The sequence below is a fragment of the Taurulus bubalis genome, assembly GCF_910589615.1.
Source record: "Taurulus bubalis genome assembly, chromosome: 14".
Lineage (NCBI taxonomy): Eukaryota > Metazoa > Chordata > Actinopteri > Perciformes > Cottidae > Taurulus > Taurulus bubalis.
Window position 1 is genome coordinate 4934213 of NC_136602.1, and position 144179 is coordinate 5078391.

At 44.2% G+C, this 144179-nt stretch overlaps 3 protein-coding genes across 3 annotated transcripts in view; 1 reads left to right on the forward strand and 2 right to left on the reverse strand.

Annotated features, from left to right (window-relative positions):
• Window positions 1-22187: 22187 nt before the first annotated feature.
• On the reverse strand, window positions 22188-30542 carry LOC306746518 (coiled-coil domain-containing protein 172-like; the record flags this gene model as incomplete). The annotated part of the gene is made up of 7 exons (XM_079229441.1): window positions 22188-22211; window positions 22293-22380; window positions 25853-25955; window positions 26490-26591; window positions 28010-28175; window positions 28582-28698; window positions 30444-30542. The coding sequence occupies 7 exons, from the start codon at window positions 30540-30542 to the stop codon at window positions 22188-22190; spliced, it is 699 nt and encodes a 232-aa protein (XP_079085567.1).
• A 3094-nt stretch (window positions 30543-33636) lies between these two features.
• On the forward strand, window positions 33637-113227 carry gfra1a (gdnf family receptor alpha 1a; the record flags this gene model as incomplete). The annotated part of the gene is made up of 11 exons (XM_079230124.1): window positions 33637-33686; window positions 34118-34423; window positions 35329-35409; window positions 45889-46044; window positions 94743-94921; window positions 96050-96222; window positions 98192-98301; window positions 99778-99912; window positions 105332-105513; window positions 110840-110887; window positions 113075-113227. The coding sequence occupies exons 1-11, from the start codon at window positions 33647-33649 to the stop codon at window positions 113225-113227; spliced, it is 1563 nt and encodes a 520-aa protein (XP_079086250.1). The 5' UTR covers window positions 33637-33646.
• A 13662-nt stretch (window positions 113228-126889) lies between these two features.
• LOC306746519 (attractin-like protein 1) overlaps window positions 126890-144179 on the reverse strand; it is a gene marked incomplete at both ends in the record, with an annotated part of 209433 nt that continues 192143 nt past the window's right edge. The window contains 2 exons of the mRNA XM_079229442.1: window positions 126890-127011; window positions 138940-139054. Coding sequence (XP_079085568.1) covers window positions 126890-127011; window positions 138940-139054 — 237 coding nt within the window. The remainder of the gene's footprint in view (window positions 127012-138939; window positions 139055-144179) is intronic.

Sequence of the window (144179 nt, forward strand, 5' to 3'; positions counted from 1 at the left end):
ACGATGTGATCATATTGTTGGTTCTCTGATGGATTACTGACCTGACTCGTAGACACACCTGTGCAGACGGCAAGCCGTGATCAGAAAGCCAAATTGTTGAATTGTTTGTACAGACTTTGATTACATTTAACTGATCTGCCCGAGTCAAATTTCTTCACAGTGGCAGTCATTGCAAAATAGGCTTAAGTGCACATTAGATTGGCACTGGTGCAGCTGTGGATTGGCAGTTAAAAATAACAGTTTTAAAGCATGTTGGTTTTTGGAAATAGACGTGTTGCTTCACAAAAGAGCTTCGCAAACAATTGTCTGTCTAAGCAATAATCTTGTTTGACAATGGTACAATTATATTCAAATTGTACCAAATTGTACCAAAAACTACTGACCTGTACTTCTGGAGATTCATACTCTAATGATCGAACAAATCTTTTCTACTAATTCCATTGAGTAATCGCAGCCTTACACTCTGGAATCCTCACAAAAAGGTCTCACCTCGTCCTGTCGACCCGACTTATATACAAACCAAGCTAGTCATCACAACTGAAGCGATACGATTACACAACGATCAGACCCATTTAAAAAAAGATGTCTTCTACACGTACAGACCACATGCTCAGGTGGCGATGGAAGCACAGCGGACTCCCGCTGTCTGAGTCGTGTGAACATTTCCTGATGTTTCTGCTTCAACATAAAAGCTGTGAAATAACAACATTGTGAAGAAATGACAGGAAATGATCAGAGCTTTGTCAACGGCTATTGTCTCAAATAAAACTAATCTACGAATACTAACTCAGGTAGGAAGAATAAACAGCAGAAATAACAGGGGACATGAAAGGTATTAATCCCCAATTTTATATTTTACTGCAGAAACAGCTCAATATGGAAAAGGCAATGGCCACGGCTTTTTATCTTTTCCAATTCAGATTTCCTTATCGCCCATCTTGCCACGCTGCCACGTCAACAACGGAGCAACAGCTGTCAAGATCAACATCTGCAAACCTCTTGCATGTTGTGTTGAGCTGCTGCTATGACCCTACACCTACAGTGTGTACGGGAAAAATAATCCAGGGAAAAATCACAAACACAAAGCAGCAAAACAGCCTTTCAGCATCCGGCTCTGTGTGAGCGTCCGAGGAGCCATAACAGCTAATATCAAATTGAATAAGGATGAGAAGTGACATTTTCCATCACCTTGCCGTTGTGATGTCTAGAGCTTTGGAAGAGCCGAGAGGGAAACGGGGGCCGCAGATAGGGGTCACGCTTTCATTAAAGAGGCTAATGGCGTACAGAGACAAGGAGCTGATATTAGCCACAGGGAAACCTATTAAGAGCGGGCTGGAGACAGTCGTGATGAGGAGCTGATTACAAAATCACTGAAAGGAAAATGACTTGGCAGATAAGTAGAACTGGAGCTCAGAAGCTGTAAAAGACACTGAGGCAGACCGAGCAGAGGCCAGACAACTGAGAGGAGGCCAGTTTCAGCAGAGGGCGGGGGGGCGGGGGGGGTCGGAGACAGAGGCTTCACATCAAAACAAAAAATGAACCAATGTGGCGAATGAAATTGCTCTGTTGTTCTGATTGCTGAAATGTATTTTGCATCACCCCAATTTCCCAAACCAATACCCTCCTGGGGTGTCACTGTTCCAGTGTTGGATGATATTGGAACTCAATTTACTCAAAAGGCTTCAAATCTCGGAATTGCCGTACTTTCCACGCTACTTTCTTTTTGCCCAGCGCCGTTGTCACATCGATGTGGCATCGCACAAACTACACAACTGATATCAGATGAAGGGTATTGATTTCAAAATGGTTGCAGTTGAAGAGATGTGTGACTGGTGTGGCAGTCACACACACACGTGTGTATATAACCCGTATAGCTGATTCTCCCTGCTTCAGATCATATTAATGTCTGTGTGGTCAGAAATACCACATGCCATTCTGTGCATGTGGTTATGTGTGCACATCTGTGACATAGAGAGTCTGTTTGTGTGTTGGTGTTTGTTTTGCAGGAGCCTGATGTGGAGAGCCTCCAGTTTTCCTCTCGGCCTGTCTGTCTGTCTGTGGGGCCCCGGGGCCGGTGACTATGTAGAGGCCATCTGGCCATCTGCCTGTCTGTCTGGACAGATGGTCCACCTGTGGGCCAATCACAGACTATCCACTGGATCTGCAACATGATTCGATGACGGGACTCCATGCTATGTATTCCCAGTTAAATAGAAATTCCTCCATTCTGTTTTTCAGCTAAAAATCTAAGCAACGTTCAAGAGATTACAACGTCGACACTGACATCAAAGTTCCAAGAGAAGTATTTCAAAAAGGAAACTGATTGATTTATTTGTTGTTGTTTTTTATTGTCTAGTTTGAGGTTATGTGTAACTTGTATAAACTTAAAATAAAATGATTGAAAGAAAGAACGTTATATTTAATGTCTGTTTCAAGTAGTTTGATTAAAAAAGGAGGCCCAGGACCAAAAGGTAAACAGGTAAAACTTTATTTGAGGTTTTCAAAATTCCTTCCCCCGCTCCCTGATTGCGCTGTTCTGATTAACCAAAACGTTTTAATGTTTTAAATGACACACATAGCAAACTGAATATTAGCAATCCAAACATGCGACGAAGAATAGGCCTTAGAGTCATGGAGTTCAGCTGCCACACTAAACCGTGCATAAGAACGAGCAGCTCTGAAGTGCAACATACCTTTACAAACTGAAAAGCTAAGTTATTCTCGCTGCATCATTTAACTGCAATAACCTTCAAGCTGTACTTTTAATTGTGGACAATTTAAGCAGACACATTATTAATATCCAGCTATCATTAGCGCTTCATAGCTTCTAGTGAGCTGCTGGCTTGCAGGGGAGACGTTAGAACAAAAAGAGGATGAAAACCTGCTCACTCATAACTATTTTACATTTGGCTCCAAGATCCATATCTTGGCAAACGGCGTTCTTCAGGATCCCCCTTTTGTCAATGTTGAACCTCAGGGTCAAATCACGTCCCTTCTCCAGCCCGTCATGTTCAGTTTAAACACCGTTAAACCAATTTTGTCATTTATTTGGAATGAAACTTACCCAAACCCAAATCTCTGCCCTTCAGCAGTCAAACAAATATATATTTTTTAATTATTGTTAACATGCGGCTTCCTGCTAAATATGTCTCATTCACAAACCTGTCCCGAGGTATTAAAACTGTCCCACCCGGCACAGAGAGCCAAAGAAGCTTCTAGTGCCATAAAGTGGTAAACGACTCTGACACCAGCTCGTGATTTATGTTTCATGTCATCACGCCTCTCATGCTCATCTTAACGTTTCCCTATAAAGTCCAATTAAGTGGCGAAGAAAGCCATAAAAAGTATCCTAAAACCATCCCAGCAACTTCTGTTTTTCCCGAACAATTCCACTTTTTCTCTCCAGTCCATCTTATCTTGACAGGTGCATACAACATAGAAACACAATGTACTTTTAATTCAAATTATTACTTAAAATACTGTATTATTCTCTCAATTAAACCACAATAATGCCCCCTAGCATTAACCAAAAGAAGACCTTTAAAAAAAAAGGTTTATTGCCACTTTATTAAGAATAAGAGAGTTCAAAAGATGTCAAGGAGAAAATGCATGTGTGCAAGCATGTAGCATAGAAGCAAATATCACTAGTTATGCACACATTTTAACCTGATGGTGGCTCTTGCTATAAAAAGTCAACAGATCCAACGTGAGTGCAATTAATCTGCAGAGGTACATGAATGTGTGTACCAAAATAAATGGCAATCAATCAAACAGTTGTCAACCTAAATCAATCCGACACCAAGTGTGTCAACCACCTCGGGGTCAGGGGATCGCCGAGTCCTTACAATGAATCCACTGGAGGGCATCGATGACAAATGTACGACATATTGGGGCGATGCGTCCATCAGTTGTTGAGATTCTTGAAAATACCCTTGTGTGTGTGTGTGTGGAGCATTTTAATGTGAAAAAGGGAGCGCCTCAAGCAAAGTTAGGCCTTTAATCTCTGCGGCTATATCAGTACCTCCTCTGAGGAGCTGATGACATGTTTGATTTCACACTTCTCAGAATATTAAAATCCAGTTTCACCAAAGCATCGCCAGTTTCTAACCAGAGAGAGGGTCAAATTCTTCCATGGACTGTTGTGTGTGTGTGTGTGTGTGTGTGTGTGTGTGCACCTTGAACTCGATACCAGCTGCTCTTGCTTGCAGACAAACAATCAATCAATTACTCACAAAGCTTCAGGTGGTGCAATCATCTGCGCTTGAGCTCGCAAGCGGCTCGTTTGCTCGTTTTGACACATTTACCCTGCAGAGGTTCTAATAACGATGCTAATAGCGACGCGCTCATTAGCATACAAACAGATCGTGGCACATAGCGCACGCACGCACGCCGGTGATTGGCAGGAGAATTGTGGAAACGCACAAAGGGCTGCAGTCTTTCAGTAGTTTAATGAAATAATTTGTCTTCGGTTGTGGTTATGTATATCTGTTATAAGTGTGACTGTGAGGACGGATGCTTGTTTTTAGCGACATCAAATCCACACGGTTAAGTTCTCTGTTAGCTTAGTGGATAAATGAGGGGTTTGAGTTTCACAGCCAAAAAGGCACCTCTATAACACCTGCTCAGGGACTGTGATTTCCTTTCCCCGTCTGAATTTTAGAAGTATTGATCTGTGTGCTGGAATCCTGAATAACAGAAACACACCGGGTGAGACTGTGTGGCATTTGTGGAGAAGAACAGCAACTGCATCTGTGACATTTGTAAATAATGAAGGAAGGAGCACCTTTTTCTCTGATGTGTTTAGTGTTAAAAAAAACACACGTACCTCACCTGACACCGGCATGGCCGCCATGCGCTCCCACTCAGAGCAGGTCTCGAAAAGGCAAATAGCAGCTGACTTTTTCGCTGTTCTGCACATTTAACATGGAGACTAAACGTGTGTGTGTGTGTGTGTGTGTGTGTGTGTGTGTGTCGCCCTTCTGGTGCTCTGACTCATACGCTAATGCTACTGCGCTAATGCTCATAGGCTAATGCTACTGCACTAATGCTCATACGCTGATGTTACTGCGCTAATGCTCATACGCTAATGTTACTGCGCTAATGCTCATACGCTAATGTTACTGCGCTAATGCTCATACGCTAATGCTACTGCACTAATGCTCATACGCTAATGCTACTGCGCTAATGCTCATATGCTAATGTTACTGCGCTAATGCTCATACGCTAATGTTACTGCGCTAATGCTCATACGCTAATGCAACTGCGCTCCGTACAGTGCGTAGAGGGAAGTTAGAGGGCAAGAAAGTAAAAAATAGCTGATGACCTAAGAGACATTTCATGAAATGATTGAGGTTGGGGGGGAAGCAGAGGACCTGTGCTTGTGATCTTATCTTTTTAATCACATTTACGTTACATTTAAAAGTCGGATCTGTCAGTTTAGCTCGGAGGAGTGCAGCGCAGTGCTACATAGCCTCTTGAGGGCTCAACAGGTTTCAACTTTCAGCTGTTGTGACGTTATTCTCTCAAGGTTCTCTATGACTATATATCTATTTGACTAATTACATTTGCAGCAGACACGACGTGGCCGACATTAGCATTCATCTGATGAATCGATGCAATTCCCAACTCGTCAAATAGCGGCGCTCGCTCGGTGGCCCTAAGATTCAAGCTATGACGCTCCTAACGTGCCCCTCTAGAGTCGGTTTTGGACGTCTCTGTACATTCGTAGTGTCTTTTCAAGATGAACCTCCGTCTTCACAGGAAGTCTGGTTTAGGCAACAAAACCACTTGGTTGGGTTTTTGGAAAAGAGTGAGCTTGACTTTGAAGTCACGTGACTAGCGACTCGCATGAGAAAATGGCAATGTTTACTTTTAGCTTCGCACAGGACATGAACAGCGGCCTCCTGGACTAAAGTCCTGTGTTTGTTTGACCCGTCCAGCCTCTGTGGACGATCTCGCTTCAGTTGCTACGACCGTCTAATAACGACGAGGCTGGTTCTACATGCAGCCAGACACTGACCAGGTGACGGGATAGTGGGTTGGATGAACGTAAGCCGATTAATCTTCACTTTTTTTATGGTTTTATACTTTGAGGGAGGAGGTTAATTAAACGTGGAGGGTGACGGCTTCCTCCATTTGTGTAAAATGGCACAAATTAGTTTGTCAAAGTTTAGCAAAGTTTTAACACTGACGATTTGAGTGGATTTCACCCGGGGAGCAAATCCACCGATTGTGATAAAAACATGTTGACATTTTAAACGCTCGTGTGGCTGAGCCTTTAGAGACAGCTTCGGGATCTCAGGGAAACTCGTTTGTCTCTTTCTTTTACCACGTTCACTCTGCATAAACCAACCCAGACTTATCATTCTGATATTTTTGGAGGCACTAAAGAAGTTACTCACACCACATCTGACAATATTCCAACCGACCCCATGGTTGTCCCAAAATTCTCAGCCACTTTATGTTTGGAGATAATCCATTTCATAACTTTCACAAATTGTAGATCAGAACTATGTTTTGAATATTGCGTAATTTCTCGCAATTTAACAATATTATGTAGGGGGGAAAACCAAAATACATTGTGCTCATTTAGCAGTAAAACGTTTACATCTTCACATCTAAACAATGTGCCTGAAACATGATGGCAGTCATATTGCTGCAGTGAAGTGCACAGAAAAAAACACAACCACGTTATTTATTCATGTTCTATGCAAAAATATCCGCATCTTCATGTAAACACTGGTGTCCTCATTTTCATACAGGAAGTCTCCCGGCCTCATGACAATGTTCTCCCGTGGAATTAAAGAGCTATGATTGTTGGAGGCATGCATGCTGCTGCAGAGCATCATACGTGATGGACTGATTTATTCCGTCCATAACAAGACGACAACAACATCGTTTGCAGTAAACCTTTTTTTTTTTGTCCTGCTTGAAAATTAGAACATTAACAATCCAAAATGAGGCTTTATGAATAAATCAACACTTAATGCATTTTTGATAAGCGCTCAGAAGACTTACTGTCTCTTTTTTTTTTATTTCATTGGTTAAATGTCTGGTTTTATCATCACCTGTGTTTGAGAAAAAAAATTGCCTTGTGAATGTCAGCAGCAAAGTCTCTCCAAAACGGCTATATTAGAATTGATATACGGTTTTGGAATAAATCCATTTTTTATATCTTCTTTTTAACTACTATGTGTGTGTGTGTGTGTGTGTGTGTGTGTGTGTGTGTGTGTGTGTGTGTGTGTGTGTGTGTGTGTGTGTGTGTGTGTGTGTTTGAATGGGCGTCCATCCACTTTATGCTTTGCCAAGTGTTCCTGTTTCTGATCTTTCAGGTCAGATTGATGTGATAAAAAAAATAAAAATAAAATAAAAGGCCCAGAGAAGTTGATCGACAGCGTGAATCAGACTTTAAAGACATCACAACTGATGGCGAGGCGTGGGAGCTGCCCATCAGCTCGCCGTGAGACGGAGCCTAACCGGCACCATTTTCTCAAACGCCGGCACTTTTATGAGCCTCGGCAGCTTCCTTCAAATAGCATTCATTTACAGTCGCATAAAGCAGAAAATTAAACCAATAACTCACACGCACACAGACACGCACACTCAGATCTCATATGGAAATCAACACACGCACACACACAAATGCATACAACGCATTTCACATCACAACACATTTTCTTCACGTGGTAAACAGAACGATACAATTCAACTTTCAAAGTTGTCTTTGTACAAACTTTGAGTTTTTCTTCCTGGAATGACATCGTGTTTTGAGGAGCCAAACTCGCCAACGAGGGAGGGGTTCCCAAAAGCCGGGACCAGGAAGAATCCTAAAGCTGCTTCTGGAGCGCTAATCTGAAAAGCCTTTTATCGTCCTCGGGCCCATTAGCAGTATCAGTGTCTCCGAGAAACCGCGAATTACTGAGCGAGAGAGCAGAAACCCGCTTGTCTTTTTGTTAGGCTTCTATTAATGTTTTAACACATTCAGAGACATTCCCTATAATGTGGCATTATATGGCTCTCGCCTGGGGAAAGTCTTATACTTATCCCCCCAAAAAATCAACCTGATCTAATGAAATGGTGTATATAAATAACAGGACTTTTTTAAGGACGTTCCACGTGTAGCGATAACACATTTTAGGCGTTTTGCATGTCATTCTATGGCACAGAATTTCCGTGAAACGGCTGCATTTCAGGGGTTGAGGAGGAGGATGGGACGGGTCCTATAGGCTGAATGCACCAATTTCTTGATGGCCTCACGCTCCAACCAACCAGGAACACTGAAAGACAGCAAGACGGACACACACAAGTCCCGGCAGAGGCCCTGGGGCCGTCACACAGGCGTGTCTGCTGTCAAAATCTGAATGTCGCCTGTTTCCTGCTGCTAAATTCTAATCAAATTGAAATGCTGATCGTTGTACCTGCTCCACATGGACACCAGTTTCAAAGCATCTCTCGACAACGGTGTGATTCCTCAAAGTTTGACAGCTAAAAACCTTTGTGTTACATTAATCCGAACTTTCACCAAGATTACCTTCTTTTTCACCTCTGCACTTGGTTAAAGTCTTGCTTTTCTGTCCTTGGCTGATGCAGAGACCATACTTCGCCTCTTTGTCGCCTCCAGACTTGATTATTGTCTTGTTGTGTTGTCAGCCCTGCTGCCTGCTCTGCACTCTAAGTCCTTAAATGGTTCAGAAAGCTGCAGAAAGAATCTTCACTAAAACTAGAAGATTTGACCACATCACACCAGCTTTTGCTTAAACGTCATTGGCTCCCGACCCACGCCAGATCAGAACTCAAGGCGCTTTCGACTTGTAAAGGGGCACGCCTCCTCACACCTGTCTGATCTCCTTAAAACTTCTATCACATCCCGAGCTCTCAGCTCTTAAGAATCCTGTCTGTCACCAGGAATAAAAAATACATCTACTGGTCTGTTCTGTCTCAAAGAATCTATGAAGTCTCATGCTTACAATCCATGTTCGTCCTGATAATTCCCATAAGCACTAGAGTGTCCAAGCTGTTTCCCCGCCTCTCTCTCTCTGAATGTTTTATTGTTCTCTCTCTTCACCCAGACTTCTCTGTGGTGGACCGCCGGCCGTCCTGGGACCTCTGTTTCTACCCTGGCTGTCGGTGCCTCGTTCCAGATGTCTCCTCCCGGGTCTCTCCCTCTCCCTCCGAGTCTTTGTTGCCTCTCTGTGGATGGCGGGTTTTTCGCTGCTCCGCCTCTGGAGTCTGTGCAGTCTGTTCTCTCTCCAGGTCTCCACGGCGGAGAGGAAGGCATGTGGCTCGAGGCCCAATCTGTTTGGCGACACCTTGAAGGTTGCTCGGGTCATTTCTCCGCTGTTTCGTGTGGAAGAAAGACTTCCAGTTTAGATCCCGCGGACCGCACTGGAAACACTCCAGCAGGCAGTGCCAAACACACCCAGCAGGAGACGCCTTCGTCCACATTTGGCAGCAGCTTCTGCAAGGGCTTGTGGGAAATTCAGTCAACAAAAAGCAAAAAGAAAACAAGTTTCCAAGGACGTGAAAACCCAAAGGTCCTCTCTGTCGGCCAGATTTATATCAAATTGTAACATAGACTCTGTCTCTGTGCTTTTGCTGTGTGTTTTTTACAGCTTATTTCATTTTTGTACAGTATGTATGCATTGTCTTATGCCAAACTTATTATTTATAATAAATTGTTTGCAACCAGCACTGCAAAAAAAAACATCAATAACATACCATGATTGGTTCTTTATAATTGAATGATTGCATGCTTTGGTTTTATTGTATGTTTTATTATTATTCTATCATGGCTGTGGATCCTATATAAATATGTAATTGAACTGATATGAGAATATGAATGTATTAATGCCATCACTCCATCAGAGTTCCTCCATCTTAAAAAGTTAGTCTGTGTATCCAACAAAGAAAATCACCACCATGCACGAGTATAAGTGAAGAACATTTTGATGTTGATTCTTCCTTTGGAAACAAACAAGTCAATAAAATAAAAAAATAAAAAAAAGTTCTGGGATCTTAAGAAAACACCATCGATCTCGAACAAAGCCTCCCAGCATTTAAAAAGCTTTCAAGCAGGTGTTTTTGTTCTTGAAAGAAAATAATCTGGCACCAGGTTATTGGCCTCCTGTCAGCAGTGATCACCCTTTGTTAGGTTAAAGACATGAACAGTGCCCCTCTGTCATGAAGCTACAGAGCGCATCCCCAACACACAGATCCCCTCCGGATGATCGGTGAGGTCAGGAGGCCAAACCGTAAGCACTGACGGAAATGTATAGACAATTATATTGATGTATTGATTCACGTTATAAATCAAAGCTCTCATTATGTTTCTTTTCTTTTTTTCAGTTGTGTATTCCTGCATCATCGCCACATGATGATTACGGTATGATTAAGGTAGTGTATGTCTATGAGGAAGTAGTAGGATTACTTTGTTTTCTTCTGAAAAGAATGAAGTAAGAATTCAACTTCAATCAATTGGGTCGAGATGGGAAAATGTAACGTGATTTTAATATCAACGTCAATGATGAGTCATGTACCATATGGGAAAGAATGTTCGGTTGGTGCCTTCCAACGATGGACGCTTCCAACAACAACTCGTGAGGTGTTGATTTAACCACAAGGTCATTTTGTAGTCTGCAGTTTGTGGTGTTGTTGAACTGAATTAGCCAATACTGAGAGATGGTTCTAATCTTTTTCTGCTTCACTTCATCAAAGTCAACCCTTTGCAGGTTCACCTTTTTTTTTTTAAAGGCGAACCTGAACCTTTTTCATTTTTGCTGTGTGCCATCTTCATCTACTCTCAACCAGTAACATATATACTGATATTTACACATCCATCCAAACAAATCTCACAAGTGTCCCCTTTATTATAACACCAAAAGTATTCAAATAGCGCTAGTGCTTGCAGAGATACACTCTTTTTAGTTTGGGTATGCAATTTTCGAGCGGATGCCTTCAAAAAGGTTAACCTCCTTATTGCAGGGAGGTAAATACAGAAGTACAACAGGTTTACTGGTGTGTGTGTGTGTGTGTGTGTGTGTGTGTGTGTGTGTGTGTGTGTGTGTGTGTGAGCAGTAAGACACAGGACTGCTGGTGTTCAGGAAGGGAGAGACAGGTGGTAAACAAGAGCTCTAAGCCGGCAGAGGAAGCAGGTGTTCAGGGACGGCACTATAATTTTCTTTCTTTTTTAATCCACATTTGCATCTTATAAATATTTGATAAATTAATAGTTTCCTCCATCTGGTGCGTGTTCCGGGAGCCACCGCCTCGCTGTGTGGATGTTCTCTTCGCTCCTGAATAGGTGTTGAGCAATCTGCATGTTCGTTTGACTGACTGGCACGCCGGCTGACTAAGTGGCGGAGAAAGAGAGAAGATGCTCTCTTTTGCGTTTATAGAAGTTTGTATTTTATTTGTGTTGTTTTCCCTTCTGCACTCTGCCTCTATAGTAAGTGGCGTCTTGCTGACACTCCACAATGGAGAGGGATTTCAAACAGTGGGAGATGAAGGATAAGCGGAGCCGTCAGTCACACTTTTCCCTTGAAGGTTCTCATCCTACCAGCAGACATTTCTGTCACTATAGTAGTTTGTAAAGGAGTGCAAGAGACACGGAAGAGAGCGCCTCCTGCTGTGCATTAAATGTTTGATAATCGGGGACCACTCTCAACTGCCCCGCCGCCTGCTCGTCTCTTCCTTCCCTTCTCTTTGATTCCCGTTCAGACAGAAGAGCTCGGCCAGATCACTTTCAGTTGTGTCTTTTTCAACACAATAGAACAGTCCTTAACTTAAATCAATTAGTAAATAATCAAAACAATAATATTAGCATCAATGGTTTTGCTTATAGCGAGTATAAATGGCAACCTTTATATACATGCACATCTACACCGACAGATGCTTATACATATGCATCTACATACACATCCACCTGCTTACTCGCACAGCATACACACATATACCATCCCACATGTACCGTAAAAGTCGGGTTACAAGCCGCTCCTACCTCCGGTGGGTGTCCCCGCTGTAGCAAGCTAGCAGCAGCGCTAGCTAGCTTGCTACAGCTACTGCTGCTAGCTCCCTGCTGTTGCTACTTTGCCCGAGTCGGGTGTCGAGCTGGGGCTTGTCCCGCTACCTTCGGTGGTTGTCGGGGGGCTAGCAGAGCGCTAGCCAGGGCGCTAGCAGGAGCGCTAGCTGGCTACAGCGGGGAGCTAACGGGGACACTGACCGAAGGTAGTAGCGGCTTGTAACCCGACTTTTACGGTATATACTTTTACACATGCACTCCACAAGAAGGAGGACTGAATAGCTAAATTGAGTACAATACAATTATATATGCAGTAAATATATAAAATTAAATAAATAAACTAAAGTAACATAAAAGATGAGGATGAAAGAAACTGATACTAGAAGGTTGACATTCATATCAAAGCAGGATTTACAAGTTGGCTTGAGACAAGCTCGGTTGTGTCTTTTGAGAGCTCGAGGTTGAACACCCGACGCTTCCGGAGGCATTCGCATCCTGAAAAAAATCCATGTGGAAAAATGTCTTCCAGGGCCGTGTTGCCTGCACCTTTTTATGCACAGGGATCCGCAGCCGCTGCTGTTAAGCAAATAAATCAGCTTGGTGATGAAGGCAAAGGGGTAATTAAAATGAGCTAATAGACGCTATTAGCTATTCATCAGCTGCGATTGCGTTCAAACTTCCCCCTGGAGGCTGCGGTGATCCTCCCAAACAGGAAAAGTCTTTGAAACAGGTAGCGCGCCGTCTTACTGAATACCAATTAGCTCAGGGCTCGGCTTTTTCTGAGGCTCATCCATGTGAATCATTTGACAACAGAGTAGCAGTTTTTCACGCCCGGCTAATTCCGCACAATGCTTCTCCGGGAGGTAGACAAGGAGCGCCGTGGGGGAGAATGTCACGAGTATTTGAGAAAGGTTAGACAGAGAGGAGAGCGTGTTGCTATCGTACACGCCATTCATCATCATTTTGATGCCACGGGGTCACAAAGAGCGTCTCTGTGTGTGTGAGTGTGTGTGTGTGTGTGTGAATTCATGTTGGACTTGAGAGTGTGTGCCTGTGTACATAGAGCCCGTCCTCTCCAGAGAACCGTAGCAGTGGTCATACAATTTTAATGATGAGTCTCGAAATGGAATTTAGTAGGGGTTTAAAAAATAGAAAAACACTTGATGGAAATGTAAAGAGAGCTGTTTGGCTGTACTTAGTATTTTAGTGGATGTACTATTTGTATAATGAGATACAGTGAGGGAATTACAGCTTTTTTTATGTATTTAAATCTGTATCATAGTGTGTGTAATGTGGACCTTGTCCCACAGATGGAAGTGCCAAAGCAAAGAAACACTCATATGTTACACCGGCTATCTGCGTGCGCGGACTTGTGTACACACAACATAGCGACGCTGCCAACAGATGAGCACTTGAGGTCGGTTCAGTTCCATCCCAGTGGCCGGTAAACCTGCTGTGCACACTGGGGTGCAGTTGGGAGCAATGTGCATATTTCTGGGGTCCGCAATCCTCAACGAATGCCCGAAAACGACGGCTGAGTTTCAAGCCCTCGAGTGGTTATAGCAATTAAGACTCTTCTCGAGTCGAGGAGGAAGTATTGACTCTGTGACAGAGCCGGCGGAGGGAGGTCAGGACGGTCCGACGGGTCAACAGAACCTTATTAGAGAACTTGTTCACATTTATCAACTGGAAGCTGAATAAAAATAAGGGGGGGGGAGACTTGTGGTGTGGCTGACGATATCAAAGAGGCGTTTGGAGTAATACATACGTGTGTGCAATTTTTACTTCCAAGTTACATTTCTTTCATGAGATGCTTCATCCTTTTCAAGATGAATGCTACGTTTTTCATCCCTCCATTCAGTTGGCCTTTCAGGCTTTTAAAGAGGAGCGGCGTCTAAATATAGACTGATGGTAGTGGAGGTAAAAGACTTTCAAGCAACCGAGGTCAGAAGGGGTCAGGGCCGGGCAAGATTTACCTGCTGAGGGTGTTTACTTGTGCATCACAGCTCACGGCGCTAAGAAAATGAGGTGTGGCGATAAACAAGCTCATGCTGTAAAGCCCCAAATCCTCTGCGTGGCACGCTATTCGGTAAACAACCAGGAGACAAAACCAGGATGTGTCCCTAATTGTGCGCAGCTTCAGTGGGAGCTTGAACATGATTAAAAGAATCTATCATCCGTTAAAACTCTGACGCCAGGGGATTCTCAGGGCCGCGTACGTTTACTTTAATCGCCTCCAATCTGAATATTATCATCTTCAGGAGAATGTTCAGTACATTTTCCTAGAAAATCTACAGCGGATGGAGAAAAAAGCAGCTTTGCTGCCCTTTTGCAAATAAAAGGGCAGCGTTTTTAAAAGAATGGAACAAACCAATGCCGGATTTAGAACACTATTTTTATACAACGTCGCTAAAAACCACGACTATACGTCCCCGGTATCCTGAGCACATTCAGAAAAGTGTAACCTGGAGGGGAGCAGTTCAACTAGAGGAGCATCGTCACCATCAGACAAAAAAAAAAGCACCAATATCGTGAGAAGCAATAACGTCGTTTGGAAAGGTTTGTTAGCTGGTTGACGTGACCCTTTGAGCCCACACCCTAACTCTACCCCTAATAACCCTAACCCTAAACCCTAATCCTATTTATTGTTTGAGTTGTGTTTAGAGGTTGTACATGGGGATGTTATGCTATTGTAGCCCTAATTTTTATGTTTAATTTGATACCTAACATGTTATTTTCTTTTGGGGGGGGATTTATACCATGATTTTTTCTTGATTTTCCTGATATAAAAGGGTCCCCTGATCAGGGGCCGAGCTAATGTGCTTTAGCTGATTATTAGCCGTGACAACAAGGGAGAGGTGACCTCTGTTGACCTTCGGGGGAGATGGAGTACAGGGAGGCCGGGGACAACATTGTAAGTGTTCGATAACACCGTGGACAGTGGGGTGACGGTCTATGATGGTCAGAATGTTTTCAACAATATCCAAAGTTATGGCATCAGGATAACAGAAGAAGAGAATCCCCCCCGATCTCAATCTACACACCAACGTACTCCGTGGAAGTTTTCAGCCTTTTTTATGAACACTTTTCTTTAAAGAAAAAAAGGCTGCATTCATGCAAACTTTGCCTGAGGAAATTACCCACAATTCATAGCAGCGGTACGTTTATGATGGGGTTAACAGCGGGGTAGCCTGGAGGCGTTAAGAAAAAACAGAATGAAAGAAGATAAACAAAAAAAGACGGCACGTGAAAACACATTCAATCAGAGGAATGCGAGCAGAGATTTTATTTTGGGAGGCTGGAATATGTTCAAATCAGTTTGTAAAGTAAAAAACCCACAATTGTACATACCGTCATATATTCAAGGTATCAGTATATGTCTCAGCAAAGTGCTGCACCATTGGTATTTATGCCACTTCAAGAGCTTTCAGCTTCTCACAGCTGACGTCAGTTCAGTCCCGGAGGGTTCAGGGCTTAAGGCTTTGAGGGGGGACATTGGCATTGGGCCTGACCACAGTATCCCAGAAGGGCTTATTCCATTTTTCATCAGCTGACGATGGAAGGAGAGAAAGTCCGAGGGGCATCTGGTGGACGGATGGGAAATGGCAACGGTTTGATTTTGGGAACTGGGCCCCATTGCTACATCAGAGTATCTTGTACTTTGACATTTGAAGTCATGATGTTTTCACGTCACGACTTCATGCATAAAAATGATCGCATGCATAACCTGGCAGTTTCTCCTCAATAGCTTTTCAAAGGCTGACACACACAACCAGCAACAGCAACTCCTCGTCATCTGAACCAATGCAACACGTCAAGTGTTAGGGATTTAAGCTTTAATTCACTTATAATTGTTTAGTTTTTTTAACTCGTCTAATCTATGCTTGCTGCATGTAAATATAATTCTGACAATTCTAGTTCCTCTCATTTCTTTGATCACGAGAAGAGGATTCCGGACAAAAAGAAGCAGAGAATGTAAGCATGTGAGAGGACGTGCTGCTGTGATAATGACGGCTTTCAAGGTCCATTTGGAGCACCAATCTTTGTTCCTCATATCAAACATAAGAAGGCAATTCCCCGCGTTAATGAGCTCAAACACTCGTAACTCCGAAGAGTTTCAATGATTCATTTGCTGCCAGATTGTCCGACATCCATAATGAATAACATCCATCCGGTGAATTATTTACACAGTCATCCTTCGTGGCATAACTTATCCACTGACACCGAGTCACTCAGGGTGTCGGAGCGTCTTTTTGTTATTTGTGGGTGTAGATTTCATTCTGACGTTCGGCTCCACGGTGGTAAGAAGTAGCAGTGGCGTCCCGTGTGCAGAGGAACAGCACAAAGGCTACCTGCTTCGCGTACTGCCAGCTCCCCCATCAGCACCGAGCGGGGACATGCATAGTGGGAAATAAAAGTGCTTATTATTAGAAGGAATGGGAACAGCGACTTGGAATTCAAAATCTGCACAAATAAATGGAAAATGGAAAAGTTTGTTTTCGAAAAGGAGTCAGCTGATGTGGTTGGGGCATCTAATCAGGATGCCTCCTGGACGCCTCCCATTAGAGGTTTTCCTGGCAGGTCCAACAGGTAGAAGACCCCGAGGAAGACCCAGGTCACACTGGGCCTGCTGCCACCGCGAACCGCGGATGAAAAGGGGTGGACGGATGGAAAAGTACACAAAACGTAATAGCATCCACCTCTGCACGTCCAAAGTTCATCTTGCATCAGAGGTCAGAAAAGGCCGTTGTTTTGAAATGTTGGCAATTCACACATGGTGGCACATTTCATGGGTCTCACGCAGACTCAGTGTTTTTCTTCCACTGCACTGTGGTTTGGAGGCGGAACCCTCATTGTGTTATAAGAAGGGTGCTGACTGTTGTTTCATTGAGTCTTTGTGTCACATACTGCTCTGAGTAGCTGCTGCATACTTTTCCTCTTGCAAGAAATAAACGGACGTACGGCAACTTTGATTCAGAGACTTCCTTCCTCCTTAACAGGTCGACAGAGAAAATCTTCCATCGTAGTGGTCATGGCGTTACAGGGAACGTTGGCTCTGCTTTGCTCACTAGCAGGTAATCTCACAGCATCATGCGTTCATCTGAAATGTGTTGATCACGGCATATATTTAGACTAGCTGACTGACTGTGTGTGCATGTGTGTGTGTGTGTGTGTGTGTAGTATTGTCCTTCTCTGCAGCTCAAGTTGAAACTACACTCCAGAACTGCGCCTCGCAAACTGAGCTTTTGCAGCGTCTATCGGCGGATCTCAAGGTAAACCACTAATGTTTGTCCGACCACGAAAGAAAGAAGCTCTAACAGGCACATAAAAGTATAGCTCACATTGTTTTGGTATTTTTGATCCGCTAATTGCTTTCTATATAATGCCACTTTGACGGAAGGAACAACATGAGTGTTCTGTGTGATCCTGACCTGCAGGTGGCGGTAGAGTGTGGTGATAACTTGCCGTCTGCATGGACGACTCAGGAGACGGCTGCTCTACTGCTCTCCATGAGGAATGTGACGGATATCCTGCACACACACCTGCTGCAAGGTAGGAGGACGAGCCGGAGGGATGTGGATGTGTGTGTGTGTGTGTGTGTGTGTGTGTGTGTGTGTGTGTGTGTGTGTGTGTGTGTGTGTGTGTGTGTATGGTCTTATCTAGGTGACCTAGTTTAAAATTAGATTACGGTTAGTTTAATGTCAGATTGAGCTCAGGGAGAGGAAATGCTACATTTGATCCTAAACTATACATTTTTTACTTTAGTATTCTGTATTGTGGTATATGATCGGTTTGAGGTGCGTTCGAGGTCCAGGAAGAAAATGAGGGCATTTCTTGTGGGAGCAGATTTGGATGGCTCTCAGAGGCTCGTACGATTAAAAGGAGCTGCTTTTGACTCAATCCCGACCTTAAATATGATGTATTTTGTGTTAAGTTATGATCCCTAAGGAAAAACTCTATGTAAACAAAATGTGTCAATCATATACACGTAATCTCACACGGGCTAGGTTATATCACTTCAAATGATTAAAATAGCCCTTGTGGCTGAGGAGCTAGACCTGTTTTAGTATGGGTAAGACCACTTTTTCATTTTCGGAAAAAAGGCTTGATTTTTAAAAGCTTAATATCTGCCGTTGGGCCACACTATAAGCTACTCAGTCTCAATAATGTGTTGAGCAAACATTACTAAAGTAAAGTACTAAACTGCAATGACTGCAGCCACACTAAACCAAGTGTATCCCTCTTGAAAAGGCTCTTGAAGTCCAACACTGATTCAGGTGAACTTTGCCTGGCCAATAGCAGGATCACCATCTCCTGAGGAAGCTCTCATTGCGGATTACAGTTAAATGTCGAGGCGTGAACCCCGCCGAAGGATAATAATTGCTGTGGAGTTTGACTGCACCTTGAATAAGGAAGGTAGCGCCGTAGTAGCACTTTAGTATCACTTACTGATAGCACTTTGTAGTTTAACTTTCTTGAAGAAATTGTACTTTCCTGATTCATGTTTGTACTCATGGTTGAATGCACTTATTGTAAGTCGCTTTGGATAAAAGCGTCAGCTAAATGAAATCATCTTTCTAGAATGCCGGGGTGCTGAGCCAAAGAAATGCCCGGAAGCCAAAGTTCCCAACAACGGAGGGTTGGTGTGTGTCACAGTAGCCAACAAGCGCTACTGCAAACCTCTGTGCCACCACGTAAGTACATTAACTTTTACGTATAATACAAATAAATTGTCCAGATAGTTCTGCCCGAACATAAAAAAAAAAGAACGGGTAAAATATAAAGTCTTTTTCCACAGGGATACGATTTTGCTTTTCTCAGGAGGAGTCGCCCGTACGAAGAATGCAGTGAGCAGACCCGGTTTCAGTGGCAGACCCAGTACGTGGGAGGAAACACGTTGGCTGTGTGCCACGGTGAGGCCGCGTGTTGCATCCAGGCATCGTCCAGCCAAAAATATATGCGCCGTAATTGATAGATATTGGTGCGATATCCACGTAACCATAAAAGAGGAAGTATAAAGAGAGCAAAAGCGCAGGAAGGTGTCCAACAGACGCCAATCTTTCAGCCAGGAGATTGCTGTTCGCTCCCCTTGTGTAACGAGGCGTCAACAGTTTTTATTGTTCACGTAATTCATTTTTCACGTAACTTGCAGTAACTACACCGGGGTTATTTTCCTAAACCCTAACCCAGTTGTTTTGCGGCCTAAACCTAACGGAGGTGTTTCCTGTGAAGATGGAAGTTTATTTTGAAAAGCCTCCATGTGTGTGATGCGCGTAAATGGACACGTGGTGCCTGGCTTTTGTGGATGGAACCTTTGAGGATACGTTGGTTTTATTAAAGGGACAGTATGCAGGCTTTGGCGGCATCGAGGCTGCACTCTGCGGCTCATGCTAACGCGGTTTCATAAACAGAACTACGGTGGCCTTCAGGGGACGTAACAACCGAGCTGTAGCGTCAGTGCTCGTTTGGCCGCTCTGGGCCACCGTAGTAAAGAAAATGCCAGTGCAACACGGCAGACTCCGTGAAGAGGACCTGCTATCTCCATGAAGGGCTCATTCTAAGCTAACAAACGCACAACGATTCCTAGTTTCAGAGGACTATCCTCTCATGAAAACATAGTTGTGAATATCTTGTTCCATTTCATACAGGCATTAAATAATATTTTGCTGACTGTTGAGTTCAAAGCAGAAACTAAAGTTACAGAGATCCAGCACTCTTCAAATGTGTTTTTTTTGTCCTAAACTCTCTGTATTCACACACTGAAGTTACCCTTAACTTCCCTCTTGCTCTATTTCTAGAATCACTAATTCAAGTTTCCGGAGCAAAGTCGGCATATTTTCCTGAAAACCAGGACTGCCTCACAACAAAGACCAACGCCCAACTGCAGAGCCGCTTCATCTCAGATCTGACCGCCGATCTGAAGGGTGCAGGCGTAGCGGGGGATGTGCATTCTGCCTGCCTCGTGTGTGGGTGAGCCCCTGGAGGGAGAACGACGCGTTGACAAAGTCTCCACTGTCGAGTGGAAGTTGCACTGAGAAAAATATATATAAAAAAGCTTAAAGTTTGAAGAGTAAAACTGTTCCTGAATGGCTACCTTTGTTGGCATTTGTGCACGCCCTCTTAGGAAGCAGTGCTGTAGCAGCGTCCACCTGTCTGCTGACATACAAAGCATGTAATACACAGCGCTGTGCCATCAGTGTCTAATTCAATATAGAATATATCAAATTAAGTTGATGAATTTACACTTATATTTCATTGAATAATTATAAAAAGAATATTTTCAAAGGATTTTTGAGTGGATGCTAATTTGAAATATGTATATTTTAATCTCACGTACCCCCTAGACTAGAGTGCCTTCACGTACCCCCATTTGAGAACCACTGTTCTAAAGTATATTATACATGTGAGCTCTCAACGCTTTTCCTCTTAACTAACTGTGCCTTAACGCCAGTTTTCTTTTTCATCCAACCGCTTATCAGCCGCAATGCATTTTGGGACGGTTTAGTAAACTCTCGTAGAAATTCTTGCTAATCTGGGAAACATCCGGGCATTTCTCGCCTTCACAAAATCCACAGCACATTGAATATGACCTCATACTTAATATAAATAGTATTTCATTATGACACAGCCTCTGTCCACTCTTTGTCTGTTTGAGGACATTGAACGCAGGAAGTGTGCGATTTAGGAAACAAGACCCACGATTTTGATCTCTCCTGTATCGACTGATTTCACTGGAAAAATACTTTGTTTCATGAATACACTTCAGCTGACAATAAGTACCGTAAAAGTCGGGTTACGAGCCGTTAGCTCCCCGCTGTAGCCTGCTGGGGCTCCTGCTAGCGCTCTGTTACTTCCCCGCTAGCTCTCCGCTAACTTCCGCTAGCTCCCCGAAAACCACCGAAGGTAGCGGGACCAGGCTCGACACCCGACTTGGGCAGAGGGGACGCGGGCAGTAGCAGCAGCAGCGCTAGCTAGCAGCAGCGCTAGCTAGCAGCAGCGTCTGGGGACACTGACCGGAGGTAGGAGCGGCTTGTAACCCGACTTTTACGGTAAATAGATATGGATTTCTGACGGGGGATTAGGAGAATCTACGTCATCCCTTCAGCAGCCACTGGAGTTCAAACGGGTCGTTGTATCCGCCCTGCGTTTTTTTAGCTCACCGAGGTCAAGGTTAAAAAGTCATAATGAGATTGCGGGATCTCATTAGGTGGCCATTGACATTCCACATCATTCTATTAGGACTCATCAGAGAGAAAATGGCCCTCTGGTGTAGGCCGACAGACCGTGTAATCATCAATTACTGAAATAACTGTCTGCGGGTTGAGGGATTAATGGTAAACTGTAATGTCACACATCTCTCATTAGGTGGCAACAGACAAAAACTATTTATTTTCCTCTAATGTTTCTAGCTGGTAGCTGACTCACAGGCTCAGGGTCATGACCGTGTGTATAGTCTCTCACCTTTGCAGGAGATTTTATTACGATCAATCAAGTCAATTTGAATTTCTTAAAATTCTGAGGTCTTTTTTAACATATGACTGCAGTGCACCTTTGAGCCACATGAGGGAGCCTGAAGGTTGATGTTATTATTGTAGCCTTCTTATGACATTGCAGCTCATTATGAAAGGCTTACATGCCTTCTATTTATTTTACTGATGAGAAAAAAAGAAAAAAAAACACCTAAATGCATTAATTTGGTCTCATTTATAAAGTATTTTACAGCATGTACATGAAACGGTTTGACAGATATGTACCAACTACCGTGCTCTATTGGAACAAATTCCTCTTACATCTATGTTCAAATTCGGTGTGTAAGATTCTCAGTCTTGACTCAACGATCCCTAAAACGGCAATGTGGCTCTTTGCACACTAGAGGGCGAGATACAACCATGTTTTGCGTTCCTCCTTTGTTTGCCAGCCTGTTATTCTGTTCACAGTGCAGCTCGTGTTGTTTGTCTTGTGCACATAAATCAAAAGGTAACAAGAAAAAAAGTTCACAGACTGGAATGTGCTCCATTCATGTAACTTTTATTAAAGTAAATATCAAACAAACACACTCTCTGTTTGTTCCTTCCTTCATATTCATGTTTTCTAAGAGAGGAGACAATCAGTGAACCATTATAACCCGAGTTCCTGTGTCGTCTTTGAGCCAGGTCTAATGCTGCTCACTTCACTGGCTGCCGTCCATCTTTTGCTGAAAGAGAGAGAAAAAGATGACATGAAAACCTACAAAGAACCCCCTAAAGAATGAGGATGAATATGAATAACAACTTACCAACTTCAGGAAGTCTATCTCTGAGCTGAGCGCCTCTCGCAGCAGCTCAAGCTCTCCTTCTTTATGCATCTCCAGCTCCTTCCTGAGCCTGGGGTGAATACAATAAATAATAATGAATTGAAACCCAACTGCAACTGAAAGAAAGGACAAATAAACTACATGGAACTGTAGTCATGCTTATTGCGACACAGAATGCTCACGGGTAATAAATCCCCACTTGTAGAAATAATAAACCAACTCAAGATAATAGTTTGTTTTCTAAACATCGTTTTCCATGACTGGTTTGATGTGTTCGGATGTACAGTTTCAGTCTGTTTACATACACGGAAAACAACTTCAGCACTGGAAATACTCTCGCCGGGGAAAAGTACAAGTTGTTTGACAAGTTGAGTTAATCGTCTCCTCGACTGGAACACCTGGAGATCGGGGCTGCGAGCGCTGCCTCGTCGCATGAATCATTTTATTTGTGTTTTTTTTAACGACATTTTGTTCGTTTTTCCTCTCAGTTTTCTCTTGGCTTTTAGTGCATTTTGATAATCTTTGTGTTTTAAATGTGTTTTCTTGTAAAGCACTGTGTAAACGGGGGTTTTGAACATCCAGAACGATGTGTGGTTAGCTACAAGCTACCGCAAGCTAACAGGAAGTAGGAACTTCATGATCTTACCTCCAACGGGAGCAGATATACAAACTTCTTTCAAACCGAAGTTCTTAAAGTTAACATTAATATTTCACGCTCTAACTTCATAAACACAAATTTAATTGTATTACTCAGTTGAGTTTGCTTCAGCATTGGACTTGGGGTCCGTGGAACCCGACGCCTTGGCTGTGATTTAAAAGCGTCGGCAGGTGTTTTGAAGGATCTATCCGGAGCTGCACGCGCTACCTCCAACGTCCTTTTATTGGAAGTTAATGAAACAATAAAACAGCTGAGCTCAAATTGGAAAACCAACAGCAGTGTTTCAAACTTTTCTTCTGCGTGGCACTTACAAATCAGCACACAGTTTCTCCCTCAGACGGTATAATGCTGTTTCTTTTTGGGGGGATATCGAGGGTTCTGCAGTTTAATACGAGACTTCATATCACGGCATCTTTCAATGAGCCTTCATGTAATATAGCAGTAATATATATCACACATCAAGAAATACACACAACTCCTAAATACTCCAGGTACTTTTGTATTATTTTTTTTTCCAGTCTAGGACGATCTACAACGGGAGCCTCCCTGTTTTGCACACTGAACACTTTTTAAATGACTGTAGCACTCATTCAAATTGACACGCATTCAATTTCCAACAATCAATAAGCGGGAGAGTTAAATAAGAGACGCTGCGGTGGCTGAAGACGGGATTGATGGTCCGGGCTCAGGATGGATGATCATAGGAATGAGTGAGAGGAGGCCTCCTTCCCCCCGAAGACACATCCTCAGCACTTCCTGCGGCTAATAAGCCCGGAGGGGTAATGAAGGGCCGAGTACATTTAATGAGGCTGATGGATGATGGAGCAGGACATGCTACCCACATGCGTGAGTTAAGGCAACGCTGGGAGAAAGAGGGGGGAAAGTAAAGAGGCGTGAAGGCCGATAAACAAGGATAAAATTTTTAAAAAAAAGACAAAAACGTAGCCACGGATTATGAAAAGTGCCTCGTCAGGAATGGTGAGGATGTCTGCAAATAAATACTGAGGTGCGACAATAAATGTATGAATATTCAAATAAGAAACGAAAGTGTAAACCTCATCATCTTGATAGGTTTGGGGATTAGTTAACGACTCCACATCCATACTATCGCAGAGGAGACATTATCCAAAGTATCGGCATCAGCACGAGCGATGACCCCCTTCCTTCCTGGAACGCTATTGATCTCCAGTCTTTAATTAAATAAAGGAAGACTCTTTGTGGAGGAACACGCTGGTTAGCGAGGAGGGTCCTCAACTCTTATCGTTCTAGCGTTGTTCCAGCTCGCTGCTGTCGCCCGCTTGTTTCCATTCTGATTGTTTCATTCCCGATTGCGTAACTTTTTTCGGCCCACACAGGTTTTTAGTGGTTTCGGGTCATTTGATCAAGCTTCATTTCTGCATTTCTTCTTCTTTTTTTTCACCTATTCTCCCACTCATTGTCAAAAAAAGGTACAGCTTCATAATATGTAGCTTGACTGCTATATAATTAACTAGTTTTAAAGCTTCGTGTCAGACTTGACTTGTGACCAAAAGCTCATTTCTGTTTGAAGAGAACAAGAGTTGCTGCGAGCGGCTCCTTTTACACAGTTATCCATGGGTGACAATTAAGGGAAATCTGAATACATTAGTCCATGCAGGAGGGAGAGGGGTCATAGAGTGGCTCGGTGAGTATGACAATGAAGTCAGCCATGCTAGGCTAAAGCTAATTAAACCACCTACTGGAGGTTTCGGAGCTCCACCGCCATGTTTCAAGCCCCAAAAGAGGGCAGATCTCTAATCGTCTATACGTCAAGACATCTTACGAAGATACTTCATTTCAAACACGCACACACACGCACACACACACCCACAGCTTTCTCTTGCCAAATATCTATTATAATGATGGACATTCCACATGCTGTGTATTTAATTCGGTACACATGCAGTTCTACTGTACTGTATGCATGTATTCTATTAAATATTGTACATTTCTCAGCTCAAAGTCTGGATGTTTGTGTTGCTCCATATGCTTCCTCTACACCTATACAAGTTTGTTTGGTGAAATCATACATCACGTTTTAAATAGAAAAACTATCTTTGTTGGTTTTTCGCTGCATAAGCATTCAGAGTAAATACTTAACTCTCCGCCCCTCATCATTTCCTCCCTGCATCAATCACATTAGCCTCAGTTTCCTCTCTTTTTTTTGTCTCCACTTGTTGACTGAATGAAATACACTACGGATCAAAGCCTTAATTAAGCCAAATGCTCCTAATGCTCTGTTATTTACACTTCTAGACTTGGACTCCCGCCAGCAGGATACAGAGAGAGAGAGAAACACCGACGGGTGGTGGGCTCACTGGTCCACTCAGCACTTCTCCCAAGTGTGACTCAGTTCTGCTCTCCGTGAATAAACACCTTCTATCTAATGAGCCGGCGGGACGACGCACCCCGCTGTCGACGCCTGTGATTCCCTCCTTGTCGCCCTATGAGTGCGTTTAGCGCCGACGAGGGTTAACCGAGGCCACTGGTGCGACGCCCGAGATGAATTTCCACCAGTTTTATGAAGAAAACAACGGAGCGCTGGCGGGGAGAGGACCGCCATTGCACCTTTTGTGCACCAAGCCTGCGAAGACGGGAGAGCGCACAACTAATTAAACATCACTGCTGCTCAGCCAGGACTATTTCAAATAGCAGGAAGCTCTGAGGAAGCCTCTCTGAATTCACATTACTTTTTTTATGAGCCGCTAAATAGCTTACCGCCGTGTTTCCATTTGTTTTTTTGTTCTGTTTTGGATGCAGCGTTTACCGTTTACTCTTTTTTTTGTGTCTCGTGAGAAGTATTTTTCCTGCTACAGTGATTGCAGGTGCGGTACACACTGCTGTCCAGACAGCTGATGACACTCACCTCAGACAGGTGGCGTCGGTGAGAGGCCTCCGGCTGACACACAGGCTCTCCGCTCGCAGAGACTCCGTCGTCGCTTCGGCTTCAGCCAGCTGCCGATCCAGGTCTGCAGTCAAGACGCGGGTGCATTGTTCAAACATTTGTTAAGACAATGGGACCAAGTTTGCATTGTACAGTAATAACCCCCCCCCTCCACCCTTTACTCAAACTGGACTTACTTCCTGGTAACCACTGCGTCGTCAAAAACCTGTTGCAACGCGTCCACAGCACCGCGGCTTTTATTTTGTTTAATGAAATGCTATTTTCATTCCAAACACGCTTAAACCTGTATTTGTGCTGGATAGCTTCCAGCTGAGAATGCAGTGGGAGTAGGCATGAGTGAGCAAAGACCCTTTGACCTGCCTTCACACCTGGTTATGAAACACACTTTATGTTCAACATCTGGGCTCAAGATATACTGTACAACTACCTCATGGTTGTATTTTTGCTTTTTCTCTCGATTTTGGTTTCTGTCAAGCCAAAGAAAACATATACATGTAATTTGGGCTGTCAGCAGTCAGCTGGTGGTGGTGTGAAATACATTAAAAATGCTTTCTCAAAACCACATTATTGACAGGAAATGAGCGTTTGGTATGTTCACCTTTCTGGGTGTAGTCCAGGCCCTGCAGCGTGAGCCGGAGCGCTCGCTTCTCCTCCTGCATGGAGCTCACGCGATCGTTCCTGCGGCTCATCAGATCCATCTCTGATTGTGGGAGGAGGAGGGGGAGAAAAAGGTGAAAAAGGTGAATCCTATTTAGGCCTCCTGGATGATTGAGAAGATACAAGAATCACCAGGAGGGCTGAAGTTTAGAGAGAATTCTTGCGGCTCAATGAGAGAAAACTTCTCCCTTCCCAGGGAATGAATGCTATGTGGGCATTTATTTTCTTAAAATTGACTTTAACGCTACAAACAATAAGAAAACTCTGCTCCCTTGAGCCCAGATGAAATACACATTATGAAGACACTGGTCCTCATTTGTGAAGGGAGCTATACCCTCAATCCAACTAATGAAAACGCTTCACACCATATCAGAGTATAATTTGTCATTTGAGAAATATAATATAATGTATAAACCAATGGGAGTGCAGCTTCTGTACAAACAATTACAACACAATATTTGCTGGTTGAACATAGTGATCAAATTAAATAAACACTATGCAAAGCTTTCCTTTCCTCGTCTTAATATAAATATTAACTTTGCATCAGTGAGACGCGTTTTCAAAACACTCACTTTCATACCAGACTCTATCTATAAAAATGAGTCATCTAAGTTTAATTGAGGACTACTGTAGCTTCTAGTTATTTCTCTTTGTTTGTCGGTTCACATGATGATCATCTGGATACACTGATCAGACACCTGGTAGAAACATCTGAGCACATACGCCTTCACACCTTCATGTTTACCTCGGTATTAACTCGCCGTCATGCGAGGCTCAAGTGTATTTTCATGATTTATATTGAGTCTACTGAAGAGTCCCGATTTCTTTTCTCCATTACTTTAAATTGTTCTTTGATGAACTTGTGATCCATATGACAGCTTGGCATTAAAGCTGCAGTTGGTAACCTTTATCAAAAAATATTTAAAAAAACGTGTATCACCTGGTCAAACTATCACTTTATTCTGGTGCATTGTTTGGGCTTCACTGTTTCCAACATTGCCGCCGAGTCACAAGCGTTCTCATTTTACAACTAAACGCTACACTGACATGCGTTTCTGAAGAAAAAGACTTGAGGCGAGAAAAAGACAAAGCAACAACAAAATATGCCTAGCTTGACCAGAGTTCAGTGATTGACGCTGCGCCGATATCGTGCAAATAATAAATCGTGAGCTCTAGAGGGACCAGATTATTTAAAAAATGTTTTTAACTTAATTCATTAAAGTTGTCAACTGCAGCTTTAGTCCTCAACACAGCTACCATATTTCCAGTCCTTTCAGTAATGACTCTAATGACTGATTTCTTTCTCCGACCACCACCTACACATTTTAAACCTCTCTCCTCCTGAACTCAAACAGACTCCCGTCTTCCCTGCAGCGGTGATGTCAGCACGACCCTCATTCTAACTGCAGTACACAACATCTGTCTACTGTGACAACAGCACAACTGACAGTCTGTTGTGACCTTTGTGTGACGATTCCACCTCCCTCTCCAGGTCCAGGATCTCCGTGCGCGTTTGGCTCTGGAACACTACGCCTCTGTTCGCGCAGAGACTGAAGTCACTGTTGAACCTCGAGATCTCTTGAAGGAAGTTCTCCTCTTCTTCTTTCGACTCCCACTTTCTCTTGGCCTGGTATGAAAAGACAGATCATGGGAAATGCTGTCCAACGATAATAAGAGTGCAGCTGCTTGTGACGCTACTGGCAGCATTGTTAGTGACACAAGTTTGATGACATCTTTGGGACAAAGTCAAGAGCAATGTTTTACACTTTTACTATTTCATACTCACTATATTGACATTTTAGAGAATAAATTATTACATTATTCAAAAACACTTAAAATATGTGTTAGCTGCAGCCTTTCTGGACGTTGCTCTGACACAAAATGGTTAACTTATCAGAGAGCTTATTGTCTAACGAAAGGAGAGAGACGATTTATCTTCATAGTTCACAGTGTGAAAGCTGACCGGGTTTTCATATTACACATAACCAACGTGATATAAAATGTAAATATTGATTCAGGCGGCTTCAACCCACTAGACGGTCCCTTCGTTGGTTTCCCTGGCAGAGCAGCTCTTCACTTTGCCTCAACATCTGGTCTTCACATTTCTTCGCCAGGTCACGATGCAGCCCCATCGCAGACAACCGCTGATTCTGGAGCACAAGGAGGTGAGTGGGCAGTTAAGAAACGCGATCTGACAAGACAGATGCACGAGTTAGTGATCCCACAGAAGGAGAAATTAGGTGAAATGAAGGACGGACAGCTGGAAAAATCACGTTTACGGTGACATGTTATAGTGAGCCTTAAGTGTCTTCTTCAACATCTCTCTCTGTATACACAGACACATACATACTTTTCAACTTTTCTTGTTTACTTCCCTTTACCTCTCATCATCCAGAGTGATTACATGGCACAGCCCAAGGGATAGAAAATTGCCAAATTACATGGGAGGGTAAATTCACGGAGGACGCCTTCTTAAAAAGATGCCTCAGGCACGACTTTCCGTACAGTTTTTTCAGTCTGTTGCTCGACCTGTCGAGGAGGCGAGTTTATTGTTTCTTGTGTGGCGGCGTACATTTTCAGCGAGCACAATCGTCTCCCAAGTTTTCTAAACAGTGTAATTATCTTAAGACAGCTCTCATAAACTGGAAGACGTTACGTCACGAGAGCTGTAAACACACACCGTGCTGTAAACACTCCCTGCATATCTGATGTGAACCGCTTCAATATTCCACTGCAAAGGGGTCAGGATAAAAAAAAAACGGTATCAGTGTCCTGTGTTCTCAGACAGACACGGCCTTGCGTTCAGCAAGCTTTACTAATAAGAGAGTAATCTGCTCTTTTAAACGGATGTCCACTTATACGAGTGCAGGAAGAAGTTAGCAATATTTCTGAGGGGTCAACGAGCCTTTGACATCATATCTCACACATGCTGAAAGGTTCCACTAATGTTATCCGGTGGAAATTAGCCATTGATTTTGCTGCGGCACTTGCAGTTTGCACCGTTGATGAAAACAAATGGGGGAGATTAAGTGTTTTAAATCATAAAGCAGATCAGCTCATCAATATGCCAATATGCACTTCTTCTCCTCATATGTCAATGCCATCAATACTGTATGCAGCCCCAAGGTACGGCGATTATTGCGGTTCCCGATTTTATTTTTGTATCTTTGTCTTTACATTTGATCGCAAATCAAACTTGATACATTCAAACTTTATATATATATATAAATCTATAACAAACAAGCCCTGTTTTATAAATGCATCCTGGAAGAAAAGTACAATTATGTTTTCTTCCTGACGCTTTGGTAAAATATTAACCAATCCTTCATGATGTGACCGCTCCTTACGCAATAACCCAGACCAACATTTATTGTATCTAGAGGCAGAGTTCAAGGTCAAACACAATGATATGCCACGATGCTAAAGAGTGCACAAGAAACCCCCAGGACTATTTTTGCTGTCGTTGACTGTTGATTGTTGTTTGTCTCGTCTAATGTATGCACCTTCCACCTAAAATTTCTCGTTTGTGTAAACATTCCTGGCAATAAACGGTTTCTGATTCTTATGCAAATATCAGGCTGTGCTGTCACAACTCACCAGAAAGCTCCCATGAAACAGGCAATAGTCATATTCACCTCCTATGAATGATTATTAATAATCATTGGTAAAAAAAAAAAACTGTTAAAACTGATTATGAAATCCATTAAAAGTATATTGGCGGCCGCCATTTTGTGTCAGACGCCCAATACCTTTTGGTAATAAGTTCAAACACAGCCTGCAAAAATCATCAATATACCAAAAGACAAGGCAGATATTGAACAGGGCTGCTCCTACAAGAAAAAGGTATTCATAATTCACACATTAGCAACATAGAAAAGAGATGTCATAGAATCACCGTTGTATTGAGCTTCTCGTAGGTCTTTTCCTTCTTCTCCGTGACGCGCTTGATGTTCTCATTGCATTCGATGATGGCTACTGTGACTGAAATAGACATGTGGAGAAAGTCAGAAGGGTTATAAACTGAAATGTGGGTTAGCTAAATAAAGAGGGAGGTCAGACTAATAATTCACATTCTAGCTTGTTTTGCTAGCTCGAATGTAAGCTAGCTAAGTTATCACGCAGGCATACCTTTTTTGATTTCTTGTTTCTGTTTAGTTTGCTGTTGTTCAGATAGAAGGATTTGTTCGAAGAGTGTGTCTAAACTCATTGTTTTAGTCAATAAGTGGCTTCACAAGTCACCTAGAATAAAAGAAATACACTCTGCGGTATAGCTAGTGGCTAACTAGCTCACGCTTCGTAGTTAGCGCCCTCTGACGTCACGCAGCTGTCAGGAAACAATAGCCCCGCCCCCCAGCGGCTGTGACGCACACCGGTTGGTTTCTTCTACGCACGTGTTACAAATATGACTAACTTTGCTAATAAAGGGCAAGTAATAATACATAAACCTACCAGTGAGCAGGTGTTACCGTTAGCTAACTACACAGGGTCACGTCATTGTGCACATCTTTGTGTTTTAAAGTCACACTTTCATTGACCATGGTCTCACTCGTGGGACTGTTTGCACGTAATGAAGTGCTGTATCAGCACAGTCAGCAGCTTCCTCGACATTAATCCATTGAGACTCGCTGCCTACATTTGTCACACACAGGAAGAAAAAAAAAATCCTGACTTTGACCAATTTTCTCGTTTCCCCACTTGCACAGAAAGAAATAAAAGAAAGAAAAGCAGCTTCTGATCCGCTGCCATGAGCCACATTACCTCGTGAAATGCCAAAATGACCCGAGGACTACATCATTGTGACACGCATTTGCAAAATTAATATCGCATATTGATTGAGGCTTTTCATAAATCACCAGGCTGACTGGCGAGGCTCCCACTGGAGACTGGAGAACAAGCAAAGTCATCAAAATGTACGCAGACAATTTGCCAGAGCCTGTCGTTCACATACCCACTGTCTGCCTCTTGCGCCTGTCATGTTCCCTGTGAGGGTAAAAAAAAAGAGAGAACGAAAAGCTGCGGACATTGGCCCGTGGTGAATCCATTCAGCTCAATTGAAAAGACATTTTTGAAGAAAAAAAGAGTGACTGTACCTTTGCAGAATTGATTCATCGCACCTACCTAATCACAGCTTCCCCTTTCAATAAGGGGGTATTCACTGACGTTTACATAAGCTATTTCATCCCATCTCTGAATGAACCTGCTTTCTCTCGGGCCCTCTCTCTCTCTCTCCCTGTGTGTGTGTGTGTGTGTGTGTGCGCGTGTGAGGGTTGATTTACTGTGGTGGACGCCAGCATCCTTGATTGATTCAGCCCAGTCTTTAATGCAGAGAGGGGCTCATTGACATATAGTCTGGTCATTTAGCCAAGTGGATTAGCCTCTGAATATATATATATATATATATATATATATATATATATATATATATATATATATATATATATATATATATATATATGTATACACACACCATGTAGGCAATCAATGCGCTGCAAGGGAGGGTTACACACTGCATGGTGCATCATCCCTGCATGTTATTATACCAAGGTCTGTTTGGTCGAATCCCTGTCTTGATCAAACAAGAGGTGGGTTAAAAATGAGATGCTCTTTATTTCTCCTCACATGAGGAGATATCGAAAGAACAACGCACGGTTTCATATCTTTTTTTTCTTTTAAATTAAGGCCCCTCTTTTTGCTCCAACACCACCGACAGATGGCGACAGCCTCCCGGTGTCCGCTCCCTCTCTGTGCGGACAGGCAGCCGCGGTCAGGGCGCTTTGACTGACAGGTACAGGCCCACATGTTGAGAGGATCAATGTTTTATATATATAAAAAAACAAACAAACATCAGCTTTAACTCTCAGCCATGCTCTCGTCACAGGTGGCGGATGATGTTGCATAAAAATATATGTTTGTCATTTTGCGAATGGGATTGACGTTATACTGGGAGGAGCCATGCACGCGCATGAACCGGCTATAGGAGCAGCGGAAATATGTCCATTCATGTTTTGTTTTTTTTTTTCAAATAAACATAGACTTGCACGTGCACAGTTCTACTGAAAAACATAACCACACACATCAAGAGTTGATCATCTCAAACGCCACCCGCGTGCCCTCTGTGGTTATTTGTGGGGTTTTTTGTGTGAACATTAAAACAAAATTAACATTTTATTCTGTGAGTATGTGAGCTGGGACTATTTAAAAAAATAAATAAAAGGAAACATCATTAAACCACTATAATAACCCCAAAGAGAGTTGTAGTTGAGCGTGCAACTCAGCAGTGATGCTATTATAACCTTTGAAAAATGACCATCACCGTTTGGCACGCGCCCAATTTAGGACCTTACGATGCATCCGGTTGCTCATTAGTGAGCTAAATGAGCTTACAGCTAATTATTTATTTTTTCTGTGCATGCCACTGTGATAATACCGTAATAAGCGGGGCGCGAACTCCCGGATAGGAAGGTTTGTCTTTGTACATTTATTATAAGACAACAGTATAGTGCGAGGAGAGAGAGATAGAGAGAGATAGAGAGAGAGAGATAGAGAGAGAGGGGGGTTGTCTCTCTCCCCGCTGAACGCGCTGCAGACCGCCAACACGTTGGGCTCCAGTTGGCTGTGTGCGCTCTCACGCACAGACGCAGTAAGCATCCCCGCTGGCTGGAGTTGGAGGACACTCGCCCCGCTTCGCCTCCATCCACCGACCGGCCGCTCTGCTTTGTCTCCCGGCGGCGAGAAGACCACCCGCACGGGAGGAGAAGAACGAAAGAAGACAGAAAACAACATTTTGTGCACTTTATTTTGACTGAGAGTCCGATACACTGAGCAGAATCGGGACTGGACACTTTTCTTTCTTTCTTTTTTTTTTTTTTTTGGAGTGTGTGTGTGTGGTGTTTGGGAGAGCTTTATTTCTCACATGAGGCGAGTCGGACCCGTTTCGTACAGCGGAGCGCGCGCGCACTGCTGCGTCTTTCCAATGGATTTCAGTGCACGCACAGTGGAAGTACCCTGGGAATCAAACTACTGTTAAGTCGCTTTCGGCTCGCGAATTTCCTTCCTCCCAAGAGGGTTTTTTTTACGTCTCACAAGAAGAGGAAGACGATGATCCTCCAAGTGCTGTACGTCCTCCTGCCTCTTTTGGGTGAGTTTCACTTGATTAATTCACCAGCAGCAGCTGGTCCGTTTCCCACGAGTGTGACATCCCAGTGGCGCGTGCGGGTTTTAGTGGCTAAATTGTGAGCGTTGTCGGTGAGAGCGGAGAGTCCGGGTAACGTGTGCATGCTACCGTGGTCCAAAGTGCTCTAAAATAGTAAAGTCAATCAGGAGCGAGAGCAAATCTTCACTCTTATCAGATTAAAAGTCTGTAAACTGCGTCACGAAGTTATGAAGTAGCGAGAAACTGCTCTCAATCATATTTACGCGCGATGCCTTGTGGGTTATTTCGTGGCGAACGTACAGTATATGTGTGTTGACAGCCCAGCCGAGTCATTGTTACGCTTCACTTTTATCGCTCTTATTATTATTATTATTATTATTATTCACTTGAGAAGTGTCTCTTTTCGCCTCCCCCAGATGTGTTGTCGTACGCGGAGGAGACCGTGCGCGCGGGGGCCACGCGGCTGGACTGCGTGAGGGCCAGCGAGCAGTGCCTGAAGGAGCAGCTGTGCAGCTCCAAGTACCGCACGATGAGGCAGTGCGTGGCCGGCGGCAAGGAGAGCAATTTCAGCCTGGTGGCCGGCCAGGAGGCCAAGGACGAGTGCCGGAGCGCCATGGACGCGCTGAAGCAGAGCCCGCTGTACAACTGCCGCTGCAAACGGGGCATGAGGAAGGAGAAGAACTGCCTGCGCATCTACTGGGGGATCTATCAGACGTTACAAGGTCGGTTTGGGGGAACTTTTTTATTCTACAACAAAAAAAAGAACACACTTTATACAGCATTGTGTGGGGTTATTAATCAGAGTAGGGTTTGATGCATTGCCTGTGTATAAAGGTCTAGAATACACAATTGCACAATATGAATGATTCATCTTTTTGAAAGGGGGGAGGTTGCTTTAAAGCCTCTTAAGTCCCTCAGGGGTCTTTGTTTGGGTGGACTTCTACATTTAGAGTATGCCCCGCAGCTATTAATGTACAAAAAAAAATATGGGCCTTCCCCATATAGGTTTTCTAATCTGCTCAGTAAAGGGGTGAGGGGATCAGTCGCCCGGCTCCTCCCACTGCTGTATGGAGTGGGCACCATCAGTCCTCACTCTCCCCTCCCCCTCCAACTGTACCACAAACACAACAACTCAAAAAGTAGCACACGGCTTTTTTTTTTTTATCTATTAGCGTTCACGGACAATCGCTCAGCTTTCATTCAAGTGTTGCTGCTCCCCTTGACTCGGTTCACCGCCCTGAGATACTTTTTGACCTCCCAAATCACTTTCCTTGAAGGCAATGGAGCGCGAAGCCCCTCAGCGCTGCTGGCAGTGCCATCTTTAAGTGTTGATCATAGCAGGGAGGTGGGAGGGGGGGTGGGTGGGGGGGTTCAGTCCTTAAACTGCATCCAGTGGGTCGGCCTCCAGTTGCGCAACACAGCTGACCAACCTGCCTAATCAAGCGTGAGGCTGTGGGCCAGCGTGGCTATCGACTGACCCAAATACCCCCCCATGTCACTTACAGGCCAATGTGAGGGGTGAAAGATGAACAACACACAACAAGAGAGTGCTGAAAACACATCTATCTATATCTATATACCTGTATGTCTATAAATACATCTCAACATCTGCTTGTCTCCATCACAGGAAATGACTTCTTGGAGGATTCTCCGTACGAACCCGTGAACAGCCGTCTCTCTGACATTTTCCGCCTGGCTCCCATCATAGGTAAGAACAAAAAACAACAACAACAATCTGTTCCCGTGGAGACTTTTCACTCCGCCACCCCATCGGATTTTAATTCCCCTCACTGTTTACATTGGTCACCCGTCTCAGTCGAGATGCGGTTAAGCTCCCAAGCTCTGCATGCATGCTCTCACCGAAGGTTATCTGTGTGTCAAGTGTGTATCCTCCCTCATCCTCTCCGCTATCTGTCTTTCTCTCCGCTTGTCCTCGCCCCAGCGTCATCGCATGCTGGCTGGAAGTGACCTTGCACGGGGAGCTATAGTTCTGAGTCTCATCGAGCAGTGGTTAAATGCTTTAGATGGAGAGGGGAAGGCTGTGTGTGTGTGTGTGTGTGTGTGTGTGTGTGGAGTCCTTTGCTGTGATTGTGGCGAGCTTCCTCTTGTGGCTGTCTGAATCCACTTGTTGAAAGGAGCCGCTCTGTGAGTAAGTAAGGAGAGCGTGACGAGCATTTTCCTGTTTCCCACCCGTGTGTATGTGCCTGTGTGTGTGTGTGTGTGTTTGTGGGCGCGATGCCGACAGGAGCCTCTAGATGGCGATGCTATTCCCTGCTTCGCAGCCAGGCAGGTACTCTGTGGCACCCACAGACGAGGCCGTCATGGGCATTCCAGAGCCTGATCTATGAATGTGGCGCAATCGCGTGGCGGCTCACATCCCCGTTATCGCGCTGCAGGTGACGCGCGGCGTGTCCAATCAAGCAGACAAGCTCCGCCTCCACATCCTCCGAGAACAAGGCCGGCATTTTGACCCCTTTTGATGAAGAGGAGCCTTTTTTTTTTCTTCTCTCCCTGTATTCTCCGTCATCTTTATCTCACAATAGGCCGATTTGCCCTAAGCCAATGTTTCTCCTATGAGATCACGGTGTGGGTGGTGAGATGGAGATGAACAAAATCTTGGCCGGGGTGCCGACTTTCACGACGAATTTGCTGTTTCTAAAGAGACGACGTCTGCTCGTCGTGTAAAGCTTATTCTCTTCCTCCTGCGGCTGTGAGGAAAAACAGAGGACCACCTCACACTTCCTACGCTTCTGACCCTTTAATACGCTTAATACGGGAGGACGAGACGCCCGCAGGCCTTCCGTGCAGGAAACCGGATCATAGTTCACATCTCAGGCAGGTGACATCTATCGCCCGGTCTGAGCTGTACGTTCCAGAAGTGGGAACAGACAGATTTATGGTGTCATTCTCATCGTGAAGGCAGGCAACTCCTTTATTTAATGTCCAAATGCCACTTGATGTTGATCGATGGCAGAGCTCAGACGTCATGGATGGACACTTATGCAGAGTGAGGTTGCACCCAGTCATTATTTTCCTTCATGATTCATTCCTTGGTGATTCTTTTTTGTCTTTCTATTACTTTATTGTAGTTGTTTAGCGCATTAAATGTACAAAATCAGTGCAGCTCACAATTGGTGAAGCTCGTTTGGTCAGAACTCCAAAGGTACTCAATGTACGATGATATATACCTGGAAGTTGAGAGATATTTTGCATGTTTTGTTTCATTTCCTGTTAACTTTAGTGCTTCGTGCCCTTCAGTTTCCAACCTTTTTGGCCGGTGACCACTTAGAATAGAGACATATCTACGCGTGACCCCTCATCAAAGAGTTTTGATGGTAGTTATAGCTCCTCCTCAGGCTGTTTAATTTTCTTTTTCAGTTTTTTTTATGGGTGGAATAGTGAAACCTATAAAAAAAAGTGTAAAAAAAAGAGAAAAATGTAACATTTGAGAAAAGTAAAAAAAAAAAAACTACCTTATATTCTGGAACAACAATCTATATTGGTTTTGATGATCTTGTAACCCCTCATATACACAGCTAGTTTTTCAGTGCAAGTCCAAATACCTTTTTGTGGTAATTGACACCTTTTGCATTTCTCTCTCTTTTGACATAACATCAGATCATTAGCCCAGATCAGCCGGGGTCATTAAAGTGCAGCTTTAATGGAGAGCACGTCTTTGTCTACAGCATAGCTATAGGTGGATGAGTAGCTGGTGAAATGGCGATAAGCATAATAAGACAAAGCAGAAACGGGACACCGATCGCATGAGAATAGCATCTGATCATTAGAGCCGGGGACGGAGGGGTGAGGGAGGGTTAATCAGCGAATAGCAGGGTAAGGAAACCGAGAGCAAGGGATCACTCTGCCTCCTCTGCTCTTTCTGTGGGACTGAAAGGGCAAGGTGACAGGAGGAGGACCGCGAGGCAGAAATAATGAGAGCTTAGAGCTCGTTGTTGAGCACTCAGACACCGGTTGAGCGGAGAGCTCAGAAATGCACTCCTGAAAAAAGTTGCAACAAGAAAAACACACACATGGTTTTAAAACGGGGGGAACGGATATATAAAAAGTGCTCTCTCGGGGGGATTCTCGTGTTTTTATATTATGCAAATGCATAGATATCACCTCCGCGCCTATTTAATTTCCCTAATGACTCCGACGTTACATGCACAATTGTAAGAACAATGCAAACGGGTCTTGAATGTGAAGTATACGTGAAGTGTAACCGCTCTATAAAAAACATATTGGAGAAACAAATTATGCAAACGTGGGTATTGTTTCTCACAGGACTTTATGTTGGAGGAGTGATATCACAGTACAGCTTTTTTCACCGTATTTCTAGAGCAGGTCTCTGTACATTTTCATCTCATCTGACCGTGTGTTTTGGTCTTTTTACATATGCTTAATTAACGATGAAATATTAATGACAATTTTTGTTTTCTCAACTTATTATTATAATGCTCTCATGTCCTCAGCAATTTGTGGCCCCCTATTTCAAGAGGCCCTCAGTAGACTCTGTGATCCCGGGCCATAGGAACAATAGGCAGCCGCCATGATCCTGTAATTCCATAATCGGCCCCATTTCTCTTGACTGAAGTGACTAATCCCTAGTGACACCCATACATACAGCGCACAGATGCACACACACACACACACACACACACACACACACACACACACACCTGTTCCCCTTCGAAATGCCCATAGGCGTCCGTCTCATTTCATTAGAGAGACACGCCATCTTGGCCACAAGTAGACTGACTGTGTGCGCAACTGACGTGAATATAGGCATTTTATTGCTGATTTAGAAAAATCATGAAAGGAAACTTAGAGATTTAAACAAAGCGCCATTTCATGACGGTAAACGCGGTTCTCAGAGCTCATGTGTGGAAGAGAAAACACATCATTGAGAGTATAATCCAGAAAGTTTATCACTAATAATTAGTCACAGTAAATCTCTAGGAGTGGCTTTAAACATGTTTTAATATTGTGAAGTGAAGTTTTACATTGTGTATACAAGGTATTTAAAACAGAAATCTTGAGTGATCAGCTGGAACAATTTTTTGATTGAAATGTTAATAGATATATACACACAAATGACCAAATGATCAGCTCTAAATAAGGAGTATAGAACCACGCATGTGCACTGCTTCTTTTTTTTTTTCCGGCGGCAACCTCTGGTAAAGTGAAGCCATTGCTGAAGTTCCTTAAACTTGCATTCTTTCTAATAACCACCACAGTTGCAAAAAAAGAAGTCTGATTATATAGATATAGATATATTATATGAGCCAATGGGAAAGTCACCCTACTTCTCACTTTATTACTTCAGTAAACATTGTAAAAAATCAGTTCATGGTCTAAATTGCTGGTTTCAATACAGCAAAGACAATAAAGCAGGGTCGCTAACTCGACATCGTCCGGTCTGGGAGTCGTCTGTGTTTTCCTTTTGGAACCTAAACTTCTGTTCTCAGTTCATGAAAGTCACTTGTAGCACTTTGGTCACCTACAAATGTCGTCTTCTGGGTTCCGTTGTACTTAGTCTTGTTGCTTTTGGTTGCAAAAAAAAGATGGCGACGACCAAAATGCCAAACTAAAGGCTTCAAAACCCGGTCCACAAACCAATGGGTGACGTCACGGCGAATACGTCCACTTCTTGGATACAGCCCAAGTTTGTTCTTGCTTTTCCATCCCAGTTTTAATAGTAATTTGTAGTACCTGTGGTGATGTTTCCGTGTGCTGGTTTCACTGGTTTCACGTTGCACTGAGCATCAACACATACTGAGTACACTTGTGGAAACGTGCTCCTCTAGAGCTGAGTGGATATTCCCCGTTTTCATTATTCTTTGTCCTTGAACTTAGCGAGGTGCTAGCTTTGTAAGGTGCTAGCTTTAAAAAAAACACGTTTTAAATGGGTAAACAGGAAGGTAAACGTCACGCTGAGCAGAAAAACAATCATTTTCCATCCCACCGCATGAGTTCATTTGAGCTTAGAGGAAGCAGAGAGATGAAATGGCTGCTTTGCTCTTTGCCAGTTGCCCATGTTTATGAATCACTGATCCATGCAGGAGGGAGAAGCACAGAAACAGAGAGCATTATTCTGAGATTCAAGTGGACTGAGAATTACTGCCACACCGTTTGGCCCAGGCTACTGGAAAATCAAAGTGGTGGAGGAAATTGGATGAAAACACACAGCCTGGGTTTCATATTACTGTGTTCATAAACACTGGCTGTTCCATTTCATGTCCCTTTTCAAAAACATGCCGTCTCTTGATCTGCTGCTTCTCGTCCGTCTGCATCCTCTTGTTTTTTCGACACTTTGAATATTTAAAAAGAAGAAGAAGAAGAAGAAGAAGAAGAAAAAAAAAGCCCTCCCCATTTTCAGGAGCGCTCATTTTAAGAGCCGATGGACAACTGAGGTGGTGCTCGAGTTAAAGAAAATAAAAGAACATTTCTACATCTGGGAAAAGAGGGATTTGAACCTCGTGGCATATTGGCAAAAAGATTATTTGACATGATTGCACTTTATTTATACGAACAAAAAAGACTTAGCAGTTTTATTGGGTGAGCAAACTGTCATTTAGGGTGAGAGAAACTTACCTTAAAACCGCCGTTTGTACTTCAAGAACTTCCCAGTAAACACGGCAGTGCGACAGCAAAGACAGAACTTTCTAACTCTCTCCCCTCCGCGTCTCTCTCCCTCGTCCTTACATGTGAAGGGTGTCAAAAAAATGCAACTAATTCTGGACACATTTTGGAGCGTCGGAGCCATTTATCTCCAACTTGTGCATGTTTTAAATTTTCTACAGGCGGCTGTGCGATAATCAGAAACTGTGTTCTCTGGCTTATAACCACTCCCCCTCCATTCCCCTTCCTCTTCCTCGTCGGTGTGTGTCGATGTCTGTTTGACTTAAAATCTCTCCTTAAGCTCTGTCCTCCTCCCAGTTGGCTGGTGCAGCGGCGCTCTGTGCATCACCCACTCACCACTCATAAGCCCCGGTACACCAAAGCTCAATATTGTGTCAAGACTTCAAACACGTCCTCCTCCCCTCCTACAGCTGAAGTCAACCTCCAAGCCGTGGTCGCACACACACACACACGTGTGGCTGTTGCGAGTGTGTGAAACATCTGTAAGTGCGTGGCCCGGCAGCGCTTCAAATCCCCCCCCCACCCCCCCACCTCGGTGCCGACACGCAGGGCTGGGAGGCTGTCAGCACCACTCAGCCCACCACTGGCTGCAGAGGAAGTCACTCTCATTATGAGCTGCCAATGTTCGGAGATAAGAGTGTCTTCCGCTATCGCTTTGTGTGTGTGTGTGTGTGTGTGTGTGTTTATGCGAGAGCGAGATATCGAGAGTCAAGGGAGGGAATGCAGAGGAGTCGCAGAAGTATAGACGGATAATTTATCGTGCTGTATCAGAGAGAGAGAGAGAGAGAGAGATGGAGAGAGAGAGAGACTTAACTTTATTTTTCTTTCCTTTTTTTATCTGGAGTTGGTTGACTGAGCACACTTGCTCTTTTTTTTTTTTTGTGCCAATGCCCGCTTCACGCTTATTCAGTCAAGATGCATTTACAGCTGGGAGTCGCTCTGGATATAAACTACATGCTTTGCCACCAAACAGATTTTGTGTTTTACTCCACAGAAGTTTTGGAAGGAGTGGGCGTTTACCCGCTTTTTCTTCTTCTGTTTTTTTTTCAATCTTTAGCCTCGTGGTGCAGCAACGGGATGGACTGGATCGGGATCGGTCTCTGATCCTGATCCTTAATAAAGGGATCAAGCATTTGACCCGACATGATCAGTCTTTCAATACCTTAAGGTTGTTAAAAAAAATTCCAAAGACACACACACGATGATGATGTTTTACCTTACCGCAAAATTTCAAGAACAGAAAAGTCTCCGTCAGACCAATTTAGTTCCAATTCGCTCACCATTTCTGCCCAGTTGTATCCACTATTATTGTATATTTCTTCACACTGAATGTTGACAACGACATTCATGAATATGCGGCATGCTGATCATAAAAACATCAAGAAAATGAACCCATAAATGACCGTCTCATGCCAGCTCAGTTCCAGGAACAAGCAGAGCAGCCGATGACATCATCAGTTTTCCTGGTCATGCACTTGTGACCTCACCAGCACACCAATAAACCCCTTTTTTGCTTAATTTTTTCCAGGAAGTTGCTCCCTCACCTTTTGTAATCTAAATGACTCAAATCTCTGAAGAAAGCTGCGTCATTAAAATACTTTTTTTTCTTCCTTTTTCCTTTCTCTGCAAGTGGAGTCTGACTCACAGCAGCTTTACCTGACGTTGGATGTTCCCCCACAATGCTTTTCTCTTCCAGCGTCTGAGCCGGTGGACAGTCGAACCGGCTCAGACGCAGCTTCTGTCTTTCGGCTGCTTCTCTTCTCTTCTCTGTTTTATTCCCACGTGCAGTTTTGCAGCAAAAATAGACGGTGAAAATAGTCTTTTGACAGTATGTTGACATCATGGCGACAACGTTACAAGTTTCGATGTCGAACGTGTCACAGGCTTGAAAAATGTTCATATTTTGGTTGCACTCAACGCTACTCGTTTCTGTTTTAAAAGCTACTTTCTGTGTGGGGGAAAAAAAAAACTCTTCATATGTACAACAACTTTTTGTGGAAAAATGCAGTGGCATCTCCCACCTTTCTAAAATAGAAATCGATGACATTCATACTGATGTGAAATGGAACATTCTGGCCATTCGAGAGGAAGCTGAGGCCGATGGAAGTTGTGTTTTACTCTCTCGGCAGTTCGCTGACTCGGCGTGTTTCCCGGCATCCGTCCGTCACGCATCCGGCCCTCGTCCTCCAGAACGTCGTCTGTTTGCGACCGCATTAGATGCAATCTGTCCCACCAGGTCTCACCGTCCTGTCCGGAGTTAGTTCTGTTAAAGACTCCCAAATCCACTGCCGACATCACTGTCCCCGCGCCTCGTCTCCTATGAAGCCTAATCAATACGGCGCCGTGTTAGATTGGAAACTCGAGGCTGCGTCTACAAGAATCTATCGATTTCTCCCCCTCTTTCTCTTTCTCTCTCTCCCTCGCTGTTCCTTCTTTCTTTTCCGCCCCAGTTCTTCCGCTCAGGTCGGGATCAAAGGCTTTATCCTTCAGCAAGGTTTAAGGTGTACAGTTCCAGACCGAGCTTTGTTTTTCTGCTCTGGGAGAAAGAAAGCGTCCTGTTTGTGTTTTTGCTGACCTTGTCTGTGCAGCAAAGTGGACTAATCACGGCTTTCCAAGATAGGTGTGAGTGTATTTTAGTTAAATATCAAGTTTTTTTGTGTGTTTTTTTTTTTTGGGAGGAAAGGCGAGGCTTCGGGGAAACATCTCTCCACGTTGCGGAAGAAAGATTATTCAGATTCAGTCGTATGGCTGTCAGCTTGCATTGTAAACGCACGGTATTATGCAGCAAGGACTAAACCCAGCACCGATTTAATCCAAAAAACCCTCAAGGCAAGGTCAAGAGAAACACCTTCACGTTCCACTTCCTCGTTCCCACCGTGCCTTTTGATGTCCTCCTCATCCAGGCAGCTGCTCGTCGGCCGGCCGCTTAATTTCGCCGCAACCGTTTTGAAACGGGAGCGGTCCAGCTGCGGGCCTTTTTTTTTTTTTTGGCAGAACGATTCCAACAGCGGCCACATCATCAGGTTGCCAGTCCAATCACTTGGCCCTCTGGCGCGCCATGGGCCAAGAAAATCATTTAGTTAAAAGGTGACCACATATGAGTCCCTCTGAGAGGCCTTTGATTGGATGTGAAGTGGAGGGGTGATTCATCATACTTAATAAATGCGGTTGACAGCTCAAATCAGCGGGAGGGGAAGCGCGTGCCAGGTCCGCCTCCACCGCCTGCCGCTTTATGCCGCATGCAAATATGGACAATTAACTCTCTCCGCATACAGACGCCTACGCAGACAAAGTTCTATGCGGAGAGGGACGCACGTGCAGCCAGGTGGGATGAGGAGGATGGACCGGCACAAATACAGACGCTTATACCTCTGGGTTTAAGAGTGAAAACCTTGTTCCTGGTGTGATGGAAACAGTTCTTTTTTACGCAGTGTGATATGCAGAAACCTGGGCAGATGGTGCATAATGGAAGTGGAGCTGTTAATTACCTGTTTTATCAGTGAAACTGAGGAATCTAGACATCGAAAAACAACTTTTCAACCTAGTCTGTTTGCACATTCACACAGTTCTCTCTCTCTCTCCATTGAGTTTAAATGTGACAAATAACTGCGTTTGAGTCAACAGTGACGGAAACATTGTTCCAGTTCATCGCGACGTGTTATAATCACGGCCGGCGGGTCGCGACCGGCCACCGGCAGGTGCGCCAAAGCCTGGGCCCTCGCCTTAAGCCCCTCAAGCCCCCCGCGTCTTAACAGAATTTCACACTCCACCAAAGTAAACCGAGAGCTGGACTGAGCTCTCCTGTTTCCCTCTCTCACCGCTCTGAGTTGTTGAGATGTCTCAGTCCCGTGCCGTAGGTTTGAATCCACCAGAGACGGCGAAATAAGCTCGTAGTAGTGCCGCAATAATTAAGACTTCTTTATCCTTCTTTTTTAAACATTTTTTATGAAGGTAGGTTTGAGTTCATGCCCTCGGTTAAAAGCGAGCGCCATGTTGCGTGTCGTCTTCGTCGCCCCATCTGGTCGTTTTTTTTCCCCCGTCGTTCCTCAAAAGCACTTCATAAAACTTCGGGCCTGGTTTTTACGACCAGACGAAATAAATAAATGCAAATAAATATGTTCGGGCGTTATCTTTTTATACACCGCTCCAGCGGGTTTGGGGTTTAGTCTTTTTTCCGCGAGTGCAACTAGCCTCCAACTATATTTGTGGCCTGCGTAGTGATGTGGTAGTTGCGTGTGTCGTTAATTAATACGCCTCAGCTTTCATTGGAGATGAAAAGCTGTTCCGTGGTCCGGATAGAATCCTTCTTCCTGTTCGTCCTGATTTTGCAATTCCTGCAGAACCTTTTCTTGCTTCCTTGTAGCGCACTCTGGAGGTTCCTCCTGGTCGACCACATCCCCTGTGTTCATGATTGTCAACAGCCACAGTGCATCTGATTAAATCCATTCTCTAACTAACACACACACTCTCTCTTTGGGGAATAATGGCTTCACCCTTCTTCCCCCACTCTCCCCCTTTCTCCCTCTGTGCCTCCTTTTTGGATCGCGGAACAGCAGCATCCCTGAAAAGCCAACACGGCCTTAAACAGTACACACACACACACACACACACACACACACAAACAGCCCCCCTACCCCCCGCTGAGCTCTTGTTCTGTGCCAGTCTCTGTTTGCAGAGATGTTAAATGAGGGCATTGATACATAAATTTGCATTTGTTTCATCCAGAGCCGTCCTCCTAACTAAAAATCTATAACTGCATGCCCCCAATTTGCCAGCCAGCGTTTCGGATGCTTCTATTCTGGGCTCGTTTGTTTTTTTTCTTCCTCGCGTCGGTTCTCGCGTGACGCCAACGTTCAATCGATTCCTGGTCTGTTTGCTCGCTCTCTTCGCATGCCGCTGCGATTTGTGTGCGCTTTGTCGATGTGTAATCTGGCTAAACGCCACCCGAACTCCTCCACCAAGCACACATGCAGCCTTTTTGATTTGAGCGTTCGCGGCGTTCACTGATGTGAAAAGCAGTCGGCTGTCGCGCCGCTCGATGCCGAGCGTGATCTCGGACCGGCTGCGATCGACGCCGACGATCTCCGAGCTTCCTCTTGCTCCGTCTGCTGCAGATGAGAACTATACTCCCTCAGCGGTGTCACAGGCAACAACTCCTCTTTCCTTGTTCTCTTCCTTCCTCAGCGCTCCAAGCTGCTCTTCCAATTCTCTTCCTTTCATGAAACCTTCAGGAAAACCTTGCAAACCTTCCTTCTCCTGTGTGCCCCCCCCCTACCCCCCCACCCCCTTTGTGCTTTTCCCTTTTGCCCACCTGGAAAACACCCCAGAATGCGACTTCTGCCCGTCAGCTGAATGATCTGAATGCTCTCTTTCCGGTTCTTCTTTGACCACCTCCCTCCCCTTTTTTCTGACCTTTGCGTATCCCCTTCTATCCTTTGGAGTCTTGACCTCCCTGTGACCTTTGTGAACCCCGCTGACCTCCCACCTCCCTCCCCTCCCTGATGGCTGTTGGTTGGTGGTCCTGAATGAAGCGCATCTCTTGCAGAGGGTGGGGAACCTTGGAGCGTCTCGGCCTCTTCGGCTCCAGGCAGGGGCCCCGCCCAGGGCAGGCAGCTCGCTCTGGGCCGAGGGAGCCCCTCCTCCACGGACCTTCAGGATCCCAGTAGAAACAGGAGAGCTCATCCCAATTGGGCCATACTGGGTAACGAAATAGAGCTGTGTTTGTGTGTGTGTGTGTGTGTGTGTGTTTGATCGTGCATGATCGTTTTCTTGAGATAAGGTCCTCAGAGTACAGATGTCAGATTGTATCTGCAGCTGAATTTGTACTTTGCCAGTCACCTGCAGTTGGTTTCCTCTGCTATGAACAGGGATAGAAAGAAAGGAAGTAATGATTTCGTACAATTACTGCACAATTAGCTTGTTGGCGATTCATTCTCCAGCTCAAAAGTGGACAAATGTTTAAAACAAAACATGGATTATAGTCCACGGTGCTTCAGAGAGCCACCGCAATAGTAATAATTAACATAATGTATGTTTTTTTGGGGCGTTCTGACTTTTGCTCTCGGCTCATTTCGTTCAGGACTTTCCAAGCGGCGGTTTTACAAACATCATCTGCCTGTTCAGACCCAGAAAACCACCTTTTCTTAGGGTTGTGTCTGGATGAAGCAGACCTACACCGACGTCTTCGGGTGGTCTTGTAATGAAGGTGCCCACCTGCTCCGCGTGAGACGCATAATGTCAGCTTTCCTCTTGATCTGTTGAACTGCTCACGCTGGTTTTAACCTCCTCGGTATCAGATTTAGCCCGTTATAGATTCCGGCTCCCTTGGGGACCGTCTGAGGGGGGTTCTCGGACCGCTGGCCCGTCTGCCTGCCGAGTCGGCTGTGTCAGGGAGGGTTTGACATGTCCTTCAGAAGAGCTTCTACAGCAGATGTGCTTTCTGTTGAAAAACCCTGGAGAAGAGCGGGAGATAGCTGGAATTGGGAGGTTCAGGGGGGGGGGGGGGGAGTAGAAGAAGCAGAGGATGTGTCATATTTTGATATTCCCACTGTGCCATTTTGGCTTATGAATTTCCATTTTAGAGGGCAGTCAGTGTCTGTGACTGCTACATTAGTTTTATGGCCAAAAACAGCTTATTGCAGGGCTGTGGTGGTGCAGAGGAAATATTTCATTTTGCATCACGGCCCGCTGAAAATTTTGCTTTGTGAATGAACTCGGTCATCACTTTGCAATTCACTGGGTTCGTTCAATCCTCGGTGTACATGCGGGTCTAGAAAGTGTGTGTGTGTGTGTGTGTGTGTGTGTGTGTGTGTGTGTGTGTGTGTGTGTGTGTGTGTGCGGACACAGGGATGTGGCACCGTAATAGATTATTTTGTGCAAAGACGTTTTTCACTGTCAAATGCATGTAGAGACAGACACACACAGGCACAAACACACACACACATACCTCTGGCACACACACACACACACAGCACATTTCTGCATGCACAACAGACCAAAGGAGCAAACACAGAAATGCACACTCACTCGGTAACGCACACATTTCCTGCTGGGAGTCTGGCTGTAGGAGGGATTACATCAATGGGGTTGTGAGGGTGAATCATGCTGATCTGTGTGTTCTGACTAACAGCTGAGGGGCAACACACACACCGGCTCCCTGCCTCTTTCCCCTCTGCATTCCAGATTTTCAATTTGCGCATTCAACACTCGACTATGGAAAAAAAAAGAGCGAGACGCACAGACGTGGTGATGGAGTGAGGGGGGGAATATATGGTAAAGGCTTGTGCAATATTTAAATACACAGTGATGTGGTACCTGATTCACCTACTGCCGGCAAAGCAGCTCACGTCTAGCTGGGATTCACTGTAACGTGCTCCCACTGTGCAGAAAGACCAAAGTAAATACGGGAATAAAAAGAGCAGCAGCTTCAGGACGCCGTCACAAAACTGCAACATGGAGTCTGGCAGGTAACCCTGGTTAGATGGACCAGAGAGTAATGATAAGAAATATCAAGTAAATTCATATTGATGGAAACAAACAGATTCACATTTTGACATTTTCTCAAAAAATATTTGAGCTGTTAAACATCCTCTTTACAGGCCGAGCATGGCCGACACGCCTTTTTCCATCAAGTCGACCGGGCGCCGGAGTAGAGCTGCTGGCGTTTTTCGGGTAACGTTAATGCGCGGTCCTCTCGCTGTGCAGGAGGAGTGCTTTGCGACGGGCGACGAAGCTCCATCCTCCTCTTCAGACACCTTTAGTTCGACAAAGTGTTGATGCGTCGCCCTGCCACTCCTCTCCGCCTGTCGCGCCTAGATGTGTGTGTGTGTGTGTGTGTGTGTGTCCTCAGGGATGCTGGCATTCAGATTAATTAAAAACTTCAATCCCTCTGTTCTCAGACAGGAATATGGATTCCACCGAGGGCTTAACTATAAATACTGTTTCCCTCAAAAATTGTCGTTTAATAAGATCCATGGTCCCAGGTAATAATTGTTTGGTACAAAGTCCCACCGAGGATTCGAAGAAGAGTAAACGCACAGACTTCACGCATTGCATTTTAAACACTTTCATGAGCGGCGCTAGTTTCCAGTTGACGGTGAAGCCGAAAACTAAATGGGCCTCTTGTCTCCGATCAGATTTCTCCTCTTTGTTTTTATTGCAAGTATGGTTTTCTGACCTTCTCCATTTACCCAAACGGAGAAAACAGAACCTGCCGAACTGTAAACTCATCCCCTACCAAGAAACGTCCCATTATTCAAGTCTAAACTTTGAGGTGGAGGCCTAATGGGTAAAAAGCTCCTCCTTAAGAAGACAAATGAAGCGTCCGAGGAGCTCATTTTTCCAGGAGGAAAACCAGCTGTTGAACAAAGGGAGAGCAACAGCTCCTCCTTTAAACACAACTGAGTTCAATGTCACAGTGAAACCCATGTCAGTGGAGATCCTCCGACAAAACAATATAGATGGCCTTTTTTTTATGAAATGCACCCTTAGAATGAACATTAAGCATGTTTTACTGGATGAGAAAATCATTTTTATTTCTTGTGAAAGACTCTTGTGAGTCTTGTCAAAACAGACCTATTGGAGAGCATCCTCACCCGGGGCTTTTTTGATTTCCATTTTTTTTCATTTCCATTTTCATTTTCAAGTCGAAAAGCTTCCCTGAAGCCAATAAGTTCAACTTCTCAAGTGAAAGGATGTTTATTTTGTGAGAAAACGCATCGCAGGAAGAGTTTTTCAGTGATCGTGATATGTGAATATTTTTTTAGTGCAATCACCTGTTGCGCTGCGATCGCCGTGACTCCACTACCACCCGGGAACGCGCTTGTCATCGTCTCGCCAGCTCAGGGGATCGGGCCACCGGTCCCGCTGTCTTTTTGGACGAGGCGCCTGAAAGAGAGAGCTTATTTTAAATCTGCATTCTTAGTTGCCCCGAGCGTTCATCCCCTCGTCCCGTTTCTTATGGAACCTTTGCACAATTCTCCCGGCCTTAATACCAAATACCGATGATTAATTAGGAACGTGGGCCTCGAGGTACATGTATTATTCAGCTCTGTAACAGTGTTAAATGTTTTTAAATTTGCATTCTCAAGAAGAAACCTTTTCGCACCTCGCAGGGCAAATATAGAAATAAGATGGAAGTACGTGCAGGCGGAGCGGAGACGTCTGGGTTTGCTGAAACGCAAAAGGTCATTGAGCATCATTGCAACGGTGGCTGTGAGGTATTCCATCTTCCTGCTGTGAAGCATCCAGCGCCGGTCACCAGTCGCGGGTCATAAAGCACACAAAATAAACCATTTGGCTCGTATTGATATGGTTCGTGCATAATTCATGAGACCGAAACGTGTTTCCGCTGAGGAGGCTCTTGGAGCGGGCTGACTGCCTGTTGAAGTCCATGTAATGTATTTTCCCCATCATGTCACGGCGCTATTAAACATATAGCATTATCATCATCACTATCACCATTTTTTTTCTCTTCACTGCAATATATCTACCTTCCATATGTGACACGCTGTCACGAGCCAATTTATCTGCTTCACATGTGCAAAACTGAAACATGAATAGGTGTCGAATTAAACTCGAATTAACTGAAATTATAATGCATCGGCAGCGGACCGAGCTACTTATGTCTCATGTTTACTCACTTGACTCATGGTGTGCAAGAAATGACATCGCCAAAATGCATGCTGGGTAAATGACACCCACACAGGAAGACTTTTCTTGTGCAGGAAGAAGTCTTTTCCTGTGCAGCTAAGTGGGCGGGCTTTACCCATCATGCATTTTGGCGATGTAATTCTTTTCAAACCATGAGTCAACTTCTATCCGTAAGTAGCTCAGACCGCTGTACACATATCTGTGACTGTAAACATTAAATGTTGCTGCCGGCCGAAGAATGACAATAGTCGTTACGGCCGCGCATGTGCCACTAGTATCAAGGGATTCCCCTGGGTCCTAAATCCTGGCATGTTTGGCTCCCTATGTACCAATCAAAACAGCTGCTGGCCAGTTGCGAGCGAGTGGTGAATAACGATGGCGGTCGCGGTCCTTTTCGGCGTCAATAAATGAATGTGTTTATTTGGGAAAAAAATACCGTGATATACCGTGAAACCGCCAGAATCTTACAAAATACCGTGATATTAATTTTTGGCCATACCGCCCAGCCCTACATGAAATCACGGTATAGGGTTCTACCGAAAGCCATGAAAAAAAGACACATTGATTTTATTTAGGGCTTTAAAATCTGCGCAACCAATCGTTCTTCTTGTCCTGTTGGAAGAATGCATATTTAAAGAGGTGCAGAGAAAACCAGAAACAACCCCCGGGCAAAATGTACAAAACAGGGCATGGCCAGTATCGTGACATTCTAATTTATATTTACTCAAGACGCTCCCTACTTTACTCGTCCAAGCAGAGCGGCACATTTTTTGCTGAGGTACCCGTGTACTCGCCACCCCTTCGGGTTTCTGGTGCCGAGCCACAAAATCTTTGCGAAAAATATCGTGCGGGACGTTCGCCCGCCTGCTGGACGCACGCTCGTAAAGAAAGGATAATGACCGAGGGAGCGTTTCAGGAGAGCTGGACATAACACACGGAAAGAGCATTGTGATGATTGGAGCTGGCATGACGATGCCACCTGAAGGGGATGGAGAGCTGTGTGTGTGTGTGTGTTTGTGTGTGTGTGTGCTGCTATTATTCATAGACTGAGACGGACGTGGTGTGAGTGGTTTTAAGGTCAGAGGAGACGGTAAACAGTGAGGCCGGCTGACCCCTGGGGGGTCGACTCACTCTGGGCCTGTCGGACCGGAATGTTGTGTATTTTTTCAGAAAGTCAGAATCGTGTTATGTTGAAACAAAAAAGACGCTGTGACAGAGATGGCGATTAAAGGAAAAGAGACACGGAGATGAGAGAGAGAGAGAGAGAGGGACAGGTGAAAGGGACGTAATGTGCAATAGGAGCTAGCGAGGGGGGGCTGCATAGCCCAAAAGAGCCTGTGTGTGTGTGTGTGTGTGTGTGTGTGTGTGTAGGTGTTTACAGGCGTGAGCGTGAAGTCGGCCGTGTGGCGTGTGCTGCAGAGAGCCAGGCGTCCTGGTGTGAGACTCACAACACTCGGCTGCCGTGCCAGCGGAGCATATCTTTTTAAATCACCGATGTCAACACACACACACACACACACACACACACACACACACACACAGGAGGAACCATAGAGAACGCGACTTAATGCTTTCAACGCTGCTTTCACACAAACATCAGCAGAGATGAAAGTCATTTCACTTTTAATGATCATATCGTGTCTTCAGTGTCAAACTAAATCCCATCAGGGAGAGCATTAAATCAACCCATTGCTAATGGAAGTGCTCCCCTCACATAAACGGTGCACATCAGAGGTCTGTGTCTTGTTGAATTCTGCTTCACAGAGGGTTCGACACTCTAATTGGTTTAAATGAGACAACATGTTCCTAATTCTAAGACTCGGACCGTACATCAGGAGGCATTCCTCCTTCTGAGTGTTTTTAATATACCGTAGCCTGTTTTGAAAAGTCAAATTAGTTTCATCTCGAATGACCCAATCATGGAAGGCCTAGTGCAGTTCTAGTTGTCATACACCAAACTATTGCATGTACTTTATACTCAATTATGTCACTTTTCCAGCTCACAAGGTACTCAAACCTGTTTTTAATTTGCCTTCCTATGTAATCTAAAGTCAAGTTCGAGGTAATGTGAGATGTGTTCGTGTCATGTCAAAAGGCAAAGGTAATCGTAGGGAAATTGTCTTCCAAAATCTGAAGTAGTTCAGATTTCTCAACTCCCTGCATTATTTTTTTCTCTCAAACTCTGTTACGTCCTTGGGTTCGTCCAGTAGCGACGAATGCCAACAACAAACACAGCGAGTTTCTTCTTTTTTTTTTTAGGGTGGACATTTTGCGTCAGCGGTTTCCGAAAAACAACAGAAGGTCCGAGGACTTAAAGAGCTGTTACGCGCGCTGCCAGATTGCTGAAGGGCAGCCTGAGCTGCGTGAGCGAGGAGATAACGATGCAGATATTGGACATTTGGTCCCGCAGTGTGGTCGTTTCGGCTGCGGGACTCTCGACGGCGCTCCTGCAGGATGGTGTTCGCAGTGATATTATTGGATTGGGTTCAGAACCCCTCGAGACCCGGCTGAATATCGGGCCGCGAACGTGTTTTCATTTGGCCGTACGCGGGACTGTGTGGTCCTGGAACGCCAATCAAGTCCATGTTTTTTATGTTTTCAGCTCCCGAGCCGGTTGAGACCAGTTTGAAACCAGCCGTCGATTGTGTCACGGGCCCGGTTTGTAATGTGTGTCAACATCCGCAGACATTCCCTTCATTGGTCAGGGTTAAGTGTGCGAGAGGACTTCACTTTCTTTCTTTGTTTTAGCCGTCAATTATAAATCTGTCCCCATATTTTTAATGAGGTTTTGAGTCAAATATTACGTTTTCCTTTTAACGTGTCAGTTTTGGGGAACTCTGCTGACACTCGGCAAGCCAAACAACAATCTTGAATTATTACTTTAAGTATATATTAATAGTGTGCACTACCTAAAAAAAGTCATTTAGCGCTCTTCTGTTTCCACCTGCTTTAGTTCGACAAAACAGGCTGTTTAGTCGGATTAGAAAAAAAGAAGATATTGGCACGTTTACTTGACGGAAGAATGCTGATGTGTGTGTGTGTGTGTGTACATGCCAGAGACTTAGGCTTGTGTGTGTGTGTGTGTGTGTGTGTGCACTTGACTTTGCGTCTCTGCCAGTGACTCGTCTTGGAATTGCCCTGCAGTGTGTTCCACGAGAAATACAAGTTATGGGTTTTTTTAGAGAGTTAAAGCCAGAGTTGGATTTGCTGCTGTGCAGCTTTGTGTGTGGGGGTGTGAGCGAGCGAGCGAGAGAGAGAGAGAGAGTGTGTGTGTGCGTTACAGCAGGGAAGAGACAGACAGACGGAGAGCGAGCCAGCGAGCGTAGGCTGTGTGCTTAAACTTGGGAGATTTACATGCAAAGCGCTGGTGCTCCTGCATCTTAACTTGGGGAAGTGAAGGTTGAAATGTACTCAGTGCAAATGCGCTTACGACCGGCGAGGAAACCAATTTCGTTTACAAGTGGGAACTCAAAGTAATGTATTCCTACACTCAACCACCCTCCATGTTAAGATGTTTGACTTGTTTTCCCGACTAGAGATTTGCACCCCGGAATAACCAGGACCGCGATATGATAAGTAATATGTTAATTCACCCACAGCTGGTTCGGCTGGTGCACTTTACCAACGGATTTAACATTGAAGTTAAACAGTGACGGCTCTTCAAGTAAAACTGTGTTTTTGTTTTTTTCTACTTCTAAAATGTCCATTGAGTTAAACCGCTCTAGTTTGAAACATATCAGTGTTCTTCAGCACGCAAAGTGCACTTGTCCTCAGGGTTGTAGTGCAGTGATGGAGATAAGAGGAGCGGGACGTGCTCCCGCAGAGAGTAAATGCATTTGGACATATATATATATATATATATATATGGCAACAGTCCATTTGTTGGACACGAGCGGATTCGATCCCGACGGAGTCCGGGGTCGCTTTTGCAATTTGGCTTCACTCTCACGCGGGAACAGAAGCTTCTATAATATTGTAATTTCCAGGCCCCTTAAATGTTTCAGATTAAGGTGAAATGTGCACGGAAGCAGTCGCTTTACGGGCGAGAACAAATGGATTTGAAAGTTAAAAGAGCGAAGTGAGGCATATGTATATATATATATATATATATATATATATATATATATATATATATATATATGTATATGTGTATATGTGTTAATGTTAATGTATTAAGTGGTTTAATAACTACATTTTAGACCAATTGAAGCGGCCTGCTTTAAACTCACACGTTTCAGGGAGTCTGAGTTGATATTAAAGACTGCGTGTGTGTGTGTGTGTGTGTGTGTGTGTGTGTGTGTGTGTGTGTGTGTATTGAATTGGAGTAGCAGCAATTAAATATAAAAACAACAGGGATGAAAGATATATACAATACTACGAATAATAAAGATGTATGCAGTAAAGATTGTATGGGAAAGAGATCTTTAAATTCATCTCTTTTCATTCTGTAAATACATTGAAAGTCTGCTCCTTTTGGAAGTCGTGTATATCTGCACATGAAGGACCCTCGCTGTGTGTATCGACGGCTCCAGCCTCCTTTTCTCACCGTCACCTCTGCTGTCTGCCTCCTTTTCATCCCCTCCTTTTTCACTCTTCCTCCCTCCCTCCCTCCTTCCCCGTGTTGTAGTTGGGATTATGTGCTCAGGCTGCCAGTTACGCCGGGCTCGCCTCGCGCCGCGCTCCCCGGCCTACGGCGTATTTACACGAAGAATTGAATAAGTTGGAGGCAGGTCTGAAACTATTTCTCATTACCATTAGGCTCCGGGAGGGTAATGAATGTGGGGATTGGGTTGTCAAATAGGTGTTAGCAGGGGCCTCTGTGCAAACTGGGTTAAAAAGGAAATGTACCTTCTTATGCATCACATACGTGAAGCGCCGTGCCGTGCATGTTGAAATGCCAGCCAAGGTAAATGTATGTATGTGTATATATAAATATATACTGCATGTATTCATTTTGTTATCCAATTGACTTTGCAGGGATTCATTCAATTAAGTCCAGTTCAGACCAGGGTTAGTTTTTCATTTATTCCAGATTATTAAATGTTGTGTTTTATGCAAGCGTGTATCTAAAGAGTCAACTGATAAGAAACCAGTTGATGAAGCTAAAGCTGGGGCTTGACATTATTCTACTGAGGGAAATAGACCCTGAAACTCTCTCCCCATTCTCACCATATGAAAGCCTAGATCTTCTAAATCTGAACCCTAAATCCGGACGTGGAGAGAGCAGATGCTACCCGGCTCGGCCCGGCTCGGCCCGGCTCGGCCCGGCTGTGACTGCAGCTAATCGTATTGTCTACACAGCAGATCGTAGAGCGGCTCAAGTAGCACCCAGACACGGGTGAAGGTAATTACAGCAAAGCCGGCGTGAAGTCTCACAAGAGCAATTAGTTTGTGTGCCCACGGCTCCGTCTGAAGCCGAGCATCATGGGACTTTAGCCCTTCTCCTCCTCCCGTAGTTTGGTGAAGGCATGTATTGTCCCTCCATCAGCCAGCTGCCGCTTGCGACAGCTGTGAGAGATGTCACCGGCGGCTTCAACGATCATAATTTAACTGGTCGCTGGGAAGAAGAAGAAGAAAAAAGAGCCAGTACATTCACCGCAGACATGTGACACCTTTTATGACGGATGGGAAAGTGATACCCACAAAAAGTAAGAAACAGGTGCAAGTTATAGGGATTGAATTCAACGTTGCCCAAGGTGTCAAGATGGATCGCGGCTGTAAATGTGTATTGTTGTAGAGAGAGAGAGAGAGAGAGAGAGAGAGAGAGAGAGAGAGAGAGAGAGAGCAACGCAATGTCCGCTGTGGCCTCCCGTCCGCGTCCCGCTGCTCCCGTTATTGGCCGTTTTGATTAGTCTTGGAGAGAGGGAAGCCATTAAGAGAGGCTCTCTGTGGGGAGGCCTGGACACCGTGAGCGTGTCTTCTTCATGCATCTGTTCCATGCAGTTTTATAAAAGGCAAGGAAAACACAAATGTCGACACATTTTGGCAATAATGTTTTTAATGCAGCAGAGATGCAAAGATGGCGTTTTCAAGAGAAAATACAAACGGGAGAGTCGATAATGACTTAATGAGAAATTGTCTTGGATTGCAGATCACAAAGCAAGTAAACTAGCTTCTCCTCCTCCGTCTTCTCCTTTTTGTTCTTGTTCTCCTTCACCTCCTTCACCTTCTTCTCCTTCACCTTCTTCTCCGTCACCTTCTTCACCTTCACCTTCTTCTCCTTCACCTTCTTCTTCACCTTCTCCATCTCCTTCTCCTTCACCTTATTATCCTTCTCCTTCACCTTTACCTCCTTCTCCTTCACCTTCTTCTTTACTTCCTTCACTTCCTTCTCCTTCACCTCCTTCTCCTTCTCTGTCGCCTTCTTCTCCTTCACCTTCTTCTCCTCCACCTTCCTCTCCTTCACATCTCCGTCACCTTCTTCTCCTTCACCTTCTAAGTCACCTTCTTCACCTCCTTCTCCTTCACCTTCTTCTCCTTCACATCTCCGTCACCTTCTTCTCCCTCACCTTCTTCACCTCCTTCTCCTTCACCTTCTCCATCTCCTTCTCCTTCACCTTATTATCCTTCTCCTTCACCTCCTTCTCCTTCACCTTCACTTCCTTCTCCTTCACCTCCTTCACCTTCTTCTCCTTCTCCTTCACTTCCTTCTCCTCCACCTCCTTCTTCTCCTTCTCCTTCACCTCCACCTCCTTCACCTCCACCTCCTTCACCTTCTTCTTCTTCTTCTTTACCTTCTTCTCCTTCTCCATCTTTTTATTCTCCTTCTCCTTCACCTCCTTCTCCTTCACCTTCTCCGTCACCTTCTTCTCCTTCACCTTCTTCTCCTTCACCTTCTTCTCCTTCACCTTCACCTTCTCCTTCTCCGTCACCTTCTCCTTCACCTTCTTCTCCTTCACCTTCTCCTTCACCTTCTCCGTCACCTTCTTCTCCTTCTCCTTCATCTTCTCCGTCACCTTATTCTCCTTCACCTTCTTCTCCTTCACCTTCTCCGTCACCTTCTTCTCCTTCTCCTTCATCTTCTCCGTCACCTTATTCTCCTTCACCTTCTTCTCCTTCACCTTCTCCTTCACCTTCACCTTCTCCGTCACCTTCTTCTCCTTCTCCTTCATCTTCTCCGTCACCTTATTCTCCTTCACCTTCTTCTCCTTCACCTTCTCCTTCACCTCCTCCGTCACCTTCTTCTCCTTCTCCTTCTTCTCCTTCACCTTCTCCTTCACCTTCTTCTCCTTCACCTTCTCCGTCACCTTCTTCTCCTTCACCTTCTCCTTCACCTCCTTCTTCACCTTCTCCATCACCTTATTATCCTTCTCCTTCACCCCCTTCACCTTCTCCTTCACCTTCTTCTTCTTCTTCTCCTTCTCCTTCTCCTTCCCCTTATCCTCCATGTCTTAGTTCTCCTTCTGAGTTTTTACAGTTGATTTATACACATATAGGTAGAAGAACAAACTGCCCGTGGTCACAGAGCTCCATATGAAGATCTATACGAGGGAAACAAACGCATTAAGGAAACTAACTCGCCATATTGCACCGGAAAGGGCAACGCAATGCTGCGTCCTTCTGCATATTGTTTTGTCCTCTTAAACATAGAACTTAATGCTGATGGAAAGGAACGTTGATTTCCAGTTTCATTTTGACGACTTATTTAAAAATATGAACATTTGGATCAAAGATTATCTTATTTAGGTCACACTTGCTTTTGGGATATTTATAACAAATCTCTCTATGGATGGATAGCATTTGTACATACAGGTTACGCAATATAATATAAAGACAATGCACAAAAAATACAGTATACAACAAATAGAATAGAATTTTAACATTACATTTAATTAACTAACCAAATGAAACGGTAGACAAAAGATGCATCCAACAAACAAACAGCGGTGTTCCAGTTTATAGTGATTGATTTGGCCAGAGCTCACATTGATAACATAGTGTACATGTTACCCAGATTCATATTGATTAGTAGACTCACTGCTTCCTTGATTGATGTTAAGGGCCTTTCATGACCTTTCATGACCTCTCCATTGACTCGTTTGTCTGCTGATTGCCAGCCGATCTCTTCTCTACGCTCTCATGTCAGCCAGATGATTGCTGGCTCTCCTTCCACACAAGACGAGATGTTCCTACGAGGACCGACCCGTGGCCACGAGTCTGCTTTTCCTCTTTGTTTCCGTCGGGGGGAAGATTCGCCTCTCTGAGAAACCGTGAAAGCTCCTGTTGCTTTTTTCTGGCTTGGAATTGCGATGCGGCTCCAGATATTGAAAGTGAGTGGAGTCTGTCTTCGGGAACGAAGTTAAGAGCATGCGGAGTGAGGCCGGGAGTGTGTTATTGCTTTGTTGCCTGCCTCCTGCCAGAGTAATCAGTTCAGGCGCCGACAGTTGATGTAATCAGCCGGCTGATAGATGGACGGGGGAGGAGCGCGCTTACGTCCGCGTTGGGAAAAGAGCTGTGAATCAGGGAAACGGGTGCAATCTAAAAGGTAGATTCAAACACATAAAACAAACAAACGTGGATTCGCAGACAGTTTAAATGTGCGCACACGCACACGCACGTGCACGTGCACGTGCACATGCACACGCACACGCACGCCGAACCCAACCACCACTCACAATGTCAGTTTTCAGCCACGGACGCGTGGCAGGAATCATGTGTGTGTTGCATCTGCTGCTGGAGACGCTCTGTGTTGGTTTCACACTATTTGTCCTCCTGTCAGGAGCAAACACTTCACTCATCTCTGTGGGGGAGACTCTCCCTCTCTTTCTCTCTCTTTCTCTCTTTCTCTCTCTTTCTCCATCCCTCTCTCTTTCTCCCTCTATCTCTCTTTCTCTATATCTCGCCCCTTTCTCTCTTTCTCTCCCTCTCTATATTTCTCTCTCCCTCTTTCTCTCACCTTCTCTCTCTCTTTCTCCCTCTTTCTCTCTCCCTCTGCCTCTCTTTTTCCTTCTTTCTCTCCCTCTAGCTCTCCCTCTTTCTCCCTCTCCCCTTCTCCCTCTTTCTCTCTCTCCCTCTCTCTCTTTCTCTATATCTCGTCCCTCTCACTCTGCCTCTGCCTCTCTCTCTCTCCTTCTTTCTCTCCCTCTAGCTCCCCCTCTCCCCTTCTCACTCTTTCTCGCTCTCCCTTTCTCTCTCCCTCTATCTCCCCCCCTCTCTCTCTCTCCTTCACTCTCTCCCTCTCTCTCTCCCTCCCTCTCTCACTCCCTCTATCTCCCCCTCTCTCTCTCCCTCCCTCTCTCCCCCTACTCTCTCCCTCCCTATCTCCCTTTCTCTCTCCCTCTATCTCCCTCTCTATTTCTCTCCCTCTTTCTCGCCATCTCACTCTGCCTCTCTCTCTCTCCTTCTTTCTCTCCCTCTTTCTCCATCTCCCCTTCTCACTCTTTCTCTCTCTCCCTTCCTATCTCCCTTTCTCCTTCTTTCTCTCCTCTCTCTCGCTCCCTCTCTCCCTCTCTCTCTTTCCCTCCCTCTCCCTCCCTGTCTCTTTACCTTCCTATCTCTCTCTCCTTCTTTCTCTCCCTCCCTCCCTCTCTCTCTCCCTCCCTCCCTCTCTCTCTCCCCCTCAGGGATGCGGTTGCTGCGGCGACGCCGCTGAGCTCCAGCTCCCATTAGCGTAGCGAGTGATGTGTCACTCTGAAACAAGTAGACGCAAAAGGGTCCCGCGCAGCGGGGGGAAGGATTTAACTGGGACGCAGGAAGTTGGCTCACAGATCTGCTGGGGCCCCTCGGTTAATAACCGTGGCGATGCGTAAAGGTTACATCATTTTATCTGCTGCAATTATGTGTTTGAGTAACTGTGACTCAGAGGGAATTACAGGATAATGGCTTCTCTAACATCCCACGATCATTTTTTGAAGATAAGAGCCGCGTCATCTCCAGAAACCGGGAGGCCCACGCCGTGCGCTGCGTATCCACCGGCCTCAGCAGCTTAGCGGTTCCAGGCCCACTGTGTTCCTTCCACCGGGTCCCAGTTCAGTTCTTTAGATACTGTATAAATACGCTGTTATGTAATCTAGATAGATATTGCAAAGTTTTTATTGGAAAGCCACGTTATTGCCCTCTCGTTGGACTTCTGGTTGAAATTTCCAGAATCGCCGCGTCAGCACTTCTGGTTGTTGCCTTGATGGGAAAAATTAACTGCAGCAGTGTATAGTTGATATTCTGTCCACTGCCTTTTGTATTGTCACGCTTCTTCAGGTGGATTTTTCGTTGAGATGATGTCACGCACAGATTTAGTTAGTTTAGGACGACAGCTTTTTTCTTTAATCGCGGAAGAGTTTAAACTCTAAAGGCCTTTACACACCAGGCCCGTGACGAATAAACGACACAGAAATGCTAAAAACGCCCCGACTATTACGGATACGACTTTTATTGTGAAAGGTCGCACCGTACAGAGTGAAAACGTTCGCCGTCTTGGTTTCGGACTACCGAGCCACTGTGTGGTGGTTTCACGAATGTACCGTTAAAAAAATATCTTTAATATTCAGGTTCTGTGTGAAAGTAGTCATGACACAAACAAATTAACTGCACAACAACAACAAAAAAGAAGAAGACAGCCTCTGGTGTGTGAAAGCCTGAAGCTTTATCTTATCTATTTAGCTGACTCACATAGACAACACACATTATGGTCTCTTTAAAAATGGAATTACAGTGCAGCTCCCTATGGGCACAAAAGCCGTCACTTTAAATGCATCGTACTTTTCATTTGTAATTTGGATGCGTTTGAAATTCATTTCCACCTTAATCCGTCTGTTTATCCCTAAAAAAACAAACTCTTTTCACTTGGTTGGGACCATGAATGAACACTTGAACTGTGAAACAAAGTGATTGGGTTTCTGCTGCCGTCCTCCGGATCGCCTCCAGCACGACGCCCAAAACAGCTGACTCCCCATCTCCTGTTCTTTATCTCAGCTGTCATCTCTTCAAGAAATACTTGTGGCCCCGCAATATTAGCATAAGCCTATTAAAATGGGAAGTATTGGAGGAAAACCATCTCAGGTCTTATAATTACTGTGCCGTCCCAAAAAAAAGCCAGGTGGTTTATTTCACGTAGAAGTGCATATTATTCGCTCGCCTGCTGTGAGGTCAGTGACATTGTGTGACTCCCATCATGCATTGCATTCGGTGCAGCGGCCCTGGCCTTACACGAGCACAGTTGAATATTCATTTTCATATTCAAATGCCTCTTTTTTTTGTGTACTCTCCAGTCGAGGTGTCTGCATCCTTTTAAGCCCCAAGGCATTTTTTAAGATTTAGCTCGAAATAGCATACCCAAACTAAAAAGGGTGTATCTCTGCAACCACGAGGGATATTTGAATAATTTTGGTGTTATAATAAAGGCAACCCTTGTGAGCTTTTGGTCAGATGTGTAAATATTAGTATATATGTTGCTGGCTAAGAGTAAATAAAGATTGAAACACAGAACAAATAGAAGTTCCAGGTCCGCCTATAGAAAAAAGCACTTTCAGGATGATTATCTCCTTGAAATGATGCTTCACTAAGTCCTGAGGCTCTCACACATCATAGCACAATATGTGAACAGTCTCTCTGCACTGTTTTCACTTAAAAAGTGAAGTAGAACAAAGTCAGATTGGGTAAAGTACAGAGAGAATTCAGGCGAGGTTTCCAAAATTTGCATTTCGGCACATTTGCGCAAATTTTCGCGCATCTGTGACATTTGAATTTCTTCATGTAGCAAACCTTATATTTCACTTTCATATGACTTATGGTGTTAAATAAACTTGTATCAGTGTGGATTTACTGGGGGAAATGCATTCTTTCAACAAAAAAAAAAATAAAATTTCAAAATGTGCTGACTCAGCGATTTATGTTGCTGTGTTCTTTGGTTCGTATCTCGGTGACGCTTTGCAGCAGAGGGATTTGGTGAGTAGATTTGGAATCTGTGTGGAATTGTCTTGCTTTTTGCTATTTGTCTTTTTCTGATAGCACCAAGCTACGGGCTGCTAGTTCCGGAAACATGCAGAGTGGGCTGACTCGTGACAAAATTATAACTATTTTATTTTAATAATTATTTTAGTTGGTGTTTGAGTTGTGTTGAAATGGCTGACTAATTATTGTAGCCCAGGTTCTCTTGTTTAATTTGATGTGTAGCATCAATATATTTGTTCATGATTATTGTAATGTTTTACACAGTTTAATTAACATTTTAAAAAAGGACCTATATAGGTCCCGCGGGGCTCTGCGGGGCTTAAAAGGTTAAAGTTCATACTTCTAGACGCAATATGTCGTATAACCCGAGAGAAGCAGCGCGATCAACCTGAAGCGGACCACGGGAAAAGTCACTGGTGGTGACTCCAGATTAGTTTTTTTGACTCAACATGTCGATTCGAAGCGCCCCGCTTATACATACATCAGTATTCTTGGTCCCAGTTTGAGGCTTATGGGCTTTGAGAGTCAGCCTGCGACGCCTTCAGGTGCTACTAAAGTCTGTCTTCTAGTCGCCTGTACATTTCTGACCCGACAGTTGATATCAAACATGAAAAACCCCGGCAGGGCTGTTAAATCAGAAAGTCTGGGTTGCAGACTGACTCGCTTCCAGGGATTAGACTGGTGCCTTCTAAAAAAGTGATATCGGTTCAGATGCTGTAGTCTGGCTCTCATCCTGATGTGGTATGACACAGACAGCTGAAAAGCACAATGCAGCCTGTCTTGTATTTACTTCTCTTCTCTCCCGTGTGTTTCTCTCGCCTCCTCTAACATCTTCATCCATCTCCTCTCCCTCCTCCCCACCTTTTCCCTCCAACCCTCAGGCTCCCCCCGGTGCAGTCCTCTCAGATCATTGATTTTCCCAAAGAGCTATCAAAAGTTGCCGAGGCCAGAAGGCAGGAGTGCTCTTGCCGGGTACAAAGTTATGAACGTGAATGAAGAATCGGTTTTCATAGCTGCAGCATCGTTGTCATTATCAGGTTATTTGTTTGTAAAATGTGGGATGAGGGTCAGAGTTGTGGACTCATCCATTGACTAATCGTTTCAGGACTAATGTGGGCGCTCGCGCAAGGTCGGGGACGTCTCTCAGAAGTGTGTGTGTGTGTGTGTGTGTGTGAGCAGAAAACGTGTTTTCCTCGAGAGGCGGAGTCAGGTGGATTCAACATCATGGCTGCAGCTGACGTCTGTATGACTTCTTTGAGAGCACGGCTGAGCAGAATTGAGGGAGAGCTCCAGTCCCGGGAATGGTGGCAGTTATTTGGGATGTGTGTGTGTGTGTGTGTGTGTGTGTGTGTGTGATGGTTTGCTGATGGAGGCCCGTGGCTAAGCTGTGCAGTACTTCATCCTTCCAGCCAGACTGCCTGCTAAGCTCCCCCGTAGTCATCTGAAGCTGTTTTCATCCAGCTAGGTCAGGCCTTCCTGCTCAGCACCACCAGAGACTATCTCCCTCAACAACAGGCCAGACTGAGTGCTGCACACACACACACACACACACACACACACACACACACACACACACACACGAGACACACTCGCACACGGGGAGGAGCAGTATCCGTCTTTTAAAAAGAGATGAAAACTGTTTTTGTTTTACTGATTTCAGCTGTAAATCTGAATGTTTGCTGGTTCTTTTCAATTCGATGATGTCACGGTGGACTGAAATTGTGATTTTTTTTTTTTTGACGGACTTCCCACTCCATTGATAGCAGGTCGTATATACTTGGTAAATTGCAGCCATATGACTGTGGACCATGCACACATATTGCCAACTCATTGGTATTTCATTTGTAAAACAGAAATAAACACATTCTCATTGAAATAGCTGGAACGAGCAAGTGTTTGGCATTTTATTATTTATATTAATTAAGTGACTTTGATGAATTAATACTCGTTGAATAGATTTTCTTAAACATGTCGTACATTAACGGCACCTGCTGCGACTCGTTCTCACGCAGTTTTGATTCGAACGCACGAAGAGTAGCGCTTTAAAGAAGAAGAGCTGAAATTATGGATTTAGTTTATTAGATCAACAGTCAGCAGCCTCTCCTTGTTCCTCACAGGAAACAGACGACATTTCTTCTTTTTCTTTTTTTTAATCGCACCACTGGGAAATGTACGAGGCGACGTTCAAAAGACAAATCTTCATGAAAAGTTCCATTTTCCGAACACCAGTCACCGTTAACTCTTGTTTAGGACAAGCAGGTGGAGCCGTGGCCAGGGGGAAAGACTCTATGGTCTCCTTTCCTTGAAGACGAGGCGTCGTTCATTGGGTTGTACGATCACAAAGTCTGCAGCAAGAGCTCAGTCGGGGGTGTTTTTTGGAGAGTAGACGAGATGAGAGGAGACGAGAGGAGAGGAGACGAGAGGAGACGAGAGGAGAGGAGACGAGAGGAGAGGAGACGAGAGGAGAGGAGACGAGAGGAGACGAGAGGAGAGACGACGAAAGGAGGCGAGAGGAGGCGAGAGGAGACGAAAGGAGGCGAGAGGAGGCGAGAGGAGACGAGAGGAGAAGAGAGGAGACGAGACGAGAGGAGACGAGAGGAGAGGCGACGAGAAGAGGAAAGAGGAGACGAGAGGAGACGAGAGGAGACGAGACGAGAGGAGACGAGAGGAGACGAGAGGAGAGGAGACGAGAGGAGAGGCGACGAGAGGAGAGGAGACGACAGGAGAGAAGAGGCGACGAGAGGAGAGGAGACGAGAGGAGAGGCGACGAGAGGAGAGGAAACGAGAGGAGAGGAGACGAGAGGAGAGGAGAGAAGACGAGAGGAGAGAAGACGAGAGAAGAGGAGACGAGAGAAGAGGAGACGAGAGGAGAGGAGACGAGAGGAGAGGAGACGAGACGAGAGGAGACGAGACGAGAGGAGACGAGACGAGAGGAGACGAGAGGAGACGAGACGAGAGGAGACGAGACGAGAGGAGACGAGACGAGAGGAGACGAGAGAAGGCGAGAGGAGAGGAGAGGAGAGGAGACTAGAGGAGACGAGAGGAGAGGCGACGAGAGGAGGCAAGAGGAGACGAGAGGAGACGAGAGGAGAGGAGACGAGAGGAGAGGAGGCGAGAGGAGACGAGAGGAGGCGAGAGGAGAGGAGACGACAGGAGAGAAGAGGCGACGAGAGGAGAGGCGACGAGAGGAGATGCGACGAGAGGAGAGGAGACGACAGGAGAGGAGACGACAGGAGAGAAGAGGAGAGGAGAGGAGACGAGAGGAGAGGAAACGAGAGGAGAGGAAACGAGAGGAGAGGAGACGAGAGGAGAGGAAACGAGAGGAGAGAAGACGAGAGGAGAGGAGACGAGAGGAGAGGAGACGAAAGGAGAGGAGACAAGAGGAGAGGCGACGAGAGGAGAGGAGAGGAGAGGAGAGGAGGCGAGAGGAGACGAGAGGAGGCGAGAGGAGAGGCGACGAGAGGAGAGGCGACGAGAGGAGAGGCGACGAGAGGAGAGGAGACGACAGGAGAGAAGAGGCGACAGGAGAGAAGAGGTGAGGAGACGAGAGGAGAGGCGACGAGAGGAGAGGAAACGAGAGGAGAGGAAACGAGAGGAGAGGAGACGAGAGGAGAGGAGGCGAGAGGAGACGAGAGGAGAGGAGACGAGAGGAGAGGCGACGAGAGGAGAGGAAACGAGAGGAGAGGAAACGAGAGGAGAGGAGACGAGAGGAGAGAAGACGAGAGGCGAGAAGACGAGAGGCGAGAGGAGACGAGAGGAGGCGAGAGGAGACGAGAGGAGAGGAGACGAGAGAAGAGGAGGCGAGAGGAGACGAGAGGAGACGAGAGGAGACGAGAGGAGACGAGAGGAGAGGAGAGGAGAGGAGAGGAGAGGAGAGGCCTTTTGAAGCAGCTGTGTGCTCTTTGTTCCGGCTCCAATGAAGACCGCTGGTGTGAAAACGCTAAATAGTGGAGGAGAATAGTTTGTTAATTGCCGTGAGTCTCGAGTGTTGGGATTTCATTCAAAGTGGCATTCAGGCCCCGCGTTTACAGGGCGCCGGTACTTGAAGCTCGAATCCCCCCCACCCCCAAAGAAAGAAGGTCTCACACACCTTTAGTGTTCGCTTCCCCTCTCTACTACCTTTGAGTATTCAGTATCAGCTGACACTTGAGCCTGCTCTCTCCGAGTGCTAATGCAGCAGAATGTAGAGCCCCAAATGCCCAAGGGAAGCAGACAAGGCCCCCGGCAATGGTACAACAGCACATGTACATTTCCATACGTTGTTAGGCATCGATTCTGCCCCGGATTAAGAAGCGTTGCAATGCTAAGCAGGAGAACATTGGAAATGTGTCCCGGTACGCTGTCCTGGGAGAGCCATGGCCGGGACGTATATATATATATATATATATATATATATATATATATATATATATATATAAGGACACACACACACACATACACACACAGTGGCACACATTCCCAGAAACTCAGTAACCGGCATGTGTGAAATCAGAAAGGAGATGGAAAGGGAAAATATATGTGTATATTTATATATATATATTTATATATGGTGATAGAAAGAAAGAGACAGATGCTTCTTACAAAAAATATAAAATAAACACACACACACACACATCTAATCAGCATACGAGCAGCCTCTCCAATTAGCTCTCCTTATTATTCCAATCTGTCAGATGGAAGGGAGCACAGCAGAGAGAAATCAAACATCCCCAGGCCAAGCACATTTAACATATCCTCTCAGGATGGCGGGCGGGCGAGCGGGGCGGACTGGGAAATTAAACAGGAGCATTTCCAGAGAGGAACACACACACTGGCTGCGCTGCACACCTGCAGCTATCACGCAGCGTGATGGAGGTTCTGACGGGGGAACAGTTCTGGTGCGTGCTTGTTTTTATCTGCCCTCGCTAAAAATGCTGCAAAATATCCACGCGCTGGAGAACGGCCAAGAACATAATGGAGTCTGAGCATCGGTCCACTTGGAGTGCACTTGGGTGGGATGACTTGCATCGGTCTGCAGGAAACTACCTAAAATGATAAGGATTGCACTTTGCTTATAGCCGGTGCTGAGGTCCACTTTTTTTACGCCCCGCTTGGAGTGTTCTTCACAGAAACACTTTGATTTAAGCCCTTTCAGCCATTATCCGGCACAATGAATGCTCTGTCAAGGTCCTGCTGGAGCTCGTGCGTGGAGATTACCATTTTTTTTGCTACAAAATTCATCTCTCTCTCGTTTTCTCGGTAAAAATGAAAAATGGGCTCGCATGAGGCGGGTTTCAGCACTATGGAGGATAATTGTAGCTCGACTGCCGGATAAGGAAATTGTATTCGATGGCCGCCGCTGTAATTATACAGCTCCCGCAAGATCTGAGGATTTTGTGCTTTTGAAAGCCCTCAAAACATTTTATGTAAATTAAAAGGTAATGTTTGGGGATAAAATAATTTATGACTTTCAGAATTTTCTGAATTTTGTATTGTATCATTAGGGCCGAAAAGTAGTGTTCGCAGTACTTTGAACGTGTTCATGCTCTGACAGTATGAATAAGGTGAATAAGTTTTCTGAAGCGTGCCCCTCTTCCTCTTTTGCCTGAACAACCTACAGGACCAGAGCTCTTACTGGGATTAAATGGTTACCTGGCTGAGCCACCATTGAATTGAGTGTGTCGTTGATTGTCCCGGGACTAGTGGCTATTTCACAAGAGGTTTGTACTTATAAGTGGGACTATTCCTCTGTAGTAACGGTGTATTTAAAGGGTTTTCTAACAACACAATCGTACACTGTGAGAAAAAAAAAGAAAGTCTCCGTACTGACAGATGGATTTCGGGTACAGGGTGTTGTCATGCTGTTCATTAGCTCAAGGTTACAGCGACTTATCTAAATTACGTGTAATCTCCTGCCCCAGTCACCCCCTACATAATGACGTATTTCACTGAGGCGGCAACACATGAGCTGCCTTCAAGAGATGTTAGCGTGTACTCACTAAATAATACTACTAAACAACACATGTTCAGTTCCCTACGTATGTTTAGAAAGTGGTGACAATATTAAATAAAAAAGACATATTTGCTCACAGAACCAGAAGTTCACATTTGGACGGGGAGGGGGATGGGTGTGTTTTCTACTACTACTGTGTGTGTGTGTGTGTGTGTGTTTCTACTACTACTGTGTGTGTGTGTGCATAGCGCGACTGTTTGCAGGTTTGTGAGCGTGTGCAGCTGTTTGACCCAGATCTCTGTGTGTGTCTTTCAAGGTCAAACCGTGTCCCACCAAAGTAGACGGTCAATAGCTTTTTTATTTATTTTATTTGGGGCCTGGAGGCTGAAAACCACATCATGGTTCAAATGTTTGCCGGCGTGCAGAACAAAGACAGATTGTCGCTTTAAGACGCTATAAATCAGTAAATACGACAACTTCTCCAGTTTTAACTTTTCATGATCGCAGAGCTCTCTCTCTCTCTCTCTCTCTCTCTCTCTCTCTCTCTCTCTCTCTCTCCGGTCCTCTCACCAGAGATGTATTTCACATTTGTCTCAAACAAATATTGTTTCCAAGTGTCGGCGCTGCAATATCAACCTTATTGCATAATAAATTACCCTCTCTGTGAAATGCCTCCAGGTTAATACATTCAATGAATAAATAACTGGGAAACTCAACACTGAGTTTGGAAACAGGATATGCAGCTTTCTAATGATTATTTTAGTCCAATTGAATGAATTCTTTTGTGCGCTCAAATTGCAGTTGAGTGCACTGGTTGCTTCAGATTTTTAATTAATGCACTAGGGGTGCATTAATATGGATGTCGGTTGAGTCATATTGTGCTGGCAGCAGTTAAAAGAGAATTAGTTCTCCGCTCCGACATTGTCTCCTTTAATTGAATAAATAAAGTTGTTTCTCGCTCAAATAGATTTTTTTCTTTTTTCCCCCGAAGAGCGTTTATTTAAGCCAAAGCTTAATAATTAAAGGTATGTTTGATGGTTATGATAGAGCCGAGTCTCCCGCTTCGTCACATTGGATCTGCTTCATCCTTTAATGCCTGCATAAGGAAACTAAACAGATTCTTATTCCTGTCCATTTATTTGTCTGCATTGTAATGCTTGGCTTAACACGTCTACTCCACATGGCCTTTTCTTCGGGTGTTCTGCGTCCCTGGTCCGTAATCGCCCGCCCAAATCAGCCTCGTCCTGCATCAAAGTCCACCGGAGAACACCTCCGGATTGATCCACTCAGCCGGGACGTACAAACGCATCAAAAAATCCCGGCAGGTGATCGGGAAAACTGTCGATTTCCACCGCCTCCATCGCCATCTGTCTCTGAGGCACGGTACTGTGTAGAGAGAGAGAGTTGCTTAGGTTAGAAATCATATTTCATAGTTCGAAAAGCCTGCCAGGAAATGTGGAATTTGAGAAACACGAGCAGCCCTCAGTTGACAAATGGCCAGAAGGAAGCATTGTTTAAGTGCTGCAGAAGTGCAGCGATAAGTCGGCCGCTTTAGCAAACGATCGGGAGCGGCACAGCTCGCCACTCGCTCTCTCTCACACATCATCGGGCGAGGACAGAGTCGTGTGTGTGTGTGTGTGTGTGGCTGATTTTAAAGTTCAGAACATGAACCTGCATGTATGTGTAAAACATGTTTTTGCAAAAGCTTTGTGATTTCATCTTCATTCTGAAAGGATTAATTCCTGTTTGAAAAGCCGGTCCATCTCGTTTTAATTGATGCTCATGCAAGCAGTCCTCCGTCCATTCCCTACCCGTTTGGCCTCTTTGCAAAAAAAAAAAAGACTTTGCTGCACTCCAAAAATGACTCGTATGAAGGTTTTCTTTCATCCGCCGTATCGACGGTCAAGATCTGGTTGAGTTTGGGCAACAAAGAGCGATGTTGATCGCCTTCTTGGTTAAAAGAAACTAGGGTTGACTGTAATTAGAAGGTGGAACAGATGCCCAACGTCTTACCCAAGAGCTGTTACTGCTGGCCAACATGTGATACTTTTAGAGGGCAGTCATCAGTACATGCATGAGTGCAAAAGGCCATTATTCAGGAATGCATTGGCCATGCATAGGTAGTTTTGAGGTAGTTTAATGTAGTTCTAAGGTCGTTTTTAAGGCCTCATTGCACGCACATGCTGCCGCATGCTTAGCAGGAACAGAACGCCGAGCTGAATCGAGGATTGCTCGGCTCACCCCGTCCTGCTCGAGCAGAGGCCTCGTGTTTCGGCGGGATCCTTTCTGAGCCCTCCACGAGACGACATAAATCCAGCTCCCCCGAGGAAGCCAGCCCACATAGCTCAACCACACGGCTTAAAAGGATCACGGAATAGATTGCACCAACAACTGGAACACCTGATGAATGGCCGCTCAAGCAAAACAACAAGGGGACCCCACTCTCTCCTGCTGGCTCTCAGCGCCCCCCCCCCCCCCCCCCCCCCCCCTCCCTCCATGTTGTTTATCTTCTCCATCATCTTTACAACCTGGGAACATCCACACTCTTTCACTGCGGTGGAAACTGACATCTGGACTGTGTCCGGAAGATGGAGGGGGGACGGGTGTGAGCGTTCCACGGGTAATTCGGATTACAAGTTAAAGTCAACATCTCGTGGGGGCAGAAGCGTAGAGGTGGAATCCTACAGTTTAGAATTCGGAGGATGTAGTTGAAAATTGGGAGCGTAATTTTGTTCACTTGGATTTGAACATTGCTCTTTATTCTTGATCTAGTTCAGCAGCAGCAGCTTCCTCACCACAAATAAGACATACAAATGATACACTGTCTTTGTGTCTTTTTTTCTGAAGACACTCCTTTTTCTACCGGCCCTTTTTTCTATTGCTACTGGAAACAATAAAAAGGTACGAGTGCACACATATGCATGGATCTATTTTGCTGCAGGTGCACGGAGGCGGTCGCCGTCATCTGGGGCGTTTTTGTCCCCCCCCCCCCCCCCCCCGACCCGAGGTCAAAGGTCGCAGGAGGGTTCGCGGTGCGGTCGCTCCTCCATCGTCGCAGATCTCTTCAGACAATGTTATTTAAACACTGTCTGAGCGGGACGCTGCGTTGATGGATGAGACGGCGCTCGCTCCCCCCTTCGTTTGTGCGCGTCGCGGCGTCTTCCGTATGAACGGATAAGGATCTATAGCGCGACGGCGTGTGTAGACACTCAGATCTGTGGAGCGTCTCTCGCTTCTCCGACATCATAACAGAAGTCCACCTAATGGACGCGAGGCATTTGTCACTCGTGGGACGAGGGACCGGTGAGATGGGTTCACAGTTAATACAGGTGACTGTGTTTACTTGTTCAAGATAAGTAAAGCGCAGAGGGAACCGTGACCCTCATCCCTCATCTTCTTCCACTATGAAGCAACACAAGCTTTATTTACACAGTTTGAAACCAACACTTCGATCTTATGCATCACTGAAAAGTGAGGACGGAAAAAGTGATCCTGGTGTAATCTTTCAGGGATAATATTCGGATGTTTTTCTCCTCCGGAATAAAGTGGTTTAGTTAATTTGACTAAAGTGCAATCAAAATTGATATAAATTAAAGCGAGGGAAATAAGCCCCAAGTTGTAATAAACACGAATTAAGATTTCATTTAAAAAAAACAGACAGAGAAATCAACCAAATCATGTATTTGTATTGATATATCTTTTGTAATTACGGATCATAATCGGCTGTGAAAGGTGCGTTCTGTCTGGTCTCCCGGAGAAAATAACAAACCTTAAATCAGCTCCGCTGTCGTCTCTCGTAACAGACACCCGGCCCCGGTGGCCCCGTCATGTGACCTCCTCTGTGGCCCCGTCATGTGACCTCCTCTGTGGCCCCGTCATGTGACCTCCTCTGTGGCCCCGTCATGTGACCTCCTCTGTGGCCCCGTCATGTGACCTCTTCTGTGGCCCCGTCATGTGACCTCCTCTGTGGCCCCGTCATGTGACCTCCTCTGTGGCCCCGTCATGTGACCTCCTCTGTGGCCCCGTCATGTGACCTCCTCTGTGGCCCCGTCATGTGACCTCCTCTGTGGCCCCGTTATGTGACCTCTTCTGTGGCCCCGTCATGTGACCTCCTCTGTGGCCCCGTCATGTGACCTCCTCTGTGGCCCCGTCATGTGACCTCCTCTGTGTCCCCGTCATGTGACCTCTTCTGTGGCCCCGTCATGTGACCTCCTCTGTGGCCCCGTCATGTGACCTCCTCTGTGGCCCCGTTATGTGACCTCTTCTGTGTCCCCGTCATGTGACCTCCTCTGTGTCCCCGTCATGTGACCTCCTCTGTGGCCCCGTCATGTGACCTCTTCTGTGGCCCCGTCATGTGACCTCCTCTGTGTCCCCGTCATGTGACCTCCTCTGTGGCCCCGTCATGTGACCTCTTCTGTGTCCCCGTCATGTGACCTCCTCTGTGTCCCCGTCATGTGACCTCCTCTGTGGCCCCGTCATGTGACCTCCTCTGTGGCCCCGTCATGTGACCTCCTCTGTGTCCCCGTCATGTGACCTCTTCTGTGGCCCCTTCATGTGACCTCCTCTGTGGCCCCGTCATGTGACCTCCTCTGTGGCCCCGTCATGTGACCTCCTCTGTGGCCCCGTCATGTGACCTTCTCTGTGTCCCCGTCATGTGACCTCTTCTGTGGCCCCGTCATGTGACCTCCTCTGTGTCCCCGTCATGTGACCTCCTCTGTGTCCCCGTCATGTGACCTCTTCTGTGGCCCCGTCATGTGACCTCCTCTGTGGCCCCGTCATGTGACCTCCTCTGTGGCCCCGTCATGTGACCTCCTCTGTGTCCCCGTCATGTGACCTCCTCTGTGGCCCCGTCATGTGACCTCCTCTGTGGCCCCGTCATGTGACCTCCTCTGTGGCCCCGTCATGTGACCTCCTCTGTGGTCCCGTCATGTGACCTCCTCTGTGGCCCCGTCATGTGACCTCCTCTGTGTCCCCGTCATGTGACCTCCTCTGTGGCCCCGTCATGTGACCTCCTCTGTGGCCCCGTCATGTGACCTCCTCTGTGGCCCCGTCATGTGACCTCCTCTGTGTCCCCGTCATGTGACCTCCTCTGTGTCCCCGTCATGTGACCTCCTCTGTGGCCCCGTCATGTGACCTCCTCTGTGGTCACGTGGAGCGGAGGAAGCGTTGGGAGAAATAAGCGCAGAGACTAAATCAGCGCGGAATTTCTTTGTCATCTTCGTTAAGAATCTATACTTTTTACTCTACACAAATTATCTTTTACTTCCTTTGTATGAAATTGTTCTACGTGCCTTTATGTATCTTAAAATCTTAAAAGCCGTGAGTGTAAAACTAAGCTCTACAGATGTAGCCTGAGGGGAAGTCTGCATCTGATGGTGTTAACACACAAAATAAAAAGTGTCATGATGAAGATTAGAATCTGCTATCTTCCACAGTGTGGATGGCTTTTGTTATATATTTAAATCCAGAAGCAGAAGTTATTTTACTGGAGAAAAAAAAATAAAGAACCATCATTACACTTTTCTACTTTTAACTGCAGTTAAACAGTTCGAGTTTTGATTGTATCCGAGAACCAAAAAAGCTTGACGGACTCCTCCTTCAGGTCCTGGTTCGTTTGCTTGTAGCGAGTGAACACTCCAAGGATGTGTAGAGACAGTGGAGTCAATTAAAAAGCATGTGGTTGCACACGTAACACACACACACACACACACACACACACACACACACACACACGTATAAATATATATATTTCCAGATCCGTCGCTCTGAAGACGTTCAGCTGGAGTCCGGTATGAACACACCGATGATTTGTGAAGCTCTCGCCATCTGGAGCGCTCTGTCTCTCCTGGAGATTTGTTTTTTTCTTTGTTTTTAAAGCAGCACAACATTTTAAAATGCAAACAACTGTTCAGTCAGGAAATACCGCTGTAGAAAGTGAATGTGTGGCGGGTGGGTTTTCTGCTGCGAGTTGTTTCAGGTCCTTCCTCATTTACTTCTCATGTATTCATGGCCGACAGCAGTATTTAAATAGTTTTTTTTTTTTACTTACCCTGCTCCGACCAAAAAGTTTGAGTTACATAAACCTCCAACTTTCTTACCAGCTAGCTTGAAGCTCTTTGGGATGACATTTTGCGACCAATAAAAGGCCAAGCTAGAGTCTCACCGTTCAGCCTGCCTTTTTAAAAAGCAACTCGTATAATGTTGTTCTGTGGCTCTGGAGGAAATAACCGTAATGGCGTTGTTGTGATGCTGTCAGGGTATGGAGACTCAACATATATTTGAATGGAAGGTCTTTACATTACGATCACTGTTGGGATTTGCTTTTCGACCCCTGGGAACTAAAAGCCACTGAAGAATTATTCCGTCAAGTTTGTTTTAAAGGGTCGCATTGTGTCGCATTGTGTGAGCACAAAATGACATTTTCACAAGTGTATGTAATCATTGTGTTTTGGTTGGCTTTGAATGAGCCCTTCATACCCACTATAGGCAGTGAGTCCTCTTCAGGGAGTCCATGCGACGGCCAAGAGTCCCCACAGTGCCGACAGAGTCAGTTTGTGTGTGTGTGTGTGAGCCGATGTCTTTCCGAGTAACTCGATTAATTATTAATTGTTTCAGTAATGGGCCCACAGCCTCTGGAATGGCTCCATGTGTCCCTGATTAATACAGCCACAGCACTCGATGCAGTTTCTCTCATCAACATGCGGCTCCAGAGAGGGACGGGCCGGGGGGGAAGTGGAGGGAATCGGCCCCGCGGATCCAGAGAGAGACGGGTGAGCCAAACGGACAAAGGGATTTAGGTTGACGAAAGGCTGGATTAGCACCCTCACTGAAGCCCAGAGCACCCTCCCCGTCTCTCCGCTATCGATTTGTTGTGCAGCGACAATCTTTCTTGCTCTATGTAACCAGAGAGGCGCTGTGGTTGTCATGGAGACGAGCCATGGAGTCCCTGCCGCCGTGGTGCGTTCACTGACGCCACACCCCGTGGGTCGCTTGGGCCCCGAAAGAGCTTAGCGAAAGCCTCCGGAGGCTGCAAGTAGAGGCCTAAAATGTTCATTATTTTATTATTGGCTCATTACCAAGATCAAGAGATTGGGTCAAGTTTGGTCATATGTCTTTGGGTGCCAAACATGCCCCGCCCCGCTCCGCCCCCTTGAGCCCAGACTTGCCCAGATTGCCCATCGTAGATCCGGGTATACGTCAGCGATGCTGGGAGTGAATTAACCACCAGCAGAGGCGGCGGCTCCATCGGTGCCTCGACAGGAAATGGAGCGGGCGAGACCGTGTCGAGTCCTGCTTAATAGTCTCCGGTGCTCTGCCGAAGGTCCTGATTAGCACGCGCCGCGGAGATTGACTCCGGGTAACGTGTCCGTTGGTGAATACAAATCTGCGACGGTGGCCTTGGCCTCGCCGGGATTTGTCGAGCGAGTGATTCTCGCGGGCAGGTAATCGGGCCGCTGCGGGTTTATCAGCAGGCCGCCGCATGCAGAGATCACTGCAGACCACGCTTCTTTACTGCAGTGGAAGAGGCTGCACACAAACACACGTGACCAACAAAATGAGGCTGGATGGGTTTGTTAACCACCTCGGACAGAGTTGTTGGAAAGACTTAAAATCAGTGGCAGCCACTTTGTTCTAAGTGCGAATCGAAGATGTCTTTGTCTCTTTGTCCCGCATGGAAAAACCCCAATGGAGGGGCCTCTCTTGTGCACACCATTTTCTCCGAATAGGCCGAGGCCAATTTCCTGTTGAAGCGGATGCCCTTTCACAATAAAACGCAGACGAGGATAAGGAAACCGTTTCCATCCGTTTAGCCCCCTTAAAAGGAACCTCTACGCTCCATCAAACACAGATTTTTCCTTCCAGTCTTCAAGAAATGAATTATATAGTTTATGGTGATTTTCTGAGCTCAGATTCATTTTTCTTTTTATACCAAGTGAAGTCAAAAAGGTGGCGAAAAGGCAAACGACCAAAATTTTCGCGCTCCAGCTTTTGGTGCAGTTTTTCAAACTTTGCATTGACAGGTTTCTGTCGCTGTGAACTAAATTGTTCTTTCAATAACTGAGCCACAGGGTTCATAAGTATTGTATGAGTATTAAGCTGCTGTCAAGGAAAAAAATTAATCTTTTAGCCTTTCTGTTTTTTCCTTTCCCTTTTTTCCTTTGCTCCTTCGTAATAATAACAGTAATATAACCGAAGCGCAGTGTCTTGAACAATGATGGAGTGACCAGCATGCAGCGCTGCAGGTGTAATGAGTGAGTGTGTGCTGTCTATTAGAGCAGATCAGTTCACGTCGCCCCTGAGGCTCATCCAGCCTGCAGCTAATGTCCTGTGTTTATCTCCTGAACATGACCGCTCGCTCCCTAACATCCTCCGTATACTCTCAACAAGCCTCAGCCTCATTTGTACGTTTCTCCAAACGAGCAAAAGGAAAAAAAGAAAAAGAACTCGAAGCTCAGCAAGAATGCTGAACCTCAAATTATTTTTTTCTATTTGAAGGACCTACTTTTCAAGAAACTGTGTCTCTGTACCCATAATTAATGTGCTCTGCTTGTTTGGGCTTTCACTCACATCCATGTTGTTTTATTAGTTTTTTGGGGGGTTACTTAATGCCATCTGTGGCAGGGTTTGACACTTAGGACTTCTGGAAGAGCATTTAAGACACAAACTCGTACATTATTCATCTCCTGGCACAATTTGAACTGTGCTACAAACTGTTCCTGCTCTCCGAGGAGCGTCATCTTGAAATAATAATGCCAATTTCCACTTATTTCCCGAGTTCAAGGCGCGGTATCTCGTCATATTGACTTCCCAGGTTTCCAATGATCGCCATCAAAGCTGGAGGTACGAAGCGGACCTTTTGTTCTCCCGCGTTAGAACGGAGTCCGTGATAATTAAAAACACCCAACTGCCGGATCAATCCCCATATTCCTCGCCTGATCGATAGCATTGATCCGGCGTCTGGTGGAAAACCAAGCAAAATGGCCTCGCGTAAACTCCACGACAACGACGGCGATCTATCCGCCGCCGCCGACACAGTCCCTTTTTAATAAAGCTCAATTACAGGAGAGCCTTCTTTACTAATGGCTCGCCTCGGAGGCCGCGACGTGTCGCAGCGGCTTCCAGTGATTCAATTGTCCGGGAAGTGGCGGATAGGAATGTGTCGGGGTGATTTGTTTCTCATCATCTCACGCCGCCGCCGCCGCCGCTATACGTTCGATCTGCCACGCAGGATGATAGATGCTTTCATTCCTGAGATGTCAAGAGATATGGACGTGTGTGCGTGTGCGTGTGTGTGTGTGTGTGTGTGTGTGTGTGTTTGTGTGTGAAATTGTGTTTTATGCATTTGCAGATAAAACCTCTTTGCCGTCCTGTGTAACCTCTGCTGTAATGGTTCTGTAATGAATATCCATAAACCACAGGCATCTGGACAACACACACACACACACACACATATCAGGTACACCTGCACATTTATGTGACTGCACTCGCATACAAGTGGGCAAACATGCGCAGTCATCAACACACACACACACACCTCTGTATCACATTTCAAACACAAAGAAAACATGGATTTAGGTAACAAACACTGGGTTTAGCAGAGGATGAACCACTCCTTGCAGCTAAAGCTAGCCGTCACTCAAAACAGAGACGGAGTCGCGACCAAGCCAACCCACCCAAAGGCATCCCACGATGTTGAAAAGATATGAGAAATAATTTCTTTACAGGCAACTATTTAAACAACCATTCAGGAGGCTAAAGCCAAAGTTGAAGTAGAAAGGTGATCTGCTCCTGTTTTACCTCAGGAGCCGTGTGGCTGACGATGGCTGACTTTAGCTAGAAATTGCTGCGTAAGCAGAGATAATTCAAATTGCTTCATCGCGATGGTAAAACAATAAGTTAACATACACCGTGCCCCACTAGAAGACATGTTTGTTGTTCCCTGCTTTTCAATGTATTTCTTTCTGCCCAATTGGATTTTTAGGTGTCCGGTTTTCATACTGCAGTTTATGGGGAACCCTGTTAGGCCACTGAGACAAATCAGCTGTGGTTACTTGTCTTTTCAATGTGACCTTTATCATGCGGTCATACCTTTTAACCGTCTTAATTTGCCGCTAATTAAAACCTAACATTTCCAATTTCTTCAAAACAAAAGCTTTTATTTTGAAGAATGTATAGGATCACCGAATTAGCGGAGCTTTGTAGCAGCTGTTCGTCAATAACAACAAGTACAGCTAATACTTTAGGCAGGAAAAGTGATGAGCAAAAAGAACTAACTGTGGACAATGAGGCTGGATCTCCTGCGCCTTAATGCAGCCATCATTTTACAGGAGGTGAAGCGAGTCATCGGGGGTCGGTGGCTCGATCCCCATGTCTATGGAGCAAAACCCCAAATGTTTCCCCGATGGTCAGGCCAGCCCCCTTGCACGGCAAATGGTAATGCACTCTGCACATAGTGTTTTCTAAATGCATCCAGTTGCTAAAATAAAACAGTCCAAAAAGTTTACTTTTGGAAGTCAGGGTGGAAAAGAAACCAACTTGGAACTTTAACATAGAAGATACCAAAATGGGTTTAATGGTAAAGTAAGAATAACATCTCCAGACGTCTAGACGTCCTGCAGCAATTTAGAAAAGGCCAAATAACTGTATCACAGCGGCCGAGTAAAGAGCAATGCACATTCCACGCATCTTTGAGGAGCCTCTCTCCATCACTGTCTGTCAATTTCACTCTCACTCATCTTGTTGCGATGGATAGAAGAAGAAAAAAGCTCAGGGATCCTGATTCACTCAGCATGTTGCCTTATAAAATACCTGGAGGCTCAGTATTTCAGCTGCTGCAGTGAGGCCAAATGGATGGCCAAGGCACTGTTTATTTCCTTTGAGTGCTTTCTCTGTTTTATAATATTGCGAGGTTCAGCAGGATGGAGTTATTGAAACATGGTCAGTAGGAGAAACCCGGAGAGCTGTGGCGAGACTTAAAGTAGAACTTGAAAATGGGAAAAGTGGTTTCAAACACTGGCTGTGTGGAGGAAAACATACTTATTTTTTGGTCTCTCTTTTGGGAGACAGCTTCCACAGACGATGTAATTAGACCATATCTGAGCACACTGACCCGTTGTTCTCATGTTGCCAAATAATGAGCATGAAGGGGAAGTCATTGGTCAGTAAATGAGCCTGGGGTGCCTGTCAAGTCATTAACTAATCATTAACTAATCTCATTTAATCATGACCTCATCACCCAACCCATTCCACCCACAACCCCCATTTCCCAACCACTAGAACCAGCGTCGCGGAGAAGAGATTGTTTTACTGACATCACTGGCGCAGATAATCTCTGCCCGTGCGGTGGAGGCTGGCGGTCATTAGGCCTCTGTCTGCTGTTGGTGCTATGATTCCTTTATTGAGTTTGACAGAAGAAGAAAAAAGTTGTCACATAGATGACGTGCAGCGGATGATGTCATGTGATTCATATTTTCCTTTTTTTTTTGCATGAAGAGAAGGAGCCACACGTGAGGAGACGAGGCGGAATCAGTCGGTATCAAAGGAAGTCATTGATAACCAAAAATGCGACATAAAAGTATGACATTTGTCCGAGCCTGGGGGGCTTTTTCTGTGTGACCACCTGTCCAAAACAACCAAAAGGGGTATTCAATTTCCATCAATCATTTATCAAAACAGTCATGGGTTGATTCTCTGTACGAATCAATAAGTTGAGCAATAAATTCAAGCTCAAATCTCAATCACAGCCATTTTGCAGGTCCTGCACTTTCAGTGCATTCAGTATATTCGTGATGGTTGTTGAGCCCCTCCACCACGCCTTGTATCTACCCGAATCATGGACTGAAAAGCTACAGAGTTGATCAGCTAGAGGAATTCATAAAGCACGCCAATGTGTCGTAAGCTTGGTGTCTGAAAGTTTGGCTGTGGACTGAAACGGTAATGCATCACCTGCTCACTATTCCTTTCCCCTCAACTAAGAAGAAAACTTCTTCCACTCGTTTAAAACAATGCATTTGACGGGAACTTTGCCACCGGTTTAAAAGGCCTCAGATCAACTGTGAGAGACAGATAGTGGCTCTCCCTCTCTCTGTCTCTCTCTCTCTCTCTCTCTCTCTCTCTTTTTGTTTCCACTGATACGCTCACATTGTTCTGCCGTCTCCCACGTCGCCTTTTTTCCCCCCGGTACGCTCTACTTTTGCCTTTGTCTCTCCGTTTCAATTCTTCCCCGCTCTCCCTCGTGCGCTTGGCCTTTTTCTTTCTCTTTCTTTCTTTGTCCCTCCTTTCCTCTCATCTCAAGCCGCCTTTGTCAGCGGTCTGGACGGCGCGCACTTCACTTCCCCTCTTCTTCCATATAAGGCATCTTTCATACACTCTCTGTCCTCCCCTCCCCTCCCCTGCCTCTCCTCCTTCCCCTGACCCCTCCCACCGTGTTTCCCGTCTCCCAACCTGCCCAGCAGAGGTAGAGGAGTTCTCATCCATCTTCCAGCCAAACTTTGACACGCCTGGATGTTAAATTAAAAACATGTAGCCCAAAAGAAGTGGCTCGTATGCAGCTAAAGTGTCCGAGACACAGCTTAGAAAATGAACATCATCCATCAAAAGCTTCCTGCATCTCCGCCAAAGAACGTAGCAGAGGAGAGAGAGCGGAGTCTGACATCAGCCAATTATAGGGGATTGGCTAGAGGGGGGTCGACTAGGGAGGGTGGGAGAGTTGTTTTCTTGCAAGAGTACACTAATGCAAGAGTAGAAGAAGAGAGACTGAAAAAAAACAAAACACTCCGTCAAACGGGGCGAGACGTATCGGGGGTTTGATGTGCGGGATTCAGATCGACTCGGTGACGGGCCACGTCTCCGTCTCTGTCTCTCTGGAGATGATGAACCATCTACGAAGTGATGACACTCCCGGACTCGTAGAGCAACGCTGGGCTACAGCGTGAGACCGCAATTAGCATTTTGCCCATTTATTGGCTCCATACATCACGGCGGGATGTGATAGATGCCCTCTGCGTCTGTGTCGACGCCGCGTCCCGGGAGCGGCGCTTGTACAAGCGTGCAGCTCGGAGCCACTTCATCGCCGGCTCATTCATCTAATGAGACTGAATCTGGAATTTTTTTTTATTTTTTGGGGGGTGTGAGGGGGATTATTGTGGTGCTCAAGATTCTGCAGCGCCTCATGCCTAGTCTTGATTTAAGTAGGAATCCTCTTTGCAGGGTTCATTGCTGGGCAGAGTTCCAAATCAATGAGCAATGGCTGCGTTATGAGAATATTGGATTTTTTTTCCATCCCATTCCCCATTTATGTGAGGAAGTACCTTGATGTGTCAGGTATTGTAGCACGGTTGTCAAAAAGCAGACATCCCCGGCCCGAGCGGATATATCCATAACCAGTGAATTCATAAAATCCATGTACGGCATGTATTATGATATACTGTACATTTATATCATGATATATAATATACGATCAAGGATTTATTCTGTCGCTTGATCGTTTATCCATCAGCTTTAAAGGAAAACTGGATCCAAAGCCGCCGTCAATCGTCAGACATTCTTGGGCTGCTTTTTAGAAAACGATCCAGTTTGCTAGCCGTATATATATATATATATATATATCTTGTATTCTTCCACACGTCATTAATAAAATGCTATCTCAAATAGCTCATTGGCAAGTGGTTCCATCAGTAGATTGGTTTGACGATGAATGAGGGAACATGCTGATGTCTTTGGCTGCGAAGTCCTTGCAAAGGTAGGAGATGGTGGGGTGCATGAGAAAGCAAAAAAAAAAGCAAAGCGTGGTTCAGAGTATCAATTGTTGTCTTTTTGTCCTAACTTACCACCACGTCTCTATTACCAGACGGCAGATCTTCTTCGTAAGTTCGGCTGATTTGTGCCGATTCGGGGTCACGTCTGTCTGGCCGTCGTGTCGAATGACTTAAAATGACTCGCTAGTAAAATAGCGATGCGTCCCCTTTGACCCGGACAGTCGCGCTCTAAATCCTGTCCGCTTACGGAGAGTGACAGAAGCCAAGGGGTGGAGATGATTGACAGCTAGCAGGTGGAAACAAAAAACAATATCCACATGCAACTTGTCAAACTGCTCTGGACAATCGATAAGGCTCCTGAGGGCGCCCCTGCTTTTATTAAAAAAAGAATGTATACTTTTGTGGTTGTTTTTAAAGAAAGCTCAGCACACTAGACTTTGCTATATATATATATATATAAAAAAAATCTTTGATACTGCATTTTCTTCATCAGTAATTAAAACGTAGGTTACCTTTGTGCCTGTGAAGCTCTGGGCGCCGAATTATTAAAGAACTAGACCCAAAGTCCTCTGGTTTGCTCGATAATCGTTCAGCTGTCCTGTCACTCAAGTAACTTTTATCTTTGAGTGTGTTATCCGCGTCGGAGTCAAATATTTGTTTCGGATCCTCGGAGGCGGATCCATAAATTATGACCTATTTCTCATGCAGGTTAAGAAGGTTCTGTCGGGCCGGGAGAATAAAAATAGTGCGCTGTTGTCAGAACTGACCGCTAATCTATTTATTAAGACTCGACAGTGACAGTGTCTCTCTCTCTCTCTTTCACTCTCTCACGCTGGAGTTGGACGCTGGCTGACTGCGTCTGTCGTCCCTCGATATCGATCAGAAAGTCCTGGGCTGCCAGATTGCTTTCAGCAGCCATCGCCTCCTCCTGTCATAATGGAAAAGCTCCACAGATTCCACTCTGTTTTTAGTGGTCAGAAAAGAAGAAAGATGGCTGATGGAAAGCGAGGCTGTGGCGCTCTCAAACTGAGAGGGCATGATCTGGATTGATGGGCAATGTGCTGATGTTTTTATTGATGAGCTTTTCAGACGGAATGAAAAAGAAATCGGCCTCTCTTCCTCTTTTTTTCTTGTTTTAATTCTTCTCTATTGCTGTGGTCAGCTAAAGTGCTGACGGTGTCAACGGTTAACTGTTTATTGGGAACAATGTCCCCTTTTCTGTCTCCACTCTGGGCTCTTTATTGGGAACTACGTCCTCTTTCTGTCTCTCCTATTGGTTGTTTCTTCCTGCAGCTGTCTCTCTGTCTTCACCACTCTCTCACACACATACACCTGAAAGGGCACCAGTAGGACTAATTATGGACCAGCAATAACTCCCCCCCCCAGATCCACTCTGCTCCCGGCTGCGTTACAAATTCATTGGCACATGGCTGCCAGCGTTGTAAATCAATCTGACAGACTCGGAGGTGAGCTGCTGAATACAATTATGCGCCATGTGCTTGTGCCGCGACTTGTACTCGCACAGGAGTAAACAGGCCATCCGGTTGTTAGATGTCCACATCCATCTCCACAGCGGACTGTTTGATGTTCACAGAGGGACCACAGGTGGGGGACGGAGAAGGCAGAAGAGGCTGGGAAGGTATCGGAGGCTGGAGAGCCGGGGCAGGCGATTAGAGCTGGGGGGGGGAAGGGGGGGGGATGTATAGAATGGCTGGGTATATTAAACTGAACAAAATGGGTGCCAAGGGGATTGGGCCAGATATGATGGTGGCAGCTCTCATGAGATGATGCAGTGGCTTTAAAGGAACTGGGAGCCTGGCATCAAGACAGTGGTTTGTATCTGGTGCATTGAGAAAGGGAATATCTAAGTTGTGGTGATTGCAGTCTCACAACCGCCACTTCAGTGAGAATCAGTACGGTGTAATTCAACCGTACTTATTTTTATTATAACCATGCATTTACTTATCTTTACTGAGTGGTTTTTGTTGCCTATACCTGCGTTACATGACCGTTTCACGCCGTTGGTCTATCTATTAACTGGTGTTCTCGGTGTAAAACATATTATCTGTTTGCTTCGGATGATCCAGAGAGCTCACCATGAACTGTAAACACATTTTAGTTTAACCATCAGTGTAAATAAATCAGTGGGATCTGGTAATATCCAAAATAACCAGCACAGTATTTCTGGAACGAGACATCGGCTGTTCAAGCCATCAAATTATTGCAGTATGAATTATTATTCCTACATATTATGTCGTTCATTGTACTCCCTGTGACTGAAGCAGCACCAATGATATCGCTTCAAGAGCTATTGGGATACAATTCAGATGTACAGAGGAGAAAAAAAAAATATTCGCTACAAATAGAAAGATATCCCAGAGATGATTTCAGTCTGATGCGTCTCCGCTCTGATGCTGCCAGCCATAATCAAATCCTGTCCGCATATGAAGAGTGACACGAGCTTGGCGAGATGATTGACAGCTGTCAAGTGAATAAAAGAAAACACATGCGACTTGTCAAAGTACTCTGGACAACAGATCCGGTTCCTGAGGGTGGCATGCTTATATTACAAAGTCCGGTTTGTGGTTTAGACACTGCATTGTGTTATTATATATAACATCATTGAGACTGCTTTATTCTTGACTAATCAAATCATAGAGCACAGGTTTAACTACATGCCTACAGAGCAGGGCTGGCTATCTCTATAACTACTCAGCCGCTCTGTATTTCAATATATTTATTTATCTCCTTTGAATTTATCATCCGTTCTGGACTCGTGTATCCGTCTGGATCTTCTGCGACGGACCCATAAATTATTGTCCATTTCTCATTCGGGTTAAGAAAGTTCTGTCAGGCCGTGAGATTAAAAGGAGTGTGCTGTTTGTTTTGTTTGTCACAACTGACTGCCGGTAATCCCCCTGATCTATTTACTCAGACACACCAGTAACGGTCTCTCTTTTCTCTCCATCGGCGGCACAAGTGACACTCTCGTCCTTCAGTATCGACCCGAATTGTATTCATTGTGCTCCTTGTGACTGAACTGAAGTGGCACTGATGATAGGATATAGGCTAAAGAGCTAGCGGGTTACAATTCCAATATATAGAGATTTTCTACATAGAGCATAACACCATTTACTCATTGGTGAACCTATTGATGATCAATACAAATATTATTTTGTGATAACGGTGCTTAATAACAGGTGGATCTTACAGCAGGTACAAAGCTATAAAGCTACAGGTTTTGCCTTCTTTTTTTCCTTTGCGATGGTTTTGAGCGTGATAAACCTACAAGTGACAGCAGGCTCACAAACAAAAGAAGTAAAAGAAGCACTTTGCGCATCAATTACCTACTGAAAAACATTATTTTTGTGGTGTATACTACTTGGGCTGCCTTTCCCCATTCGGTATACACTAATAGTTCTATACGTGAAAAAGGAAACCATGCGTTTGCTGCAGTCTTGCAGTCAGATGCCCTGATTTAGGAGTGTAGACGCAGTGTGCAGGGACCAGGCTCCGGACAGCCGGGGAGAGCAGTGTGCTGGCGGTGCACTGTACAACACTGCACTGGAATGTGTTTGTGGAGATTATTAAAGAGCCATATATTTCTGCTGCAGCCCCACAGGGCCTGCTCTTACCGGCTGATCTCCACACTGGCAGACGGGTAATGAAACAGGCCTCACTGGAGATTCATAACTGTGGAGAGCCAAAGCGATTCCCCTACCCTCCCTTTTTTTTCTTCCTCTCTGTCTTGGCTTTGGTCTGATGAATGTGCTACAGCAGGCTACTTCTGGTTCAAACACAAGTTTACTTTTCCTCTTCTGAGTTCGCTCCTGAGTATATTAGCATAGCATCTAATATCAAAAAGTACAAGTCAAAGTGCTCGCCAGTTAGCCTGCTAGCTAGCTAGCTCGCTCTCTGGCCTGTTAGGGCGCCTGTTAGCGACCAGCTAGCGCGCACGTTCACGTGTTCACTGTTATCTCTGAGGGGCGGCTGTGGGGAGAGTGGCTGTCCTGCGACCGCAAGGTTTACGGCTCAATCCTTGGTCTCCCTATAGTTAGCATGCCGAAGTGTCCTTGAGCAAGACACTTAACCCCCAGTTGCTCCCCGGGTGCTTCTCAGCAGCCCACTGCTCTTTAATTGCTATGGATGGGTTAAATGCAGACACCAAATTTCATGTATGTATGAAAACACATGTAATAAGTTAAGTTTATCTCGCTGGATGGGCTAGCTTACTAGTGGCTAGCTTACTAGTAGTTAGCTTGCTAACGGGAGAGTTCACTCACAGTTTAGTGCGTTAGCGATTGCTACGTCTGTAGCTGCCTTTCTGAATCGTGTGGAAGAAGAAAAAACGATGAGGTGTGGAATTTAGCGAAACAATCATTACAGTTGTTTTTTTGAGTAACAGCATTGTAGTATTAACTTTTAGCTGGGACAGATTCTGAGTTGTGCAATCGGCAGGAGAGAAACTCAGCTGGGATTCCAGCAAGCGGGGCGGTACATGCCGCTGCAGAGGTGTTCGAAGGTAACCACTCACAGAGCTGCCAACTTTTCAAAAAACCTTGGAGTGAGATTTTGTCGGGGGTGACCAACATTTTGCTGCGCACGCAGCCACACACGTTGGTGGCTCAAATATCAGGAAATTTGAATTAATTTGGCGTTGTACCCATGTTGTACCCTGCATCCTGGTGGTTTGTGGGGCCTAAAGTCGTAGATAGGGGCGGCCTACTGGAGATGGACAACATTGGTTACATTTTGTGAAGCAAAGACATAGCTGATGGTCCACCCCCAGGACATTTTGGTTGAAGTAGATGTTATTTCATGCATTCTAGTGGATTTTTGGGTGGTATGCTAAAGATGTAGCCTGGTACCAGCCGAACTTAGCCCCGCCCACAACATTGAGGTCTGGAAGTTCGGTCTGGCATGCTCCGTTGGGGAGAAATGATCCACAATCAAAAATTGTTCGGACCAATCAAATTGTCAGGGCGGGCTTTATACGATGATGGACAGATGACAGTAACGTAATCAACCACGTCACCAAAGAGCGCTTGGGAACCACATGTCATTAACATACCTTAGTCCAGGGGTGGGCAATTCATTTTCCCAAGGGACCACATGAGAAATTTGGACCGTTGTGGAGGGCCGAACCAATAGTCTGAACTTAATTCAATGAACTCAATATGAATGTTATTACTTTATTAAAAAACTGTAAATTATATTATTTTGAGCTGCTACTGGTAAGAATACATGTTACAATACGGCTATGAAAATAAGTTAACAAAAATGTAAACCGTACCTTAAATATGTATGTTAAAGACCAGCAATGTATTAACTTTAAACAAAAGCAATAAGTGCTTTTGATGTTTTCCAGTTCAGTTGTTCTTACTTAGTCCAGTCTGTGTTGCTTGAACAAGAGCATGAAGTCTGGTTGAATGAGGTGGAGATGAAGGACAGCTGACAGGTGTCATTTAGAGAGGATCTGATCTGTTGAACTTCATCACTGGAATGTTTGTTCTCATGTAGGTAGATCCAAAGAGAACCAACATCTTCTGAGCACCTTTCCTCATGTGAGGAACGTTCTCCTCTTTGAGAGAAGAGTGAAGATCCTGACTTAAAGTGCTCTGCCATAGTGTATCAGACCGCAGGTCAGATCCGCGGCGGCTTTGCGCGATTAATTTTCAATCTGGAGGCGGAGACTGCAGCGCGAGGCTCCTTGGGAGGCGGGGGTCTCACGGCAGAAACTGCAGAACAATACGCTTTCACTTCAGTCTCCAAGTCGGCAATACTGCCCGTAGTGAGGCTGCGTAAGCGCGCGCACACATAAATAAATCGCCTTCAAAGTAAAAGCAGTGCCGTTTGTATTGCATTCATGGCGTGCACCTTATTTATTTATTTTTCATTTTTGATTGACCTCACGCGGGCCAGACTGGGAGAGCCGCGGGCCGTAAGATGCCCAGGTCTGCCTTAGTCTCTGCTCCTCCTGAGTTTCTCCCGCGGTTGTGTCCGTTTGAAAATCTTCTTCTGTTGCTAACCTCGGGACTCTTTGGGGTAAATAGGATGTCTATGCAGCGAATAGGTTTACAGATGCGCTCCTTAGCGCCATCTATCGTCGGGGAGTTTGAAAAGGAACGAACGCGCCTCAGCCCAAAATCAGAATTTTTTTTTTGCCGTGAGAAATTGGTTGTGTGGCTTGAGTGCGTGTGAAAACATGCAAAAGCGTGTGTCACACGGCGAAACCGTGAGAGTTGGTAGCTCTGCACTCATCTATGAGCGACACGCAGCTAATAGCTTGTTGATATTACAAGCTAGACCGGAGGGGATCAAAAAGGGGAAGACGTTAGGGGTGGGATAGTCGGGCAACATAAAGATGAGGGAAGGGAAACTTTTTGCCAACACACAGGAATTGCCGACAGGGTTTTATTCCAAACTCCTCCATCAGTTCCAGCACTCATAATCACAGGTTTGAGGAAGAGCAATTTGGACCAAAAATGAAATTTCAGCTGTGAAATTGGACGAGCTGATGAGGCACCGAAAGCGAGGGATGTATTCAGGTAAGCTCCTCTGTCGAGACCTGGCTCGAAATGTTAGCGAAACAGGATGGATGGAGTGAGGTGCAGGGATGTTCTTTTGGCGGAGAGAGAAGTATAGCGCTGCTATGGGATGTGATGTCAAGAGAGAGAAAATTGAAGGCGCCTAATGGGAGACAGAGAAATAATTGTCTTTGGCGGATTCTTTTATTGGGCTGTGTGCCAATAAAAATATATGAATCCAATGCAGGGAAATTGTTGGTGGAGACGTCGTGGAAAGGGGGAGGCGGGAAGAGATATGGACGAGTGGAACGGGAAAGAGAACGAGAAAAGAGACTCTTGCACTACAGGGATCAATTACTAGGAACTGTAAGTTACGGTGTTTTGCCGCGCCAAGTGCCATGTGGCTTTATTGCACTGGAGGAAGAAGGGAGGGTATTAACCAACACAGAAAGCCAGACAAAGTGAGGGAAGGAAAGCCGACGGAGAATCAGAGGAGGGGCGGAGAGTTCGGAGACGAGCAGCCCCGAAACCTCGAGGCTCCCTCTTCACTTCTCCTCCTCGCATGCTCTCCCGTTCTCTCTATTTCTTGCTGGTCTTGCACTTTCGGGCGTGCAGCCCATTAAAGCGGATGACAGTGTAACTTACCACTGATAATCAACAGGGAGAGCAGATTCACAGGGAGGAGAGACCCCAGGCCTCGTTTATTATGTGAGATTTTTCTATTGAATCTGACCGCGCTGTAATTCTTTTTCAAAGTGGGAAGGAGGTGCAAGGAAAGTAATTTACACAATGAATAATCAAGATGTTTAGTTTACAATTTATACACGTTCTAAGGGGAAATAAAAAGGGAAGGCCACGTTTGCGAATCAACACCAACTGGATGACAAATAGCATATTCAGTCAATATTGCTGATACTGAGACAATACACTACTTATATTATGGATTTAAACACAGATATGAGTGAAGTGAACTAATGGTAAGCGCTTTGATTTCTAAATGTAATCAAGTTATACAATGACAATGTACTGTATTGCTATATTGACGAAAATGTAAACATTTAATTCCAAAATGAGATAATCTCTTTAGGAAAAAAAGGGGCCCAAATATTGCATACATACTGCAGCTGTGAGTACTTTTGTGGGGGGGGGGGAAGCCATTTTACATCTTATATTTTCATATTTATAAAGGATTTAGCATACGTCAATAACATATACAGCATGTCGTCTTTGTAGATTTCCGGTTCCCAGAATTCAAGTGGGTCTTTGAACTGCCCCAAAACCCCCAAATATTCAGTCCACAATAATAAGCTGCTAATTCTTAGATTTGAGAAGCTATGCATCTGCATGGTTTGGCTTGATGACATATTTTGAATGATTACCTCAATAGATAAAATGGCCAAATCATTTCCTATTGATGGACCGAGAGATGGATTCACTAATTGTTTTGGCACCACGAACAATATCTCCTCTCTGTCGCTGCAGTTTGGGAGCAAAGCCCGGTAGCGTACAACGCGAGCGGATGCTAAACGTAATCCCCTGCAGCCGCACCACCGGGACAAATCCCTCCACATTTATTGTACTTAGCAAACAAAGAGGCTGTGAATTATAGTCAGTGGCACAGCATGCTGCCACTACTGTTTCCACTGCTGCATAGCTATGAGTAGTGGAAACAAACACACCTGTCAAGTGCTCCCAGTCCCCCACACCCCCTCCACCGCATGTATTTAAAATAGCTAAACTAAGGACAGTTGGAACAATAGCAAGGCGACTGCGGAAACACATCCAGTTTTAAAGGGACCGCCGTGTACATGTTGACGTTTTTGGACATCCGTGGGTTCCCAGGGGATGATCCCCGACTTTATCCGCAGTGCATCCATCAGTTCGTGACTTTGGTGCTCCCCAAAATCCAGATATCGATGACCTCCCATCATCATCTTGACCCAAATCTGAATAGAAGGTGATCAGCAGGCCGGCTGGTGAAATGCACACAAAAAAGCAGATAAACCGAAGCAAAGGTGCACTTGAAAAGTTTATTCTAAGACCCACGTGGGTGGGAGTCGATGGGAGTTATGAACCGGCGGAAGGTCCATTAAATGTCTCCACTTTGCTTCAGAGAAAAAAGAAAAGGACAGATGGCAGAGGGGAGGAGAGACACTGGAAGAAACATGAGAGATGGGAGCCACAAGAGAGAAGTTTAGAGATGGATAATGATGATGGCGACAGAGGAAGAGCGGTAATGACTAGAAAACACCCAGAACAGCGTGAATAAAGACATGAAAGAGGAGCGGGGAGACCAAACAGGAAAGGGGGGGGGGACCTCGTAAGAGGGAGAAAGGACGAGCGAAGACGAGGAGAGGAACTCGAGGAGCGGCATAGGGGGGGTTACGGAGGCGGGTGAGGTCAGGATTCGACCCCGTGGCATCCCGCAGTAATTGAAATTAGGTTGGGGTGGTCGGGCGGGAGGGCAGCGGGACCGGAGGAAGCAGGCGACATGATAATCAATTTGAGACTGAATCGGAAACATGAGCCACTGGGGGGGGGCCTCGTTCCCCCTGCCAGGCCTCCAGATGGCCCCGGCCCCAGCCCTGTGTGGGCCCTGTCAGAGCATGCAGTGTGTGAGTCGTATGTACGTGTGTGTGTGTGTGTGTCTGAGAGACAATACCATCTGCCAGGAGTGCAAGGGGAGTTCAGCAGATGTATTTGCTGACACTAGGGGCGCAGGAAGATATAGACAATATACTGTAGGCATGTGTGTGTGTGTGTGTCTTGGGACTACCATGCACATAACGTTGTGGTGCTCTGGTTGGCAACCCAGGGAGTTTGCTCATATACAATCCTTCTGAGCGGTGATACGGCTGTGGTTTGTCAGACACAAAGTAGTTCCTACGTAGGAGGTCCGGATTATCTGGAGAAACCTGGCCATGATTTGTGGAACGAGACATTGCTGGAGAGTTTTTTTCAAATGTGTATTTTTTGGGTGGCCTCGAGCATTACAAGCCGAGTGTGGTCTAGTTCCATTACATTTGAGAGAAGGCAGACATCTCTACGGTAGATATTCCCAGCAACTCACAAAACAGTCTAGGTTTGGCAAACAGGTAAAAAGATTTTTGGGTGAACTGTCTCTTTGAAGATCAAAAAACTGCTACGTTAAAAGCCTTTTTTTTAAGTCACGCATGACAGTTTATAATGCAGGCACGGGTACCTCAAAAGGTTCTTCAAAACCCCTGACATGTATTAATCCGACAATACAAGCTCAAGCTGTGCTTTTTGAGTTTTCCTCTTTTTTTTCTTGTCTTTCCTCTTCTCCTCTCAAAGAATGATGGCTCCTTAATGAAGTTGCTCATTCAGTCATCTTTGACAGTGAACTGCTCTCAAAAGAGAGACAACAATCTGTGATAGTTGAAGGAAAAGAAGCAACCTGTCTTTTTAAAAATGTAATTTGGCACACGTTTTAGGAATCAACCCCCAGTAAAAGGAGATAAAGTGCGCCCCAGTTTCTGGATTTCTCTCTCTAGGATAACGGTTTCATAACACCGAGGGTTCTTAACATGGATGCTCTATTGATCAAGTCCTCTCCAATGAGGTAAATTATGAGTCAAAACATAAACACGCGAAAACACAAGCCTCGCCCAGCTGCCCAGGGGACAACCAGGGTAAACAGATGAGAGTCAGTAAGTCGATCTGAGGCAGCTGAAAGCAAAAATAAAAAAAATATGTATGAAGTTGATGTGTCTGATCCCCAGGCAGACAGACAGACGGAGGGAAAAGAAGAAGGAGGAAATTGAGGGCGGACGTGAGGGCTGGAAAGCGGGAGCGCTGCAGCGGGAGTGGAGGTGTTTTGAGAGGATTTTCAAGTGATGGAGGAACGAGAAAAGTGTGTGTGTGATGCAGAAGAAAACAAAAACACGCCCCGAACCTCGGCAACACCGACACGATTAACCGTCGTTAAAAAAAATATATTTTCACGGTTTGCTTTCGCTCTTGGGCTGCAGCAGTGTCTCCCACATGTTTATTGCTAAAATGGCAGATAACGGCGCTGTTTGTGCGACGAATTATATTTTGTTTGAGGGAAGCGGAGTGCAAAATCTGTGAATGAATATCCAGGCTGTTCAACAAGTGGCTTAATTAGACACGCAGGCTTCCGACCCCCGGGTTCCCAGTGCGGAGCGGCAGGCAACAGGTTGTGCAGAACGACTAAACGTTAAAGAACAATGGCCGCCGCACACCTGGAAGGCCCCACGGGACAGGGTCTCCTTTCCTGCCAGTGCACGCAGTTTATACCCATACTAGTCCGATATAATGTCAAAATAGGAGGATCAAATCGTTCAGTTTGGCCGAGTTAAAAGAAAACCGCCCGTATGTGTTTCACTTTTCACCGCTTCCACCGTGATTGAAAATCTACCTTAATTCATAAGAAACCCTGGTTAATCATGAGAAAAATATTCCTACTTTGATTTAAATGCTAGCCTTTAAAAAAAATGTGACACCAAAAAAAAAATGTGAATGATGTGTTAATAACTAGAATCGTCAAGTAAAAGCTGGTACTAATATATGCAGCTGTAAAATTCACTGCTTTTATTCCAAAACACTGTCCCGGAAATATTTCAGAATAAAAGCCTTGCCTTAACTAGTGAACAGATTCTGTCCAGAGAAAGATTTATTTTGAAACATACGCAGGAAAGTTTGAGTTCAAGATAAATATGAACTTCATTTTTTTTCTCTGACATGTTCTACAGATATAGACATCAAAATGCTGGTATTGCAGCTGTTTTAATCTCAATATATATAAAATCAAAAGATCATTTTTTTTTCAAAATAGACAGTGTGGCTGCTCTAGCCTGTTGACATAAAAAGCAGGCGGCGTGGCCCGGGCGCCGGGGACTGTTTGCTCAGGAGGTATAGTGCGAAATAAACCCGTGAACTGGTCAAAAGGCAGGACAAAGGGAGAGGAGAGAGGGAAAGGTGAACGTGAGGTGGAACCGATTGAGGACAACAGAGCAGATAATTGAGTGAGCCGGCTTTCCTCTGAGGCGGCTGCAGGTGTTTGGAAAAGCATTCATCTTGAGGATCAGTTGTCCAATTAAAACATCACCGGACCGTAAACTCATATCCTCTACTGTCTCCCTTTTAACCTCCTCCCCCCTTCTTCTCTCCTCCCATCCCTTGATGTGTTGAATCTTATTAGAACCATTTGCCGTCATAGCACAACACACACACACACATTGCTTCTGTGTGTTTTGTCACGCAGGCCTTCCCCTGTTTTAATTGGTGCTCGTTAGAGAGAGGGAGAAGAAGAAAAAAAAGCTGTTTTTGCTACATTTTCACCAAAATATGCAGGAGGGGAATAAGGCTATGAGCATGTTAATTGATTGCAGATCAAGGAAAACACTGGCAATTAGTGCAGGCTGACGGATGAGCAAGGCACTGCACCGGAGACTTTGATGACTACAAGAACTCTACACACACACTCACGCACACACACACATATTACACACACACATACACACACACACACACACCTGGTTAGCAAGCAGGAGAACCACTGTTTGATTCAGACCAAGCAGGAAGCGAGACTGCAAACGGGGTGTCGTGTTTTTGTTTTTGCACTCACTCACACACACACACACACACACACACGAACGCACGCACGCACACACACACACTTGAATACAGATGTAGAATAGACATACAAAAACAAACATTCATATCAGCCGACACACAGTTCCAGACAGAGAAATGTGTTGCCGTGGTTATCTGCTGGTTTTGAGAAAAACATGATTGTGCCGCCAGCCGTTGTCGCTTTATTTCATTTTTTTTCTACGCTGTCGTGGAAACGTCGCGGTCCAGAGAGTTGAATTGCTTTTGTTTTCGTGACGATTTGATCTGGAGATGTATTCTACTTGTGCTGTGTAGAATTTCACTTTTTTTTTTAAGGAAGTTAAAGATAGATATTTAAGAGTGAATCTGATCTGATGATATCCCTTGTTTTTTTTACATAAATGCATAAAATGAACAAGTATCTTCAGCAGGCTTTGGCCTCGAGGCTGGATTATAAACTACGCAAAGCAGCCAACTGTCCCTAACGCTGAACCACAGGTCCGTTTTTCTCAATTGACTTCAAGTAATTGGACTAATTGCAGATTTGGCAAAGCAATTTCGTCCCACTAAAGTACAACATCGACAGTCTTATTGGCTAATCTTGGGCTTTTATAAAAGACATTCCTTAATGGATGGATTTTGCTCAGTTGCCATGGTGATGGTTCAGTTATCTCATCACCCAAATTGGGACCCTAATACGTGATAAAAATGTCATGAAATAAACCAACTCCATGAAAACGGAGCAAATTATATCTTCCAAGAGATGTGGATGAAATGTAGAGGGGGGGGGGGGGGTGACATATTTTTTGTCAAACCTCTGTTTCCATTGGTCGAAAATTCACTTTCAAGCTTTAAAGTGTTTAGATTTTGCGTTACAAATGAATAAGTCTTTATCATTTGTATTAATTGGTGTTTGTTTGGACGAACCACTGAATAAGCAGCCACATTTGGATGTCAAATTTCAGTACATTTTCACCATTCGTTCTAATTCTTCTTCTTCTTCTCCTTCCCTGTGGCTCCTCCCCCTCCTCCTCTTCCTCGTCTCTAGGTGAGCCTGCAGTGGCCAGAGAGAATAACTGCCTGAATGCCGCCAAGGCCTGCAACCTGAATGACACCTGTAAGAAGTACCGCTCGGCCTACATCAGCCCCTGCACCAGCCGCGTCTCCAGCGCTGAAGTCTGCAACAAGAGGAAGTGCCACAAGGCCCTGCGGCAGTTCTTTGACAAGGCGAGGCATCTCTGACACAAGCTCATGAAAAAGGAGAAAAAACACACTAAAGAGCACACACACTGTGAGGGGAGAGGGGGGGGATCCAAACCACCGCTATCTGATAAAAGCTGACTGTCTTTCACGAAGGACCTGCTTCAAAAGGAAGACTGATTTTTTTTGTATGTATATAAGTGAGACAGGGTTTAAAAAATCCCAATAAATAATCAATGTTGTGCAGGGTTTGCTTTTCCAGCGCCAAGCTTCGACACTGATTCAGTCATCAAAAGTTGTTTTTGCTGTCCGTCCCGTATTATAAAAAATGATGCGAGACTTTGTAATTACAACCCAGCTCCCATCATGTCCGTTTGCAATAACTTAACTGGGATCTCGTCCAGTAAGCAACGACATGAATCAATAGAAAACTACAAAGAATGCATGACATTGATAATCTTGTGGTGATCGTGTTTCATTTTGTTTTCTTTCTTCATAGCAGAGAACTTTGTGTGATCAGCCTAAAGCTTCAAGTTGTCTTTGTGTTGGAGATAAAACGAGGACGACATTCTTCTATTGAAGCCAAACTGCTTTGTTACCATCGAGAATGTGTCATTCGACTCTAATATCCGAACGCATTGATGTTGTTATTCTACTGAAGCAATGTTAAATATGCATGAGAGACACTTTTTTTGCATTTTGGCATAATAATTCATAACGATTCTCCCTATTGTTTTAAAGAAATGCTTAAATTTGCAGTAACCACCTAACCATCGTCAATTGTCAACTAGAATGTATAATGCATGCTTCAAACTCAACATTTGGTGGTTTGGTTTGCTCGATTATTAATATTAAACTAAGAGGCTGACAGGACTTTGAACCTGAAAAACCCTCCAGCCAATGTAAAGTGATGAGCTTCCAATTTCCCACAGTGTCAGGATCAGTTTGTTTGGAATAAACAGGAAATACTGAGTTAGCATGAGTAGCAATAGCCTCTGTGGGTGAGGAAACAAGGAAAAAAAGATCAACAGAAATTCAGGTTTCATCAGGAAAGGTATCTAAGGGAAAGAAGAGTTTCTGATTGGCAGGGGAAATGATCTTGCATTGGGCTCCACCCATACGACTAACAGTTTGGTTGATTCTCGTGCCCCACAGGTTCCTCCCAAGCACAGCTATGGCATGCTGTACTGCTCGTGCCCGCTTAGCGACCAGACGGCATGTTCTGAACGCAGGCGTCAGACCATCGTCCCCGTCTGCTCGTACGAAGAAAAGCAGAAACCCAACTGCCTCGAGCTGCAGGCCTCTTGCAAGACCAACTACATCTGCAGGTACAGGAAACAGTATTTTCTGTCTGGTATCTTCTTGTTTTCCAGCATTTACTGGACGATAAAAAAAAAGGATATAACTGGAAATTAGGGGACAGACGCACAACAAAGGTACAAACTATGGACAACATGGTTTAACTCAACTGCCAGATCTATCAGGAACCAGCACTATACTGAAAAGGAAAAGGAAAACAGACTTTGAAACCAAGCGGCAACCTCGGGTCCTGGAAAAAATGATGCCAACACGGAAGTTCCCTAAACTGCAGTTCCTTAAATGACCGCTTGAGGCTAGCTCCAAATGTGAGTCTCAGGATTGGTACATCCTGGCCACTGTAAAGTCCTGCGTTTGTTCTTGGTGACGTACCTTACTTACATTAATTCCCTGGAGACTTACTCAAACCTTAAACTAGCACGAACACTAATCTCAACATTGAAGTCCCCCTAAAACCCAAATGTGAGGCGAGTCCCCACAACGAGACCATGTCCCCACATTGTACACAAAGTACACAAGTACACACAGGCACAAACATTCCCCTTTGGACACCTCTTTGCATTGTATTGTCACTGTAGTCACCATCACCAGCAGAAATACATGGCCTCAAGGCTCAGATTCACACAAGGAAAAGAGCAATTCTGTGATTGGCATCTGACATCCCCTTCATTGAAGTGTAAGTGTGTGTGTGTGTGTGTGTGTGTGTGTGTGTGTGTGTGTGTGTGTGTGTGGGTGCGCTCATGCGGTCTCAAGAGCCGACAGCCAGCGGTCTTGTGGCTTTATGGGATTAAATGGAAGCATTAGACATCATAAGTGAGCTCCATTTGGACCGTGGCCTCAGGTCTGCCTCCCTCTCTCCTCTACTTAACAGCAAGCGGCATGACAGCAGTTAATTCGTACTGCAAGTTGCTCTCCGTCAGTCCACCGCCGTCTTTTTTCTTCTTCTTTCCCTGCCGCTGTCTATCCGTCAGACATGCGCTCGGGGCTGAACAACAGGTCCCGCTGCAGCGCCGCTTCCTCCCAGTCTATTTGTCAGTTAGCACAGATAGATTAAAGCCATGCATTTGCACAAAGCTCCCTCGCCATATGTCAGGTGTGGCGTGCTGACAGCTCTGACAACTCTCACCGCGCGCCGCTCTGCTCGGCACCGGATTGGTGGGAATGGACGGATCCCACCGTGAGTGCGTGTTTCACACTATTCTGAAAGGCTTTATAATGTGAATATTTATATAGACAGAACCATTTATATCAAGAACAAATTCAATTATTTTTAAAAATAATGATGTATTATTAGTTTTATGATTTAATGTTAATCATTTTATATTTATTATATAATTTATATTTAATTAAATTTTTTCATTGTACTACATTGGCCTTATTTTACTAGTTTAAGCCTCCCTATTAGTCCTGATAACATTTTTCTCATCAACTTCGGGCCCTGTGATCTTACTTTTGTTGTTTTTAATTTCCCTATTATTCTGAGTTATGATGTTAATATTGCTTCAGAAGCAACATGTGACTTTTCCATGAAGATGTTCCATTCGAAAAGGGACACTAGAAGGTGTTGCCTTGTGCCACACACAACACACTCAATCTCACCCCAAATGGTGAACTCCTCAGGAATCCAAACTCCATTCCAATTTCACGTGCCGCTGCACCTGTGGCAAAAAGTGTAAACAAACATTTGTGAAGGCGGTAAATGAAACGGAACAGACCTGGTGGGGAATTTGCCACTTAGCCTCATTCATTGCAGGATATTAGAGCAGCAGCCGCGGCGCCGTACGTAAGAGGGCCATCTTACTCCGCTGGAGGCGGACATTAAGAAGGCTAATTGCATCGGGAGAAATTACTTTGGACCCCGCCAATTTTTGCTGCACATTCCAATCACATCGGCCATCTGAAAATGTCTTGGTATGAAATCTGTTGGAGCTGCAATCACGTCTGGCGCTGAAATACGTTTGGATCTGTTTGTGTTTGCAGGTCACGACTGGCCGACTTCTTCGTCAACTGCCAGCCGGAGCCTCGCTCGCTGTCGGGCTGTTTGAAGGAGAACTACGCGGACTGCCTGCTCTCGTACTCGGGTCTGATTGGTGAGCACACTCCATTGTTATTGGTGGATTGTTCACTTTCTTTAATGATGTCTTTCAAGGATATTTTTAAGTTGGATCTAGGTCTTTTTTGCTTACGATAATGATAATGCTGAAATCTGTGTAAGTAAACAAATGAAAAAGTGGTGGAAATGTGGCAAAAACACCACAGATGATCGCAATGTTTCGAGTGCAGATCAGAGATCAGATCACACCAAGCTAACGCTAAAGTCGTACGGAGAAAAGTAATTGCTGCTGATTTTGGAAACGCCGCAACATCACTTCCGAGTCTGACAAGAGCAAGAGCGGTCCGATGATCAGACAAGTTGCAAACTATTTATTTGACTACTTTATTTGGGGTCCACAACGTATAGTAGGTCAAAAAGTGACGCAGGAAGTGGGTCCGTACCGGTGATGACTGTTTGCACTGAATACTTTAGAGCAGTGGTTCTCAAACTTATTCTGTCACGCCCCACTTTGGAGGAAAAAAACAAAATTGTAGCAAAATAGTCCAATTTTTTGTGACTCCTCCAGCCGTGCTTTTTCAAATAATAGAATAAAGAAAATTGAAATCCCTTTAAAGTAAACCAGATTGCTCCATCAGATATAAACTAATAAAATGTGCAATCACTTTGTTATAACAATGCAAATAAAGTTCTATCAGTGCAAAAAATAACTAATATTTAGCAAAAAAAGTACCTATTGTGGCTGCACCTGTTTTGAATTACTAAAGGATTATTACAAAGTAATATACAAAAATAAAATTAAAAGAAAAGAAAAACAGATTTTTTATTTATTTTGTAAGAATCCCCACCTGTAATACCTCTGCGCCCCACTACAGGGTCGCGCCCCACAGTTTGAGAACCACTGCTTTAGTCATAATCCTTTGCCTCCATTGAAATGTGTCTAATCCGGAGGTTTTGCATCCAAAGACGTCACAAAGACTCAGCAATAAACTCGATGATAACCAACAGAAATAAAGGACAAAAACTCTAAATTCCTTTAATCTAACTCGATCAATATTTGGACCCTCGCAGCCCACTGTGTCCTCGCCGCAACAGTGACCTGTCGAGAATCGGTCCACAAACACACTGTCCGCACAGCGCCGGTGAAACCAAGAGGGCCTGTCCTGGAGCGCGGCCGGCACCAGAGAACAATGCATTGGCGGAGTGAGAAATCACTGACTGAGGCTATTTCACTCTCCCTCGCATGGAGAAAGCATTTTCCTCACTCCGGCTTCTCTGCAGAAACTCCACCACACTGCATGACTCGTGTTCATGTAGCGGCGGTTTAACTCTGTTAGACCGGCGTTCATCTTTTAACACAGAAGGCGGATGATGACTTGCGTCTTAAAAGGCTTTTAATATTCTTTCTTCTTCTTCGGCGGCGTATTGCGATTCTCCCTCGACTATAATTCAGAGGGGAATCCCGGTCTGTAGGGATCACGTCTCTAACCCGATGACTGAATTGTTCCATCAGGTACCGTGATGACTCCCAACTACCTGCGCTTGGCCAAAATCAGCGTCTCGCCCTACTGCGACTGCAGCAACAGCGGCAACAACAAGGACGAGTGTGACAAGTTCACCGAGTTTTTCACCGAGAACACCTGCCTCCGTGAGTTCACCCTTCCTCCTCCTCGTCCTCCTCCCTGTCTGACCAGCTGCTGGCCGTTCTATTCTCTTCTACTCTTCTATTCTGCTCGAGTCTTTTTCTGTTTCGGTTCCCTCTCCGCTTCCATCCATCCGACTTTGCTCTGCTCGTCTTTTTATCCTCTCTCTCCTCTTATTGTCTCTCCTTCTCTCGCTCTCTCTCTCCTTCCAACCAAATATATCCCTTTGCAGCGCTTGCATTGTTATCCCTCGGCATTATAGAGGAACCAGTCACATTGCACCACGCTGTGTGTGTGTGTGTGTGTGTGTGTGTGTGTGTGTGTGTGTGTGTCCAAAAGCTGTAGCAGGGCTCCAGATCTTTGACAGAAAGCGGCTTTTTCATCCAGCCCTCTTACACAACCACTTTAATTAACAACCCCCCTTTAAACACACACAAACACTCACACACATAGACACACACTCACACACACACATTGCCAGCCAAGATGCATAACATCCAGGACGTTTTTTTCTCCCGTGCTGTGGAGATAAGAGCCAGATTCATTGTGTGTGTTTCTCTGTGATCGCAGCCCATTCGGCACTCTTTGCTCCGGTAGTACCCTCAGTGTCAGTCCGCCTGCTGCTCAGTTTTTAAGTGTAATGTGATCCCTCATTGGTTCCTGTACGGAGGTCAGAACTCATGTGTATCTCGCTCAATGACACGCGACCCGGATGAATGTTTGCGATCACGTGCGCTTGGTTTAAGGGCGCTGGAATCTAGTCGACTACTTGATTGGACGGGAACAGCTTGAGTATGAAATCTTTGGACTTTGTCACAACGATGAGATCTGTGTCCATCCCACAGGGTTACGAAACGTTATCCTAACATGGGTTGTCATATTAATAATAGGGAGAGAAAGGTATGGATGCATTGTAAATAAATAGATTGTTGGTTATGATTGTACTCGGCCATTATTATTATTATGAAGAGTGGTAGTTGGGGTTTGGTTTTAAGTGTCGATGGAGCAGCTGGATTTGGAGTCTTGATATCTACTTCTTTTTATTTGCCAAAACAAATGTATGCAAGTGGAAGACTTTTTATTTGTAGCCGGCGACTTCATCAACCCGACCTCTTCCTCTGGGCTTCAGCTGACTGTTTCCTGATGTTTCTTTTTCGCCAGTTTCCTGTCCTCAACTTGAAGTTCACGTGTGAGAAAAAACGAAAAGTTCCTCTGCAGCAGCGAGCAGAACTTGTCGAAAGCTCAACCCAAATAGATTCAATAAGGGATTTGAAGGGATTTCGTAGAATGATGGAACCCCAATCCCCGTGGAAGTATAACAGAATCTTAGATTATCTGTATCCTAAAGGGGAGGAAATACAAAACCACGCCAGGTGATGCTTTTTGCTGCTTTGACATCTCATCCAGTTGTAATGGTGTCTTGGGGCGAAAGCGTCGATATCCCATCTCCACGTGGAGCAGCACACGTTCGCCTTAATGCGAGCAAAGTGCACGGCCGCCTTGCTAACGAACCAATTAGGCGTTCGATTGACGAAGCAATCGGCACCAATCAGTCAATGCGGTGGAAAGCTTCCCAAGTAGGTGTGCGTTCCAGATAACGAGCCGCCGTCTCAGTGAGGCGGGCGAGCGGTTTTTGATTCTCCTCGGTCAGAACGACAGTTACCGGATCAGAAAACACCAACGAGATGCACCGACTCTTCGTGTGTCCTCTCCTCCTCTATTATCGTTTTTTTTCCCCTCTCTCTATGAATCTTTGTACCAGTCAGGGTTAACGAGGTCGGTCTGCAGCAGATAATAAGGGCCGCTACAGTCGGTGTGTATTCGGTGTGTGTGTGTGTGTGTCCATCTTTGAGTGTCGGCGTGAGATTTGCAATACCACCGCGTGTTAATGTGGGTTAAAACAAGCGCTCTCTATGTCTATTATTTGATGTTATTCACTGCAGGGAGCCACGCGAAGGGCAAAGTGGAGGAATGCACTTATTCTCAGTTCCCTCCCTCCCTCTCCCTCTCTCTCTCTCTCACTTCCTTTACTGCCTACTCATTACCGCCCCTTCCTTCCCCCTGTACTGGTTCGCATCGCTCCTCTTCGGCTCGGCCCATCTCTCTCGGTCTCCGTGTCCTCCTTTTCATGCCGTCCCTCGTCGCGCTCTCATTAAGCTTGCTCAGCAGTAACTGGAACTGACAACTCTGAAGATCCTGACACACGGCGGTTACAGGGTCACGCCTAGAGAGGGAGCGAAGGAGAAGAGACGGAGAGAGAGAGAGAATATGGAAAGAGAGAGGGAGGCGGCTTTCTGTTATACTTACCCTGCACTTTACATGTTGTGTTGTTTAGAGGCGGGAGCTGATCGCTCTGCTCTTTCATATTTACATGCCGTACTGTGACAGACATATCCGACTATATAAGCATCCTCTAACCAGCCTTTTTCATTCGCAAAGTTTATTTAAACACTTTTAATTTAGAGGTACACGTATCCAGTAGTTTAAAAGCAATACCGAGAAGAAATTCTGTCTTCCTATCTTCGTAGTTCGCCATTATATTCGCCACCATATAATATATAATAGTATTCTCAAGAAAAACACCGGAGCTGTAATGTATTCAAAGCCTTTTTCCCCAATCTGATGCCTCCCCATTTCCGGAATACTCGCGGAATACGCAAAGGTCACACCATCCCGCGCGCGCGAGCGTAATTCTAGTAATACGGCGAACCCGGCACATGTAAAGTGAGATAAAGTGGTAATGTAGACGTCTGTGAGGGGCCAAACCCAGACTTCCCACACGGATATCAGCGGCGGCGGGAAGATGATATCGTGCTCGTTCCAATGCGCTGTTTGCTTTCCTGAAGGTTAAATGAATTTGGTTTAATGCTTTAAAAAAAAAGAAGGAAAAACGTGTCCGTGTGTGTGTGTGTGAGTGTGTGAGTGTGTGTGCTTTTATCCAGTTTTTAGACCTTGAAAGTGAGAGAGATGTATAAGGGACATTTGTTCTGGTCATCCCTTGTTTGATGGTCGAGACTTTTTATTTTTTAGAATAATGACAATAACAGGGCAGTGCATTGTTTTTACAAGGTGATACGTGGTTTCAGATCCATCTCCCAGGACAGATTTCACTTAAAATAATGAGACTGAGGGCCCTGTCCCTATTTCACAGTGTGTGCACCCTTAACTCCTTTCCTCGGCCTCCTCTCCTCATGCCTTAGTCCCGCCCACGGATAGATACGAGCGGAGGAGGGAGGGCAGCACGCATTTAACAAAATGCGACGTGCCTCGGAGGCGACATTTAAGAGCGACGTGAATTGAATGTGACATATAGGGTCAGAACAATTTGGAGAGGACAATGAATCTATGACTACAGAGGTATCGAGACAGTGCCTTGGCTTTAATTGGTATTTACAAAACAAAAAGGGACACGTCTGACGCCCTCACACTTCATTTGAGATGCTCACAGTTTTTCCCACACAGTGAGCTGTGAGTATATTTGAGCCTTTAGGTGAGGAGCCAGGAGAGAGCCCATCAACACTTACAATATGCTCATCAGCCTTCTGCTGCCTCGGCACAAAAGCATCCACACAATCACACACACTCCCACGCATAAGCAAAAAAGAATGAACTACGCACACGCACACTCGTGAGCCAAGTGGCACGTATCAGGGGCCGAAGGATATTGGCGGAAAAAGTGACTTATTTTGTGCTGATTATTGCATCTCAGATACGAATGACGGCGGCTTCTCACACAATTTATTTTACTGGGAAATAAAAGGGACTTTGTCAGTTTTTAAGAAACAAAATTGTTCCGATTGCTAGTTTATTCCTGAGCCAGGGACGTACTGCTCTAATCCCTTCCCCCCAAAACAGTATATGCTCGTGTTTGCTTACATACGGACACAAATATATGAATTGAACTAATAACCGATAAAATGTAATTTAGTTATTTCTCGGTCAGTGTTATTCAGAGAGGAAGCTGTTCCATCTTTCGGGATGTCTGGTCTCACCCGAGGTAAATCCAGCACAGCAGATGAAGTAAGGGAGTGTCCGGATCTCCTTAGTTCAAGATTAATATTCACGTTTATTAAATGTGCAGAGTGGAACTAACTCAAAGGCTCTTTTGAGGGCAGGCTGAGTTTTAGCAGAAGCCATTTCCACAAGGGTGGAGGGTGGGAAAGACAGAAAGAGGAGAAAGCATCGGGCCCACAGTAACGCTGCCTGTCAGTCCAGTCCAACCATTATGATAACATGCACACTATTCCTCAGATGTCTCGTCCCAGCAGCTACTTTTAAACTGTTTTCTGATTCTTATTATTTACCACTGTCCATTTATTTACCATTATTTATCACTGTCTTCATGTCTTCATCCATTTTTTTATGGAACGTTTACGGTACGTTATGGTAATATATATATATATATATATATATATATATATATACTACACCTATATAACAATGAATTACTAAAAAGAAATAAGAATAAAATTGAATATGATTGTCTGATTTATGTTTTATGTTTGTTCTTTTGTTCAAGAAAATCTAATCAAAACACTTTCAATCTGTAGACTACTGCCTAACAGTCGTATTGTTGCCATTTGATGACAATTGCTCATGTACTGTAATCCTAAAAAAGTATGTTTATTATTTTGAACAAAGGTTAAATGTTATTTCACAAGTTTCAAAAAGTGCCCCCAATTTTGTATTGAAATACCCCTGGATTTCAGTCAGTGGGGGCAAAAATTGCCCCCTAAAAAATATGTAAATTTCCTACGCTGCACCTGATCCACTGTCTAATGTGAATATATGCTGAACGCCATGTGGACTTACCCGCGTGTCGGCCGGTATGCCGATCAGCTCTTCTTTCCTTTACATCAGTATCAGGGTCATAACTCGCCGTCGGAGGGAAGAATATAATTACGTTCAAACAGCAGCTCAGCTTTCCTCTGATGTGTGTGTCTTTTACATCAAAGCCATAGAACACTATTAATAGGGCCACTAATGGACTCTAATGGTAAATAGCCACCTCAGCACTCAGGTTTTTGACTGTGTGGTGAATTTATAATGTGGGGGAAGTGATAACAAAACTTAAGTACCTTCTAACTCGCCTTTAATTGTGGTTTAGGCCGGTGCAGTATAAAGCTTTATTCTAACATGGGGACCAACAAGCGCCTGATTCATGATGAGATTCAGCTTTTCACGAAAGTGACTTGCTTGCAATTACAAAGCAGTCGTTCTGTTGCGGCTTAGAAACTAAGTTATTTACCAGCTCGGCGTATCTCAAAGTCGAGACTCATCTGGAGATGTGTTTGGAGCGTTTCCTCCCAGTAAAACGTTACGTTAGCATCTCAGTCGGGATGAAGTCGTCGGTTTGAATCATGGCGGGTGGCTCGGATTTGTCGTTCACGGCTCTAAAGTCTGCCTCTTGCTTCCCGTCTGCAGGGAATGCCATCCAGGCCTTTGGGAATGGGACGGATGTGGGAGTGTGGCAGCCGATGTCCCCTGTCCAGACCACCACCTCCACCACCACCCCCTACCAGAGGAACCGCGAACGCAACCCCAACACCATCGACAACAGCATCAACACAGACCCGGGCATCTACCACTTCTGTGGCAGCCTACAGGTTAGACACACACACAGACACACACACACACACAAGCTGGCTTGGGATTCAGATGCTGACAGTCGACAGTTCGGAGGCTCAAGGGTTCCAGTCGGGTCTGAGGCAAATCTGATCCCGTAACATGAAAACATTTCCGTGATCTTACAGCCTCTTTCTCTCTTTTTACTTTTGGATTGGCTCCATTATTGTCATATTACCAAATATGGCAGGTTAAAACAGTGAATCAAATACTGCAAATAATCTTTTTTTCATACAGCAAACTTAAGTAAGTCTCAAAAGCATAGACATCAGTTTACAGCGGCTTTTGGAGGAAGTGAAACATTTAGCAGCTAAAGAGCCAGACACGTTGCTTCGGTGCTGCAGGAGACCAAAACAGAGCTAAAAGGAGAACAATGGACTTGAGACAATGAGATGATGATGTTAGCTCAGTGTGCAAGTAGGTCTCTGTTTGCTACGTTAGCCACAACAAGGAGCCACAACAGTTTAATGGGGTAGAGCTGGGATGCATGACTCTACTGTCTCTACTTGACATGCAACATCTTTAACTGAAATAATAAGGAAAACAACAATTGTACATTGAACAACAGCAGCCACGAGGAAGGTGTTGTAACTTTTCCAAAATAGTTTGTTTTGATCATTATAGTGTAAGCTCTCCTGCAGGTTCAGCAGTATTGGTACATAAAATACGACTTGGTGTCGTAGCATCAACATGTTCGTTACCGTGACTCCTTCGCCGTCGTGTGTATCGATCCATCTGTGGAAGACTGAAAGCTGGAGCAGCCACTCCAACAGTTCATCCGGCTGATGAAACCGGGGGATCACAAGCAGCAATCCTGAGCACCGCTGATGGGCTCCCCCTGGGTCAGGGAGGAAGACGGGATGATGCTAGTGAGAGCTATTTCCCGTATAATAATAATAATAATAATAATAATAATAATACTGCAACCCGATTAAGCAAGCATCGTGAAATCGCACAAAAGTTATTGTTTACCCGCGTTAACAGAACATCCTCCAGCAATTTCTAACTGAAATCCACATTAATCAATAACTACAATCTTCTCTATAAACACCACTTTTTTTTATCTTTCTGTTGTTGTAGTTTGTGTGTTTCTTAACTGAGCAAACTCAGAAATACAAATATCTTTATTCACTTTTCAACACACTGAGGTCAACTTGGGCAGTAGGGGGCAGTAGAACAAGATGTAAACACTTACTAACATTGTTATGGCAGTAACTGCCAGCTTATTTACATATCGGGAAAACATTAGCATTTACAAATCTTAATTTAAATACACAATACTTTTACCTCTGTTTTGGTCCCCACCATCTCTGAATGGTAGCACCTGGCTCTTTAGCACCGCGATGTTCACAAGCTAGTTGCTAGCGTCTGTCTAGCTGCAGTTTAGTGTAGTAGTTTAGTTTATCACAGCTTTTACACTGAAAGCAGCGCCATGATATGGCTAGAAATGGGTGAAAATGGGCTAAATAGTACAAGTCACAAATTGCTATTGTCAAAAGCAAATTATTATTTCTGTCTAGTAAAGAAAAAACTAAATTCTTTTCATCTACCAGCCGTCAGACCCTGCTCCACACACACACACACTGATTTGCAGGCATCTATACTGTCCTGCAAGTTTAGTTCACACAGATACTGATGCTGCAGACAGATGCAATTACACACAAACACACACACACACACACACACACATAAATGCCAGTGCATTGACTCGCTGGCCCGCATGCACAGTCTGCACCGGTAATGAGCTCTGCTGGTGTACTGGTGCGTGCGCGCTGTCGGCGCTGCTCCGATAGCACGTCAAGTACGAGTTAACGAGAGAGTTGTGTGAAAGCGCTTTTTCGAGTGTATTTGTGTGCGTGTGCAGAGAGCGGCGGCACGCGTGGATGTTTGATTTCGTGAGCGCGTACGCCGGCATCAAGGCCGACGTACCGACGCACTCGAGGGACGGGCCTGTGCGCAGAGGCCCTCTGCTCTTCTCATTGATCTCTCTCTCTTTCTTTCACACACACACACATGCATTCATGCATGCAGAATAGTGACCATTAACCAGTGACCCACAGCCAATGGCAGCCCAGCAGCAGTGACGCCGCTGCGTTTTTAATCGCTTGAAAGAGAAGAATCGAAGATTGGAACCAGATAAAAAGCTCCTCAGCTCCAAGTTGCGGCTTTCTGTTCGACTCATGTGTGACAACGCACGGAAAAAAGACTAAAACTGAAGTAGAGGAGATCCAGTTTGCTATTCTGTCTTCCATGCATCTACAAAAAGAGTGTAGTTCTTTGTATTTTTAGCCAACTCTGCAAATAATGGGTGGCTTGTCATTGGTTAGCAAATGTTAGCATGCTAACATGCTAAACTAAGATGATGAACATGATAAACCTTAAATCTGCTTATCAACAGCATTTTTTAATCGTCATTGCTAGCATCTTAGCATGTTGACGCTAGCATTTAGGTTAAAGCACCGCATCACAGAGACTTTAGAATATCTTTTTCTTCTTCTTCTTCTTTTTCTTTTTCTTCTTCTTCTTGAGTTTTTAGAGGAAATGAAACAACCTACAGGCCTGCTTCTACTTTTCATCACACAACAGAGTTGAGCCCCACAGCGAAACCCACCAGGAATGAAACAGCTTGCACACACAAGACTGGAGAGGCAAACACACACACACACACACACACACACACACACACACGCACACACACACACAAGCCCCAGGGCTAACATGGGCCCGTTCTTATGAATAAAGTTGTCTCCCGAGCAGGCAGGAAGTGCCCTGGACAAATATGGAAAACTAGCTCATGCTAATGTGACTTTTCCGAGCGGGCAGATATTAGGCAAATCAAAAACACGTGGACACAAGGCAAGAATATATATTTTCATTTTGTTGACGTACAAATCGTCGTGAGTTGTAAGTATGCATTGCGGTTGGTAAATAGTAAAGGACACATACAGATTATATGGTTTTCATATGCTGGCATGATTTACAAATACAAAAATAAACATTTGGCTTAATCTTAAGATACTGTATCCATCCATCTCAGAAATCACAAAGATGGATATTAAAATGGAAATGATATGTACTAAGTGGGAAAGCATAGTTAAAATGCAGCGTTTGTTAGATATGAATCAACATTGATAAACATTTCCCAGCTTGTCGTTGTTTACTTTTAGGAGTGGAAGAGCGGTCCGATCGTGTGTTTGGAGCGATGGTTATTTTGGGAGCGGCTTGACCCTTTTGTTTACACTGGGATCACAGATCCATTACTGCTGTCCGTACGGCAAGACGAGCCGCGGAAAGAGTCCGCCTCTAAATTGCTGAATCTGTTGGTTTTGAATCATGGTGGAGAGATTACAGCAGTAAAAACATTAGCAGCGGCAGATGGAGCCCGACTTCTAAATGGAGCCTACGTTCTGAGATCCTCTCGCGTATCATTTAAATATCCAAATGTGTTGATGTAAAACTCCCAGAGTGCCCTCAGGATATCAGACTTTAGCAACGAGCCGTAAAAGTGTAATATCATTATGATCTCTCTGTGTTTTTATCTGAGATGTGAAAACTAATGCATCTTAACCGTGACTCCGAACACAGATGGGTACTCATCACGAAACACTAACTGTTGTGTTTAATCATCGAGCTCCTCAGATCCCTTTTATTATTTTATTTATTTCATTTTTGCTCCCACACTTTAAATTCCTGGCTCGTTCTATTGTTTTGGTCTTTACACGGAGGCCTCCAAATACCCCATGATTTATGAACATCATTCCACCTGAGCTTTTTTTTTATTTTTTATTATTTATTATTTAGTGTTGAAGCAAAGGCGTAATAACAGAATACAGTGACTCGCTATCTGTATCACAATGCCTGCAACATCCTGAACATCCCTATTTTTGGTCTGAAATCACGATACTGTGAATACTGGAGCCATTTATTATTCTGTCACACCTACAGCCCGAACACACACACACACACACACACACACACACACACACACACACACACACATGCATAAATACCCAGAAGCCAAAGCTGGAGTTACATTCACTTGCAGCATCTGCCCTGAATGCAGAGATTCAGTTTGCAGGCCATCAGAAACAACGGAGAAAGTCTTCTCTCTTTCACAAACTATTAAACTCCTAATCAGACGCCTTATTTACCAAATACAGAACCCCAAAATCAAAAAAAAAAGAGATGTTCAGATACTGATTACAGGGGGCCTGCGCTGAAAACTAAATCTTGCAATCAACAAAAGTGGTAATCACTTTTACCTTTTACCAAATGTACCTGAAGAGTAGAAGCGGATGAGAATCACTGATGTGATGCGTCATCACTGAACAAATGTCATGTTTATTTTTTTATTTCGGTTTCATGACTTGATTGCGCAGGTTTTTCCCTTCTCCGTTCATTTTAAACTGGAGTCGTGAGGCCCTCAGATACACAATTACAGTTGGTGCTCTCTATTTAAGGTGCTTGATATGACCTGTAAGAGTGAACTACGGTATATACGATTCCATTTAAAGACACAGTGAATACTTCAGTTCCAGCTCGGCATTAATACGCAGTAAGTTACACGAAAAACACAGCAGCCTCCGACCGTCATTTACACACGTGGGAAATATATGTGTGTGTGTGTGTGTGTGTGTGTGTGAGAGAGAATCAAAGACGGTGTGTGTGTGTTTGAGCGAGCGACAGCCATTGAATGATGAATCTGAGATGAAATCAAAGTCTGGGTTTGACTGTCCCTCTGTGCTGCGGCTCACTCTTCGTCTGCTCCGACTGAGGATATCAGAGGCTGTAAAAGTTCACCAGGCTCTCGGGGTAAAACCATCCAAGGTTGTAGTGTTTTTTTTATTTTTGTAATCTTTTTTTCCAATTTAGCGTTAGCCTGCAATCTGTTGTTGTGATCAGATCAGAGCTTTCATAAACGTTCAGATTGAATGTGATGCTTATTTGAAGTTCAGTCACAGTGTTTGAACACTGGTGTGTGTGTGTGTGTGTGTGTGTGTGTGTGTGTGTGTGTGTTGTCGGTACCTGTTGTGTCAGTGTATTGGCAGAATATGCTCACTTTGATTAGGTCGCAGATTGTTCCATCGATTGTCAAATCAAAGCAGATGAATCACTGCAGCTCCTCCGTGTCAGTCGTCAAAGTGCTGAAATGCATATTTGTGCTTATGTAACGTGCACACTTTAAGAACCAGGGTTCACCTTGAAACTTTGTTATTGCGTAACCTGTTTTATCTTCTTGTTTTGTGTGGATTTCTTTGGATGTCGTCGGGTGGTTTGAGATTCTTTGTTTCTTTGTGTTTGTTGCAGGCTCAGAAGCTGAAGTCAAACTCGACCGTTGATGGCGTCTTATGTGTGGTGAGTTTCAATTATGGAATGAAATTCATTTTACAGGATTCAAACTTAAATTACGAGACAATGAATAGCAGTTCTAGTCCAACAAAGAGCTTTCAACTTCCGACTAAACAGCTGGCCTATTAAAAGCAACGACATAACTTTGAGCGGGGGCGGAATATAATACATGAAGATATTCATTTAGGACTGTACCTCACCATTGTACCATCTGATGGTAGCCATCGTCCCCTCCAAACTTCCTGGAAAGACAAACACTTTCCTCACCGTTTTACTTCTTTGCTTCAGGAATTTTGCAATCAAAAGATGTTGCAATTCACTCTCCTATTGTTTGTTGTTGTTATTTTTATTTTATTTACACCTCACACACTTAATATGCACATACATACTTGCACTCTTGCACTTCTACTGTTTAAGTTTAAGTTAATTTAATTTAATTCCTAAATGAATACTCTGTTATTCTTTCCTTCATCCAGCTATTGTATTGTTGTTGTTATTTTTTATCTTTATTCTATTAGTATTATTATTGCATATATCTTTCATCCCTGTTGTTTTTATATCTTATCTTATTTTCTGTGTAAATGGCGTCTACGCGACACGAAATTTCCCCGGGATTAATAAAGTATATATTCATTCATTCAATCAAAAGGCAGCTGAATCTTAATATTCAGATGTATGGAGCTATAACAAAACTTTGTCAGAAAACAAAGATAAAGCCACTGACAACCAGCCTGCCTTGAGCATGTTTCAACTTTAATTATTGATTATTACAGTGCATGTGTGTGTTATGTATTGGTGGCGTCCCTATCAAAGCATTTTGGGAAATCACAGCCTGTCAAAACCTGGACACAGCTTGTGTTGGGAGATGAACTCTAAAACAATTCACCTTTACACCGACAATTATTAAAGACCGCTGGGCAATTGCTCGAGCTATCAAATAATTACAAACTGTAACCCGAGCTCGACGTTGGAAGTCTCTGACCTCCCCACCGACGTGTGATTGCCACGGCAAATCCTTCCCGCCTCCTTTGTAAACTCCCGGTCTTTGTAGTTCCTTTGAGGCTTAAATGGAATTGTTGCTTATCTGGTGGCTTTTAAAGTTCACTGTAAATGTCATTGTACAAATAATAAGGCACTGTTATGCACTGGACTGACATTTAGTGGAGGCAGGAACAGGTCTGGAGGAGATGACCCAGCCGTTAGCTCGCAGCTTTATTAGCAGGCGGAAGACCGCTGGTGAAGCTCTACACACACACACACACACACACACATAGATTTTTTGCTTCCCACTCTGGCATTTTAAATATAAACACAACCTTTCTTTTTTGTACTTAGTCATACAATTGTTAGAGGTAATATTATTGAATTAAACAGTTGTGAAGTATGCCACATCTTGTTGCATGAATTAAACTGCAACCTAAAGTCCACTTTCTTTTTTTCCGGTGAGTATATAAAAGAAAAATCCCAATGTTGCATTAAAAGAAAAAAGACCTAAACACCTAAAACGTGACAATGGCACCTGATGCTTGAAAAGGCTTGGCAGCCTTTCATGCCATTGTAGTTGTTTGTTGGTGGTCATTCATCAAGCTGTCCTAAAAGAGATCCCAGAGTCTGCTGTGGATACGATCCAGAGGCACCTGCCACAGCTGATTCATGGAACTTTCTCATGCCACCATCTGGACATTCGGACCGCCGACAATTGTGTGGAAACCAGTAATCTCTGAATATACACATTTTCCGAGACTACGTGAAGTTAATCTTACAGAGAGAGAGGAAATTGATGTATTCTAACTTTTATATATTAGCCAGAGGCTCACTGTTTTCTCCACACAAACTACACAAATCAAAATATATTTGTGTGTGTGTTTGCAGTGCAAAGGGGAGATAGCTTCAAGCTGATTTTTCGCTAATCCTTTTAGCTTACAAGGTTTAGAATTGAATTGTATTTGCCCTCCAACGTCCGTCGTCATTTTTGGAATAATGGGTTCCTGATTGAACAGATGGCAACTGTTACATGCTGCTGGTTGAAATGACTCTCGCTGCTAGCTAGACACCTAGCATCGCATTCGCACATGCTAACTCTTTGCTGTGACGGTGCAAAAAGACGTCGTACAGGAGAAAATGTACAGCAAATGTATTTTGTTCCGTGGTCGACTTTAATTTGAGCTCTGTGATTCTCTGTCTCTCCCCCAGGACCCTCAGAGCGACGGCCAAAGTACGTCCAACGCTATCGCGAGAAACTCCGCCGTCTCCAGGCGGCCCGCGGGTCTGGCCTCTCTGCTGCCCCCGCTGCTCTGGCTGTGGTACTGCAGCCCGCTGGCGCTCTCCTCGCCCGGCTTCTTGTAGCCTCGCAGCAAGCCAACTACAACGGACTGACAAACACACATTTGTATAAAGAAAAAGCAAAACAAGAAATGATTTCCTTTCTTCTCAGTAATACCAGTTTTACGTTTATTTCCCTCTGGATTCTCTCTCTCTTTTTTTAATTCCTGCTGTTTTTGTTTTTTATGAATTTTGTCGTTTTTATTGTTTTTTTGCATTGCAGCTGTGAGCTAAAATGGTGGTCTACATGTGTTAACTCAGTTTGGCTGTGTGTTTCCTTTGGGGTAGTTGAAAAAAAAGGGATTTAAAGCTTCTGTGTTGCTCTCTTGGGCAGAAATGAGAAAATACTCGAGGACTACATTCCAATAAACCACAGCTGGCGGCTCCTGCAAAAGGTGAACGCTACGTAAATCAGCCGTCCCCCACGTCTGTTTGTGTGTTGAGGCTATCGGTGGGATCTTTTGCTCAAAAGTCACAGTCGGTTCAGTAATGGCTACATGTTATCACTCGGGCAGCCTTTTAGGTGTTATTCAGTCTCCTCTGTGGTTTGTGTATGTTTTGATAATGACGTGATCTGGTATTTTACATTTTTATGAAAGGTCCACGTGAATATTTGCCTGACGACAAAAAAAAAGAAGAAAAAGCAGTTGGAACATCTGCGCCCAAAACCGTCTTTACTGAACACACATCGCCGCTGGCAAAAGCACACAGGCAAAGACCCACAAACACACACTGCACATTTTCACACACTCAGACAAACACACTGAAACAGAGACAGACACTGCACTGCTTTCTACTCCCTATTCTTTCGGTTTTTTTAACATGACACTCCGAGATCACAGGACAGTAGGTCACACGCTGCTGTGGATGGCTGAATCCACTCCACTCATTAGTGATTGTACATACTTGTAATTGTTTCCAAGTCCGAGCCATGTTCAGTGTTTCTCTGCGGAAGGTGCCGGAGAAGCTGCTGCACTTTCACCTGAATTATTATATATATATTTTTTTCTTCCTTTTATTTTTGATGTACTGCATCCACACACAAAAAACGCGCCGAGGATAAAATATTGTAGTAGAGTATATATTCAATGGTAACTCACAGCTCAATGCATCCTTTGTTCTGTCACTTCAGTGTTACGACTTATTTGCCTCAATCGTGACGCTGTCCACATCGTGTTCTGGGAGAGGGATCTCTTGATGTTGACCTTCTTTGACCCTCACTCGTCTTACCTGCTCTTATTACGACTGTGGGTGTTCCAGGCTCGTAACCTGTAACCCCATAACACCATGTACTTAGCTCTGATATGCTCGAGGGGCGGACAGGCACCTCGGAAAGTTTGGGATGGCCAATCCATTCCAGGCCGAACCGGCCGGTGTTCGTAACATTGTGTTTTTCAGTTTGATGCCGGTTGCTGTACGGCCCTCATCCCTGGCGTGGGCCGGCCTGGCCCCGCCCAGCTGCATAGACGCTGTCAGTTTAGGCCAATCTAATACTTTCAGTATTGCGGCGGGAATTCAAGCTCAGCTGGGCTCGTCTGGAGGTCCTCACATATGTTGAAGGTCTTCATTAGCATGAGATGCTGCTTTTATACCACATAGAAATTGTGTTAGTGTTCAAATCACTGCAGAAAAACAGTGGGTACAGACCATGTTGGGTACAGACTATGTTAGGTACAGACTATGTTGTGTACAGACTGTTAGGTATAGACTATGTTTGGTACTGACTATGTTGGGTACAGACCATATTAGGTACAGACTATGTTGGGAACAGACTATGTTGGGTACAGACTGTTAGGTACAGACCATGTTGGGTACAGACTATGTTGTGTACAGACTGTTAGGTATAGACTATGTTTGGTACTGACTATGTTGGGTACAGACCATGTTGGGTACAGACTATGTTGTTGGGTACAGACCATATTAGGTACAGACTATGTTGGGAACAGACTATGTTGGGTACAGACTAAATTGGGTACAGACTACGTTGGGTACAGACTGTTAGGAACAGACCATGTTGGGTACAGACTACGTTGGGTACAGACTACGTTGGGTACAGACTATGTTGGGTACAAATTATGGTAGGTACAGACTAGGTTTGATACTGACTTTGTTGGGTACAGACTAAATTGGGTACAGACCAAGTTGGGTACAGACCATGTTTGGTAAAGACTATGTTTGGTAAAGACTATATTGGATACTGACTATGTTGGGTACATACCATGTTATTTACAGACTATGTTGGGTACAGACCATGTTGGGTACAGACTATGTTGGGTACAGTCCATGTTGGGTACAGTCCATGTTGGGTACAGACTATGTTGGGTACAGTCCATGTTGGGTACAGACCATGTTGGGTACAGACTATGTTGGGTACAGTCCATGTTGGGTACAGTCCATGTTGGGTACAGACTATGTTGGGTACAGACTATGTTGGGTACAGTCCATGTTGGGTACAGACCATGTTGGGTACAGACTATGTTGGATACAGTCCATGTTGGGTACAGACCATGTTGGGTACAGACTATGTCGGGTACATACCATGTTGGGTACAGACCATGTTGGGTACAGACCATGTTGGGTACAGACCATGTTGGGTACAGTCCATGTTGGGTACAGACCATGTTGGGTACAGTCCATGTTGGGTACAGTCCATGTTGGGTACAGACTATGTTGGGTACAGACCGTGTTTGTTACAGTTTGACTGAGGGGTTCATCAAAAGGTCAATTCTGTCGTGTTACGTGAGAAAATTATACTTTGAAAAAAACACACAAAAAACCACACAGCATAGCAATCGCGTTAATTTCTCAGATGCAGACGTGATGTCAACACATGACCGAGACGTTTACACACTTCCCTGTGGCATGTTCAGCAAGTTGCGTTGGCCATTTGGACGCCGGCGGGAGCATTCGTGACACGCTGCTTGGGTTTATGTGGCTTCTCAACAACATGATTAATGCATAGTAGAACTGAAATGTTATTTACCGAGCAAAAACATGGTATATGCACTGTATGTACTTGGCTGAAAAACTATAAATTGGACAAATACATGTCTGATTATATTCTATTCCAGAGCATTGTGAGCTATTTTGACATTCAGATACGACATAGAGTACATTAAATTAACTTGTTTTTGTTTTTTTATATAACAACTTCTGTGTATATTTCTTCCAGTATGTACATGATTATGGAATATTATTGCATCTGAGAAAGAGGATATCAATGTAACTCTCCTGCTGTAGTTATATACGACTGTATTTCCCAAGCATATTGTTTTGTACCATAGATCCATTTATGATGTTGCTTAAATATAGTACCGAGTTTTTTGGCTAAGATTTGAACTTATTTTTCTATCTTTTACTAATTTTTGCCGTTTTGAAAAGTCGAAGCTATAACAAGCTCACACTTAAATCGTTCAACTTCTTCAGACTTTTTTTCAGTGCTGTTACCGCGATTACGGTTAAATAATTGCGGTGGCAATAACTACAGGTTGAGCGAGAAAGAAGATTGTCAATGCATGATGATTGAGAAAGGAAATAAGTCAATGTTAAAGACAACTATATTCTATACCATACCAGTGAAGGCTTTTTTTAATGCTGTATTTTGACCAGAGGTGGCCAAACGGGCCAAAATGCCCACAAATTGAATGTGTGAAGTTTTGAGGGAAAGTTTAAGCGAAATGTTATGAGTTGCTTCAAGACAATAACTGGGACTGGTTACATTTCTCAGAATTGTGTCTTTGTCCATTCACTTTTTTTTTTTTTATTTGAATCCCAGTGTCATATTTCCATTGGTCCGGGAGGACGAGATAAAGTGAGTTCCTCTGAGCTCAGAAGGCCTCACAACTCGGGTCCCGTCGACCACGAAGTCAGGGTCCCAGGTTTAAGAAGAAAAAAGTGAAAAGATGTTGAATATGTTTGCTGTTCATCTCCATCCCATCTGTTGTTACAAAATACCAAAAATGGCTTTTTTGGGGAGAATGCAGACTCCCTCAGCCATCCGGCATCATTAACTTCTTAGCTTGTGAAAATGTAAAATCTATTGTACAAAAAGTTATGATTAAAAAACTGTTCAATCACCCAGACCGGTTGTACGTTGGTGTTATTCCACAGAGGAACGCTGGGAAAGAAACCATCAGACGGGTGACATCATCCATTTTAAAGGATGTTTGAAGGAGAGCCTGATAAAAACCTCCGGAGTTGATGTTGACCTCGGGTCACCGAGCCAAAAGGAACGCCGAGGAGCAAAGAGATGAAACCAGATAGAGAACGAGTCGGAGGAGGTTTCGGACATTTTATTTTCTTTACTTTTGCCAAACTGGCATGGGAGGAAAGGGGTAGCGTCAAGCTAGCTGAGCTTTATCATCCAGTGCTGCTGAACCTAGACCATAACCCCTGAATCTGGGAGGATGTGATCACATGCAAACAACATGGCCGATGAGTCACGTCTGTCCATAAAACCATCTGCAACTTCTCCAGCTACATATCTGATACATGACATGTCAGGCTTGTAAACCGTTGCATTACTTTAAAGAGACATTGCAGCTAAAAAGCCAACTTGATCAGATTAATTGAAAACTTGTTTACTTCAAAAGTGTAGAGCCGTTCCTTCATTTAGTATTTTAAGTGACAGCTGGAATCGATCCTCATCCAATTTGCACTTTTAGAACAAACACTGGTCGTGAAAACGCGGCCAATTTTGCAATTATACTCAAAGCTCTAAAGAATGGGCCGACAACGTGTCAGTGAAAACACGAGTGCACAGTAATGCGCCGGGTATTCATCAGAGCAGCTGGGCATGTGAGGGGCGGAGCCACACCGGGGCCAGAGTCTCAGGGGCCCCATCGTGAGCAGTGTGTGAGCACTAATCTTATTACAGTAATATTGACCCACATTCATATTTTGAGAGGGGGGAAATGATACAAGCCTTACGTTAAAGTAAACAGTTTTGGGAGGAATCACTTTAAACTATACTTAAAAGTTTTAAAAGATGCTGAATCGTCGTATTTCTGCTCTACTGTGTGTATTAGTGGCGTGATGCTGTTTATATTGCTAACAGGTGTTGCATTCTGCTGTTGCTCGTATTCGAGGTTTGGGGCTGTTTGATTTATGGACCTTAATAATGCAGCGTGGTTGTTGTTTTGTTTAAATCTATTGTAGATATTTATAGTTTAATTGCAGAAGTCCTGACCTGCTGCTGTGGTTAATTTTAGGAAAGGCTTTATGAAGGACGGCCTTTGAATATTTTAAGTCTGTTGTAATCATAGCATGCAAAGCTTCTCGCTATAGGAACTAATGCATCGCTGAATTATGGACCAATGGGGCCAAAGGGGCCCATCTTAAGCTCCCCAGTATCAGAGCCCCAGACCCCTGCAGCGCTTACAATGGGACCCTTTTTTAAATGTTTTATGTGAGCTAAAAAACAAGTCCACTCCATGCAGACATCCAGCTTAACTTCAACTTTATTACGTTCGCCATATTACATATTTTTACATACATACATGACATTGGGTCTCTGCATTTAACCCACCCTTAGTAATTCAGGAGCAGCTGCTGTGAAGCCTGGGGCCAGGCGCATTTCCATATGCGGAAGTTGAATTTAAATGAATGCATGATGTTTCCAAAGTCAATGATTAAATGCGATAAATAAATGCGATATAAATATGGACATATTGGTGCAGAAAAACCACAGTGAAGAAATCGCACCACTCTGCGTGGCTGAGACCTCAAACCTCAAACTACTTCTTTCTGCCCTCTTGTTTCTGCTCTAATGAGAAGAGATTTCTCAACACCTCGAGCATAACCACCAAAGCACAATGCTCTTCTCAGTGCGTATACAGAATAGTCACAAAGCAACAAAGTTATTAATTAAAACCACTTTTCTATATAATTTCATAGAAAATGAGTCGAAGGGAAGACTGACGGGTAAACGGTCCGACGCCTGCACAACATCGCCGTTAAATGGCAGGAAATTAGTCTGACATTTGAATGTGGTTTCTTGTTGGCATTTTTCATTACCTTTCAGAGGAGCCATTAGCTCCACGTCCTCGAGCCCGTATGCGACGCTCTATAAGAAGAGGCACCGCAGTGTTCACGCATTAGCCGAGAATCTATTTAGTTAGGGAAGCGGCCGTGAACGCCACTTGATCCCTTGTCGTAAGAGGCTGCACGGAAAAAGATCTGCAGTCACTCTAAGTGTTCATTATAAGTCCATGCAGGTTTTTTATTTTACTCTTAGCTGACACTGTGTGTGACACAATTCATTTTATTTAGCTGAGGTGTGAGATGAGCTTGGAGAAATAAAAGGTTAGTTATATATCTATCATATGGCTTGAAGGGAGGTTAGATTTAAGGTTTTGAGATGTGTTCAAGGTCCAGGAAGAAAATACGGGCATTTCTTGTGGGGGCAGATTTTTTATTTTGTTTGCAAAATGTGTTACTTTACTCATTTTGAGTGCTATAAGGGCTGTCAGTCTCATTTGGACGGCTCCCATAGGCTGGTACGATTAAAATGACGTGTTTTTGACTCAATTCCGACCTTGTATGGGGGAGATATGACACATTTTGTGTTACATTATTATCCCTTTAAGCAATATACATATAATATCACAAAGGTTACTGTACTAGACCAGTTTTTGTTTGGATATGACCACCTTTTCATTTTCGGAACAAAGGGCTTGAACTGTTTCTTTTTTTCTCCAGATAAAATGTCCACAAATGTACATTTCCCCCTTTTTCCTTCATGTTTTGTTCCACCGTGCAGCAGCAGAGTCAAACAGCGGCGGCTCTGAGGGCCCCTCCTTCACCCCGGTGCAACATGAAGCTAATAGTGTCACACAAATATATCACACAACACTGAAATCAAACCGCCCTCCACGGCTCCGAAAGCAGAAACTGTAAAGACAGCTATTAATATTAAATCCGGTGAATCTGGGGAATTCGATTTTTGACATTAGGCAGCATTTCACATGCACAGATGGAGTTTATTAGGAGCCATTAAAAGCCCTATTTGCTCCCGACGGAATGGAGTCGGTGGCTATGAGCTGCAGGGGCAGGTGCTGCAAGTGATGGAGTGACTGGAGGAGGAGGAGGAGGAGGAAGAGGAGGAAGAGGAGCGGCAGACGGTCACACCTCCAATTAACGTCGTTCCTGAAGCCGCAGGAATCTCCGTTTAGTCGGTGATCGACTCCTCGAGGACGATTTGATCGTCTTTCCGATGCAAAATCAATTTTTTTCAGCTCTCCCAAATCATTGATGTTGTTATTGTGCTGTTATTCTACCGAAGCCGAGATTTTGCTTCATTCTTCCTCGTTGCCAGGTACAGACAAAAAGGGCACAATTTCCATCGGGGATTTTGAAAACTTTAAAGAATGAACACCCTATTTTTACCACATTCAGGGAATTAAGTTAAATTCTACTAAAGGAAGACCGTCTTTAAGCATCACTTGACATGAACTGATTTGTGGATAGATAACTTGAGATATTTAATGAAAAGAAGCTGATTTCCTGCTCAGGTGAGATTTTTCTTTGTATTCTTTTTATACGGAGGCCACATAGTGATGGGAGTTTGTAGTTTGTAATCTAATAAGCACCTTGACAGGTGATACATTTGAATAATAACCAGAATAAAATATAAATGCTGCAGTCTCATGTGCTCACGCTCATAACAAGCCTCCTGATATTATATGTATACAGTTTATCAATAGCTCTATTCATTTAAAAGACACTTCACATAAACATGTTGGGTCTCTCGACACCGGCATGAATTAGCATCACCTCTGTGCCACGTGGTGAAGTCCTGCGTGGCCGATTCACGTCACCATGACGAATAGTTTATGAATACTAATCCATGGGTTTTGTCGTAATCATCTTCGCCTGTCATAGTTTAATTATGCCGGTTGTTTACGACTCTAATGACCCAACTTCATCAGACAATAATGGTATTAGTTATATAGTTAGTTATATATATTAGTTATAATTTTCTAAAGATTACATAAAATATAATGGAGTAACATGTATAGCAGATGTACTAATCTAAGACTAAGACTGGTGGACCCTTTGGAAAATGTATTATAATGTATTTTATATATATATATATATATATATATATATATATATATATATATATATATATATATATAGTCAGTGCCTGTCCTGGTTGAAGCATTAGTTTAAGACGTCAATGAAATGTTTGAACAGTGAAGATATTTATTTAATTTTGTTCTCCCCCCAGAACTGGCAAACAAGGTTTTTTGATAAATTAATCCTCATATTAAAAGTTTCTTAAAACCTTGGATGCATCAATCACGCAGCTACAATGACGCATGCATAGACACAATAGGACAGAGCCCAGCTTGCAGTGTCACACAAAGTGCTTCCTCGTGATTGTAAACGTTCCTCTGTGACAGGAAGCGGGTCACCTCGACCCGTCAGCTGACCCCGCCTGCACGAGTCCTCGATGCCGCCGCGGTCACTGCTCACGCAATCAAGCCGCATCCTTGACATCTTTGCACTTTGGGTGCTGTGTGAAAAATAAAAAATGAAAAGGGCCCTCTTTGTTAGGCCAGAAGGCCATTCATGACCGAGCAATGCTGGGGCTGAATGGAGGACGGAGCTGACAGCATCATTGAGGCTGGATGACTGGTTGGTGGTTTGGTTGTGTGTGTGTGTGTGTGTGTGTGTGTGTGTGTGTGTGTGTGTGTGTGTGTGTGTGTGTGTGTGTGTGTGTGTGTGTGTGTGTGTGTAAGGAGGTGGAGGACAGCAGTGTGCTTTGTAATCCTGTACTAGCTGCCCCGCTGACTCGGCCACTCAAACTGGAGCCCAAAATAGTATTGTGAAAAAGAAAAGTCATTGTATAGCAAAATAATTAAAATGTAATTGTATAGTATGTCAAAAAAGTACAAAATCATAAAAGCTTATTATTATAGTATGTCAAAGAAATCATGAAAAATGTCATTAAAGATTTCAAAAAAAGTCATACTATAGTATTTTGAAAAAAGGAATTATATACTGTCGTATGTCAAAAAGAATGTATGTCGGAAAAAGTCATGAAAAGTGTAAATGGCGGAAAAAGTCACAATATAGTATGTCCAAAAAAATCAGTAATAATATAGCAGGTTGAAATAAATCATACAAAAGTAATTGTATAGTATGTCAAAAGGTAATAAAATGGATTTCATGCATTTTTTACAAAGATGACAAAGTCAACACGCCATGCTTGGTCTCCAAAAGTCATTGTATAGTTTGATGTTAAAATGAGAACATAGTTGGTCTGAAAAAGTCGAAGAAAAACCCAATTAAAAGTCTTGTATTTAGAAAAATAAATCATATAACAAGTCAAAGTATAGTATGTCGAAAAAAAGTAACCGAAAGAAGTCATGAAAATGAGCTTCACAACATTTCTTGATATAGAAACAGAATGTTCACAGATCGTTATCTTTGCATATGAAATGTGTGTTTTGCACATACAGGAACATGTGTCTGTCTCCATTTCTACTAGTTTAATGTCAAACATATTCCATAATAAAACAGATGATTTACAATGCAACCTCAACTCAGGCCCCCTTTCCTCTGCTCTCCCTCTTTGCGATTGTTTTGTGCGTTCAGGTATTGAGCTTCTTAGATTGACTTTACTCTAAAAACATAACCGCCCCTTTCATCCTCAGAACTGGTTTAAAAACATCTTGGATCAGGATAAAAGGGAAAGTGCACCACTTCCTGCTGCCTCTGATGTGCAGGTATTGAGCTGAGCGAAGATGCCAGCAGCCCACTTAATGCTAAATACTGCAGTCTTTTATCTTCAGAAAAAAAAAATACGGTGAGCTCAGAGTGTAAAAGGGCGCACTTGTCTCCTCCTGGTCGCTAATGGTGGCGACTGCAGCAGCATCGGCATCCCTTAATGGTCTGTAGGCCTTTCCAGCTCCAAATGAGGCTTCAAAGAACGGAGTGAGAGGCAAAAGTCAGATAAACAGTGAAGAAACAGCCTTTAATTGATACATGTTTAGAAAATGAAAGTTAATTAGGGACACGGTGAATGGTAAACACAGCTAAATTAAAGCTACTAGATTGCATTTTAACAAATGTTCGCTTTATTTTATCTAATTTTCTAATATGAAAAATAAAAGCATCCTAGCTGAGTGAGCAGTGTGATACTAACCTGCTATAGTACTCTAAAGTGTGCAAATCTGTGTTTAATAAAAGCATTAAACACAGCTTTTATTTACCACTACATCACTACTCCCTGGAAACAATGTGTGTTGCTGTTTCCTTTTATGATTGTCCTGCTTTTACATGAAATGGTTTTAATTCTTGGAGATGTTCAGATCCCCTCTGGAATACACCCTCCACTGCTTCGTGACTACGGTTCGAGCCGCTTCGTGCTTTTAAAGCGGACCAAAGATTCTTAATAAAGCAGACATATTCATTTTATATGTGTGTCTATGAACGGTGTCCTTATGCGGCAACACACTGCATAGCTCATACACATACAAGTCTAAATACACGTACGCTCATGTCAGCCTTGGGAGGAAATTATTAATATTAGGCACAGTACACCTGTGTTTGACAGGACCAAAATAACAAATTCATAAATACAAGTCATCTGCACTGGGATTGAGTTTTTCTTTGGTCATTCAAATTAAATGTTTCCCTAGAATGTATCTACTGCTCACTCCCCTGCACATCCCTTCATACCCTATATTTAAATATATTTAAATACACTTGCAACTTTCACATTACACTTGTCTAAAGTACTGTCATGTGTTTTTCTGTGCGCTTTATTTAATGTTATACTATATTGTGAATTTAAATTCTAAAATATCATGCTCTTATTTCTTTTTGCACTGTGCACATTGTTTATTGTTTAATGTTATGCACAACCTGCCAAGACCTTGTACGTGAAAACATCAGTGGCGGGCCGTGCATTTCCTACCTAGGCCTGCTGTCTGGTATCGTATTTAAGCAATAAGGTACAAGAGGCAGTACTGTATCGTCAATAATGTACTGTTCAAGGGTGTTGTTCAAACTCTTGAGCAGTACATTATTGTAGATACAGTACTGCTATAAAGTATTGCTTTTATAATACGGTTACCTGCGACTTTATAAATAGTAATAGTAAGCTCCCTTTCAGCACAAAATAGTTGTAGCCACCAAACGTTGTGTATCGCATTTCAGCGACAGAGAAAATAGTCCCGTATGTGTATGTGCTCTTGAATGTCTGTTTTGTTCCAGTAGCTGTCGAAGACATTTACGTTTTGGTCCAAACACTTAGGTTCAGTAAGACATTGCGCAAGAAAAAGCAAGGCGCGTATAAGTTAACATGTAAGTCAATATCATGCATCAAATGTTGACAGTCATATTTAGTCCAAGACCATTGAGATGGTGTCTGATTATGATGTAGAATGTACATGAAGTCATCCTGCTGAGCCAGGATCTGTGTAACTCCATCAGCAGCGCTCGATGGCAGAGTCTATAGTGTTGGCTGAGCGTGTTATTTGACCCCATTGACATCCTGAGAACACGGATCAATACAACACCAGAGGTAGGAACACACAGAGTACATCGGATCCAATTACCATACAAAAAGGCATCAAAATGTTTTATTTGTAAATGTACAGATTTTATGCTCACGTGGACAAAAACAGTGTGGTGAGCTGCCCTTTGTTAACAGAAGTCTCGACAACAAACTGGTGCAAAATTACACAAAGACAAAGAAATGGCAGAATGAAAACAATCGGGCTTAATATAGAAACAGGACATGAAGACATACGATGCGGCTCAAACGTTTGGAATCAGCCGTCGTATTGACGTTCTTTTAATTCAATGATGGCTGTTTCATCAGAGGCAAAACAGTCAAATTCAGGCATAACATTTGAAAGGAAAATGTAATGATTCAATCTTCCATTTTTTCCCAAGTGTTTTCACTCCAAAAAAGCAACAACGGTGCAATTGGCCTCTATATAATTAGGAAGGCTGTTTTTCTTTTGGCCCACTGCGGTGAATAGGTTTTAATTATGATTAGTATGTTCAGTCCATATCCTCTCATCCAGTTAAAAAATTGCCAAGCCGAGACTAAAGATTGCAAGTTTGAGTTTAAAGAACAGTTTTTCCCCCAATCACACTTTTGTGGCAGGCGATTCCAAACTTTTGAATATGTGTGTGTGTGTGTGTGTGTGTGTGTGTGTGTGTGTGTGTGTGTGTGTGTGTGTGTGTGTGTGTGTGTGTATTTGCAGCTAAAGAAAAGTGACTTTAAAATATTTGATGAAGGTTTTAACACAATTGGTGAACGGAAAGAATAAACATTTGACATCAAACTAAATTGCTATGATATGCATAATATATATATATATATATATATATATATATATATATATATATATATATATATATATATATATATATATATATATATTTATAATATTTGGAAATGAAAAGACACTGAGGGTAAAAGTCCAAAAAAAGTAAATACTGCACAGACTTGCGTTGTAATATCTATTGTTTAATCTTGTTAAAAAAAAAACACAACAAAACCTTAGTGCATTTGTAAAATTATTGTAATAATGAACTGTAATTTGCATAATTTATAAATATTACATAAAGCGATATGTTACATAAAAGTTTGTATCACAAGTCAAAACAGGCATGACATTTACTGGAGGCCATGAGAAAAAGATGTAGAGCGTATCTTCACAGTAATAACTGAATTGATAGGCATATGAATACCATCAGTAGTATGTGTTTGACGATACCGACCTTGAGGTTACATTGCAGCTCAGAATAAACATTTGGATGATTAGTTGCATAATATTATCCCACAGAGGTTCCTAATGTACTGGTAAAGCATTTCACTAATAGTGCATATACAGACACGTGTAAGGCCCAAAGCTACAGATAATGGACCCTTTTCCATTCCAGAGGACCTGAGCAGATATCAAAACTTCAAATGGTGGTGCAGGGAAAAAAACAAAATCGACATATATTTCATAAAAGGACAAATCTCAATAGTTTACATCCAATGATCTTCGTTCTTTAACATCTTAAACAGCAGTAGTCTTTAAAATTCCCAGAGGATACTTCCTCCTCAAGCAGATCCTGGTCGCAGAGCTCCACCCACTACGGTGTCCTGCATCGATCAAGTTAGGTCCGTGTTGTTCTTTCCAGCGGCGCTCGTGAGTCTGAGTGGGTTTGTCTTCATTTCAGCTCAGGTAATTTCAGCTCAATATCTTTCACGAGGAGCTCGAAGCCATTTTAGTTTGGTTTAACGGTGTAAAACAAGTGTTTTCCTCTGTCAATATGGCTTTGATTGCTTGACAGACAAGTAGAGCCCAGGAGATAAAGAGCCACATATGGCATGGAACTGGAAAAGCCCGCCAGCACTCAGAGTGAACATCCGACCAAAGCCGTGGGGTTTCCATGTTTCCAGTTGTTGCTTTCCTGTCTCATCATTACCAACGTATACACACAGGAGACAAGAATGTTGCATGTTGACAAAGAAATGGTCCATTTAAACCAGGGAAGAAAGGGCCGAGTGCCGCTTTTCCCAGTTTGGATGCCTCTTGATGAGACCGTTGCTATGTTTACTCTTCTTCACAGCCACTTTTTGCCATCTTTGCCTTTTGTTTACAATGCGCCCCTTTAGTCTAAAGTCCATGAGAATATCCCCTGGGGTCACGATGGGACCTAGTTGATGGTTCATACACAGGTTCCTTGGTGGTGCACAGTGTGTTTGCGGTGCTTTAGACCCAGGCCTCGTTCTTTGAAGTCCATTACTCGCTGTTGTGATGTGTCTACCAGAGCACTGGCTATAGCGATACCTAGAAGCCCAATGAGAAAAGAAGGTTAATAAAGAATGATATAACATGCTGCTTTAATTTATTGTATCACATATATGGCTTGACAGTGGCCGTTCATCTACGTTATCTGCAGTGAAGTTCCACTCTCCACTGGAGAGGTAAATGTGGCGTTCCACAAGGTTCTATTGTGGGTCCCCTCTGTTTTTCTTTCAGTATTAAATGAGGGATCTGCTTGAATGGCAAAACTTCATCACCGTGCATAAATGTATAATACTTAATAGGTATATCAATAATTTAAGATTAAAAACAAATAAGACACCTAAACATTTGGAAAAATAAAAGTCACCTAAACATTTGGGAAAATGGTCATTCTTACATTCTTTTTAGACGTCCCAAAATAAAAGTGTGTGTGTATATATATATTGACAATGAGAATAAAGCAAAAGAAAGCAGACAAAGGCCTCAGCTGATGTGTGACAGGTGGAGACACATCATCCTCCCAGCAGGCATCTCATGACAACATCCAGCAAACATTTTATCCACGACCTCTCCATCCAGTGTCGCCCGGCTTCAGCAGCAAACCAGGGGGCTTACACCGAGGCCACTGAAGTGTAACTCCCATCTTCCTGCCTCTTTCTCTTCCTTCCTCCCTCTCACCATGCAGCAGGAAGCCACATCTTTTAGAACAACTTCTGCATGTGATTCTGGACACTCTCTCTCTCTCTGCAGCAGAGCTTACAGAGAGCAGGGCCAGGCGCACCCAGGCATCTGATGCCTCGCAGCATTGTGTTACCTTGGCAGCAGCTGCTGTTGTTAATGTGGATTTAGAGTCGTGGCAGCTCTTTGCGAGTGCAGCAAGTCCTGTCTTCCCCTCCTGACAACCGTGGGCTTGACAATGCATGGCCATTACGACAAGAGCTCAATCTGCCTGTGTGCAGGAGCCAAATGAACAAAACAGGCAAACAGTGGGGGGAATCTGTTGTGCTCTTGATATGATTTGGATGCAGGATGTTTTCATCATTTCACACTCAAGTGATTCTTGGGATTTTTTTATTTTCCAGTGGGCGAAAGCCGATTATACCGTTTGCCCAGTGTGGGCCTGTGTGTAAACTCGACTCTGCAGGTTTATGTATGTGTGCATGCACCTGTGAGCTTATTCTGCAGTTCTGATACAGCGAGCAATACAGACAGCAGTTATGTGATCTCTGATCGGCAAGCAACAGCTGGGCTGTTGGAATTTGGCTCATCGTGTTGTTGTTTCACTTTGGCACTTTGGTTTGTTTTGTCAACCGCAGACAATGCTTCAATTTGATTATTTTGTTGCTATGTTAATTTGTGGTTTAGTCCAATTCACATGTTTGCACACCTCCATCAGAGTTTGGGAGGTTGCCACTTTACTTCTACGCCACTTCAATGCAGTGACATTGAGGGCACTTTAGTCATGTTCCCACTATTCTTTATGGAAGATTGTTTTGGACTGCTTCTGTTACTAAACGTCTTACTTCTTTAAGCCTAAAAGAAGATCAATTTAGAGCCGGAATTATGACTCTGTTGACACAAAATTGCAAAATACATATGTGAAGATGTGTTACTTTTCTTTGAACAACATTTTAGTAAAAAGTGGAGTTTTGGACTGTTGGTAAGACAACACAAGACATTGGGATGTGTCAATTTAAGTTTGGGAAATTGTTATGGATTATCTGAGATTTTATAAAACTATTTAGAAAATTGATCAATATAGAACACAAAGATGCTTGCCACCTTATTGAAATAGACAATCTTCTTCCTTATGTTCTCATTCGCTCATATAGGCCACATGAAGGAATTATTATGAAACTGCTTTAAAAGTTTTTCACACTAACTTTAAATAAACATAGGATAAGATGCTTAATGCTTTAATATCATTTTGTTGTCTTCAAACATACGGTACAACATCCATTAATAGTTTAGAAAATTATTGATGATTTAGATCGTTAGTGTTATTTTTCTAAATACTTTTTTCAACTATGTTACGTATTTAGCTTTATAAAAGAATAAAACCAAGCCAAAACATAAAAAAAACATGGCACTGATTAAACCACAAATTATTTTCTTAGTGTTCAGTGGAAAAATGCACTTCTGTTGATTAATTAAACAACTTGAAACATTATTTAATCCAAACTATGTTAAATAGATATACACAGCAGAAAAGACAAGGGGACAAGGGGGTGAGAAAGAAAGACGAAAGGGAAAAAGGTTCAGTAAATGACTCACCATCACTAAAAGGAAAGGAAGTGGAATAGGAAGAGTGACAGATCAGGGATGGAAACAAGACGTCAGACATTATCTAACGGAAGCTGCTCCGATCAGACAGACAGCTGTCTGCCAGCTTGAGGCCAAGACAAATGCAACAGGAACGCCAGCAGCTATTTCACTCCAATGAAATCTCCTCCACGAGACATCACAATAAAGGTCCATCTGCAAGCTCGCAGCTCTCGTGAACTTCGTTACATTTTTGGTCTCAATTTGATGGTATTTCATGTTTATCGCTGGAATTACGGCCGACCACCTCGCCAGACCTGCCGGACCAAACGAGAGCCGGGATGATGTAAGCTATTCTGATCCAACTAGCATAATGAGACACAATGATCCTCGAGATATAAAACACCAGCACTCACATCCCCACCAGCTCCAGTGAAAGAGAGCCACACTGACAGGCGAAAGTTAAAGTAGACACTTATTAATTCAGGAAAATCGACATCTGAATATTCTTCCATCAAAAACGGCTTTTACCTTTCGACAAATTGCCATCATAATTGTGTTGATGTTTCCGGGCGAACACACACACACACACACACACACACACACACACACACACGTCTCCATTTGCAAAAATAAATTGGTCAAAAGTAATCAAATTATACTGCAGGTGAGTGCAAGTGCTCGTTTGCTGCCGTGGCGACCGGCCACGTTAATGTGATTGTCCTGTCAGGTGAGTTGACGCATCATTAAACCGCACCCTCCCGGTGGACTAATGGGGTCATTAGCGAGGGACAAGATTCCTCAGGAACACATATTGGCACACGTCTGATGTCCAAACCTCGGGGACTTGACTGCAGCTGGAGAACATCTGTGTCGGGAGGAGCCCTCTCTCGCTAACCCGGTGACAAACCTCGCGGCCCCGGCCCTCCTCTAATTCCTAAACATCAAAGCCTGGCTTCTGAGTTTGTGCTCGCCCTCAATCAAGGCACCGGGGATGGCGGCCTGCTTAGGATCCAGTTTTAAAGTAAACAGCATCGTCTGTTCCTCGAAGCGAAAGGCAAAAATCAAAGTCAGGACCAGCAACATGGCGCACAGCTACGACTCCTTTGATGTACGGGTGTACGATTCAGTAACTAGGATGCTTTCATTAATAGTACATGCCAGTGTTTGGTGGAGCCTCTCCTTTCTTGTTTGAATGATGCAGGACGGGGAAAATATCTCCAAATGACCTGACATTCATATTTCAATGCCTCTAAAGCAGATGTAGGACAACACAAAAGGTGGAAGGATGTACTGGAAAAGTTGAGACAGACGCTTTGTAGTCCTGAAAAGAGGTTTTTCAAAAGTTGTGATTTGTTTCGCAACACATTTAAATAAAACGGGATGCATCTGCGACACAACAGTCCTCATTAGGACTCTGACCTCGCCTTTACTTCTCTTTCCTGAATATTTTTGATGCATCTGATCCAATTTTTCAGTCAGACCATGTGTTGCTGACTTGTTTAAAACAGCAGCTTTAGCTTTGTTAAAAGGCAGCTCTAATTTGGGAACAAACCAAAAAAGAGCAAACAGGTACGGTATGACTTGATATGAGCAAACCTTCATGTCCATAACAATAAATAAATGAGCATGTCTGAGAGTAAATACCGCTGAGCATTGGACTAAAAGTCAACCAGCAGACGGATGAAGGCGTGGGGGTCGACGGGGAGCGCATCCCAGCGGGGCGGATGGTTTCAAAGACAGAGACCATCAAAGTATCGGAGATCCATTCCGGGTCAATGGAGCTCAGTTTCCGAGCGCTGCCCTCCGATTCCTGTCAAGCAGCAATCCAGTCAGACACCCAGTGGGAGACGGAGGGAGGAAGGAGGGCGATGCAGAGAGAGGAAGAAAAGCCACTGTGTTTACGGGCCAGCAGGCACCGAGTGAGAGAGAGAGAGAGAGAGAGGGAAAATAAACTTTTTTGGGGGGGCTTAATCATAACAGGAGTGACCGGTAAACCTGGAAACCCCGAGGGACGGGACTTCTGCGATGCACCCGGCAGAGAACAATGCTTCCTGCTAAAAGTTAAAGTTTCTGTTACTACCAGCCAGATAAATATGACGGATTCCGACAACGTCTCTGACCGTCTTCACTTATTAACTGAGCATTTGTTTCAAGCAGGAGAAGATATGTAATGTATTGCCGCCTTTGTTTGCTGAGCAATTACTGAGCGAAAAATATTAAGCCAGCAGATAACCTAATTAGTCCAAGTGTTGGCCTCAGACATCCTTCATGTTTTTGATGCAAATGACCAAAATCAATTTTCCGTTCGGGGATAATAAATTAAGACTTTTTTTCCCTTTAGGAAGAGGGCCAAAGTGAGAGTGATACAGCGAAAGATGCTTCGTCAGGACTGAGAGAGAGAGAGGGAGAGAGAGAGAGACAGTGAGATATTGCCATATATATATATATATATATATATATATATATATATATATATATATATATATATATATATATATATATATATATATATATATATATATATGGCAATTCACAGGTAATTTAGTGGTCTTGAAATATAATCCTTGATGTGTGCGCTGAAGAATTACGCAACAATTGAATGGAGTTTTCCCTCCGTAAAGAAATGGAAAGACATCGTAAAGGAATAGAAAAGATGCGAGTAGTGAGGACGCGAAGGAAAGGGAGGATTATATGATCTCTCCACTTCTGAGGATTTATCAAAGCATATTGCTGCAGCAATATGAACATCTGGTTTTATGGGTGAGGGGGCGTCGCCATGAACTCTCACTACTTACTGCACAAAATTAGCAACTCCTTCAATCACTCACCTACTTCTCCGTCTGTATCGCTCCAACTTCTTTTTTTCATGCCCGTTTTCACTTTCAGGATTTTGAAAGAACTTACATCTTTTTATCGAACCTCTTAGCCTTTTAATACCCCTCCTCTCTTTTTCCCTCTCTCTCTCAAGCGACTCTTCTATTTTTACTCACAAAGACTTCTTACTGTACCTGTATTCTCTTCCTCTTTTCACCCCTCTCCCTCTCGCTTCTCAGATATTCCCGGCACTATCTCTGGTGCTGAATAGGCAGATTAGCGCAAGGGAAAAAAGGCGGCTGTGAATACCGCTGTGCCTCCGTCTCTATTGACCCACTATCTATACGCTTGAGAGAGAGAGAGAATGAAATGTAGCCCACTGTATTTCTCCTTCTCTTATTCCTCAACAATTCCATAATATGTGCAGCCCGGTAAACCCATCAGCCGCTGATTGAGTCGCGTTTTATTCAAAACAATATGAAAACGACTGCGTCTGTGGGAGGCACAACATGAGGTGTTAGATTTGACAGAAGAAAGATGTCAGGAAGCCGGCTGTGGAGATGGAAGACTGGTGACTGCAGCCAAGAATAAGACCTCACCCCCCCTATTCATCCCTCCCTCGGCCCTTTGTCCATCCCATCAGGCCACCGTGACTTTGAGTCCGTCACGCAGTCACTCGGTGGTTGAGCCCTCGGTAAAAAGGTCGGCGCCCCGTGCAATTTGGCTGTTGAGCAGCCGTCAGCCTCTCTCGGCTGCAGTGGGTCGCCCCGATTCGCTGGCTTTAAAAACACGGCGATACGAGTGCGTTTAAGTCTTGCTAAAGAAAAAAAAACTCCTCTACTTCAGCAGCTTGTAATCTCATCACACGAGAGGAACGCAGAGTTTGAAACCTAAAGCTTAGCTAATAAAAAAAATACTTAACCCCCACCCCCAAAGAAACGTGCTTATCATCTATGCTATTTCCAAGCAATATAATGCAGTAAACGTGTCCGTGTATCGGAGGAAAGGTATTTTCTTCCATGATGATATACTTGTTGATGAGATGATGAGTTACAGGTGCACCGGGCATCATCCTCCAGCTGCTTCTTGTCCAAAATCCCTCTAGCGTGTTCTGGATCTCCTCCCATTTGACTGCATCTGGAAACCCTCTGAAGGGAGGCACCCATGAGTAAACCCGCTCAAAACGCCAATGCCACCTAATCCGACTCGTGAGTGAATTTGATTACGATCTTGTTTTGTTTTTTTCTGGAGCACGGGCCTTCAGAGGTAAAGACAATGGCTTCAAATGACGCAATGCAGCCCGTCAACTCACTCCTACTGATGTATGGGCATAGATAGAAAACAATAGGCCTGGGGGATTCGATGCCAGTTTGTCACACCAGAAATGAGTCAGAGTGTGGCCGTACTGAAGGGTTTCATCGCTGGTGGAGAAGCACAAACCCCGACCCTTTGATACCGCAATACCTCTCTCTTGGTCTGAGGCCTGAAGCAAAACTACTAGAATGATACACAGAGAGAAAAAGAACAAGCAAGACAGAGTGAGGAATATGGGTTAAGGAACTGGCAGTTGAGAAACTACAAATTGTACGTCTTCTTTTCATCCTCCTCTGAAACCAACATGGGTTTCCTCCCTCTTACGTATAAAGGGTCAGTTATTGGTAACAGCTCAGGGGAGCCGAGAAAAGAAGGACGAGAAGAAAACAGCAAGAAGAAAGGGAAGACAGTGCGAGGGAGGGCGAGCTAAAAAAAGGCTCTCTCATCGAGGATTCCTCTTGAAGTGTCTCCCATTGAGGGTGGGCGGAGCTAGCCTGCAGTAACTTCACGCTGGTACATGCTAACATCAATGGAGGACTGCTGTCTGACCCTATGGAGATTGTTCTCTGGGGAGCAGGGGTGGGAGAATAGAGGGAGGAGAGGAGCCAGACTGGGGACTGACGATGGGTGGGCGATTTAATTTTTTTTTATTAAGTCCAACACTTTTATCGGCTATGTGGATTACGTGTTGACATCTGTGATCATCGCTCTCTGACGCACAAGAAGACCTAAACACTGGTAACAACAAGAGCTTTATCATTGATTTAATGAGAAAAAAACAAGAGAAGAGCCTTGACTTCCCCGAGAGAGCAGCCCGGCTAGAACCGACGAGCCTCTTATTGGCACTAATTTCCTGGAAATGTGTGTTTTGCTGCTGCTGTGATGAGCTAATGTCCAAACATCAGGCATTATACGGTGGTGAAGAGAAGTCTTCACTCTGGATACTGTCTTTAAGCAATTTAAATGTCCTTAACCTGCTTTTTATCTGCGGTTTTGTCATCTGGAATTGCAGCGCTGGACTTCTGCCAATGGCCAATCCGGTTGTTGCAGTGAAACCATTAAGTAAAAAAAATACAACTCCAACAGTCTGTTCCAGTTATGGTTTGACATTTTTGCTGTGCCGGTTGGGTTCAGCCAGTTTGTGTCTTGAAGACTCAGATATGGGCCAAATGTGGGCAAACGGCATATATCTTTGACTCTTTATTGGCTTTAGTTTATTATATAGAGTGTACTGCTTTTCCAGCTGCTCCTAATGCACTTGTTACCAATAACCATAGGTTATTTTTGCATCATCATCATATAATGACCTCTGGGGAGAGCAAACTTTCACTTTTCTGTCTCTTACCCAGACACTGTTCATGCCCTCCTCTGTATTCGACTACAGTGACTGCTGATGTGTTTTAAAAGCTTTGGATTCTGTTCAACATAAAGCTCCTTTTCTAGCTTGGGAAAAAAAAAACGTATCTCTGCTTCAATAACCGTCTGCTCCGCTCGCCTCCTCTGTCAGGTACTCGTCGTGTTGGAGGCTTTGCTTCCTGTCTGGAGGAACAGAGGCTCCTCACACCTGCTCCAGTTACATACAACACATTCTCTGACAGCAGCCTCCCCCCCCCCAAAAAAAAAGCTGCAGGGGAGAATATAAATATAAAGAGGAAAACGGTCTGGGAGACTTAACTGTATAAGAGGTGGACTCAGGTGGAAGATGAGATGGAGGGAGAGAAGATTGGCTTCATGCTGATGGCGCACAACGCACCGGGCCTCGTGAGGTCGGGGAGGAAGTGCTGCTGCCTTTCCTGTGATTTCCACAGCGTGGTGGTCGGCTGCAGCGGGTCGGGGATATCGCATGTCGTAGGTCTATAGCGGCAACATGAGCTCAGGCGGTGGAAAGTCCGGAAGTCTCATTCAGGGGAACAATTGATCCAACAGCGAGTGTTGGATGGAGACCAGGCAGCTCTGACCACATCAGACCTTTTTTTAAATGTGCCATATGTCAAGAACTTGTCTGAATAATTCATTATATCGCGGCGAAAGATCATAAACAGTTTTAAACCGCATGCTAGAAATTGTCAATCTGCAGAATTTTCCATCGTGTTGCTTTTTCCTCCTGTGGCGTTTTTCTGCTTTCTGCATTAATAGTGTAGTTTGAGCGCGAAGCAGAATTTCCAACAAAACCACCTTCTAGCAGTGAAACAATGAAATCACAAAGGACAACAGAAAACAGCCAAGATTTTTTTTTTTTAAAGAAAAAGACCAAGAACTACAGTCATTTACTGATTAAAGTATAGAAAATGTCAGAGAACTGTCAATCAAAAAACTGGCAATCAAATTTCCCAGAGCAGTTCATAACCCCAAAATGTTCACATAACAATGATATAAATCTGAAGCTACAACCAGCAAATTAATTGACCGATTTGTCAGAATGTTCAATACATTTTCTCCTGATCAACAAATCCATTATGAAATCATCAAACTGCAGGGAAAGGACCTTTTCCAAGTCTTTTGGCTAGAATGAAAGTGTGTAGCTTCTAATCAGTGTTAAGAACTAAGAATCGGTCTAAATGACCTGCAACCCAGTCTGTGGCTCCTCCCCTTTGGGGTAACTGGGATAGTGGCTTCTCTCCATGGAGGTGGGATGACTCCCCCATCTCTTAAAGAAGAAAACCTCTGGACTATGTGACTTAATTGATTTTAACTCTACTTCTGTATTTCAGCTATAATTGTTTTTGCCTTTGTTCTTCTGACATCATCATAGGTGCAATAAGGGATTCTATAAATCTTCCAAATGTAGTTATACCGACTTACAATAATGGTGAAAAGGCATTTATATAATTTGTTTTACTCATGTAAAAAAGGGTTTTAGACTCTGGGTCCCTACTTTTTTTTTCCCTTTCAATACCTTCCCTCATTTCAGATTATTCGGCACAAACAGGACTGAAGGTGGTTAACCGAGCTCCGCATATGAGCGGTAGACGACCTTTTCTTCTTCTTCATGGATCACCTCTTGTTTTGCCCCGTAGCCACCTCCCAAACTTGGCAATGACGGACCGGTGCTTCGCCCGCGGGTCGATGGGTTCGGGTGCCTGCGCCCTGTGTGCTCTTTCCATTTGGACTTCACGTTGAGAATCGAGCCGGTCCCTCACTAGGTCTTCCAGGAAACTGGAGATGTTGCATGCCGTCAATTTGATTAGCATATCTGCGGCTTTAGACGCATTCACCCATTCGCAAGCTGCCACCTGCCGATCTGGACTAAACTAATTCACACTGATGGCATAACCGTCCAAGCCATTTAGTTCAGTGTCTTACCCCAGGACACTTCGGCATGGACAGGATCGAACCGCCGAGCTTTCGGGGATAGAAGAAGACCGACTCTACCTCTGAGCCAAAGCTTTCCCTTCACATAGTTGCCCTGCTGTCCATCATGTACAAAAATACACTTTCTGTAGTGTTTTCAGGGTTATTTTATTTAACCGTTAGGGAGCACAGAAATCAAGCGGCCATTTTAGGAGGGGTGCGAATGCAGTCCATGTCAATGTGTCCTTGGGAAAGACACTTAACCCCAAATTGCTCCCTTAAGCTGTGACTGTTAAGATAGTCCTGATGGGCAGGTGGCACATTGAGTGGTAGCCGCTGGCATCAGAGTATGAACGGGTGTGAATGGGTGAATGATGACATGCAGCGTTAAAGAGCTTTGAGTGGTTGGAAGGCTAGAAAAGCGGCACAAAGTACAAGTCCGTTTCCCATCTTACGTGGGTAGATTTGCAGGAACGTTTTAGCGACGACGGGGCGCAGAAAAACGCCGACTCATGTCCGATGATGCATCAGATGCCGTCACATTTGAGTGTGTTTAGCCCTCTTTTGTTCTAACCCGCCAGAGCCTGTTTTACATGAGGGCTGACGGGAAGTCGCCTCGAGGCATCGCAAGAAGCGCCGCTCGCTTCATCTGGAGTCTTGTTAGACAGCTGCTGAAAACAGCTCCGCTTGTAAAAAAAAATGGATCACAAATGGCGCGGACTGCCTTTGTGAGCCTACCATGACGAAGGCGTGGGATTTCACGGACGCGGGAGACAGCTGACAGTTTACAACAACAGCGGCAATCAAATGTAAATGGAGAAATCCCCCAGTAGGAGAGCCCATATGTGTTACACTTCATCATAAAAGGGACCATTAGCTCTGGTAAGTGTCTGACAGTTGGACATGAATACTGTCTACTGATCGTGGCAGCTACCGCAGCTGGTCATTATGCATCTGCCTTTTTCCCAAATGATCAGCACAAAGTATGATTGAGGCAGCACTTTCTTCCCCAATGATGTACATAGAACCACCGGAAGCCAAGCTCACGCTACATGACTCACAAAGTCGTCAGAATTCTACTGTTCACAGCTTACAGCTTGATTTCGTCACAGTTTCCACACTACATGACTACACGGTCACCGGCGAGGCCTCCAGGTGAACCCGGCCTAAGGTTTCCCCTCAACTCGTGTCTTGCGCTCTCATTGGCTGCAGCTCCCTGACAGACTCCTACTATCTAGGATGGCATTGGTGAGCCTCCTTGTGAGCCTCCTTTACGCAACACTGCGAAAGTTGAGGTTATATGGCGCCAAATCGTATAGGAAGTTGATGAAAAAGATGTGCACAGAAGCTTCAGGTATTTTTCAGCCAATACGTCAGTGCAATCTCTTAGCTATAATTGGCATAACTGTGTAACCTGTGGAAATCATCATTACCAGTGTTGGGGGTAACGAGTTACAAAGTAACGGATTACAGTAACGATATTAATATTATAGGTAACGAAGTAAAGTAACTCAAAATATTGGTAACTACACTACTTTACTAGACCTCAGTAACACGCTTTCCTGCGTTAGCCAAGCCATTCCTACCAGTCCGAAAAGTTCTCCTTTAGTGGCGCGCGAGTCACACGACACTTCCTGCATGAACAGTAGCAACAAGCTGCTAGCTAGCGGTGCTGCTGCTACTGCCCGCGACCCCTCTGCCCAAGTCGGGTGTCGAGCCTGGTCCCGCTACCTTCGGTGGTTTTCGGGGAGCTAGCGGAAGTTAACGGAGAGCTAGCGGAAGTTAGCGGGGAAGTGACGGAGCGCTAGCAGGAGCCAAGCCGGCTACAGCGGGGAGCTAACGGGGACTCTGACCGAAGGTAGTAGCGGCTCGTAACCCGACGTTTACGGTTGATTGTTTATGCAGGACGTGTCGTGTGACTCGCGCGATTATTATTATTGGAAATTATATTAATTAATAATAATAAATTATTATTGAAAATGTATCTTTGCGGTAATTTGGACATTTGCTTAAAAAAATGGAAAGTAAGGTAACTAGTAGTGAAGTTACTTTTCAAATGCAGTAACTAGTAATCTAGTTACAATTTTCAGAAGTAACTAGTAACGTGTAGCTAGTTACTTTTTCTGAGTAACTACCCCAACACTGATCATTACCCAAAATTGTCAGAATCTGCTTGAAATAAAAAATAAGTAAAAAAGACTGCTCATTTGATTAACGATGATCGAACCGAAAACAGAGATGGAATGACACGTTGTGTAATGTGTTGTGTACTTGTGTGTATCGTACCAGACTGTCCAGGTGGAGGTATTCCAGACGGGACTCTGGGCAGGTACAGCAGCACCGTCAGAACACCTGCTCTGCTCCCCCAACACGGCTCCATGGCGACGGGCTTCGGCACTGCCTGCACACACACACAGAGGGACAAACAAAAAGGTACACAATGAGTACACACTGGACTACCTGAAGGATGTCGCAGACCTGCAGATCCCTGCTGCCGCCTCCCCCAGGATCAAAGCAGGCGGACTCTCATCCTGTGGAGCTCCGCCCGCTGCACAGCTAACGCAGACAGGCTGGCTGATGTTTGAGACACACGCGCAGACATCAGCCAGCACATTGATTCTAAACATGCTGGTTTTTACATCCGCTGACTAAATCCCACCAAAAGAAGACATCTGAGAAGCAATCAAGTGAGAAATTGTGCCGAGTCAAATATTTTCATTTTCTTTCTGGCAAAAACTCCCTGTGTTGTTGTCTGTATATGACTTAAAAAAATAAATAAAAAGTATGCAGAATTACGAAACTAAATGTTGATTTCTGGAAAAAGTATACTATAAATGAAGTTATGACAAAACTGGAAGAGCAAGAAACTATTAAATATACTATAATAACCTGCACGGTGCCTTTGAGACGGGCGCACTGTATATACTGTGTCTTACTGTCCGCATAATGATATTTAATGGCTGGGATAGTGTTTCCTAACATCTGGATACATAAGGAGGAGGGCGGTCATTGAGCTATTGATCGGGTTTGACCCTTCTGCCACTCCGTACCACAGAGGTCATAGAAGATGGACCCTGCGGTCTGTAGGGAAGACACACACACACTAACAGTATGTATATACATAAAAATAGCTCAATCCTGTCCATCTTCTCTTTCCTACATACACATATTTTAACCATTCATTCTGATCCCCTTCCTGTTGTTTACAGACAGGCGGGGCTTAACATGTCTGAATACAAAATGTCCAACTATAACGTGTGGTTATAACATTTTAAATGCATTTCTCAGCAGCGTCCTGCTGCACATCTCATTGACGGAGAAATTACATTTAAGCGCCATAGTACAGACGATGTTTTGAAGGAAATGTGATTGGTGGCTGGATTCCTGGTGATGTATTTCCCAGTCCAGGAAGTGCTTACTCGACACCAGAGGGCACGGGGAAGTGACCACAGTGGATGGCGGGTGTACAAAGACACCAGAGACTGGAGACCCACATGCTGCTACTGGTTCAGGGTAAGACATGGTTTCTATAGATGAAGGCTTAATTCAGATGTATCTGTTCATTGTTGTTCAATAACAACTTTTTAATTTCTACTGGATTGCCATCTCTCTTTTTTGGGGGGACAAACAGACACAGAAGAAGAAACACAATTACTCTATTAAAGCAGAGCGACTCCGATCCAATAATAAAATATTGTGGTTGAACTGGGCGGCTCACATCTGTCAAGCTGCATAAATAAAGCAAGTCACTGTGGGGAAAATACCATCTGTGCTCAATAATTGGGAATAAAAGTTTGAAAGAACAAACTGGCAGTCCATGTATGTCAATACTCCGGCTGACCTCCAATTATAAAACAAAAAATATATTTAATCTGTGCGGCTGAAATCAACTGTCAAACTTTTCTAAACGCGGATAAAATCATGAAATACAGATGTGTGGAGCACTCACTGTGCATGTCGGCTTTGCAGAGTAATTAAAGGACACATCAGCACATGAGCCTGCTGTCAAAGTAGTTATCAGCTTAACACAACTTGGACCACCTTGGTACACACACACACACACACACACACACACACACACACACACACACACACACACACACACACACACACACACCTAAACATCCCCTCTAGTGCTAATAGGTTTAAGTGCTGGAGCGTACAGCATAATTAGAGGCAAGAGGCTCCTGTGTTTGTCTAGTGTTTTCAGAGTGTCAGGAAATGATGAATTCCCTACTAACTAAAACACACACACACACACACTACTCTGTATAGTACTTCTTATTAGCAGGCAACTTTCTCCTGATTGCGATAACGCACAGACAAAACAATGAGTCAGTGTTCTGAATTAGTTTTTTTTCGGTGAGAAAATGGAGAGAATGATGCGGGGAAGAGAGACGGCAACGCAAAATTAATATCAGGTGTTTGAAATCACGTTCACGCTACCTTGTTATCGTGAAAAGACACACACACACACACACTTTGACTGTGAAATGCACAACGATGGAATGTTCACTTTCTTATTTACGTGGCAACTGACGCAGTGGTTTTTAAAGCAACAGCACTTTAGTGTGTGTGTGTGTGTGTAGTCACAATCCACTAGCTCCTTTGATCTACAGTGCACACACCACAATAAAATGAGCGTGCGCACACACACAGACACACACACACACAGACACACACACACACACACACACACACACACACAATCATGTTTACGAGACACTATTTCCTAGAGGAAATGACCCTTTACTTGTGTTAAGGGTCATTAAAATTCACGCTTATGTAAACAGTTAAGATACCTGCGGGTCGAGTGACGGTCACATGGTCACATGGTGTTAGAAGTAGATGCTCATGTATCAAAACAATGCATTTAAATACCTGAAATGAATACAAAAAACAAGCTAGTGGGAGGAAACATGAAAAACACGAACAAATTAAGGAAGTAAAAGGCGAAAAAAGAGCAAAACCTTGAGTAGGAAACTGAAATAACAGGGTATTTAGTTTGTCACCGTATTGACGTATGTGTATCTGTATCCTCCAGGATTTACGGTGGCAGCTGCGGTGGCGGAGCGGGTCCATTCACTAATCGTCAGATTGGCGGTTTGATCCCCGCCTGCAGCGGACAAGCTGAACCGCAAATTGCTCTCGAAGGCTACGCGAGTGTGCGTGAATAAGCAGTTAGATTAGAGTGATGGACGGGCGGCACCGCATGTGTGTGTGTGTGTGTGTGTGTGTGTGTGTGTAAATGTGATAAAGATAAAAGATAAAAAAGCTTGGTATACATGTTGTTCATTTCCCAGCATTTAACCAGTATGCTGAAAGCACGGCGCACCTCATAACAAAGCATTCCAATTAATTCAAGCCTCCCTTGATGACATCATCATACGACCTTCAGCTCGTCTGGTATTGGTTGCACTTTGCTGCCACAGTCAAAACTCCAGAGACGAACGACGTTAATACAGTAATTGCATACAGTAATAAACTATTTCTACTGGGTGAATTAAAGACACTCGTCACTACTTGTTAGACTTGTCAATATGTTTTGCACAAACAGAGCGTGGTGGAAGAACTGATGGATGTGTGTAAACCGCCATTAGCAGGTCGACCGGCCCGCCCAGAGCATCTCATCTCAATGGTTAATAACAGGCTGCTTAGCAACATGACAAATCTAACAGCAGAGACGTTTAAGTGTGTGTGTGTGTGTGTGTGTGTGTGTGTGTGTGTGTGTGTGTGTGTGTGTGTGAGAGAGAGAGAGTAAATGATGAAGCAGAGCCAGCGTGATGTTACGACTGTAAGAGCTTTCTCTGGCTTCCTTCCCAACCCAATCACAATAAGTGTGTGAGGGAGAGAGAGAGAGAGAGAGAGAGAGAGAGAGAGATGACGTGACAATTAGGAGGGGGGAGGGAGTCGAGAGAGTCAGGTAGATGGAGTCCAGGTAGCCGTTTAAGTCAATAGCAGAATCCTGCTGAGCTGTCGGTCCAGAAGAAAAGCTTTCTCAGCTGACAGCCACTAAGTAGAGAGAGAGAGAGAGAGATAAAGAGAGAGAGAGAGAGAGGCGGCTCTCTCTCTCTCATTTTATTTATATTTTAAATACCGAGTGCCTCTTAAGCCCAGACAACATTTTGCTGACTGAGCAAAGTTGAAATTGTCTCCTTGGCAACGCTGAGCGACATCATCTTCATTCTATGAGGAATTATTGGACAGAATCCAGAGGGGGTTTTGTTTTAGTGGTCCGGTGCCATTATTGGTGAATGCCAGTTTTCTTTTTTCGTAATTATTATTTTTAATGACGTCTCTGACTACAGGTATATTGTGTGTCTGTTCGAGGTCCAGTGTGCATTGTGTGCTTACATCCTGTTCTCCTCAACAACAACAACAACAACCCCTCTGTTTCTCTGTGACTTATCTTTTGCCCACGTCTTTAATGCACTATAAACATACTTAAATCTGTTATGCATATTGCACTGTACTATTTCAGTTAGCGCTTATATATATTCATAATGTTTTCATAATGACTCACTGTATAAGATTATGAAGTATCATAATACTTCATAATTGCTGGTTACTTACAGCTATTTTCATTTAGAAAGGATTATTGTGTATTATAATTCAAATTGTTGTAATGTGATAATAAGTTAACTAAGTTGATTTGTTGAGTTTTTTTTTAATTAACGAGACAAAAAACATAATTTAATCAATGCAAGAACAACACCTAAAACATCACATTTTGATTTTACTTAAAGCAACAATGACCACAAAGAGTAGCTTAGTATCACTTTAAAATGCATTATATCATGAATATGATGTCATGCAACAGGGGAATTATAGTTTAAATGTCAGAGAGTGACCAATTAAGTTTTATAAAAATAATAAAATGGAAAGTTGCCGGTACTTCATGTCTTTTTATTCTTTTCAGACAAGGTCACTTCGACTCTTCTTTTGAGTGCATTTCTTCTGTCCGTTTGCTTCTTTTTTTCCCCACACTTATAAAAAAAAACAAATAAAAAAACAACCGAGAAAAAGAGGAAATGTTTGTTCCAGCAGAAGTGAGGTCATTCCACAAAGTGTCAGTCTCTCCTGCCTCCACATCACATCTCGTCTCTTCAAACAAACACTTGTTGCAATTTATCTGCGCGCTACAGGAGCATCGTAGATAAATTGTCCGAGGCCAGAGAAAATTGAGTCAAAGGTTTATCTTCCTCTAAATAGATGTGTTTTTTTTCTCCGAAGCTGTGTTCTCTAAGAGCTTTCTACTGATTTTTTTTTCCGGTCATAGCGGCACAAAATTACAGCTGTGGTAAAGTGCAAAAGTCTGAAAACCCAACCATCCAAATAAGCATGTAATCTAGTGGAGGGCAGCGAGCGAACACAATCTGCTCCGAGTGGTGGAGGATTGTTGTTTTAAATAAGCAGGGAACGGATGGAGAACAGACGAGTATCACGATGAACTCTGAGATGACCTCACACGGGTACAAATATATGAACGGAAACTATTTCACTTTTAAGCAGGAAGTAAAAAGTTA